At 61.8% G+C, this 109,978-nt stretch overlaps 6 protein-coding genes and 1 long non-coding RNA gene across 27 annotated transcripts in view; 3 read left to right on the forward strand and 4 right to left on the reverse strand.

Moving 5' to 3' along the window:
- Positions 1–5,878: 5,878 nt before the first annotated feature.
- On the reverse strand, positions 5,879–8,935 carry DHRS13 (dehydrogenase/reductase 13). The gene is made up of 5 exons (XM_068909420.1): positions 8,784–8,935; positions 8,579–8,697; positions 7,252–7,375; positions 6,833–7,144; positions 5,879–6,285 (listed from the first exon to the last, which is right to left on the reverse strand). The coding sequence occupies exons 1-5, from the start codon at positions 8,911–8,913 to the stop codon at positions 5,990–5,992; spliced, it is 981 nt and encodes a 326-aa protein (XP_068765521.1). The 5' UTR covers positions 8,914–8,935; the 3' UTR covers positions 5,879–5,989.
- Positions 8,936–8,943: 8 nt separating this feature from the next.
- Positions 8,944–18,090, forward strand: LOC138061147 (uncharacterized). The gene is made up of 2 exons (XR_011134782.1): positions 8,944–9,169; positions 14,152–18,090. It is a non-coding gene; the product is annotated as an uncharacterized lncRNA (long non-coding RNA).
- PHF12 (PHD finger protein 12) lies at positions 9,500–43,039 on the reverse strand. 3 transcript variants are annotated; one of them, XM_068909415.1, is made up of 15 exons: positions 42,856–43,038; positions 42,294–42,475; positions 27,350–27,422; positions 25,502–25,889; positions 24,791–24,911; positions 23,487–23,619; positions 22,626–22,790; positions 21,780–21,941; positions 19,742–20,558; positions 17,554–17,676; positions 16,050–16,193; positions 13,848–13,946; positions 13,163–13,245; positions 11,358–11,496; positions 9,500–10,671 (listed from the first exon to the last, which is right to left on the reverse strand). In XM_068909415.1, exons 1-15 carry the CDS (start codon positions 42,919–42,921, stop codon positions 10,337–10,339), a joined length of 3,030 nt encoding a protein of 1,009 aa, XP_068765516.1. In that variant the 5' UTR covers positions 42,922–43,038; the 3' UTR covers positions 9,500–10,336. The 3 variants fall into 3 exon arrangements, with proteins under 3 accessions (XP_068765516.1, XP_068765519.1, XP_068765520.1); XM_068909418.1 differs by lacking the exon at positions 17,554–17,676 and having other exon boundaries at positions 42,856–43,039; XM_068909419.1 differs by lacking the exons at positions 16,050–16,193; positions 17,554–17,676 and having other exon boundaries at positions 42,856–43,039.
- A 1,482-nt stretch (positions 43,040–44,521) lies between these two features.
- SEZ6 (seizure related 6 homolog) lies at positions 44,522–60,073 on the reverse strand. Of its 2 annotated transcripts, none has more exons than XM_068909539.1 (16): positions 59,989–60,073; positions 50,721–51,322; positions 49,811–50,003; positions 49,274–49,459; positions 49,006–49,174; positions 48,345–48,511; positions 48,072–48,266; positions 47,848–47,986; positions 47,574–47,770; positions 47,309–47,503; positions 47,005–47,196; positions 46,730–46,927; positions 46,604–46,642; positions 45,516–45,636; positions 45,326–45,428; positions 44,522–45,177 (listed from the first exon to the last, which is right to left on the reverse strand). In XM_068909539.1, exons 1-16 carry the CDS (start codon positions 60,056–60,058, stop codon positions 45,148–45,150), a joined length of 2,796 nt encoding a protein of 931 aa, XP_068765640.1. In that variant the 5' UTR covers positions 60,059–60,073; the 3' UTR covers positions 44,522–45,147. The 2 variants fall into 2 exon arrangements, with proteins under 2 accessions (XP_068765640.1, XP_068765639.1); XM_068909538.1 differs by having other exon boundaries at positions 44,522–45,193.
- A 5,044-nt stretch (positions 60,074–65,117) lies between these two features.
- PIPOX (pipecolic acid and sarcosine oxidase) lies at positions 65,118–67,941 on the forward strand. The gene is made up of 8 exons (XM_068909540.1): positions 65,118–65,296; positions 65,388–65,536; positions 65,845–66,076; positions 66,162–66,344; positions 66,423–66,575; positions 66,655–66,813; positions 67,148–67,223; positions 67,322–67,941. Exons 1-8 carry the CDS (start codon positions 65,168–65,170, stop codon positions 67,450–67,452), a joined length of 1,212 nt encoding a protein of 403 aa, XP_068765641.1. The 5' UTR covers positions 65,118–65,167; the 3' UTR covers positions 67,453–67,941.
- MYO18A (myosin XVIIIA) lies at positions 67,896–101,942 on the reverse strand. 17 transcript variants are annotated; one of them, XM_068909528.1, is made up of 49 exons: positions 98,345–98,621; positions 97,731–97,808; positions 96,704–96,759; positions 95,557–96,183; positions 95,267–95,335; positions 95,068–95,145; positions 94,554–94,583; positions 93,774–93,830; positions 93,255–93,342; positions 93,027–93,136; positions 92,781–92,957; positions 92,320–92,530; positions 91,821–91,963; positions 91,032–91,132; positions 90,816–90,879; positions 90,340–90,484; positions 88,822–88,833; positions 88,040–88,213; positions 87,751–87,841; positions 87,463–87,655; positions 86,808–86,894; positions 85,702–85,843; positions 85,430–85,589; positions 85,159–85,345; positions 84,696–84,933; positions 83,776–83,885; positions 83,615–83,680; positions 82,923–83,051; positions 82,195–82,338; positions 81,277–81,366; positions 81,072–81,191; positions 80,884–80,995; positions 80,654–80,781; positions 80,387–80,541; positions 79,022–79,145; positions 78,740–78,940; positions 78,288–78,398; positions 77,858–77,962; positions 77,568–77,714; positions 77,207–77,320; positions 76,855–76,971; positions 76,653–76,736; positions 76,160–76,297; positions 75,086–75,271; positions 74,803–74,942; positions 74,363–74,407; positions 72,616–72,738; positions 70,620–71,801; positions 69,142–69,279 (listed from the first exon to the last, which is right to left on the reverse strand). In XM_068909528.1, the coding sequence occupies exons 2-48, from the start codon at positions 97,768–97,770 to the stop codon at positions 70,628–70,630; spliced, it is 7,143 nt and encodes a 2,380-aa protein (XP_068765629.1). In that variant the 5' UTR covers positions 97,771–97,808; positions 98,345–98,621; the 3' UTR covers positions 69,142–69,279; positions 70,620–70,627. The 17 variants fall into 17 exon arrangements, with proteins under 17 accessions (XP_068765634.1, XP_068765635.1, XP_068765636.1 ...); XM_068909529.1 differs by lacking the exon at positions 93,774–93,830 and having other exon boundaries at positions 98,345–98,620; XM_068909531.1 differs by lacking the exon at positions 95,557–96,183 and having other exon boundaries at positions 94,452–94,583; positions 98,345–98,619.
- A 7,365-nt stretch (positions 101,943–109,307) lies between these two features.
- CRYBA1 (crystallin beta A1) overlaps positions 109,308–109,978 on the forward strand; it is a 5,394-nt gene continuing 4,723 nt past the window's right edge. Inside the window, exon 1 of one of the 2 annotated variants that reach the window (XM_068909553.1) lies at positions 109,308–109,859. In XM_068909553.1, the coding sequence (XP_068765654.1) occupies positions 109,829–109,859 (31 nt within the window). In that variant the 5' untranslated portion in view covers positions 109,308–109,828. The remainder of the gene's footprint in view (positions 109,860–109,978) is intronic. The other variant, XM_068909554.1, reaches the window with a different exon arrangement.

Raw genomic sequence — 109,978 nt, forward strand, 5'->3', positions numbered from 1 at the left:
CTACGGACTTGAGACAAGTTGTGATGTTGCACCCCGGACAGCAACCACTAAGCAACACAGCTATAAGCAGTATAACATCAATCACAGTTAAAGATTTTTGGCTAGCCACAAGTAAAGAACCTTACTCTCCCAGAGCATTCGGATAAACCTGGCAACCTGGCAGACAGCGATCAATCGCTGCCATCCCAAGTCTTCTGACTGGTTTGCCCCATGCAAGGGGTGCAATACCTCAGGCTCAGTCCTGGAGACTAGTACTGAATTCTATCTCCAAAGGCACAAATGCAGACAAGGACGAAGCCTCACACGAAACCCAAATGAAGCTGCCAGCTCCCCCTTCCCACAAACTCCTATTGCTTACAAAGCCGAAGAACTGGATTGCAACTAGTCAGTGCTGCACAAACTTGCAGCTGGAAGTGAACTGCTGAACTAGATGAGCCTGATGCCATCAGCCTTCCACCACGGTCTCAAGTGTTAGGTCTCTGATGACTCTTGCTGCTCAGTGGGCTCTCCTCAGGGGGCCAGAGCGCTACGGAAGGCCTTAGCCCAGCTTTGCAGAGCACAAACTCAACTCATCACATTCCTGTGAGCGCGCCTCAGCTTGATGCGTGCTGTTACCATAACGGCATGCCATTGCTAACTCTAGGTCAGTGCGTCAGCTGCTACCCAACCCCCTTTCTGCAGGATACAGCTCAGACCATCTCCTCTCATTCTGGTTTCATGCAATTGGTTGTTCTTCCCTAAGCGCAGTTCTTTGTGCCTCTCCTTATTGAACTGTGTTTTATTTTTTGCAAATCATTTGGTCAATTTTTCACGTTCATTTTGATCCTAATTCTGCTCTTCAAAGCTCTCAAATCCATTCCTAGCTCAGTATCATCTGCAAATGTAATAAGCACATTCTTGCTTCCAGTATCCAAGCCAAAACAAAGAACTTACTTGATAAATCCTTTCAGTTGAACAGTGAACCATTGTTAAGACCCCTGGCAATGGTTTTCCAGTCAGTTTCTCACCCGTTTTACGGTGTATGAGAAACCAGGTCCTCCTCACCCTGTGGACTGTCGGCCCCCTGGGCAACTAAAAGGGTTAGCAGAGCTTCAAGAAGCTTTTATGTCAGGTTTTCTAAACTTGTAAGAAAACAATACCATAAAATAAAACAAAGTCATGCTCGGGCTCAAAGTCATGATCTGGTCCTCTTGCAGGAGTAAGAGATAGATGCAGTAAAAGGATGAGAGTGCTTACAGTAGCTCTGGAAGGGCTATCTACCTTTAACTGTTGGGGCACAGCAAGAAGTGTTTACGCAAAAAACTAGGAGTTACTACTAGCTCTTAGTTCTTTTTTCCCCTTTCATATCATGAACTGATCTCCAAATGTTTCAGTCCTCAGTTCTGAACCACCTCAAGGCTCATCTGGCAGCTGGGTTTTTGCTGTGTAGTGCCCCCCCACAGCCCTCGTCAGCAAGTCTCCTAACTACGGGAGGGTCAGGCAACGCTATTTATGAGAACTACAAGATGGAAATGGCCATTACAAATTAGATCTCTCTGTTATTAGACTATGTGGAAATATTACAGCATTGCATTTCAAAACCGGCAGGTTGACCCTGAGCCGTGGAAGCTGCACTCAACCAGAGCGTAACCCGATATCAGCATCACGCACCTGCCCAGCTTCTGCATACACACAAGTTCCCAAGGCGCAAGCCAACTGCTCCTCGAGTACTAGAGGAACTAAAATGTCTCACAAGAAAATGAAAAGAAAGAACACCATTCTTCAGAGGAAACCACATGCCAAGGGAGATACATGACTAAACTTCCTTCAATAGGCAAAGGCTATATTTTTAATAAAGAAAACTTTCCATGATTTGGAGGTGCCTTCCTGCAAAGTGAAGTCTTTCAAATAACAATTGTATGACACTTTAACATGGTAGTCAAAAGCGTGCTTTTAATATTATATGGTGTTGGTTTATTCTCCTCTCCCACCTTCCCCCAACGCACACACGATTGACTGAATACCGTGCACATAAATGCTGGACCACAAGATCTTCTCTGCTTTCCCCTGACTGCTCCAGCTCCTACAACTACAAATGCTTGGGGTTACACTCGTCTTACTAATGCCCTGGCATTCTCTCAGCATGTGAACACTGAGGGTGTTGGAGGGCAGCAGAGCTCCCAGGACCTCTCTAGCTGCCCCTGAAGCTCAGAGCCGGCGCTCTCAGCAAGCGTTTGCAGGCCAAGCTGGCGGCAGCAAGTGGAAGGCCATGCCTGGTGGCAGCACCGAACACAACTCTGACTCGCAGAGCCTGGCGCAATTCGCGCTCCCTTCCCAGAACCCAGCTGTACGTCAGGGAGCGTCCCAGGCTCGCTGCTTCCCAGTTGCGGCAAAACGTAATGTTGGAACTACAAACAGACACCACTAATTCCTCTTGGCTCATCCTGCAAGCTGTGTTTTATAAACTTCAAAACTGAACAGAGGTTAAATCAAACTTTTAAAAATTAATGGCCACCCTGGGTCAGCTGGAGCCAGGCTTCTCAACTCCTCCTGCTGTACGTGGCATTTTTAGGAAGCTTCACTGATTATGAAAGGGGTCTTCTCATACAGAAGCATAGTACCAGCCCTAGATCTGCTGGCTAGCCAGGCTGCACACGCTGCCTTCCCAGCTGGGAACTAGTGACGCGCAACAGCTGCTTGGAGAAGACCAGAAAAGCTGCAAGAAATATGGCTGCTCCAGACAGCTGATGCGTGCAGTTTGTAACTCCTCAGAAGCAGCCACCACAACAGGCATATCTGTTTCCAAAACCGCAGCCTGCTTCTGACATCTCCTCAGTAATTCCCATAACAGGTCTGTCATCCAAGAAAGACAAACCAATAAAAGACCAGCTAAAAGCAAGCACCCCCGTCTGCTGGAGATCTGAAGCCCAGGGCAGTCTAACTGCTTCCAAAATAGGACAACACAGTTCCATGTGCACAGCAGAGCTGTAATTGTAACACATCCTCGACAGTCGCACACATTTTCTCCCAGGTAAGTTTAGGTTTGAGCATCACAGGCCCTGCCACAAAGCCAGCATTGACAGAAAGGGTGTAACATGATTGAGGGCGCACCGCACAGAAGGACAATCACCTGTAACCTAACCTGGTTATCATCTTGTACGCAGGCCCAGCCTGTCACATAGCAATGAAGAACGAGCCCTCACAGCAAGTAACGGCAATTAAGCCGAGTCTGTGTTCAGCCTGGTCTATCCTAAAGAAGAATCTGGAGCTTTGGCAGAATATTGGAGCAGCTACCGCTCGAACAAGGCACGGGGTTTCACTGCTGGGTTAGTTAACTCTAACCTAAGCAGCCAGCTGATCTGATAAAAACGCACTCATCTTGTGAGCGTTAACTGCTTCGAGTATCTGCACCACTGACAGATTAGGTGACATCCTAGTAAAGAAGTAACAGCAGAACATGAGGAGACCAGCAGTTGTGGCTGAGCAGGAACAACACCTGCATGTGAAAGTGCAAAGAGAGAGGGACTTCAAGGTACCGTGGGGGAAGACCAGGGCCCCGCTCTTCAGGCAACTAGTACGTTGCCTCCTCCATCGGCCTTGCTAGAGAGGACAAGGGTACCCCACACCCCAGCTACGGGCCTGCCGTGCCCTGCTCTCCGCTGCCCGAGCGGCACGCTCACACGGGGCTCCCCTTCGCCACGAGCTGCCAGGAAAGCCAACCCGTCCCCTAGGACCACCACAGGGGCTTGGCAATCCCGACTCGGCAGCAGCCCAGAGCCACCAGCCTCGCTGATGCTGTCAGCTAATATCCCCCGAAGATATTATCCACCGAGACCTGCCCGCCGCTCTCCTCTCCGGCCGGCGGGGACCCGTGCCAGTGCCCAGGGTCCACGCAGCAGGGAGCTCCCCGCTGCCACAGGGCCCCCCCATCCCTTGGCAAGGACACTCGCCAGCACCCCAGGCCCACTCATAGCTGCACCCCTCCTAAACAATGTCCCAAGGTCCCCCCATGACAGAGACCCCCCTCAACTCTGCCAGGCCCCCCCCCCTCGCAGGGATCCCCCCAGGCAGGACCTCCCCCCGCAGCATCCCAGTGCTCCTTCCTGGGACCCTCCACCTCCACAGGACGCCAGGGTCCTCTGGAGCTGAGCTCCCCCCCAGCACACACGCCAGCTCCCAGGGTCTCCTTATGGCAGGGACCCCTGAGTGCCCCGGGGACCCCCACTGCTGTGGCAGGCCCCCCCCCCCAAGACAGGAAACCCCCCCCACATCCCTCCAGGTAGGGTCCCCCCATGGGTGGTAGAGACCCCCCCACTCCCTCAGGACCCCCCAAGACAGGAAACCCCCCACACTCCTCCAGGTAGGGCCCCCCCATGGATGGTAGAGACCCCCCCACTCTCTCAGGACCCCCCAAGATAGGAATCCTCCCCACTCCCTCAGGGCCCCCCCTCGACAGGAACCCCCCCACTCCCCTCCAGGCAGAGCCCCCCCCATAGATGGCAGGCCCCCCACTCCCTCAGGACCCCCCCAGACAGGAAACCCCCCACTCCCCTCCAGGCAGGGCCCCCCCATAGATGGCAGGCCCCCCACTCCCTCAGGACCCCCCCAGACAGGAACCCCCCCACTCCCCTCCAGGCAGAGCCCCCCCCCATAGATGGCAGGCCCCCCACTCCCTCAGGGCCCCCCCAGACAGGAACCCCCCCACTCCCCTCCAGGCAGGGCCTCCCAACGGATGGCAGGGACCCCCCCCCTCCACTCCCTCAGGGCCCCTCCAGACAGGAACCCCCTCCCACTCCCCTCCAGACAGGTCTCCCCCCCATGGAAGGGCCCCCCCCAAGACAAGAACCCCCCACTCCCCTCCAGGCAGGACCCCCCCTCCCGACGGCCCCCCGGCCGTACCTGCCGCCATCAGCCCCTCGCCAGCCCCCACCGCCCACGGGGCCGCCACCGCCTCCCGCCCCGCCCACTCGCCAGCCGCTCCCACAACCCCCCGCGCCCCACCGCTATGCAGCAGCGCGCCGACGAGCGCGGCAGTCGAGCGCAGCCATGTTGGGGAGGTCAGGGCCGCGCCGCGCCACACCCCGCGGGCGGGAGCCTCCGGCACCGCCGCCATGTTGGGTGTCGCGTGCCTCCCAGCGCGCGTGCGCACGAGAACATGGTGCGGGCGCGTGCACGGCGCGGCCTGCTGCACTGCCCACGGGTGTGTGTGTGCACAACACAGGCTGCTGCACTGCCGTGCATGCATGCGTGTGCAAGGCTCAGCCTGCTGCACTGCCCACGGGTGTGTGTGTGCACAACACAGGCTGCTGCGCTGCCGTGCATGCATGCGTGTGCAAGGCTCAGCCTGCTGCACTGCCCACGGGTGTGTGTGTGTGTGCACAACACAGGCTGCTGCACTGCCGTGCATGCATGCGTGTGCATGGCACAGCCTGCTGCACTGCCCTGCGGACACGTGTGCAAGGCACAGCCTGCTGCACTGCCGTGCATGCATGCGCGTGCAAGGCTCAGCCTGCTGCACTGCCCACGGGCATGTGTGTGCACAACACAGGCTGCTGCACTGCCATGCATGCATGCGTGTGCATGGCACAGCCTGCTGCACTGCCCACGGGTGTGTGTGTGCACGGCACGGCCTGCTGCACTGCCATGCATGCACGCGCGTGCAAGGCTCAGCCTGCTGCACTGCCCACGGGTGTGTGTGTGCACGGCGCGGCCTGCTGCACTGCCGTGCATGCCTGCGTGTGCAAGGCTCAGCCTGCTGCACTGCCCACATGCACACGCATGCGCGGCTCAGCCTGCTGCACTGTAGTGCATGCATGTGCATGCAAGGCACAGCGTGCTCCCTCCCCCGTGTGTAGACGTGTGCACTGTGCAGCCTGCTGCATTACCGGCTCCGGGACATCAGGGACCTGGGTGCCCTCCCACCCCACCGAGGCTGCTGCAGCCACAAGCCCGGCCCATTCCTGCCCAGTTTCCCAGACGAGCCTCCCTGTGCTTTTCAGGCCAGTGGCGTTTATTGCCCGCGGGCGGCGGGAGCGGGCGGCAGGTGCGGGACCAGCCCCACCAGCCGCTCGCTGGCCTCCCAGAGCGCCCGCGCCAGGCCGTCGTCGCGGCCCGGCGGCCACGGCTCCTGCGGGCGGCAGTCGGCAAAGTAGCGCCCGCTGAAGCGCTCCAGGCCCTCCTGCGTGGCGCAGTGCAGCGGGGTCTCGGCGCCCTCGGCGGCGGTGCGGAAGAAGAGCCAGGCGAGCGGCACGAAGAGCGGCTTCAGCCAGCGCGGCAGGTGCCGGAAGAGCTCCGTGTTGACGAAGCCTGGGGCGGGCGCAGCGGCCGGTCGCAGCCCGCTCCCCACGGGGAAGGGCCCGCGCAGGAGCTGCTCGCTCGGCAAGGAAAGCCGCTTCCGCGGGGCGGCCGGAGGCAGGGGCGCAGCCGGGCCGGGCACCTCGACCCGGGGCTGCGGCATGGCAGGAGGGCGGCGCTGCGGGGGCACGGCGCGCACGCAGCCGCTGCGCGACCAGCTCGGCTGGTGCCTTCCCTCGTGAGCGCTGGGCGCTGGGCTGGCCTTGCAGCAGCGCTGGCACCACGCGGCTCTGCTGGCCGTGCTGCCCCATGCAAAGCGGTGCACCGTGCAAAGCGGCGCACCGTGCAAAGGGGTGCTCAGTGCAAAGAGAGGCACCGTGCAAAGGGATATGCTGTGCAAAGCGACACGCTGCGCAAAAGGATGCACTGTGCAAAAGTGCACCATCATGCAAATGGATGCACCTTGCAAAAGGATGCACCGTGCAAAGGATGCCCAGCCCGCCTGTCCCCTCCCGACGTGCCCAAATCTGGAGCCGGGAAGAGCAGCGTGGGGCCGTACCTGGGTGCACGGCGTAGCACGTGACATCGGTGCCCTGCAGGCGCGTGGCCAGCTCCCGGGCGTGCAGCACGTTGGCCAGCTTGCTGTCGCAATAAGCCTGGAAGGTCTGCAGCGCCCCGCGCACCGGCCTGCCCAGGGCGGCGGGGTCGAGGCGCCCCGAGCAGTGGGCGCGGGACGCCACGATGACCACGCGGCTGGGCGCGCTGCGCTGCAGCCGCTCCAGCAGCAGCTGCGTCAGCAGGAAGTGGCCCAGGTGGTTCACCTGGAAGGTCAGGCCGTAGCCGTCCTCCGTCCGGCCCCCGGCGCTCACCCCTGCGCGCACCACGCAGCGGCTCGCCCGGGGGGGCCAAGGCGGCTCCGCGCGGGGCCGGCACGGCCAGGCTGTCGCTGCCCGCAGCGCGCGCCCCCAGGGTGCTCACCCGCGTTGTTGATGAGCAGGTGGAGATGAGGCTCCTCACGCAGGAAGGCGCTGGCGAAGGCCCGCACCGAGCGCAGGCTGGCCAAGTCCAGGTGCATGAACCGCACCTCTGCATTCCCCGTCTCCTGCGGACACAGCGCAGGGCCTGGGGCAGGGCTGGGGGGGGGACGATCCAGCCCGGGGCGGGGGTGCACTGTGCTGGGAGTGTGTTGTGCTAGGGGTGCACCATGCTGGGGGTACAATGTGCTGGGGTGCGCTGTGCTAAGGGGTGCAGCGTGCTGGGGCTGCACCATGCTAAGGGCTGCACGGTGCTGGGGGGGGGCACTGTGCTGGGGCAGCACCATGCGGGGGGGGCAGCGTGCTGGGGGGGTGCAGCGTGCTAAGGGGTGCGCAGTGCTGGAGATGCACCATGCAGGGGGGCACCGTGCTGGGGCTGCACTGTGCTGGGGGGGCAGCGTGCAAAGGGGTGCACTGTGCTGGGGCAGCACCATGCGGGGGGGGGCCAAGCCGTGCTGGGGGGTGCACCATGCTGGGGGTGCACCATTCTGGGGCAGCACCATGCAGGGGGGCACCGTGCTGGGGGGGCAGCTTGCTGGGGGGCGCAGCGTGCTGGAGCTGCACCGTGCTGGGGCTGCACTGTGCTGGGGGGGGCAGGTTGCTGGGGGGTGCACCGTGCTGGGGCTGCACTGTGCTGGGGGGGGCAGGTTGCTGGGGGGTGCACCGTGCTGGGGCTGCACTGTGCTGGGGGGGGGCAGGTTGCTGGGGGGTGCACCGTGCTGGGGCTGCACTGTGCTGGGGGGGGGCAGGTTGCTGGGGGGTGCACCGTGCTGGGGCTGCACTGTGCTGGGGGGGGCAGGTTGCTGGGGGGTGCACCGTGCTGGGGCTGCACTGTGCTGGGGGGGGGCAGGTTGCTGGGGGGTGCACCGTGCTGGGGCTGCACTGTGCTGGGGGGGGGCAGGTTGCTGGGGGGTGCACCGTGCTGGGGCTGCACTGTGCTGGGGGGGGCAGGTTGCTGGGGGGTGCACCGTGCTGGGGCTGCACTGTGCTGGGGGGGGCAGGTTGCTGGGGGGTGCACCGTGCTGGGGCTGCACTGTGCTGGGGGGGGGCAGGTTGCTGGGGGGTGCACCGTGCTGGGGCTGCACTGTGCTGGGGGGGGCAGGTTGCTGGGGGGTGCACCGTGCTGGGGCTGCACTGTGCTGGGGGGGCAGCGTGCTAAAGGGTGCACTGTGCTGGCGGGGGGACGACAAACCGCGGTGCCCCTGCAGGGTTGCCGCCCCCCCCCCCCCAGGAAGCAGGGTGCCCGGGGGGGGGGGGCCAGCGGCGCTCACCGTGCGGATGCGGCGGGCGGCGGCCTCCCCCCGCGGGGCGCTGCGAGCCGCCAGGATGACGCGGGCGCCGCACCGGGCCAGCTCCAGCGCCGTGGCCGCGCCGATGCCGCCGCTTCCCCCTGCGGAGCGGAGCCGGGAGCGGGTGAGGCCGGGCCGAGCCGAGCCGGGCCGGGCCGGGCCGGGCCGGGCCGGGCCCCGCGCTCACCGGTGACGATGGCGGTGCGGCCGCGGAGCGGCGGGCGGGCGCGGGGCGGCGCGGGGCGGCGCAGCCCGCGGGACACCAGCGCGTAGAGCCCCAGCAGCAGCGCGGCGCCCAGCAGCAGCGCCGAGCACATCTCGCCGCCCGGCCCGGCCCGGCCCGGCCCGCTGCGGCCTCAGCGGCTCCCCCCCCCCGGCAGCGCCGCCCGCCCCGGTGCCGCCAAGGCAGAAGGGGGAGCGCCGAGGGCGCCAGGGGCCGGGCTGCTGCGTTTCGCAAGAGGAGCTGGCGAGTTTATTAAGGCAGACGTCATGCCGGGGGGAGAGCTCGCAAAGCCTTCCGCCTGCCTGCGAAAGGGGTTAGTGTTTCCAGGTCGGACCACAGCGCAGCAAACGGTAAATATGCGGCGGTGAGAGCCACGGGTCAAGGGGAGAGGTGCAGTCTCCTGCTAGCTAGGAGCCCTGAGCCATCCCCCCCCCCCAAAAAAAAACAACAGAGGGGGGCACCCCAAGGGGCGATGCCCTGCCCTCACCCCCTTGCACACCAGGAAGCTTCGTTCCCGCTCCCTCCCTGCAGCTCTAGCCCCCTGCCACATCCTCAGGCTGCCTCCAGGCACAGCCTGAGCCTAAAAGCCCCTTCCCACAGCTGCCGGGATCCTCCTTTGCGGTCAGATGCTCTCCAGCAGATCCGTGGTTGTGGTCACAGAGTTAAGACAGACAAGCAGAAAACAGAATGTGAAGTATTTTTTTTTCCTTTTTTTTATATACAGAATACAGGAAAGTTTCTGTAAAGTCTAAAACGTTACAATTACTATGTACAGTGGAACTAGCTGTTCTGCTGCGGGGAGGTGGCATATAAACAAAAGAGACAGACAGGTTACGACAAACGATCTGCTACAATAGACAATTTGAGGAACGTCATACCACATGTAGCACTGTACACAGCTTTAAAACATTGAAAATGCCATCACTGATGTATTTACACAGAATCCAACACTTTTCCTTATTTGAAATAAAAATAGGATGGACACCAGGAAAAGAACTCATTTCTCACTGCCCATAATACACAGTAGCTACTTGTAGTGCAACCATAGCAGGGAGGGATGGGAAAAAATAACTGTGGGAAGAAGAGCGTTTCTTTACATTAAATAAAACAATGATATTGTATAGATTTGCTGTATGAAAACTGTATTTCTCTTTTAATATAAAACTATTGTCACTGGCACAAAATAGAACAAGTTTCTGATTATTTTACAACTGCATGGGAACTATCTGTCAGAGAGAGTCCTCGAGTCAGACAGCGGTCACCCCTTGCTCTGACGCGTCCTGCTCTCACTGCAGTTTTCCTTTTAAAATGAAATGTATAGTACAAATATATGTGCAAATGCCCCTAAAACTTGAGCAAAAAAGAAAATTAAAAAAAGTTAAACGTTCTTCATTTCATGCAAACGGCGTGTGAACAGTCTCTGGGCCGACATAGAAAATCCCACCTTGGTTTGTACATTTTTGCATTGCAAGAGTCTGAGGGCGTTTCCTTACTCCAAAGCTCTCTTCCTAAAACTCCTAGGGAACAGAGTTGGACCGCAGCACGGGCACCTGGTGGGGTTTCAGAGAAAGCTTCTCCTCCAAGTCCATGTCTTGTACTAAGGCAGTGTCCCCCTTGGGCTGTTTGGTCGCAAATTCAGTAATGCTGAAAACAAACTGCAGGCAGCCCAATTTGATATAACTGCCATGGTGGAGCAGGGCTGTCCCCTCCCAGCCAGCCCCGCTGCCCCCTATTAAGCTAGAGCTGCTGGCTTTGCAGTTGCAGGGTTTCCGATGCTGCCCTTGTGCCTGGGAATTCATCACAGCTGCTTCTTCATGCGGCTCCTCTTCTTGTTTTCTGCTTCTGTGTCGTTCTGGAAAAGAAAAAACAAACACGTCAGATTCAGGCAGGCCAGAGTCAGACCAGAGGGTGGCAGCTTGTTTTAATCGACGGGCTACTGTTGAAGTGGCCCAAGAATAACATCCTCTAGCCACGAGGTATTTCAGTCATCTGCAGCTAGCAGCCGATACAAGAGAAAGAGGAGTCACCCCACAGCCGCAGAGAGGTAGAGAACAAATATTTACACACCTATTCTGGCAGCCAAAAAAGAGGAAGATGATCAGGTGGAGAACTAAAGTCATGTGGGTCATGGGATGCCCCGTAGCACAGCCCAGATCACTTACTCAGCATCTGGGAGGGCACGACATGTGCGCAAGCAAGCCACAGAAAACCCTTCAGTCCAATTCGAAAGCCTGCTGCCTGCCAGAGCTGATGTCAGGAAGGGACCTGGAACTTGGTTAACTTTAGCACCAGGGGCAGGAGCAGGGTTAACAGCTGAACGCTCTGCAGGCTGAGGCACTAGCCAGGCCAGCAGAGGAAGGTCTTGTGTAACCTGCGGTCTGGCTGAGGCCTGTGGAGAGACTCTCCCCCTTCTGCAAGAGGTACACAAACATTGCGAAACAAGCAGCACCGACTACGAGTTGATATATACCCACTCCTGTCCCCCTCTAAGAGCTTCCTATGTGTGCTACATGGGGCTGGCACCGTCTCACCACTCACTTATCACACTCTGCACTTTGGCAACAATACTGCTGGGAGGAGTAGGCGTCATCTTCTCGGAGAAGTCACACGAATACAGAACATTGTCCACAGTCGTCCCATGCTCACTGTAGTTCAACAGCTCATAATGCTTTGTATTCTGAAAAGGGGGAAGAGGAGAGAATCAAGACATCAAGACAGAAAGGCATCTGCCCATATTCCCCTTTGGAGCACTGAAACAAAGCCCCTCTCCCCCCTACCACCGCTGGTCACTTATTAAACACTCACGTTTAAATGAGAGCAGTTAAAATACACCTCCAGCTCCAGAGACCAGCAACCAAACTGCGTACATGGCTCACGCTCACAAAATGACTGGCTTTCCAGCAAGAGCTGCTCCCAGGCACAGAAGAAGGGCCAAAGTAGCTTTTAAGGGAAGTGGACTTTACCTACTGCGCTTGGATCAACAGATCTTTTGGAAATAGGGCTTCAAGTCGATTTTCACAAAGCAAGCACACCATTTTAACGGCCCAAACTAAATATACACTTAGTCTTAGAACTGTGCCTAAAAGGAAAGAGGTGTGCTTTGGAAAGCAGAAAAGATGGCAAAAAGGATGCCGATATACTGTAGCGACCACAGGAGACAGACAGTCTTGGATTTATGGGCCTTGTGCGGTCCCTGGAATGCCAGGAGACATTACCATGACATACAGCATTACATAAGCAGTGTAATGCTCAGCTGAGCTTTGCAGAGGATGTTGATTGAATGGAGGAGATTTCAGGCTAGCTCACAGGAACCATCTGAGGGCTGAAGAACTTGTCCTCAAGAGACTACGGAAGTTTAATCTAGTTACAGAAAGTAGCCATGCACAGGGGAGTACATTTTACTTAAGCAACCTACTAGATTGCAGAGAGCAAGGCCCCATAAGAGCCAACGGCCAAAAGCAGAGACCATGGAGTGAGCTACACAGGGGGAATTCTCCCTCTCTCGAGGGCGAGCACAGCCATAGGAAACTTTCCCGTGTATGGAAGAAGTTCAGTGTCTAGAGCCTACCTTACAATCAAACCAGTCTGAGGAGACGCTTGGTTCAGATGCGAGATCCGGATCCCATGTGAGCATTACTGAGTGCATAGCAGCAATGGCTAAAGCAGGAGGGTCCATGGGTTAATCTGGACCCTGCTCAGTAGCTAACTGACAAACGACGATACCAAAAACCGTATCTTGCTTTAAGACTGCTAAGAGACATCTCCAGGGGCACGTTTTTTGGTAGACCAGTCTGCCTGTTACTTCAAGAACAAACCTAACTGTGGACTGTAGTTAGGAGGCACCTGTAGGCCTCTGCCCATATGCCTAGAACCTAACAGATTTTTAGTTATATAATTTATACAGAGTATTGCAGATGGGCAGAAACAATTTGCACCACTATCACACCTGACAGCAAGAGACTTGGAGCAATTCCCCATTTTGTTCCAGCTGAGAGTCTGCATCGGCATGTAAAAGTTCACCTTCTGTTAACAACGCAGCTGGATCAAGAATATCAAACCATTTCTATGTCTTCTTCTTTCCCCAGATGCCAGCAGTGACAGCGCTTACTTGTGGTCAGCCTTTGTCCACAAGCAGTTAGCTCAGAGAAATCATGCTGGCAGAGCTCTGCGCTTCAGAAAAGGGTTTGACAGAAAATGCTGACACAGCCTTCATTTGAGTGAAGGCATTCACAATCCTGGCTCTTACTTTGTAGCCCACAAAGGAGCACCACACAAAGACAACCTGCTGCATGCATCTCTGGCTCCTACTGCCCTGCATGCCAAATAAAGACGCAGGCACTCACCTCATCATAAAATATGCAGGCATGTTTGCCGGACACATAGTTACAGTGACCATAGCTTGTAAGGCACACATCCATATCAGCTCCTGTCAGTGGAAAATACAAAACAGGCTCAGTTTGTTTCAAAAGAAAAATAAAAAAAAAGAAAAAGGATAAAAAGAACACAAAAAAAGAAACTGTCAGGCAGCAGAGAGCAAGAGACAGAATTAAACTTCAATTAGCAGAACAACAGGGGAGCAACTGCCTTTGTCCATGCTCCCAGGATTGCATGAATAATGCTGCGATAAGCCACTGAACAAAGTTTCAGTGGGGGAAGGGAAGGCTAGCTGCTACATGAAGCAGGAAGGCTGAAGAGTATTTCAGAATTACTGGGCCTTTCTAGAACGTTAGAGGAATTTGAGCAGAAAGAAATGAAAGCCGCAAGCAAACCTTAACTCTTCTCTCTGTCAGACACTAATCTCCAGGAAAGCTGTGTTACTAACTTTAATACCAACCAGGTTACAAAGGTGCAACCCTACATCAAAGGCTCGAGGAACAGGGAATTTCCACGTTTCTGGGTAGCGAAGAATCCCAGTACAAGCAGGCAGAATGGGTCTGTTTTCCTCAACACCCACTTGACAAATACATAGGGAGGGGCAGTGAGAACCACCCTGATCCTGAAAGATCAGGACTGGAAAAAGCTACTCACCTGTCCCAATGTAGAGGGTTCGATAGCACATATTAACTGCACCCCCCAAGCCCATCAGAGGATAGAACACCGCCCGGGCTTGCACTTCCTTCCTTTGCGCTGCAAGATAAAGAGAAAGCACTTGAACAATGTTATCAGCTACAAAGCTGCTTGACGCAAACCGTCCCCAGCGCTAGACTCTCCAGAAAGCACGGGTCCTAAGGAGGTCCTAATGCAGTCAGCTTTGGCCTTAACTCCAGTTCCCAGCCCTCTAGGAACGTTTGTGGATTATTCCTTTTTTTTTTTTTTTTTTTTTTTTTGCCAGGCATCAAGGGAAAGTGTTATTACCAGTAATCCACACAAGCCATACAACTGGGGGAACCTCAAAACTGAGTGTGAGCAACAACAGAGCCAAACTGAGGAGAACATAAGCTTCCTACTGCAAGCTGCTTTTTAATTTCTTCCACTATTGGGAAACAAAGAGTTGAATCTTGCTGTCAAAGTGCCACTTAAAAAAGTTTGGTGCTGGTCAATGTCGCCAACTTAACAGCTGTAATTTAACTTCTAGGTAACTGCAGGGAAAATGCACAGGTTGAACAGGCCTTTTGCAGGGATTAACCTAATTCCCAGGAGAGGATGATTTACTGAGCAGACTCCTTTTCTCTCAGGTTAGTCTTCACAGCACATTCAACAACGGCTTGTCCAGGACCGACTCTCTGAAGCAGCTCTCCGCCAGCTGCGTTCAAGTTGCACATGCTCACATGCCTGTGTTAACTGGGCAGAAAATCATCTTGCATGGAACAGATATCAAATTCTGGACCGTGTAGGCCTGGTCAGGATTTGAGCAGCTGTCTTTTGGAGATAAGTCCCTTTCATCCCCATAGTTCAGGCTTCTCCTGATGCCACATCTGCATGACAGCTTTATGCCAAGAGTGTGAAATCAAAGAACGGAACATGAGGATTAGGAGAGTTTGTTTGCAGAGTCACCGATGTCAAGAACATCGGCCAGATAAAGCAGCATTACTGGACATGCAGCACTCAATACAGCTGAAGAGTGCAGGTTCCCATTTCTACACAGCTGCCCTGCACAAATCCTTTCAGCTGTCTGGTTTTGATGACTCAGTGGGGCTCACTAGAAGTTTTAGATCTAGGATTTCGTCAGCAATGCTAAACAGTCAGCTGGATGCATCCATTCCCATCCAAATGGTGCAATGGGTTAAGACAGCATCAACCTGCCTTTTGGGAGGCAGACTGCTGAAGAATTTCCAGAAGTTGGCTGGCTTGGAGCAGCGCAGGAAAGCGGCTCATATCACAGCCTGGTGCTGTGACCTACAGCAGTGCTCAGCAGAAGATCAAAGTATTTAGGGAATGCTGCAATGCTACAGCAGCAAGCAAGCATGTGAACAGACAAGCATGGAGAGTTTCAGAAGAAGGTTACTGACACTAGCAGTACTGATTCTAAAGATCTTATCTTGGATATTTACCCCCACGCCTAGCAGACAGGGAGCAGACAACTGCTCCCACAAGGCGGCCATCCAGTTAGCACCTGAAAGCAGATTAAACTTACTGACGGTATTCAGAGGAACATGAAGCCACATTCCCAGTGCAGCTCTAGGTGTTAGCGATGCCTGTACCAGTGACCATAAACAAAACCCATGCTGAACTGAGGCCCCTGGAGAATTCACAACACAAGCGCAAGCTGTTTTCCATTATTTTAGCTGCATTTAGTGTTTCAGCTTCACAGTGACGTTATTCTGAGTGGGCAACGCCAACTTCACACTGAAGCATATATTCTGAGCCCCATTTCCTCCTGTTCATATTTGTCCCACAGGCAGCTTCTCCAGAAATAAAGCCGGATTCTACACGTTTCTGGCCCATCTAAAAGGGGGGCAAAAAGGGCAGCTGAGCCTTCCCCTTTCTTGCTAGTTCTAAGATGAATAATAAGCAACTTCACTAAAGATTTCCAGCAGAAAAATTAGGTGGTCCACTGACACTTTATTGAAGGTGTTTTCATTGCCATAGTTTGTACAAAATTAGGTAGAGGTACCTGAAGAAGTTTCAGGCCAATGGATATCCAGAAGGGAGGGATGAGAGGAAAGAAACGTGGAAGGTGGCATCTGCCAGATACCAAAAGAAGAGGGAAGACCTCCTTGAATGAAGAGCCAAGGTAGTGCCAAAAAGCTATGGCTCAACATAAATCAACTATTCTAGGGCTGCTCTTACCTTCAATGTGGTTTCCCATAGGAGACTGCTGATGGGAACTGACACTGCTCGCTATAGACTGAGCTTTGGAAGGAAAGAGCTGATGTATTCTCTGCAAGGCCAGAAACTTGATCAGCTGCTCATCCAGCATATTTATCTCAATCTCTGTTAATAAACAAAAAGCAATTAGTCAGTTATTCATGGAAAGGGTGCCATCTGAGCTGCAGTGGATTTAACTGTCCCACTTTCAAACTTGCCACTTGCTTCAACAGCACAGACTGACAAATTTTGCAATATCAAGAATTTTACACATAGGTGATCTATTACTTTATATAATTTAGTTTTAGCAGTGCGTGGGGAGAGCATGAGCTATGGCTGGAAACCTACAGTTCAGCCAGCAAGTGATGAAGGTCAGGGAACAGGGACTGGTAAGCTGAAAACCTGCTGTTACAGTTCAGAATCTACAGGTCTCTAGAGACAGACATTGCCCCTTTGGGCAGCAGGTTGGGTACTTCTTGTGAAGCTTCGTTATCTAGTCAAAAAGTCTAATTTTACATTAGAGGGGAAAGGAGTAACCACCTTTGGAGCAGCTCAGGCTCATTCTTGAGCCACGTGCTTTCATAGCAAGGTCAGTTAAACAAAACAGAGTAATTAAGACAAAAACATTAACAAGCTTTAAAGCAGATCGGTTGCCAATAGCTTAAGTATTTCTATTTGTAAAGCCCTTGGAGATCTGCTTTCTGGTAGCAAGCAGGTTGGCTAACCTCTTTTTCAAGAGCTGTCTCCACGTGAATGACAGTAAAAACAGCAAGCAGAGAAAGCAGAGATACAATGGCCCTTCCTGATAGCAGAGAAGTAGTCTGAGCTAAGCTGAGCAGTGGGGTTCACCCAAGAAAAGAGGGTCAAATTGGCAATGCGAGAAAGGCTGTTCTTCAGATGTAGAAGTAGTCACTGGCAACAGCCTCACTATGCTACTGATCGCTGTTTAGCAGGCTTCTCCTCCTGAAGTCAGTCCACTGAAATTTGGCATTTCTTGCCAAGCGCAACAAAAGGAAAATATAAATGTGCCAGTCTAGGAGAAGATCGACAGAAGCAGAATAATTCCAAAAATTAACTGACCCATTAAAGCGGCACCACTCAGGTGACTGCCTAACCACAAGATCTAGAATTGTTGGACTTTATACACATCAGGAACGCCTCTGGACTGCGGCTAGCACCATAACATGGGAGGGCTGCAGGTTTCTGCATGTGAATTCCACCTGGCAAGCAGCCCGTGCAATAAGGTTTTGATCATTCCCCAGAAAAGCTTCAGGCAGAAACACTTCATTGGCTTTGCTGCCTTGACAACACAAGTAGGGAAGCATGTGACATATTTAAGGTAATGTGTGCCCAGCCCCTCCCTCACCTGACTGCAACCTCTTTTTATCATCAGGACTTTTCCTTAAGCACAGACTGAATGCTCTAGGCGAGCAAACGCACAGAACACATAGGGCTAGCAGAGACCGATAAAGAACTAAATACTCACCGCCATCCAAAAATGCTTTCAGGGAATTGGTGAGGTCCAACATAGCTGCAGAATTTGAAGTGAGTGATGAGGGTAGAGTTAAAGCGCTTCCTATGGATAAGGTACTGGGACTGACCTTACCATCTACAGAGAAAGATGGTGCAGAGAAGACATGTCACTGTGACGTTCATGAGACATGCACCCAGCCCTCAGATTACACTTAGTTTACAAGCTGCTCAGAATGACTAAATTTGCTTGTAGCCATGTTTTGAAAAAGGCTCAAATTAGAGACCATTAGCTTTCTTCCCTTCACAGAAGGATGAGCCTGCCTCACACACTTTTCTCTCAACTTCGGTTGTCAGAGGAATTCTGGACCTATACGTTCAAGCTCCTGTTCCCTGTTTGAAGAAGCCATGAGAGACTGCAAGCAATGCCATACTGCAGAGATTGATGACATGAGCACTAAGTCCCCAGGAGCTTAAGAGCTTGCTAGACCTAGAGATGTTTTCTAAGTAGCCTGCCTAAGTCTGAACGTGTATAAAGAGTACATTCACTGTGTTTCGTTTTCTGTATAATTACCAAGACTTGGGTACACTTCACTGGCTGGTAAGACTGTGACAGTCATAGGCAGAGGTTAGAAAATAAGATCCTATTGCTTTGGCTGCGATTATACAGCTGAAAGAGAATGACAAACGGCAGGAAACAAAAATCCCTTTAATATGTATTAGATATACAGTTCTTATCTTGAGTTGATCTGCTTAGAACTACTGTAAGTCTGAAACTTATGGCAAATATGGTGGCAAATAATTCATTTTTGCATACCCAGGAGCAAAACGTTCACTCACTTCTCAGATCATTGTTTAAGATTTGCTATAAATACATATACGTACATACATACATACGCATCGTGTTAGATAAAATGTTTAGGCAGACTTTCTAAGTCTTTCACAAGAGTTGTAACTGCAGCACAATGTTTTAATATGCGTTGTGTAGAACTCAAGCTTTACACTTAAAGCAATGATTTAACATCTTAAGTAGTTGCAGAATTACATAGGGCTTGCAGGGCTCTTCAAATCACAAGCAAGAAGGTTTTTTTTGCAATATGGTCCCTTTTTCCTCTACCAGAAGTTCTCCCAGCCTCGTATTTCTAAGAAGGGCACAGTCAAGCTAGCAGCCTTACAGTAACTCAAGTTGGCTCAGCAACGAGCAAGGCACCCAGCTACCCCGCGAACAGATGTCAAACAAGAGGTAAAGCTCAGAAGTCACTCCAAAAAGGAATTTCTAGAAGAACAATATAAAGATGTTGCCTCTGTTGCTTGCAATCACCAGATCCAGACCGCTCCACACAAGCCTGACACTAAGCAATTAGGAACTGCAAGAGAAGTAACAGACAGCTCTGCTGCATGCTTTTCAGAGAACCTCCACAAAGGGTTTAATAGTAAGTTTTGAGCTGATCTGGAGGACGGGAGAAGGAAAATGCTTTAAGTGAAAGCGTATTCGAGCAAAATTTAAGAGTCGTGGGGAGTCACTCTCACGCTCATTTATCAAAATCTTTGACTCGATGCTTTTATATTGAAGAATGGGCATGTGCACTTTAACAGCAAGGTTTCTGGAGACAGCTCAAGATAGAAATGGTATATCCAGTCCATAACTACCCTATATTAACAGACTAGCAGATACTAAACAGGCTAAGGTTTTGGGAGAAATTGTTTCTCAGACGTCAAGGCTGTGCAGCTCAAGACTTAAATAATCTGCACAAGGGCACAGAACCATCACCAGGACAGTCACCTCATAAAGAGATCATGGGATCAGAGAGACAAGACAGCTGCTCTTGTGAAAAGGACTATCTTGCAACCAAGCTAATACTTTAAAACAAATCAGTAGTTTTAAGGCAGCACTGGAGTGGCCAGTTGTCAAAACAGCAGCCAATAGATTTAAAACTGCTCTTAATTTCCAGACTAAACTGATCTGTCTTGAGAAGCAGGATGGCAGATTTCCCCTGTCAGCTACATGAACTCGGCAAAATAAATCCCATGGTTCCCACGAAAGTGTCAAAGACAGAAGAGACTCGACAAACTTCTTGTTGCTCTCCACAGTAAGTTTAACTCCGCAGTTAAATCAGGGCAGAAAGCAAGAGTCTAGGGGTTCAGAAGTAACACTTAGCTTTCTCAGCCTGGGGGGGGGCCAAGACCAGCTGTTCAACACTTACCTGAAGGTGGTGCTGGTGAACAGAATCTGTTTGTGGATCCAACTGCAGAGATCCCATCTCCTGTAGCTTGTGGAGGGGTGAGAGCCCTAGTGGCAGTCAGAGGGGAGCCCATAGATCGCAGGTCTGCTGTCAGTGGCGGTCCTATCTGTGTCTGGACATTCTTTCTTTGCAAAGTGCTGGTGGTCTCCAGGCTGGCACAGGAGCTCGATATGGAAGTAGGCATACTCGCGACCGGCACAGAACCCCTTTGTGCACAAGAAACGGGTCCTGCTACGTTCTCCGTTTTGACAATGGTTCCAATCGTGTGATTCAGAAGTCCACAAGTTGCTGGGGGTGTGAGGGGCCTAGGCCACGTTTGCCGATGAGATAAAACGGGTATTGTATTACCAGATCCAATTAGCCTCTGGGAGTCAGTCAACTGTGCTGAAGGTTCGGAGGAAACGCCATAGAAATGAGGACCATTTACTTTAACGTCAGAGGCTGTCGGCCCATTAGAAGTCCCGCAAGAAGACACCTTCTTGGATTTATCTATACAAGAGCTGCAGTTGACATCTTCCTGTGACAAAGTCTGCTGGGATTGCGAGGAACTCAAGGAATTCTGGGTGGTAATCCCTGAGGTGCAGGATGACATGGAATAGAGGGAAGGTGTGGGTGCCTTGTCAGCTGCCTGGTAAGGGTTGGCGAGTGAGCCATCTGCCACAATAACAGGCTTAATATCAGCCTTCTCTGTTTGTTCAGAGTCCCAAAGCGAAGTCATCTGCTTAGCAGATAAATGTTTCAATATGCTGCACTGGAGCGCAACAACACTACAGAGCCACTGGGAGGAGGGAAAAAAGTGCATTGTTAGCTTCACAGGCAGACAGTACTCCAACCCTCAGAAGTTACTCCATCCTTCACCCAGTTCAAAGAAATTCAGCTGCCTTACTATGATGATCGTCACTCAGATACAGTGTGGTAGTACAGTATCTGTTCTGATGCTAATCTAGACTTGGGAGAAGACGTTGTCTGAATGTTGTAACACGAGCACAACCAAAATTAAGTACAGTTTATCTCTGTGCTGGGAACAGTACACAGGGGAGCTGAGATTACAAGCAGGAAAATGCAACAAATGCACTTCCTCACCCTCAAACTTTTCCCTCTCTTCCCACATTAAGTGTTGCAACTCTTCAGTCAGCCACATATACATCTTCCACTAACATGGGCTTCTCTCCAAACACAATCTACTAGCTTGCTCTGTAGCACGCTAGAGAAGAACTACCTCGTATTATAGGGAGACACCTGCCAAAGCAGGGGTGGAAAACACCTTTCTTCTACACAAAGTAGAAGACCACCAACGTATTTGTGTAAAGTTTTAAGCTCTGGGGTGCTTCTTGGGTAAATCCAAGCAGAGATGAATCATTCTATTTTCTACTTCCTGAAAGAGTTAGGTAACTCTCCACAGACGCACCAGGTTTTTGGTTCTTCCCAAGAAGCTTGCATACGTGGATGTGCACACACCACAGAGAAGAACCCTGTCTCAGCTAACAGAAGGACTCTCAGACTACACCACTGATTGCAAAGCAACACGACTTCGCACCGTGGAATCCAGCAGGAAATTTTGTATGAGATTTAAACACTTGTTTGACCTTCATTTAAAAGCCCGAGTGAACCAGCAATAAAAAGCAGCCCAGAAACGTGATGTTAGCATACAAATAAACATGTCAGAGAGCAGTCTCACATAATCCAAGTGGAAAGAACTTCCCCTTAGCCAGGGAATAAAAATGGCAACTAGACAGAAAGCCCTCAGCTCCACATTCAAAGCCTAAAGACTATTTCACCACTTTCCCAAAGTGTCAAATAAGGAGTTTTACATTTCACCTCGAAAGGCAAAATGAAGTTTTAATGGGCAAGGGCGTCAGAGACGAGACACGTTGTCACCTCCAGACATATGATTTTGAGATTGGTTTCCTAGACAACTGCTCTGGTCACGACTGGAACGGAAAAGGATCTTTGTACCAAAGCAACTATAGACAGAGTCCGAGCATTTGACTTCATTTACCTCCTGTTGTTCTGACTGGCTGGCTAAGTGCTCAGTGTTCAAAAGGTGCTTCTGCAAGGGTTCCTCAGGGATCCCGTTACAGATCAGCTCGCCATCTCTAATAGCTGCAGGCGCAAGTAACGGGGGTGGAAGCCGGTATTGGGATTTTATAGCATCAGGAACCTACATTGTAGAGAAAGAAGATCACACGTGAGAACAAGTACTCAAGAATGACTAGTTAACAAAGTGCCTTACCAGCACTACACTTTGGAGTCAGAAAGCAGCAAATCCTAAGAACCCAGCAGAAAATACATTAGACGTTTCAGGGACCAAATTCTTCAATTGATGCAACGGTGCTGAAATTAATAGGCTTCATTTGCTTAGGTCAGGCATGACTTCAGTACAGTGTGGCGACTATAGCACAAAAGAAGCCACGCAAAAAAGGCCAAATAAGAAGGGAAACACTTCAAAATACCTGTATGGTATTGTGCAGGCATTCTGGCTGAAAAATATTCTTCCAAGTTTAGCACAGTACATGCAGCAGCCCTGACTCTGACTCTAGAATCATCTTCAGGAAGCTCTGCATTGTACTTCCTATGCCTATGCTAGATTTAAAGGCTCACTTCTAATAGCCTTCTAATAGCTGAGCCTTATACTTGGCAGAGTAAAGAGTTTCTTAATTCCTACAGGCAGTGAAGAGTAACCGCTCTGGACTGCTGACTTTCAGAACTCTTGCCGATTCATTTGTTCGGACACCATCTTCTTCCTCCTGTCCCAAGAGCTATCCCTATGGGGCATGTTGGCTTCTCTTCCAAACTAAAATTCATGTATGGGTAATTTCACCAACATCTGCTTGTTTACACTCACCTTCAAACCTTTTCTCTTCACTGATTGAAGAACTCTGCGATTTGGAGGATGTTTCTTATGGATTCGGTTTAAGAAATCCACTTTGACAACATGCTGAGATATAGTATCCTGGAACCGGTCAAATACTCGGCACCGATTACTCAGGGTCAAGTTCTTCTGGTTCAGCTGGATGATCAGATAATGCCACAGTAGTTAGGGATCTGTAGGTCATCCTAATGCAGCCTATGACTTTCATAATGCCTCGTAGCACTGGCAGTGCAGCATCAACTCAGCTTTAGACTATTTGTTTCCTGCAGCACTAACCATTTCTGGTAAAAGGTATATTGCTGGAGGTGAATAAGAAAGTATTTAGAGGCCTACTAGGAGGCATCAGTGCTCTCAGAAGCAGTTTCTCTGGACACAAGCCCTTTGTTTCAGCCCCCTGTTTCCTGAGTATTTAGTTTTAAGGACACTTTTTCCACAAATGAAAACACCCTCTTGGAATGAAAGTTTTTTGGGGGTTAAGCATGCAAAGAATTATTCCCCTATGTGTAGCTCTGTGCTGCTTTGTGTTATAGTTCTGGAAGCTTATCTAGGTTTTAAGGAGTTCTGTCCGAAAACTAGACAAGCTGTCAGTGAGCCACAGTTTGAGCTGTTAGCTTCAGTTACAGGAAGGAGTTCCCTCATCTTTATATTTTATTGCAGATAGCAGCATGATATTCCTTTGGAGAGTGCGTTGCTTGCAGCAGGAGCTTTACAAGCGTTAAAGGAGCAATAAGAGCTCAGGAGCTGTTTTACGTTTGTTGTACTTTGTCCTTTAATGGACCTGACAGGTTCCAATCCAGCATCCAGTTACCATACTGCAATCACAGTCCTGCTTACCACCACATGTTCAATGTGATTTGGGCACATCCATCTACCCAGAGGCATGGCAGTAAGAGGTGGCTCCAGACAGTCCATGTGGAACAGGAGTGGGCAGTAATCGCACTGAATTAGAGGTGCCACTCTGCAACTCCTGAAAGAGATAGCCGTATCTTATTTCCCATACGCAATATTCAGTATGGAGAGAATTTACTGAACGTGCAGGCAAGCTTGGTTAACCACTTCAGCTTATTCTTCCCCATCAATTCCCCTGAACTATGTTACTTGCATCTAAAGTTAGGCTTCAGATTTGTAATTTGATCTATACTGGCCTTCTGCAAGGCCCACTTGAGGCAGAAGGACTTGCCCATGCACACGAGGGCTTTTCAGTCCAAAAGAGGTCCTCTGGCAGGAAGAGATCCCTTTGCTGAAAAGCTGCAAGCACCTGTCAGATTCACATAAGCAACTTTTCAAGTTGACCTTGTGCATTAGTTCTGAGTGACTTCATCCAGAGCAAAATTCAGAGATCAAAAGGAAATCTCAGATTTAGGTTATTGCAAATTTCCTCGGAAGCACCTTGTGTGAAGCCAGGAAGTTTACCTCAACAAGACTGAGATGCTCTCATAACAAGTCTTAAACTCCAAAAAAGCTACTATGCCCAATTCCGTAGGCTTTAGAAAAGTCCTCTTCTCTAACTGACAACTGATGACTAACAAAGCATCCCCACCATAAAGGCCCACTTGAATCTCCAGCCCACTTCCAGAAATTCACTCAGACTGACTGGGTTCCTGAAATAAAGTTTTTCATTTTCAGTGGAATTTTGGGTTGGGATTTATCTGTACATTTTTTCCCTGCAGTTACAACAACAACAACATTTTATACTGTTTTTGATCTACTAGTTCAGCACAAGACTTCTATTTGCTTGCCTCAGGCTTATATCTCTCTCAGTAGATTTGTTTCCTAAAGGTCACCTCCTTGCATTCTTCCTTTATGAACCATGAAGAAGCGTCTCCATTTTCTAAACCACCACCACTTTAGAATTTTTCTTACGAGACAAATACTGAAGACAAAATGGCTTAGTCTCTTCATGTTCCATTTTAAAACCTTTCGTAGCAGCACAGGACTGCAGAAGCCACACCTACGCTTACCATGGTCAAACATCTGTTATTTAGCAAAGATGATTATTCTCCCATTTGTTCAGAGGATTGTAAGCAAGTACTGAAGGGGAATGGGAAAGGAAACAGGTCATGTACTTTATTCAGTGAGAACTTTGTTCCTGTGAAGGGTGCAGCCACACCAAATAACTTCCCTGAAGAGTCAAGTACCTGTTGCATGTGAAGCAGACTTTCACCGGCAAGGGAACCAAACCATTGTGGTCTAATTCGTGTTGTGCTTTCTTGACATTCTTTCCTGTGGTTTCTTCCTTTCTCCTCCTCTTACTAGTACCTAAAAGTAAATTAAAAAGGGCCCTGGGTTACCCACATAGCACAGGCTTGCTTCCTGATAGATACACATAATCATCTGAGGCAGAGGCAAACAGAAGAGGCAAAAAGAGCTAGTTAGGGAACCCTTATCGACCACTAAATCTGGCCTTAAATGACAGGCTAATGGCTTTAAAGACAAGCATACTTTATACTTAATCATTCAAGTGACATCCTACATGTTAAGTCATTACTTGACTAGGTTATTGCACCCCAAGTCAAAAATCAGGTATTCGGACAATTGGAGGAATTTTCTTCAGATTGATGATCTAGGCTAAGCTGACAACAGAAAGCATGTGTGCTTGTCTGTTACAGGCCCTGACGGAGGTGGAGCCACTGGCAGTAGCAGAGCCCCCACAGCTCACAACCTGGGGGAAGTAAGAGGTTGCCTACTGTTGGACAGTTGGACAAAGACCAAGGGTACTCCTGCACCCTACGCTTTCACCAGTGTCACTGGAACCAGACCTACCAAGGAGCCAAGAGGGAAAAAAGCCAACATGGCAGCTGGATGCACCTGTGGAGACCTTTACCAAGACTAAGTAACCCTTCACTCACCTGGAAGTGCTGTGGTGCAGGTCAATTCATTCGGCAACTGGAACTGCGTTGGGTTCCTTTCCATGGCAGCAGCAATAAGAAGCTCAAAGGGTCGCTTCAGCTGGGGCTGCCCACAGTCCATTTCTGCAATGGCAGAGTCATCATCCACGTCAATTATGTCCTCATCGACATCATTCTGCTCTGAGTTGGGGGTCTCGGTGCTGGCATTGGATGTGGGAGTGCCAGGCCGGCTTGCTCTCCTTTCCAAGATCCTGGCATGCGCATTAGCCCTGATGCTGCTGCTAGACCTGTCCAACAGGTCTGCGTCACTGGTGGGGGAGGTGGTCCTTTTCCCAGATTTGTCCACCAATCCATTTACCTGCCCCAGCTCTTTCTTCTGTTCTCGCTTCTGCACGACATGAATAGGCAGGCTTATCACGGAGGCCACAAAAAAAGCACATCAACCTTGACAAATATGCAGTTGAAGACAAACAGCATCTGAAAAAGCTAGAGCCACTTACTACAACTTCCCTCATGAAGTCATTAAAGCTTTGACCTAGTAAAAACAAATTTGGTTGTAGCTAACATACATCTAGTCCTAAATACTTGGTAAATCAGACAACTCAGTTTACTCTGCTAACCAACACTGAGAAACTCCATGCTAGATCATTCCACGTCGATGTAGTCTATTAACCCTTGCAGTGCGTCCAAATCCATTATGAAACGAGAAGGTCAGCTTGAGCACATACAAGCACAATACACAAACAATGCTTGGCTATCTCTGATGACAGGACTCTCTCGAGCAAGGCAGGCAGGGGGAACTGCAACAAGAGAAAAACAATAGCCTGGCAATCACCGAGAGATCCATTTTGCAACAGGAGGGGACGCTGCATGGCCTAGTAAGAGCAACCGTGTACCGCTCTATTGCCTGACAGAGTTACCACTATGGATGAACCAAAATATTCCATCACTACGAAATGGTCTGTAAAGGAGGAAAGTGTTATCAGGCAGTTTTTCATACAGAGAAGTTGTTTTGTTTTGTTTTTAATTTGCGACCTTCGTTTTTGCTGTTGGCAGATGCCTGAACAGTACCCTGGAAACATAACAGGGCAGTAGGTTCAGCAACAAAAGGCTGAGTATTTCTTCCAATCTGTTTTGGTGTTACTTCAACTGAACAGTTGCTAGATAGTTTGGTGCAGCTTCTAAACCCTCTGCTACGCAGTCTTACATAGCCACAGCAATAAGATGTTTACGTTGTGCAAGACAGCTTCCTGGAGAAAGAGCATCAAGGAGAAAGAAAAAAAGAAAAAAGAGAGAGAGAGAGAGGCCACAAGCTTGCTCAATCACCTCCTCCCATCCTGTTCAACAGCCCAGGAAGTCATAACTCACTGTGATTTCACCCTCTGCTGAAGTGCAACTGCTGTGAAGTCACACTTCTAAAAAAGCGCACATTAACCAGAATCACAACCCTGATGCCAAAGCTGCATTACCAGGACTCCCATTTCACCTACAGACAGCTCACCTCCTTGAGCACAGGAGCCATGTCCTCTGTGCCTTAGCTTTCCCTCCTTTGCAGAAGGGGGGAAGAAAAACACAGTTTAAGAGGCACAGCTTGACACAAATGTATCAGGCGCTTCAGCATTATGGTTTCTAGTAGCAAGGTTAACACTACCAAAAGGGTTCCATCAAGAGACCTTAGTTTTCTTTAAGCCTGTTCCTAGCAAAGCCTTTATCAACTGTGAGCACAAGGAGCAGTCCTGGCGGTATACGTGCACACATGAAGAGGAGAGGAATTTATAAAATATAGGGTTCGCATTTTAGATGGACAGTCAGAAAGACAGAGAGCATGCTTACTACTAGAGGCTTTACCTTTCTGCGTACAGTGCAGCGGTGACACATCCACTCCCCTGGAGGCAGCATTTCCTCACTGAGCGGAGGGTTGCTACAAGAGAAAAACAAAATAATGCTTTACTCTTATTTCTGAAAAGCCTTTTCTCATTTACAAGTAGTCTAAGCCAGGTATCTTTGCAAGTTCCAATTTCAGGCACTTCCTCCTTTCCATACAGTGATACCGCCCACTTCTGCTCCCCTGTACTCCGCTTAGCAAGACACCTCCTGTCACCAGTGAAGTTATAGTCTTCCATGATACCCATCTCACCTCCACGATGCTCCCCGGTTTCAAAGTGAAAGATAATCTTAGAACTGAATAGCAAAAATAAATGTAAGATTCATTTGTGTGCTACACACATATCTCCTCCCAGTACCTACTCTTCCTTAAATAACTTGATTATTCAATGTAACACTATACAACCCTGAGCAGCAAGCACAGTCATATACCTCGGCATTTCTGTCACTAGAATTTGCAGTGTGAGTCCAACTGAATAAGCTGCCATGAAGTCTACTCACTGCTTCTAATTTACTCCATCCTTGAGCGCACTAACTTAATGGAGGAAACCACTTTCTATCTTAAGACAACCAAAATATTCCTAAAAATGCCTTCATATCTACAGCTTGTCTTGGCTATGAAACGCAAGATACATCCTACTCACATGGATCTACACTTACTGTAAGAGCTGTACCACATCGAAATGACATTCTCGTTTAGACGCTAGAAATAAACCAAAGCAAATTAGATGAAGGAGTAAGGAAGGCTATTCTGAGAAATGATATTCCTCGGTTAAAGACACAGCAGCATATGTTAGATGATATACTTTCCTTACAAATCCTACTAGCTTATGTACTTTTCAACACTCCTTTATCATTAAGATTTGTCATTTTAGTGAACTGCTAACTGTTGCAGGAAAAGCATACATGCTGTCAGATAAACAGCTAGTTTCCATATAGCAGTGTTAAGCAGAACTTTTTAAAGTATGCCTTACAGATGGTAGAGATACTTAGCAGAGTTTTTATGCTGCTAAGTCTTTTCTTTTATGCTGAAAACTCAACCGATGCGCTACCACAGGACCTGGAAATTCAGTTTTCTAGATCACCAGCCCTGCCTTGGCTATGGTGGAACTGACCAGGTTACAAGATGATCAAACGGTAGCATGGCCACACCAGCAAATAGCTTACTAAACCTGCTGAGAAGCCATCTGAGTGAAGGTTTGGGGGTGTGTGTCGGGGGGGGGGGGGGAAGAAGTACTACAAAATGTGAATAGCATTCATCTTTAAATGTCAGTATGTGCCCTACACATGAGATTGAAACAAGGCATTTAAAACTTCAGCAGCTAATTAAATTGTTCACTTCAGAGGTCTCTATACACTTTGTTGCATCTTCAGACCAGTATCAAACTAAATCCAGGTGAAGCTTTAAGAAGTCTCCAAAATTGTCAAACTAGAGATGCTAAGATGTGTATTTATTGGCCAGCAAGATCTGTGCTCTGCAGCAAGGGGAGAGGCTTTCTTCCTAGAGACTCCTACTCCTAGCACAGGGAAATTGCACAGGGTCCCAGCTTCCAAGCTTGAACTATAAAAACAAACACACTTCCTTTGTTTAAGCAAAGTCCCAGAGAGCCTTACCCTGCGCCTGCTAGCATTTGACAGAAACCTTCCACAGGTACTGCAGCTATTGAGGGTCATATTCAATCTTACAACACTTTGCCTGGAAGACTGAGGGAAGAACACAGCAAGAACCAAAATGGTAATAACCTCAGCATTACTGAATTCCCCAGAGTCTGACACCAGCAAAGCCAACACATCTGGCAGCCATTTTGAGAAGGAGTGCAGGATTTCAGAGGCCTCGGTCTTCCAGGCACTCAGAAACACAGCGCTCTGTCTATGCTCGAAAACATACCTGCACCTTATGTTTCTCATTTCCTGGAGGACTTGGATGAACAAGAGATCGGGCTCTAGATGACAGTACCAAAGCCTCAACTACTGACAGTTTACATGAAGTCTCAAATTTTTGGCTTAAGCAATAACTCCCTCCTAGGCCAATCTAATCTTTTGCCAATAGATTTGGGGGGTGAGGGGGAAGAGTAACAAATGATCCCAGAGTGCTTGCTGCACTATATATCCATTTTCAGTCCTAAGACAGATCCTGCGCTAGCTCAGGTTTTACCACTGCTAGAAATAAAATTCTTGGATCTGTCATTACGGTCAGTATGGATTCATCTGGCCCATTCCCCCCTCCCAACACCCCAAGGACAAGAAACCACAGACTTCGATTTGTTTGTAGTGGATTTTAGCCTTCTGAAGCTACTGACAGACGTGTCTGAACTCCTGGAAACACGTCTGCCCCATTCCACTGCATGCTCAGTGTGCCAGAGGTCCACGCACTGCCAGATGCCTGGGGTTATTTGTTTTAACTGTTACCTTAATGTTACATAATTTACAATGAAACAATTAATACCACAGTGAATCTTGAGAGATGGTTAGAAGAGTTAGAACGGGTTTCTTCTTAAATGCTTATATTGTTGTCACGTTTGATATGTTTGAACTATCTGCTAAACAACCACGGCATCCTACATATACAGTACTCTTAAATGACAAGTTACATAAATAGAGAAGCGTTTTAAGCAATGCTTAAAGTTATAGGAATGCAAAACACCAGTTTCAGACCAGCAGAGAAGCTTTTAACTCTCAGGCTGGCCTCCTGAGTTTTTTTGCCTGCTGTCAAGGCCTTACTGCTACAGCAAGAGCATTAAAAGAGTGATTCTGCTCCCCCTGGTTAATGAACTGTTCATCAAGGCAGCTCGCTGCACTAACAAAGACTGATGAATACGGTTTCTGCACTGCTGGCCTCTCTGCAAGGAAAGAGCATTTCCTGGGTCTTAACATAAAGCCAAGGAAGCGCTAACGAATGCCGTTTTAATTGACTAGTTATGGCCACATTCTTCAACCTTTTACTGTAAACATAAGATAAATTTTTAAATCTGAACAAGACACTTGATCTTCATAACCAAGTTAGGATTTAGCGTGTTGGCACGAACACCACGGCCACTTTCTCCCTATCTTTCATAGCTTCATTAGCATGCAGATCTCCAGTCCTTAGCATGTGCTGCCAATGAAGTTGCTGCCAATAGGACCTGCTACTCTTCAGCATCAGCTTTATCTTCAGTTACAACACACCTGCTTTGAGCTATGTAAGAATCAGTTATCCTATTCTGTAAAAATCTGTTGAACCTTCATTTCAAAAAGTTTCCATTTTATCACCACAGGCAAAAGTGGTCGCCTGGTGCTGATTTTACCTGGAGTGTTTGATGTGACCTGCACTCATCTGCTCAGCAGAGCAAACACATTTCTGAATTCAAGACAAAAACAACTCTGAAAAGCTGAGCCTGACTTTCAAAATTAGTACCTATGCAAACATCTGAAAGACCAATTCATACAAGGCCTCTGAAAATTAAAGGAGACGTTCACAGCTACGTATTCAAAAACCAATTCACTGACCCTAAGTTGCCTGCCAATGATATTAGTCCCATGGCTTTTTCCAAAAAATTAACTAGTGTCTCTTGAAATTTATACCAGATTTATGTTGTCAGGACTTGTAAACTTTTGGACTAGCTCTCATGGTCTGAACATTATGCAGAGTCTTATTTAAATAAAACTTAAATAGCTATGATGAAATAAAACATCTTCAAGAATTACCTGTATATAGGAGTTTTTAATCACGCAAACAATAGCATCAAGTCACTTAGTTCTTCAATTTCACACTCTTGAGCTCTCGTACATCAGATGCCTGTTGTTAGTCTAAATCCCATAATTATTCTTCACTTTGCTGACCTCAATAAATAAGTACACAGCGCTCACAGGAATGGCACCTTCTTCAGTATGAACCGGGCCACAGCTCTCAAGGAAACCAGTTATAAGCAAGCCTGACGTTATTTACACAGGGCATTCCTGGTGGCTATCTTGCATCAAAAGCACGTTGACATAGCTGAAAGCATGCTCTGGACCCACTGGCCTACAGACAACTATCAGGCTGGGATAATGGAGGCACGAAAACAAACCGGTGTCTGGCAGAGCTTTCTTGAACAACTTGTCTTTGATCTCAATTGTTTTCAAGAACGACACTTACATTTCCCCCCCCCCCAAAACAGCAGCAAACAGTAACCCCATGGGGGGGGAGGGGAAAAAAAATCTAGGCAAGAATATTTTTCCTCAGGCTTTCTCCTTCCCAGAGATCTAATTATCTTACCAAGATTTAATGACAGGCTTATAATTAAGGATGCTGGTTAAGTTTGCCAGCTAGATAAAGGAAAAAGTCTTTCAGCTCTTCTATAGGTCTCCTATTTATCCTAATGATGGATACAGCTACAGCTGTTCTACCAACTTCATAAAAAACAAGGCGCTCTGGCTTCCCACAGCAGGGCCTCAATGGCAGTCCTAACTAAAACAAACAAGGAAACCAACCACACTGTCAGTGCATTACAAGCGCCCCATTGAGAAACAGAGAAAGTTGCATCATTAACAAATTCAGTTCTTTGAAACAGTTTTACTGTGCCCAAGTTACCCACTTCTGTTCATAGCTGTTCCAAAACCCTGCAGAAGAAGGACACCTGGAACAGAGTGCTTGGAGCCTGTACATCATACACAAACTCCCCCCCCACAAAACCACAGCTGCCGCCTGTTTAAGCTCTTCCCTGTTGCAACTCTCCTGCCTTCCTATTGCAAGCCCTGGGCCAAAGAAGAATTTGCTATTTTCTGAGAAAACAGAAATAAGACTCCATTATTTTTAGATGATTATCAGGAATACTGTCAGCTCTCCCCTCTATTCCAGCAGTCAGGATGCAAAAACTATTCAGAGAAGTTCTGTAACAGTAGATAGTCAACTCTTCAAACTCCACCTGTTTGTTAAAGTCAGAACACTCAGGGGCGCAAGGAACAATCTTCCTGATTAATCCATAGATTCCTCAAGCACCAAAACAGACACCACCAAACTTCAGATAAGGAGGCACAGCATCTGTTCCTCACAGACCTCTAAGCACAATCTGATCACATTAAAGGCAACAGAGTTTCAAGAACTTTTTGGTCTTGATTAGGCTCACATATTTTCTAAGTTACACTTGCTTAAAGCTAGTAGTACAATTCACATCAGCTACGGAGTATCAGCCACTGTACTTTCATCTTTGGTACAACTCCCTCCCCTGAGGGAACTAGGGAAAAAAAGCTTGATAGCAGCCAGCGTAAGATTATTTACATTGGAATTAAAGTCTTGGACATGTATATTAAAAGTATTAAATGTTAACATCCAGAAAGGAGAGCTGGACCTCACTGGATAGCTCAGTACACAATCATTTTGACTGCCACTATGAAAGGAAGGGAACATAAAAGACCAAATATCATACCGTTTCATAGGTCACCGATTATCCTATCATCTGGAAAACTGCATCTGCTTAGCACGCATCTTTCAAACAGCATGGCCAGAGTTAGAAATAAGGGTTCAATAACAGACAGAAAACAGAGGTGGAATTAAAACACCATTATATGACCAGATAGCGTGAAAAAGAGAGGCCTACAAGGAAAGATAAAAGCAAACTAGCACAATCTATCCACATGCCAGTACAGAAGCAAAGGACTCAAACTAAGAGTTTAAGAAGTAGCGTTGTCAGGTGCGTTATTTCCCAACATCTCATTCGCTGTGTGGTTCCTTCTATCTTCCAAAACAGCCGGTGTTCAACACTGTCAGAGGAAAATATCACGCTGACCAGTGGTTCAAGTCTCTGACAGCAGTACTACACTCATAAGAACTAGGTATTACTTCATAAGGCAAGGCCCTGGCATACAGTGAACTGGAGCATTTTGTACATTGTGAAACCAATAAAGTTACTTTTTTGCATCCTTACTTAATCCATTCCTGCCATTCGAGTTCTGGGAAGAGAAATCTACGTACATCCTCATGGAAGCATGCGTTAGCTATCTCACGTCACTCCCCTTCCTGTTTCTCACCAGCAGCTGTGACTTCCAGCCTCTTCCCTGTGTGCTTGTGCACAGGCAATCCTTAGACTCCCAAGGAATCAGAGACGTTCTCACCAATGCGAAGCAGAACTTTGTCCAAGACTTGACAAGCAGGAGCATTCAATAAACTGGATAAGCTGTATGTAAACATGCGATGACCTGATATAATTAGTCACTTCTATTTATAGAAAGAACCCGGCCTACAGAGACCATTCCCTAGACAACCCATTAGGTATTACCCTCGTTAACAGCTGACAAAAAATTAAAGTGTTCTCTAGGATATTAGATTTCCATTAAAAAAAGATACACACACACATACACAAATATTTTTCTCATATACATATATATACATACATAGACACACGCTTTGTATTTATAAGCGGAAATCAAAGTCAATATGAAGAATTGTTGACTTTGGAGAATTTGGGCCAGGCCCTGAAATTCAGATCTGACTAAGTGTACCTGGACATTTTGCACATCCTGACTCCATCACTTCTTTACTATGCAGATGATAGTAACAATATTCTGAATTCAGTGTCCAGATTCATTACTAAGTATTCAGATCTTCATAGTACCATCTTCTTAACAGATTATAAGTCATCTTCTCAAGGCAGGATGACATGTAGAGTGGCAAAAGGGGAAGAAAAGAGGCCTGAGGACCAACACAGCTCTAGTGAGAGTCAGAGTTCATCCAATCTTGACTCTAAAGAACAGCACAAAAAAGACTGGTGTAAACAAAACAAAAACCCCCACCCACAGGGAGGACAACTTTGAGAGGCTTCTGAAAGATGAACATTCAGCCCTAGCCATACTGAATGTGTTCAAAAGAAAAAGAGCTGAAAGGACAGAAGCAATAAGGTGGCAGGAAGAGACCAAAAAAAAAAAAAGATAGTAGCACATAAGAGGAGGCTGAAACAGACCCAGAAAGAAAAATTACGAACTCGACTTCACATGGACACAAGTGAAGTATAATACTGACATTCACACGTGGACTAGGCTTTCCCAAGAACGTTGGGGAGAAGAGGGAAAGAGCAGTAACAAAAATATCCACAGAAAAACCTTAAAGCAGGATATAAATTCTTTTCTGCTTTTTCCATATCACCTTCATATCCTGCTCCTGTTGCTATTCTAGACTAAGATCATTGGAAAGTTCACATGATGTCTTGCCCAAAGTTGAGACTGTACAGGCAGGTGTTTCACACCAATCACTATTGCTTGCCAGAAATTCAGCATGGGGTTTTCAGCCTGCTAAATTGCATCCTCAGGCCACTGCTTTCTGCAAGGTTCAAAGTCAGTAATCTCCAGCTCCATCTAGTTTATTTCAAGTGTCTCGTGCAGAGCAGACATCAGCAGAAATAGGTTACAGTCAGGTTCAGGCGCTAGATTTCCCCCAGCTGGCTGAGACGCTCTTTGCCTTTTGTGCTCAAGATCAGATAGACCAACTGGAAGAATGATTTATAGAATTTTCTTCTTCATTTCTGGCTATAGGAAGCATTTACTCAACACCCTAAAAGGGTATGTAATTACATTACTAGTGATACCTGTTAACTCCCGTATTAAAAAGGAGGTACAACACTATTTTTATTCAGCTTAGAGAGTTCCTGCGTACTGTGGCATTCTTGAGAGGAAGCTGGGCAGACATTTAGTGAGCTGTTGAGTTGGAGGCAGTGTAGCTCTGCTACTATAAGAAGAAAAAGCCGCCTCTGACAATCCGACTGTGTCACAAAGTCACAAGTTTAGCCAGTAACTTGACGTGGCAAGATACTTTTGCTTACACTCGCTTCTTTTGAATCCAGTATTGCCTATCCCTAGAACAAAGCCATATTATATTCTGAGATATATTAGCATTTTCACAAGTCCAAGCTCACTTCCTGACTGGTTGGGGGGCGGGGGGGAAGAGTACATCATTCTCACATGCAATTTCTATTGCAAAAGGCAGCGTTGCCTACATAGTCACACTTTGTAACACTTGTTTTCAGGATGATGCACCTTTTTCCTACTCTGGAAGTTACTGCTTGCTTTCTTCACAGCAGAATCCTCCTACTTGTTACTGACTTTAGGATTAATAAGAGAGATTCCAGGAACACAGGGAAAACTCAAGAACCTGACACATACCAGTGAGTCAGTCTAGAAATAGAAACAGTTTAACATCCACTTGTGTGGACCAACAGAAGACTGAATACTAGTGCCATCACTGTGTAGAACTACTGTTTCAATCTGTGCTACAACTGAATGCCTGAATTGATGAAGCTCTTCCTACACGTGGAGGCATGCTATACAGGTGTTCTTTACATTGTTGCAGCAACACGCACAAAGCAAAAGTGGTAAAGGACAGTTTCATGGGGCGAAACGCTGATTAGGTCCTGATTGCTACTGGAAAGATACAATTCTGCACTCAACGATCTGAAGAGTAGGACACCACAGGGGCACTCCCTATCCAAGAAGTCCTTCCTATCAGCCAAAAGTAGAAGCACAGCACTATTTTAGACATGCTTGTAATTCTAGCTTTCCGTTTATTATCCCCACCTGAAGAAGCAACTTTGCGAAACAGAGAGCGCATTACACCTTTACTGTATACCAAATTCAGCTGCCCTTCTCCCTCTCCCAGCTGTAAGATCTGCAGGCAGCTGTATAATCTTAACTGCATTGAGCTTGTACGTGATAAAAAGACACAAGGCAAGCTGAATTAAGGTGAATATATTTACAATATAGGGCTAAGATCTCCATAGCAAACCATCATTAGCAGATTAGCATTATGAATCTAATCCAATTAAGAATTTCCTTTGAAAATGCCTAGAGGAGCTAGAAATCCTTCGGGAAGACCTTTCCACATTTTGAAATGCTCCCGTGAGTCATGCCTGCAGCTCTAACATATCAGGAAAGACCAGCTCCGGAGTAGCTAACATGCACTAACGCAGTCATGACTTCTACCTTGAAGCAAGTTGCTGCATCCTGCTGAAATTCTTTAGGAGATAGCTCGAAAACTGACTCCACGGCCGCACAGAAAAGACCCTTCAGCCCAGGTAACAAAAATCATCGCTTTCCCCAGGAAAAGGGACAAAACAGCTGAGAGCTTTCATTAGAAACAGTCTCGTACTTTGCGATTTTTCATCAGCTTCATATCATCACGGATGTTTGACATGTTAGTCTATCTAACAGTGACCAGCGAAGACGACCAAGCGTAACTTAACTAGTTACACAGCCCCCTTGTTGTTTTTGACAGAATCCTAATGGCTTCCAAGCCTCATCGCTTTATGCTGATTTTGAGAACAGCCGCAATCTATGACTTGATCTGAATGCCCAGCTCAGACATACTCTTGCCTATACTGCAAAATCTATCCACGCTCAATTTAACATGAGCGCGTGCACACACACAGGTGAGAATCGTAATCCGCAAGTCTCAAAATGAGATTAGTTTGTGAAGTTTTTATTGTCCATAGAGTTTTCCGGTGCCCTTAGTTTAAGTTCAGGGATTTAGGCTGACCTTATCTGGTTTTGCATTGAGATTTAGGGCAAAATAGGGAGAGCAAAAGATTTCATTGGTACAACTTTGCTTAACAGAACTGCCAAGACTGATCATGTTACCACATCTGCAGGCACATGCGCAGTGGCCCTCTGCACTAAGAAACCAGGCCAAAGCAATTGCTTCTTTCGTGTTTAGTACGTAGCCCACACTGGCCTCAACATTACCTCAGTAACAGAAGCAAACATGCACAGAAATAAATGCTCAGTTGTTTGCCTGCTCTATAGTTTGTTAAAACAGTACAAATTAACAATTTACAAATTAAGATAAATGCATTTAAATTAATGCTTAGAATAAAACAAGCTTACTCTCTGAACTTCAAAATGCACTTAAACAGGTGTTAGAGCAGGTTTTTGCCAGCATTTTAATGTAAAAAAAAAAAAAACAACCCAAAAACAAAACCAAAACCCCTTAAAATAAAAGTCTTTGCAAAGCATAACTGCAAGCCTTTCTCAGAAGTGCCAGCGTATGAGTCACACAAACATATGTAAGTCAGCGTATTAAAACTCGACTCCTCTTTAGTTCACTTTTAGGCCTGAAGTTAGCCTCTCACACAGTTTTCTGGGCATCCTGCTACTCCTTGTCATGCAGTTTTCTGGGCATCCCGCTACTCCTTGAAGTGGCAAATACTTCAGTCCATTCAAAGTTTCATCTGAAAGCCTGAGGCAGCCAAAGATGCCCATTAAGGAAGTGATTAGCTAAGACAATAGATGGCTAACCTTTCCCTCCCTTCACGCCCTCACACAGAATGGACGCTTACAAAATTTAAGCTAGAGCAAACGTCAAGATGAGGCAGGGCAAGATAATTTTAGACATGAATAAGGTAGGGAAAGAGTTATTGATGTCCTACCAGTTAAACACAACTTTTTTCCATTCTGCGTGTGAAGCATTTAACTGATGCGACTCAGAAAATACGCAGAACTCCAGCTAGTTGAGCTTCATCTACTCCTCTTTGCAGCTCTGTTACGCCAGTTCTTCGACAACAGTACTTCAGAGAAGACTGCCAAATCAGAGAGGAAAGAGAGCCAAATGCTCCAAATATAAACACGAAGAGGCAAGCGTTGCAAAAAGTTTGATGAAACTAGCAGACCCCAGTAAGGATGCAATGGATTTATCCCAAGACAGCCACAGGATGATCCAACAGTGAAGGGAAATCTTTTTGCTGGGCAGTGTCACAACATTGTCTGTTTACCGTAACAGGCAGCTGATTAGTTTTAGACAACTCTGTCACTTTGCAAGGCTAGCAGTGCTTCAAAGCCAGCAGCATGCAATTTATAACAGGGACTTGAACAGCAGCATTCAGTGAGGTTAGGGATTTTGAAGAGGGCTCCTCCAACCAGAAACTCAGGCAGGGGGACTTCAAAACAAAACAAAACTGTTCTACATTAGTTCTCCCTCCTGTTGTTGCTCCCCTCCTCCACCTTGTTAACTAAACTTTTCCTCTCACAGGGATCTTTCTAATCCTTCCGTGAAGCTGTAACGCATTTGCAACAGCAGTCACTTTGCAAGCTGACTTCTACATGAATCAAGTTTACCACATGGGGAAATCTAATAGTCACATATCTAGAAGGAGGATATAAATGGGGAAGAATATCAGGAGTGCCAGATAAGAAATTTTTTTTTCCAGTCATGTAAAGAAGTGTAGTCCATTCTGGGGGGGGGGGGGGGGGGGGAAGGGAGGGGCAGTTAAGACAGAATAATAGAATGAAAATGTTCACTGTACCATTTCCCAAGCAGCAGGTTATAGGCAGACAGCACAACCAAAACCAGACTTAAGAACTAAAAATGGTAAGTTCTGTTTTCAAAGAAATAATAAAGGGAGAAAAAAAGCTCTCTGGAAATTCAAACCTGAAGACAGTCACCTGACTGTGATATTAACGCAAGTATGGTGAAACTAAATATCTGGAGGGGGATTTACATTTTCCTATATCCCTCCCACCAAGCCAGTTTATCTGGAACCAGGCTGATAATCCTAACAGTACCTGTACTCTTTCCAATGCCAGTAGGAGTTTTACATTGAACTAGTGATTCTGAAACGGTGTTCTGAAAAGAGCTGAAACCACAACAGATGAATTGGGAGCTCACTTCTAACTATATTAATTCAGGGGAGCAGTCACTCCCACAGTATATCAACAAAACTTGTTATTTGCCATCAGAGAAGTATAACACTATCAGACCTGGACAACTTTGGTGGCTGGGCACGTACTATTTTCTGCAGAAGCCTATAGGTTTAGGTGCTAAAGCCTTTACTCTAATCTCTTGTGAACGTGCAGCCACTGCTAACTAGAACAACAATTGCAAAGTAGGCCTGGATCACATCTAATGACTTGCTTACCGGAACAGGCTGTACAGGCACAGACAATAGTCTCTAAACTGCCCATCAAAGCTCAGAAAGTGCTCTCCCATCCCCAAACAGAAGGAATATGGAAACAGATGACCCACACTACTCCTTGCCCACCAAATTCTTTTTGAAGTTAAGGCAGAGACAACTGAAATTTGGCATCCACATACTCATCTAATGAAGCTAACTTGCTCTCTGCACGTTTATACAACCTGAGGGAGAAGAGGCTTCCCTACACAGGAAGGGACATAACTAGTTTATGGGCCACTGATTGGCTTAATTCCTAGTTTTGTCTTCAGCCTACTATATGGCTTGGGTTGGTCACGCTCCTTGTCATTCATTTTCTTTTATAATATGACCTCTCCTATACAGCTCTGATCTACTGTTTACGTATACCGATGTATATGTAAACCAATTAGAGCTGCGTAGGCTAATTTAGAGCTCTTCTAATAAATGCAAGCCAGTACTAAAACTTACAACAAGTATCTAAAGAACAGTATAGCTGTTAACAATCCAGCTGGTAAGGCCAGAGCAATATATTGAAGCTTACTTACAACAAACATTGTGTTTCAGTTGCTGTTCTTCAAATGAAAAAGGCAGAAAGGAGATTGTAAGTGCTGCCTTTATGCCTAACTTTACATCCAGAATGGAAGTTTACTTTAAGCAAGATGTAGGAGGTGAAAGGAAGAAAACACGAAAACAAAACCCAAGCATCATCCGTTTGAAACAACCTGGTTCATCTGAAGGCCTTGGCTGAGTGGCAGACAGAGGTCCTCGAGCAAGAAAGCAGAATATGGGCCAAGCTTGAGGTCTTCTGGAGAAGCAGCCTATCCAACAGCATGCAGCAAGCTTGCTGCGCATTCCAGGCTATGCTGCTTCACACACTGGAGCTTGGGTTACTGCTGACCATCCAAATGCTCATCCAAGAGATATTCCAAGAAAGGTAACAAAGTGAGAAAGAATAAGCAGAACTGTGCCCCCTCTTCCTATTCTGAAAGGTGACTAATTAGCCAAAGATATATACATATATTTTAATACAACTGACTCGACCAGAGCATAGCCAAAGCTTTACAAACGTCTGATTTTCACGACCATTTCCTACTTACTAACACAAGAAACTTGTCAAATTAAGTCATGAAATTTAGCCAGATTTAAGCACGCGCAAAGTGGACTCATTTGCAGCTAGGATTAACGAGGATACAGAGTCAACTAGCAAACGCTATACCATTAGTCACAGCGCTTCCATCTCAAAATCTAAACATGAAGTTTTAGCAATCACTCTAGCCTCAATTAGAGAAGGCTCAGAATGTGTTTCCATTTGACTTTGACAGCATCTGAAAGCAAACACCAAGTTTTAAGCAACTATGTCCTGTACAAGAACAAAACCTTAATTAAGGCCTATCGAAAAAGTCAGACAAAAAATATTAGTGATCTTTCAGCAAACGTTAGAGAACATATACTACCACCAGTAGCACTTCCTCAGGGTAAGAGGGATGATGTCATGGCTGCACAGTAGAGCACTGTTGGGTAAGTCTAGCTATACACTGCTAACGGGACACTCCCTGCAGAACTGTGACTGCACATTCAGTTTTCCTGGTATCAGTAATCAGTTTAATAAGTGTTCAGAGACCTGCAATTAGCATATAAGCAGAGTATAAACACCAAGCAAAAGAAAATAAAAAAAATAAAGAGAGGAGACAGCTGTAACAGGGTAGCAAACAAAGCTCCAAAGCATGGAAGAGAGAGAGGAATGCGGTTAAAAAATCTCCCCTAAGGAAGAATACTCTGCACTCCCGAGCTCCAGCTGTTTGACTTGCCCCACTCCCTCCTCCACTCCATTATCCGCTCTGGCTGTGCTAATTTAACACAAACCGCCAGCCTGTGTCAACTGTTGAACAAGAGATACGGGTAAGGCGGCCTTTGATGCATCTGGGCTCCCGATGCAGAAAAGAGAAAACTTCAGGGTGGAAAGTTCAGGTGCTTTTGCCAGGTTGCTTTGTGCTATTAGCTTGAGAAGCTCGGAGGCAAGGCACCGAGAGTCCTCCCCGCTGCAGCCTCTACCATCCTCCCCACTGCAGCCTCTACCGACTGCTTTGCAACCGCCTCTACTGGCACCTCCAACACAGCCCCGAGATTTGCATGCAAAAAGATCTGCCTTTATCAACAAAGCCACACAGCTCCAAGCAAGAAGACCCAACTACTCTGAATTCACAGGAGTCACTCCCGTGGATGAGACAAGCAGGTCTGAAGCGTCAGGAGGAAGGAAAAAAGGAGGGAAAGGAATAAACCAGGCCGATTCTAAAGTCTGGAGCCCTGGATTTACACAGGGAAGGTATTTTCACATTTCAGATCCTCTGGGAGCACTGCGAGGGTTTGGAAGTCGTATTTGCAGCCAAAATGGCGCTGAGAATAAAAATATAATTTAAAGGAAGGTCGCCATATTGTAAACAGTGAGGCAGGGAGACACAGAGACAAGCAACCTCCATTATTCCCAGCAGCTGCAGCAGCACGGAAGTGCTGGGAACGTCAGGCCTGGCGCAGAGACGCGACCGCAGCTTCCCCCTAGCCGCGACCCTCCAGAGGCCCCCCAAGCAATGCACCCTTTGAGAGGGGTGAGGAGGGGAAGTTAACTGCTTGCGGGGTGGAAGGCCTGGTGCGGGCAGTATCAAAGCAGCCAGGCCGCGCAGCTAGCAGCCTCACTTCTCCTCTAGGCCTCTCAGCCACTGCTCAGCACAAAAAGAAAGGAGGATCACAGCCCCCAGCAATGCCTGGGGTCGCAGTCCCCAGCCCCTAGAGAAGGCAGCGCAGTGACTTTTCACCTCAGCTGTTCCAGATTAATCACTTCTCACGGGGACTGAGCCGATTGGGGTTTGCACCTCCTTTTTGTTCCTGCCTGGTGCGCCGGGCCCCGTTTTCCCCCTCCCCGTGCAAGGCATGGATCTAACGGGAAGCAGGAGCTGCCGGCGGTGGTGGTGCAGCCCTGGCTAGAGGGAACGCGCTGCCTGGGCTGGGACACCCAGATCCGGAGGGAGATAAGTGCCGAGCCTTACCAGCACTGGAGGTGGAAAGCAGCGGGGCAGTGATCGCAGCACAGCAGATCCCCTCCTTCCTTGCAGCTATCGCAGCTATCATGGTTAGTGGCCCTGCCACTTCGCCTGGGCTCCTTCTCGGGCCTCCTGCTCTTCTTTTCCCCATCTTCGCTCTTGGGGGGAGCCAGGAGGGCTTGGATTTGCTGCACATGCACACACACAGAGACAGAGAGGGCTCTGAGGGGCTGGGCCGGACCCTGACCCCGGGTGCCCTTCTCCGAGCCGGCCGCCGGGACGAGAGGGCCTTGGGCCCGCCGGGGAAGGTGCGTGTGGCGGTGGGGGACAAGGCCCCGGCCGGGCCCGCCCGCCGCCGGCCCCGCGTCCAGCAAGGCCTCTGCCGGCGATTGGGCGAGCCGCCTCCTTCCCTCCGCGCTTCCTTGTATGGCCACGGGGCTCCGGGCCCCTCTGGGGGGACGGCAGGGGGTTGGGGGGGGGGGTCCCTCGCCATTTTGCAACCCCACGTCGTCCCTAGCCGGGCCTGCCCGCCCCCCTCCCGCCCGCCGGCCCCGCGGCCGGGCCTCACCTCCATGAGCCCCCCGGAGGTGTCCAGGTCGTAGACGATCGTCTTGGTCTCCATCTTCTCCCACATTCATCCAGCCCGGGAGCGGCCCCGAGAGCCCCCCCACCCCGCCCCGCACCGGGCAGAGGGGAGCGAGACGGGGGCGGGCGGCCCCTCAGCGGCGGCGGCGGCTCCCCGGGGTGGGGGGGGCGGCGCGGGCGCGGCGGCGGCGCGGGGCCTAGCCCACGGGCCGCTGCGGCTTGCCCGTCCTCCTCCTCCTGCCGGGCCCGGGGGCGGCTGCGGGGGGCCCCGCGCCCGCTGCCATGCCGCGCAAGGCCGGGGGAGAAGGAGGGGGAAGGGGTGGGGGGGGGGGAGGACGGCCCGGCGCGGCCCCGCTCCCGCCGCCGCCTCGCGCACACGCCACACACGCACGCACACACTCGCGCGCGCGCGCACACGCACCGCACACACACACACACACGCACACACACAGAGGCGGCGCCGCCGCCGACGCTCAGGGCCGCGCACTCCGCGCAGGCGCACGCCGCGCCGCGCCCCGCCGCTCTCCTCCTCCTCCTCCTCCCCCCTCCCCGCGCCCGCCCGCCTCGCGCAGGCGCGGCCCGCGCCCCGCTGCCGCCGCCGCCGCCTCCCGCTCTCGGCCTGGCGCGGCGGGGGAGGGGGAGGAGGAGGAGGAAGAGGAGGAGGAGGAGGAGGACGACGACGACGACGACGACGCAGGCGCCGCCACTGCGCAGGCGCGGGGGGGCCGCGCCTCCTCCCGTGCCCTTCCTTTCCCCGCCCCTCCTCCTTTCGCGCCCCGCGTCCCTCCTGCGCAGGCGCGCGGGGCGCCGGCGCGGCGCAGGCGCGCGGGAGGGGGCGCAGGCGCGCGGCGGAGGCGGGGCGGGGCGGCGCGGCCGTGAGGAGGGAGGGTGGTGCGCGCAGGCGCGTGGCTGTCGTCACGTTCCGGGCGCGGCGGCGGCGGCGGCGGCGGCGGCGGTGGGGGGCAGCGAGGCCGTGGGGGGGAGCGAGGCCATGGGTGACGTAACGGGGCGGGGTCCGCAGCGGGCCGGCAGGGGGCGCGCGGCGCGCGGCGTGCCGGCGGGAGGGGCGGGGCCCTGCCCGTGACGTCATTTCCGCGGAAGCCCCGCCTCTTAAAGCTGTCACGCACCGAGCTAGGGCGGGGGAAGGGGGTAGAGTGGAGGGTGCGGGGTTTAGGGTGGGGTGGGGTCGGTGTAGGGGACAGGGAGCCGGGTTTGGGGGTGCAGCGGGGCAAGGGGGAGGGAGTAAGGTGAGGGTCAGGTGCAGGGTAGGGGTGCAGGGTCGGGGTCAGCATGGGGTTAGTGGGGTGCAGGATCGGGGTCAAGGAGGGGTGCAGGGTGGGGGTCAGCATGGGGTGCAGGGGGTTAGTGGGCTGCAGGGTGGGGGTCAAGGAGGGGTGCAGGGTGGGGGTCAGCATGGGGTGCAGGGGGTTAGTGGGCTGCAGGGTGGGGGTCAAGGAGGGGTGCAGGGTGGGGGGAGTCTGGGGATGCTGGCTGAGGGGGTACTTGGGGGCACGGGTGTGGGGGGGGGGTCGGCGCGAGGTGCACGGCTGAGCCTGGGTGCTGGCGGGGTGGGGGGAGCGCTCCGGCCAGCCCTCGGCCCCAGGGAAACACGCTACTGCCACGTTTTCTTCTAAAACACCATTTTTTATTAATGAAACGACCAAAAGATGGGGGGGGGGAGGAGGGGACCGGGGGGGGGTGGAATTGCTCTCCAAAAGGGGATGCACAGCTGAGGATGGGACCCTGTCGTACACCGGCCCTGTCCAAAGCCTCAGCCGCGACGTGGCGGCGGGGGGCAGAGGGGGGTGCAGAGGTGGCCGTGCCCGGCTCCCCCTGCCCACCCCTCGCCCGGCGCCGGGGCCCGAGTGCTGCGTCGGGGGGCACGGGGGGTGGGGGGCACCCCGCCACGCCGCGGCGAGGAGCCCCCGGCCCCGGGCAGCCGTGTCCTTACCTCCGGGCTCCTGGCGGCTGCGCTGCCCCCGGCCGGCCCGGTGCACCCAGGGGTCCCGTCCGCGCCCCCCCCACCCCGGCTCCTCCGCTGCGGCATGTTATTCCCATGCGGGTGCTGAGGGGCAGGATGGGACCCGCCGGCCCGGAGCGATGCAGGGCCCCGATCCGGTGGTGAACGAGGTGTCACCCCGGAGGGCAGCGGCCGTGCCGGGGGTGACAGCGGGGTCCCCCGGCGGGCTCCGGCCGGTCCCTTGGCGCGGGGGTCTCCGCGGGCGCAGCGGGGGCCGAGGAGGGCCGGCAGCGGCCGTGCCCGGCTCTCCTCCGCCTAGATGGACACCTCATATTCTCTCGTCTCCTGCAAAGAAAGCAGACTGCAAGGGGTTGGACACGGGCCAGCGCTGGGGGGGGCCGGGCAGGGGGCACCCCCGCTGCCCGAGCCCCCCCGGGCACGCGCGGCCGGGCCCCCGCTGCCGCTGCGCGGGGCGCTGGGGGCAGGGGCTTACTCCCGTCTCGTAGGTGGGGTTGTCAAACGCCGCCTCCACCGTGATGTGGTCGTAGGGGTGCGAGGCGGCGAGGGGCCGCTGCAGCGCCCGCTTGCCCCGGAGCCTGCGGCGACAGAGGTGGCTGGGGCGGCCGGCGGGCGCGGGGTCCCTGGCGCGTCCCCCCCGCCCCCAGTGCCGCCCCGGCGCTCACTTGGAGAAGTAGAGGTAAACGCCTCCGCCGAGCAGGGCCACCACCAGCACGGGCAGGAAGACGGCGACGGCGATGTTGGTGCCTTCCAGCGGCTTCCCCGCCGGCATGGCCTTGGCCACGGCTGGCCGCGAGAGAGGGGGCTCAGCGGGGCCGGCTGCACCCCTGCGGGGCCGGCTGCACCCTGGCAGGTCCTGCTGCACCCCAGCAGGGCCCACTGCACCCCTGCAGGTCCTGCTGCACCCCAGCTGGGCCGGCTGCACCCCAGCGGGGCCCGCTGCACCCCAGCGGGGCTGGCTGCACCGTTGTGGGTCCTACTGCACCCCAGTGGGGCCCGCTGCACCGTTGCGGGTCCTGCTGCACCCCAGCGGGGCCCACTGCACCCTGGCAGGTCCTGCTGCACCCCAGCTGGGCTGGCTGCACCCCTGCAGGTCCTGCTGCACCCCAGCGGGGCCCGCTGCACCCTGGCAGGTCCTGCTGCACCCCAGCGGGGCCCGCTGCACCCCAGCAAGTCCTGCTGCACCCCAGTGGGGCTGGCTGCACCCCGGCAGGTCCTGCTGCACCCCAGCGGGGCCCACTGCACCCTGGCAGGTCCTGCTGCACCCCAGCGGGGCCTGCTGCACCCTGGCAGGTCCTGCTGCACCCCAGCGGGGCCCGCTGCACCCCAGCTGGGCTGGCTGCACCCCAGCGGGGCCCGCTGCACCCCAGCGGGGCTGGCTGCACCATTGTGGGTCCTACTGCACCCCAGTGGGGCCCGCTGCACCGTTGCGGGGCCGGCTGCACCCCTGCAGGTCCTGCTGCACCCTGGTGGGGCTGGCTGCACCCCAATAGGTCCAGCTGCACCCTGGCAGGGTCCCCTGCACCCCAGTGGGTCCCATTGCACCCCAGCAGGGCCAGCTGCACCCCAGTGGGGCCTGCTGCACCCTGGCAGGTCCTGCTGCACCCCAATAGGTCCAGCTGCACTCTGGTGGGGTCCTCTGCACCTCAGTGGGTCCCATTGCACCCCAGCAGGGCCTGCTGCACCCCGGCGGGTCCCGCTGCACCCCGGCGGGTCCCGCGCCCTCCACCACCCGCCGCTGCGGCCGCCTTACCGTCCAGGTTGCGATTGCTGTAGAACTCATCGTAGGAGGCTGGGGGAGAGAGAGGGGCGGGTGAGAGGAGCGGGGCGGCGGGGGGCCGGCGGGGCGGCGCGGGCCGGCGGGGTAGGGACCGCTCACCCGCTTTGCAGATGGGGGGCGAGCCGCTCCAGCGCGACGGGTGCCCGGGCAGGCAGCGCAGGCTGCCCTCGCCCAGCAGCACGTGGCCGGCGGCGCAGGAGAAGCGCAGGGCGGCCCCCGCCGGGTACAGCCGCCTCTCGGGGCTCTGCCGGCCGTGGGCGGGCGCCCCGGGGTTGTGGCAGGGCTCGTAGGCCTCCGCTGCGGGCAGGAAGGAGAGGCGGCCTCAGGGCGCGCTGCCGGCCGCCCTGCCTGGCCCAAGGGGCGAGCACACTCACGGATGCACTTGGGCAGGCGGTCGCTCCACTTGGGGCCCCCGGCGGCGCGGTCGTGGCAGGTGAGGAGCCCGGCGCCCGTCAGCACGTAGCCCTTGTCGCAGACGAACTGCAGCGTGGCCCCCACCGAGAACTTGGGGCTGGAGACCACCCTGCGGCTGTGCTCCACGTCGCCGGGGTCCCGGCAGGACGTCACTGCGGGCGGGAGGTGCAGCCGGTGACGCCGGACCCCCGCCCCCCGGCTGGGGACACCCGCCGCGCGGCGCAGCGACGACGCCGGGGCACCCCGGGGTGGGGGGCCGCTCACCGCGCTCGCACGCCGGCAGGTCGCCGCTCCACGTCAGGTCCCAGTGGCACATGAGGACGTCGGTGCCGGCCAGCTCGAAGCCCGGGTAGCAATGGTAGGTCACCACGGTGCCGTGGATGAGCTCCGGGTGCGAGGTCGTCTTCCAGCCGTTGGGGATCTCGGGCAGCTCGGGGCACGTGTCGTTGCGGGGCACCTCTGCGGGCAGAGCGGGGTGAGCCGGGCGCCGGGCGGGCGAGGGGCGCCGTGCACCCGCCGCCGGCCTCACCGTAGAAGTGGATGACGAAGCCCTGCTGGTAGCCGAAGACGCCGGTGCCGGGGTCGGACTGGAACTGGATGGTGACGTCGGCCGTGGAGGCGTAGAGCTTGAAGCGGCCGCGGGCGCCCGTGTACTGGCCCAGGATGCGCGCCGTCAGGTCGTCCCCGTCGTAGAAGGTGAGCACGTCCCCCTTGCCCATGCGCAGCCTGCGGCAGAGCCGGCCGTGAGGCCGGGAGCCCAGCGGCGCCCCCGGCCCGCCGCGTCCCCTCCCCGGCACACTCACACCCGCACGTCCAGCATGACGCGCTTGTCCTCCTCCACGTGCAGCCCCCAGATGCAGTCCTGGCCCTTGCCGTACGCCTCCGGCCAGTTGGGCGACAGCACCACGCCGGCCGCGTCCGTCAGCTCCCCGCTGCACACCGCTGCCGGGCGCACAGCGGGCTCGGCACGGCCCCGGGGCGGCGCGCCCGGCCCGCCGCCCGGCCCGCCGCCCGCCCCGGCACCCACCGCGGCACGCCGGCTCCGTCTCGTTCCACTGCGGGTCGCCGGGATCGACGCACTCGATGATGGTGGAGCCCTGCTCCAGCGTGTAGCCGGGGTCGCAGCTGAACTCCACCGTGGTGCCCACGGGGTAGCGGGCGTCGCTGGCCGTGAAGTTGCCGTACTTGACGAAGGGCTCGTAGCAGTGGCCGCGCTCGAAGGCTGCGGGCGGAGGGGCGGAGGTCCGCGGGGGCTCTGGGACGCCCCGGGCTCCCCCGTCCCCCGTGCCCAGCCCCCTACCCTCGTAGCGCAGCGCCATGCCCGTGGAGGCCCCGCTGCTGTCGGTGGTGAGCTCCACGAAGAAGTGGCGCGCGGTGCTGAGCAGCCCCTCGATGGGCAGGTACTCCACCTCGTAGGAGTCGTACACTGGCGGCGCCTCCACGTTGTTCCCGTTGCGGATGATGAGCCTGCCGAGGAGCGGCAGGGTCAGGGTGCCGGCTGCGGCTGATGGCACCCGTCCCCGGGGATGACCAACAGTGCCCACCCCTGGGCATGGATGATGGCACCCATCCTCAGACAGAGCTAAAGGCATCCATCCTTGGACGTGGCCAGCAGCACTGTCTCTGACCGCGGCTGATGGCACCCATCCCTGGAGATGGCCAGTGGTGCCCACCCCTGGGCATGGATGATGGCACTCATCCTTCGACACGTTCAGTGGCACTGTCCCCAGGAATGGGTCATGGCACCAATCCTTGGACATGGCCAACAGCACCACTCCCTGAGCATGGATGATGGTACCCATCCTTGGATACAGTAAAGGGCACCCATCCCTGGCCATGCATGATGGCGCCCAGCCTTGGGCAAGGCCAATGGCGCCCATCCCTGGCCACGGGACAGGGCTGTGCCAAGGTGTCCCCGCATCCTCCACCCCTGCCCCGCCTGGTGCCACCCAGCCCCAGACCTGTCGTCATCCTCGGCCAGCGAGACCTTCTCGAAGTGGAGGTGCAGGCGGTGCCCGGCGGGCGCCTCCAGCAGCCAGTGGCACGTCAGGTTGTTGCTGTAGTTGCCGGGGAAGCCGGGGGAGACGATGCGGCCCACCGTGGCGTTGCGGATCGCCCCTCCGCAGGCCGCTGCGGGAGAGGGGCCGTGAGCGGGCGACGAGCCGTGCCCCAAGGCTGCCGGCCCCGGGGGAAGGTCCCCGTCCGCCTCCCGCCGTCCCCGGGGCTCACCCACGCAGAGGGGCTCGCGGGCGCTCCAGAAGGGCCGGGTGGCGTTGCGGCAGGCGAGGACGCGGGCGCCCTGCAGCTGGTAGCCGGCGGCGCAGCGGAAGCGGGCGTCCCCGCCGGGGTGCAGGCTGGTGACGGAGACGTCGCCGTAGGCGGGCCGCGCGGGGAAGGGGCAGCTCAGCAGGTAGGCTGGAGGCACGGCGGCGGCGTCACGGCCAGCGCCATGCCCGGCTCCCGCGCCCGCCCGGGAGCCCGTGGGTGCTGCGTGGCCGCCAGCCCTCTCCCCAGTTTCTGTGACACGGTGCCTATCTTTGCCGGTAATTATGTTAAACGAGCCCGTAATTGCTCACGCCAATTATCTCTCCATTAGCGCTCCTCGCCGGATGGTGCCCGCTTAACCTGGCAACGGCGCAGATTAGCTCCAGCACACGTTGCCACGCTCCAAATTAGCTAATTGCTGCGCCGCGCAGCGCCGGCGGAGCGGACCGGGGGGCAGGCCGAGGGCGCCGCGCGGGAGGCCGCGCCGCCGCCGGCCCGTACCTTGGAAGTGGAAGCGGTAGGTGCCGGGGCGGGCGGGCTGGGGGCTCAGGAAGCGCAGGGTGACCAGGTTGGCGGGGCTGCGGATCACCTGGCCCCGCTGCAGGAAGGACTCGTTGGCCAGCACCGTGGGCTCCAGGCCCCCCGCGCTCTCCACCGTCAGCGTCTCCCCCTCCGCCAGGCTGATGTTCAGCACCTACGCGGGACGGCGAGGCGTCACGGCGGCGTGGGCACCGGCACCGCGCCGGCTCCCCGGAGCAGGGCTTTCTGCCGGGAGCAGGGTTTTCCCGCAGTCGATAACGCCGTGAAGCTCGTCCGCGTGGGGCAGCGGCTTTCAAACATGGTTAGCGTCACCATAAATCTCAGCGCAGCACTCGGGCGGCCGGGGCCGGCCGTGCCGGAGCACCGCGGCACACCTGGGCCCGCGCCGGCAGCCGCCTCCGCCAGCCGGGCGCGGGCAGCTGCCGCAGCTCGCTCCGGAGCGAGCTCCTATTAATGACGTTAATTAAGCCGCGCCGCGCGGTGATGAACGGCGGCACCGGCGAAGCGCTTCCTCCGCGAGCGCCGCTGATTACGGCGCGGGGCCCGGCCGGGCGAGCGGAGGCTCTCGGCGATGCCCGCTGGGCTCGGCGCCCATCCCGGCGGGAACGGCTCTGCTCCGGCTCGAGCTTGCGACCGGGGCGGCTGCCCCGCGGCTAAGCGGGCTGCGTGGAGCTCCGGGGCGCCGCGGGAGCCACCTCCGCCTGCCGCCCCGGCTCGGCAGGGGCGCCCGCACCAGCCCACCGCCCAAGGATGTTGGTGCTAATTACACCTCTCTCCGTTAGCACTTCCTTAATTAAATCCCCTATCGCTTTTTTTACGGTTGGCGCCGGCCGACTCCAGTACGCGGGGACGGCAGCACCCCGGGGCTCACCTTGAGCTCCACGCCGTAGCCGGGGTACACGGAGATGGTGTAGGTGCAGTCCAGGCTGCCGTCGTACGCGGGGCCGGCCGGCTCCGGGGAGGCCAGCGAGCCCTCGGGGCCCGCCAGGCTCCGGTTGCAGGCGGGGGGAGAGCTCGCCACGAGCCCGGCTGCGCCCCGGCCCTCGCCCGGCCCCTGCACGGTGGTGACGGTGGTGGTGGTGATGGTGGAGGTGGTGGTGACCTCCTCGTCGTCCCCGGAGGCGGACCCGGTGCGGGGTGCCCGGGACGGCGGGGTGGTGGGTGTCAGGCGGCCGGCGGCGCTGCCCGGCGCCGAGGGGTCGGCGGGGCGGGCAGGGGGCCGGGGGACCGGCGGGCTGGGGGCGAGCCGGGGGGCCCCGCCGGGCGGGAAGGGTGCCTGGGCCAGGTAGTCCTTCTTGAGGAAAGCCTCGTGCAGCAGGTCCTCCAGCAGCGGGTGGTGGTTGAGCAGCTTGAGGGTGGGCGCCGTGCTGACGAAGCGCGCCTCGGCCGCCGGCTCGGCCGCCGTGGGCAGCGCCGTGGGCTCGCCCTCGGCCTCGGCGCTCGCCCCCGCCTTCGCTTCCAGCCCGGCGAAGCCTGCCGAGGAGGGGACAGAGGCTGCCGTGGTGGCCCGGCGGCAAGCAACATCCCCCCCTGCCGTCACCTCCACCCGGGAAAGGGGCCTGGCTGGGAGCCACCCGTGCAACGAGTTGGCAAGAGCTCAGCCGGGCTCCGCTCCACCCAGCAACCCGTCAGCTCCTAAGCTCAGCAAACAACCCGTGGCGGAGCCATTTAAAGTCTTTAGGCTAAATGAGAAAAGGATTTCATCAGCCCTAATGAGCCACCGAGCGCGGCTCCCCGCGGCCCCATCTCGCCGGGGTGCGGGGGGTCCCGCTCCGGCCGTGCCACGGGGCCACGTCCCGCCACGCAGCGCGCTGTGCTGTGCGGTGCCGATGACACCGTGCTGCCAATTACCGGGTAATTACACGGAGCCGTACCCAGGGCAGGGCCCTTCAAAGATTAATTGCTCTGTGACGGCCACTTTTAAGGGTCTATTAAGAGACATTAGCTTCGGAGAGCGGCAGGGAGGGGGACGGCACCGTCCCTGCCAGCCGCCCCCCTGGCCCGCGGCTCAGCCCCATGTCCCCCCCCAGCACCAAACGGTTAACTCCCCCCCCCCCCCCGCTGCCGCCCTCCAGCCCGGCCAGAATTATTTTTTAATAGGATCCATTTATTAGCACATAAAAGTTAATGAGTTTATACTGAAGGGTGCCAACATCTCTTTGAGGCTCTGAGAGCAGAGGAGCGCTCCAGGCCCAGCCGGGCTCCGCTCATCCGCCGCCGCAGCAGCGGGCCCCCGCTGGGGCTGCCGGGACGAGGCCGGACCCCGGCCCAGGCCCCGGCGGTGTCCCCGGTCTCTGGCAGCCTGTGCCAGGCCGGCGGGTGCTCCGGGCGCCGGCAGCTGGCACCCAGATGTTGCCACATGTGCCCCCCCCCCAGGGCCGTAGGGATTAGCGCCTCCACCCCGGCACGTCCCTGCGCTGCCACTAAGCAGCTTATCTTCAGCCGCGGTGTCACATCCGTGGCCCGGCCGGGTGCCCAAGGTGACCCGGTGACGCCGGCACCGGGCAGCACGGTGCTCCCGCCGGCCCGGAGCTAATGCGCAGCCCCCCGCCGTGGGCTCGGGCACGGCACAGCCCTTTGCAAAGGAGCAGCTGGGTGCCTGCACCCCGGGGCGGCCCCTCGGCACGCGGGGCACGTGCCCGCCGCGGGCCTCGTCCGTCACACCAGCCTTCCCGCCCGGGAGTCTATTAATGGTGGCCGCCAGCCGGCGAGATGCTGGAGACTAATCCGTCTGCGCCGGGCGGCCGGGCCCCCCCGGCAGAAATCAATCGCGGCTGGTGTCGCAAATAAATAAATAAGCGCGCACGCAGCCGCCCGGGAAGCGCCCGGTCGATACGGCCCGCAAATAAAGCAATAACGCGGCACCCGGCAAAGCAGGCCGGACAGGGCTGGCTGCACGGCAGCCCCCGCTGCCCCGTCCCCGGGCGGTGGCGGCACCGCGTGCCTCGGTTTCCCCGGCCACAGTGCGAGCCCGGCCGGCGCTGGCAGCCGGCTCCCCCGGCCCGGTGCAGGGCGGAGGGCAGGGGCCACGGGCTCGGAGGAATCGAGGTTTATTTTCCAATTTCAAATGCAATCTGGCTTGGCCCCCGCCGGCCGGGGCTGGCAGCTGTGATGGATGAGCTGTCAGCCGGGCGGCACGGCGCGCGTCGCCCCCCGCCGCCGCGGGGACAGCCGCGGTGCAGGGCACGGCCAGGCGCCGGAGGGGCAATGCACCCGGCTGATGCCCCATCGCCTGCCCCGGTGGCCTGGAGCGCGGGTGCCCCACAGGGACCTGCTGGCACCCGGCACCCTCCTTCCTGGCCACCCGGCTGAGCCGGCGGGCAAGAAGGGGCAGGAGCCTGCCCAGCCCCCACGGGGGGGGACAGGAGCAGGGGGGGTGGGTGTAGCGGGAGCAGGCGGATGCAGACAGCGTCTGGATGCAGGCAGCGGGGGGGTGCATGGGTGCAAGTGGGGATGAATGGGTGCAGGCATGGGTGGGTGGGTGCAGGCAGGGGGTGTAAGGATGCAGATGGGGTAGGAGGACGGGTGCAGGCATGGGTGGGTGGATGCAGGCAGGGATGGGTGGGTGATTGGAGGCAGTGGGTGGGTGGGTGCAGGCAGGGGTGGGTGGATGGGTGCCGACCGCGCACCCCACGCGGCCGTGCTCCCCTCGCCTTTCAGCCAGCACCGCTGCCGAGCTGACAGCCCCTCGGCTGGCCGGCACCCAGCCCCTGTGCCGACGCCGGCAGCCCTTCGCGCAGCTCCGTGCCAGCACCCGGCAAGGCCGCGGCGAGCTGGGCACCCCATCGGTGCCAGCCCCCCCTGCCAGGGCAGGGGGGAGCCCCGCTAGCAGCAGCCCCGCAGCCAGGCCGTGCGGCGGCTCCCCGGCCAGCCCCGAGGCCCCGTCGGCCGCCGCGCCGCCCCTTCGCCATAGGGCGGGGGGCTGCCCGGGGAGCCCGCCGGCGGGCGAGCGCAGCCGGCGCCGGGAGCCCGCCGAGGAAGCCGGCTTTAATATTCATGGCGGCGCTCGCAGGGAAGCGTTTGACCTTGTATGTTTTGCGATTCTCCTTGAATTGAACAGTCATTTACCCACTGACACATGTCACATGTCGCCACAATAGGTTCCCCGGAGCATCGAGGAGGAGCGGGCGGCCGGCGAGCGACGGCCAACATCTCAAACGCGCCCGCGGGAAACGGCCACCGCAGGGCTGTAACAGAGCCCCCTGGCCCGGGGTGCCCCCCGCAATCGCTGCCTCGAGCCTCGCACGGCCTCGGCACGACGCCACCACGGCGCCCAGCCCTTCTCCCTTGGATCGGGGCCACCACGGTCCTCGGGGGACGCTGGCAGGCCAGGGCCACGGGAAAGCATTGTGCCTGCTGTCCCCGCCATCCCGGCCGCCCCCGTCGCCGGCCGCGGTCCCGACGCCTGCTGCCCGTGTAATCCCACTTCCCCAGCTCTCCCCGCGGAGCTAATGCATTTGTACAGCAATTTCCATGAGCAGTGGAGATGATAAATTGCATGTCTGCTGCTATTTCGGACCCGACAGCTATACCCCGTGCACCGACGGAGCCAGCCAGCCTTGCAGTGGCATTTCTCCTCCCGCGCCGACAGTGCTCGAAACAACCCGTCCCCCAGCCGGATGCCACGGAGAGGGGGCTCTGCGCTAGACCCCCCAGCACCGGGGCAGCACCCAGCCTCCCGCCACCCTGGGGCACCCGCAGTGCATAGGAGGGGTGCAGCCACCACAGCGGCAAGAAGCAGCCGTGCAGGGTCTGCACGGTGGGAGGGAGGGGGGGGAGATTTGCTTCCGCTGCCTGGCACACGCCCCCGTGGGAGCCCCAGGTCCCCATCGCCCCGGGCAGGCTGTGCCTGCGGCCAGGCTGTGCCAGGCTGGCTGCGGTGCCCCCAGCGAGCCCCAGCACCCCTCCTGGCAGCCCCCCACCAGCGCGGCACAGCCCGCGGTGCCCACAGGTTCGGGGCCGGCAGCCTCCCGCAGGGAGACCTGAGCAGGGCCACGGGCTCCCCGAAATGGGCTCACAGCCCCCTTTCACGCTCTGCTGCGAACAAAAGCCGACAGAGAAGAGGGGAGTGGGGCGGGTGCTGCAGGGTGGGTGCTGCACAGCCAGCTCCCCCACCGCCGTGCACCCGCGCTTCCCAGGGCTGCCCGCGCCCAGCTCAGCCCCACGGCTCGGCTCCCACCCAGCGGCAATGCCCCACACCACCCTGCCCCGCGGCTCAGCCCCCACCCCGCAGCCTTGCTCCACGCTGCCTTTGCTGGGTGAGCCCGTGTGCTGGCGGGGGGGTAAACCAGCTCTGGGCTCCCACCCAGCATCACTCACCCTCCCAGAGCCACGGAGCACCCAGCCCCACGGCAAATACCTCCTGGGCAGGGTGCCTGAGGGGCTGGGGCACCCCTGGGTGCTATGTGTGCACCGGGACCCGCTGCCCAGCTCTGTAGCCCGAGCCAGGCACAAGGGCAGCTCCCCCAGGTGGTCGTGCCCCCCAGGCCGGGCAGCACACGGCAGCTCGCAGGCAGCGGGAGCAGCGCTGCGCCTGCCCTCCCGGCTCCCCTCCTCCCGCTGGCGGCGACAATAATTGAAATCCGGTTGCATTAAGCATGCGAGACCTGCTTGTTCGGCTCCGTGTTCGGCTGCTCAGCCATGTCATCTTCCCTGCAGCCAAAATTCCCTGCCGGCGGCTAGCGTGGACGGAGCATCGCTGCCTGCTCACGCTGCAGCTGGCCTCCCGGCACCCACGGGCTGCCCCCGATGGCCTCCTCTGTCCCCGCAGGGCTGCCAGCCCCACGGCCACCGCGCTGGCCCCACGACAGCAGGGCTCAGTGCCAGCAGCAATTTCAGTGCCGCATCCTCCTTTGCTCCGGGCGAGGAGGAAGCGATCCCCATCCCGGCAGGCAGAGAGGTTTGCCAGGAGCCAGGGGTGTCCCCCAGCAAAGCTGCAGAGGCACTGGCCCAAATTCAGCACGAGCAGCCCCTCGGCAGCAATCCCCACACCCGGCCCCTGGCGGCAGGGCTGCACGCGGGTGCAGGGCCTGTGCTAACAGAGCAGCCGTTCGGGTCAGTCTGGAAGCCACCGAGGGTTGCTGCTGCAGCTGCATCTCCTCCTCTGCTCCCACCGCCGGAGGTGATCACGGCAGCCAGGGGCAGCCGGAGCCTCCCCCTGCCTGGGACTGCTCCGGAGGATCACCCAGCATCGGCTAATCTGGCATTTCACACACCTCTCTCCGTTTTCCCAGGGTCACAGCAGTGCTCTCGTGGCTGATTAATATTTGATCCCTTCAGCACAGCTCGTTACTGCATTTAAATTATATATATATTAACAGCCATTGGCATGGCGAGCATGCAAGCTGGCTCCCTACGCCTCTCCCGCAGGCTGGCAATTGAAAGCATCCCCTAATCCAGGCCAGCGGGGACCGCTGCCGCAGCCACAGCCACCCTGCCTGCCAGGCAGCGAGCGGGGCGAGTGGTGCCAGGACTCAGCCCGGGTGGGAGCCAAGCAGCTGGAGACGTCCCCAGGTGCCTCCGAAGGGCCCAAGGCTGCCCCTTCTCTGACCACAAGGATGATTTTGCAGGAGCAGTGCTGGTGCAGACTCAACAGCACCGCAGGCTGCCAGATCAGCGCTGCCGGGGCTGTGGGGGCGGCTGTGCCCGGCACAGAGGGGGCGAGCAATTCCCCTGCAGTGTCAGCCCCAGAAGCGCCGTAATGCCACGGTCCAGAGCCAGCTGCAGGTGTGCGGGGAAGGTGAGGAGCTGCCCTGTGCAGGGTGTGGGTGCCTCCTCCCCTGCCCCAGCACCCAGCCCCGTCTCGGCCTCGCAGGGGCTCACCCCCCCCGGCGCAGCCAAGGAGGGAGGCTGCCTGCGAGCTCCTGCGCTGGCTGCCTGGCACTGGAGAGAATCCATTACCTCCCTGGTTATAGGCAGCTTTCAAAGGCAATCTTTCAATTGTGTGCATTTAAAGAATTGATTGGAGGCTAAATTATCCTCTCCTGCCGGATCCACCAGAGACGCATCTTCATCCACCTCCTTGGGCACCCAGCTGTGCTCGCACAGCCCCAGTAAACACTGGCCCTGGCCCCCTGGACCACGCAGCGCTGCCAGGCTGGGGGAGACACAGGGTCCCCACAAGCCCCGTGCCAGCCAGGGGGGTCCCCAGTAGCACACTGGATCTGCCCGCCTCGGGGACCCCGTCGCTGCCCCGTGCCAGGCCACGGCACCAGCTGCCCTTGCTGTGCCCTTTGCAGCGCACACGCTGCCTCACTCCCTGCCATTGCTTTGCACCCTGGCGAGCGGTGCTGTGCCAGCCCCCACCACAGTCCCGCAGCTTCAGTTCTGCCTGGTGGCTGCGTGAAGCCCCAAGAGCCATCAGCCTGGCCCGGTGCAGCAGCGCCTGCCAAATCCTTTCTCTTCAGCACTAATCTGCAGCCCACAGGCCTGTCCTGTGGCAGAGAGTTTCCCAGGTGAACGCCGCACGGGCACAGCCACAGCTCACCCGGCCACGCTTTCCTTCCCCGCGAGGCATACCCTGGCCTCCCGCCTTCTAGCTTAAGAGCATTATCCAGATAATCCTGGCCTGGCAGCACGGCAGCGTCTCGGCGATGAACTCCTCCGAGGCACGCAGAGGACAAACACACACTCAGTTAATTACTGAAGCAGATGCTTGTTTCCTTCGCCAGCCCCTTCCCTGCATGCAGAGGCATGGCTGGCCCCATGCACGCCCCGGGATGGCACAGAGACTCTGTGCTCCTCAGAGGAGCCACAGCAGCACCTGCACCCTCAGAGGCACCGCATCCCCCAAACGCGTCATCCCACCAGGCACCGTGCGTCACGCTGACGGTGGATGGAGCAACGCAGCCTCGCACGGGCAGAGCTGGTGCGTCGCCCGTGCAAGCGTTCAGCCATCCCGGCCCTGTAGGGATCAACAGTGCTTCCCTTGTACCCGGGCTGCCAGTTGCTCCCAGGGCCCTCGAATTACAAGGAGATCCCTCCAGTACAGCAAAGATGCCTTGAACAGCCAGGCCTAACACGGCTTCAGAGAGGCAGGTGGAGGCAGTGCCGTGGGGCAGAGATGGATGGAGCCATGCTCTGGCACCGTGCCCCCTTGCTGCTCCAGCACTGTGGGGCTCAGGCCCTGCTTTCTACCCCAGCCCGGGAGAGCTCTTCCCAATAGCTTGCTAAATGGAAATGGTGTTTGGACCAGGCTTGGCTCTCTGCCAAGAGGCCCTGCAGATCTGGGGCATCAGTGCAGGAACTGCCCCTCCTGGAGGGAGCACTGCATCCCACCTGCCTAAGCTGCCGGGGCAGACCCCAGCAGCACCCAGTATGGTCCAGGCGGGGGGAAAGCAGCCAGAGCTGCCCCTGGGGCTGCAATGGGCCTGCTGGCCACTGCACAGGCAGGCCACCTAGAGAGGGGTGGCAGGACAGAGGAAGAATCAGGCCCTGCATTGAAGCTGCCCAGGCAGGGATCCTCCATCCCCCTGAGCTTGATGAGGGGTTGGAAACTCCCCCCATGTCACATCCCCACCATATGCCAGCCTAAGGGCAGCACGTGCCTGTCCCTGATGCCAAGTGGAAGAATGCACAACATCGAGCACCACAGCCCTGCATGGGAGTCACTGGCTGCTGGGGAGAATGGGATCATGTGTGCAGGCCCCAGGGGCAGCTCGGGGTCTGGCCCTGGCAGGGGCACAGAGCAGACAGCACCCCACAGCTCCCAGCCCTGGGAAGAGCTCAGCCCCTCCCAGGGCATCCCTACCTCTAATGCTCTGGGAAATACACATGCAGAGTTTAATTAACTTTATTGATATTCAGAAATTAGGAGACTGACTAGAGGTAATTGCTCATTAGAAATCATTATACTGACACAGCAAGCACCAACCTCCCTTCAGAGGAGCCTGCCCTGCTCAGGGCCCTGCTCCCAGGACACAGCAGAGCCAGGGACCAGGCGACACAGACTGTGCTCCAGCCCCACTGCCTCCCTACCCCCCACAGAGCAGGAGGTGGGGGTGCCCTGGCCTTGCCCCACTTTCTGCCCAGTGGAGGGTCCCCCACACATTCCCCCCCCCCAAGTAACAGGGCTCTGCCAGCAGCCTCCACCAGCAGAGAGACTGGAATAGCAGCGGGCACAGGGCCACCGCGTCCTTCCCCGCCTCAGCTCCGCGGCCAGATGGGGAGTTTATGTAACTCCCTGCACGGCTGCTCCCTGCAGCTCAGCTCTGAGCGGTGCAGACGGCCTGCTCCCCTGCCAGCCCCACTCCCCAACCAGCCCTGCTTCTCATCAGGGAGAGCAGGGCAGGACCCTCCGCCCACTTGCTGCCCCACACCAGCCCCGAGGGACCAGGACACTCAAACCCAGCCAGGTGCCCACCCCAGCTCCGAGGGGCAGCTGAGCCCTGAGGCTCCAGGGCCATCCCTCAGGGATGCCCAGGGGCAGGGACCTGACAGGGGCCACGCAGGCCCTACGGGCAGCAGGGCCAGCCAGCCAGAGGGAGGCAGGTAGTGGCTGCTCTCCTTGAGAGGAGCCAACACCCTCTGCTGCCTGTATCTCCCCTACACCCTCCCTGCAGTCAGAAGGGTCCCCCGGCACCCAGAGCCTCTGAGCCCCACAGAAGGCACCGGCACACAGGGACTCCTCACCCAGCCCACCGCCAGGGTGAGGGGCTTGACAGCCGTGGGAGCAGGTCCCTCCGGGCGGTGCCCAGCCTTGCTCGGGGCACGGCGCAGCCCGCAGCGGGGCTGAGCCTGCCCCAGCCCCAGCGCAGCGGTGCGTGGGCGGGTGCTCCCCCCCCCTCCCGCCCCGGTAATACCGGCAAAGGGGCTGTCGCCGGAGCCCGCCGGGGGCGGCGTTGCACCAGCCCGGCTGCGAGCTGCTCTGCGCGTCCCCGACGGCTCCGGGGGCGGCGGTGCAAGTGGTGGCGGAGCACGGCGGAGATCCGCGACCCCCGCTCCCCCCACCCCCCGCCACACCGGGGAGGGGCGGGGGGGGGGTCGGTGTGCACGGTGGGAGCGAGGGCAAGTTGGCAAAGTTTGGCAGCGGCAGCGCCGGAATCGGGGACACCCGGTACCGGGAAAGGTTGGGGGGGGGGAGCGGAGTGGGGGGGGTACCGGAGCGGGAGGGGGGTGGGGTACCGGTGCTCGGCCCTTACCGTGCGCCGGTGCGCGGAGCAGCGCGGCCAGCAGCGGGAGGAGCAGGAGGGCGGGCGGCGGCGAGCCCATGGCCGGCGGCGGCGGCGATCAGCACCACGGAGAGCTCCGCGGCTGCGGGCACGGCCGGCGCCGCCCGCCGTAACGCTCCGAGTGCGGCGCCCGCCAATCCTGCGGGCTTGGTTTGGTGTGTGTTGGGAGGGGGGAGCGCTCCTCCCTGCCTTCCCCCCACCTCCCTTCGCCGTAACGCTCCGAGTGCGGCGCCCGCCAATCCTGCGGGCTGGAGGGGGAGCTCCTCCCTGTCCCCCCCCCCCCCGCCACCACCGCAACGCTCCGAGCGCAGCACTCACCGACCCTGAAAGCCGTGTGCGTGCAGGGGACGTGGCTCTCCTTGACCTGCCACCCCCATAGCCGGGGAAGCAGTGGGGCAGAGCACACCAAGGGTGACAGGGCCGTGCTAGGGAAAGGCAAGGTTGCCCTGCCCCCCACCCCCCCCCCCTTGCCACCAGACCCTCCCCCTAACCCTATGCCACTTGTCACAGCTCTCCTACACCAGCCCATGCATTCCCAGGGCTGCACTTTCCAAGGTACTCACCTCAGCCAGGCCCTACACAGCCTTCCCAGCTCAGGGGGCCAAAGTCACCACCTGCTTTCCCCACCCCTAAATAGCCCCAGTTAGGGCTGGGCTCATCATCTCCCAACCAGGGAAACCTGGGTCCTGGGCAGCCCTTGCAACCGGGCACAGCATGGGAGGAAGAGGGAGGTTTATTGCACGCTGGCCAGGGCTCAAACCCGCTTCCCAGCCCCACGGCTTCGGCTCCTGCTTCTCTGCGCGCGTTGCCTGCTCCGGAGGCTCCCAGGAGGCTGGAGGCGCGGGGACGCATTCCTTGCAGCAGGCAGATGGCGTTGGCACCATTGCACAGCGGCTCCGCACTGATTGCTGGCCGGTTCTTGCATGCGTTAAAAATAAAACAAAAAACAGCCTCTTTGTTTAATAACCAACCCCCCCCAGCAATCTTCCCGAAAGCCCAGATGGCTTCGCCCTTTTGGGCTGACACCACGAGCGGCACAGATCCCACGCGGCCCCGCTCCCCGGCTGCGCAGCAGGGCTGGGCCCCCCCAGCACGCGCTGCCACCACCGGCTCCAGCCCTAGCCCTGCACAGGGGCCACCATTGAAATGCCACCTCCACGGTATTGCTTCTTTATTTCAGGCCTTGCCCTTGCGAATTTGCATCTCTTCAGGGCCAGAAACCACTCCAGCCACGGGCACAAGTCAGGCGCCCCACGTCACAGCCATCCCCACGGGCAGCCTCATGTGGGGCTGGAGCTGGGGCTGCGGCGGCGAGCTGCCGTGCAGCTGGGGAGCCCAGCATGCCTGCAAAGCACTTTCCATGCTAAACCCGAAACTTTGATCCGGCAGCAGCTCCATAAATGTTTAATGCAATAAAGCCCTGGTAGGGCTTGGAAGATGTGCATTTTGAAGCCGGATTGAACTTTCTAATATTATGATATTCAAATAATTTTAATCTGCTCGATGCTTCCCCAGGCATGTACCTGGACTGCTAATGAGGGGCTGCCTTAAACGACTGTTGATTTTAAAACAAAGCAAACAACCGATTTGTGGAGGGCTCCAAAGCGTTATGGAAGGCGAGGGCCGTGTCGTTTCTCCCTAATATGTTTTTAAGTGCCGATTTTGGCTTGACAACTGACAGTCTGCAGCTCTGCCGGGAGGGAGCTGGGTGCCCTGCGGCCTGGCCTCCATCTAATGGGCGGTGCAATGGGGCTGCTGGCTTGCAGCATCCCTGAGACCTCTCTGGGGCAGGACAGAGGAGGGGGGTGTAAATCCCAGCAGAGTTTTGCTTCACCCTGCTCTTCTGGTCCCCTTGCAAGCACTGCCAGCACTGGAGCCAGGGATCCCCCCCTTCAGCAGCGCAATGAGTTCCCCTCTGGTCTCAGCCTACTGCAGCGTCACTGCTGAGACCAACAGGACGCACCACGCTGGCTGCGTGCAGCTCCGAGCCCACATCACCCATCTGCACTGGAGAGGGGGCTCCCTTCCCCCTTACCAGGCACAAGTCCAGCTGGGGTGGCCGGTCCCCGGCTGGATGGAGGTGGAGGTGGCTCTTGCCTCCTTATTCAAGCTGTTAATTAAGTCGCTGTTGCAAAACCCTGGCGCTGCAGCAGGCCGAGCGGGGAGGCCGCTCTCCACGATCCTGCTCCGCGCCTTCCTCCAGGCTCTCCGGCCCATCGATCTGGCTGAGCCCGCGCAGGAAATATTTCATTTTTACCGTGCGGCTTGGCACCGCTCTGCTGACCCTTGCGAGCTCCTTTAGGAAACTGATTTCTTGCTGTCACAGAAATCACCTCTGGTTAATTTAAACCCAGGTCAAGAGGAACATGCCGGGGGTGAGAGAGGCCGGGAGCTCCCTCCTCTTCTCTCTTGCTCGCCCTCGGTGCTCTCCTGCCGCGGGTGGGAGCTGGGGGCTGCTGCGGGGCCGGGGCTGACGGCCCAGCCTTGGAGGTGCAGGGGTCCCCGAAATGCCCCCCTCACCCCAACGTGGCTGCTCAGGGGCAGGCGATGCCAGGGGCAGCAGGGAGCAGAGCTGCCCCGGCCGCCCCCCGCAAACCCGGCGATTAGGCCTCCGCAGGGTCATCCGTGCAATGAATGTGACGGCCTGAGGCTGCCACTGCCACAGAGCCGAGCAGCAGCGTCTGGGCCCGGGCTGCCGCAGGCGGCTCCGCACCCCACCGTTCGCCTCCCCTGCTCCACGGCAGCGCGCGCGGGGGCTTTTCCAGCGCGAGCTATTAATGTGCAGTTAGTGGGAGAGGAGTTCATTTTGCCATTTAACATTTCATGGATAATTAATTATTCTTCATGTTCCTGGTGAAAAGCAAAAGCAGGTACGGGCTGTTCAAAGGCTGCTCAAACCCTGGGAAATGGGTGAATTATTCACGGCATCAAAGGCAGGGGAAGAAAGGCTGCTGTAATGGAGCCCTGCGGGGCGCCCAGCCCAGGGGGAACCTGCGCAGTGGCAGCTTCGCCGCAGCACCGCCGCGCTCCTGGAGCCCCGGCCGGCAAACAATGGGCCCGTCCCCATGCTGAGGCCTGGTGCATTCGGTGCATTAGTGATTTTGGGTAGCACCAGGGAGGAGGGACCTACGGGGCCCCTGACCTTCACCTGTATGCGATGCTGAAACCAGGGTGCCCGCGATGCAAAGCTGAACCTTGATTTTGTGCAGGTGGTTGAAGCCTCCCGGGCACGCAGTGAGGTGCCGGCAGCGGCCGGCGGGGTGGGAGCTGGCTGTCAGAAAAGCAGGACGGCCAGGGCAAGAGAGGGAGCCGGTGGGGACCGCGGACGGGCAATAACCAATATTAGCAAAAGTGCCGAAGTTAGCAGAGCCGCCGCGCTGTCGAGCCCAGGGGGCTGGAGCAGCTCAGACGTGAGCGATCTGCGGCACGAGGCGTGCTGATAAAAGCGCGCGGCGGTGGTGTATGGCGGTGGGGTGGCAGTACAAAGCGGGTTTAAAAATGCATGCGGAGACAGCGGCTTCAACACTTCCCCGCACTGCTGTCTCTGTGCCGGGGAAGGGCCCCGCACGTGCACAGCCCGTGCATACACGAGACACCCTCAGTGCCCTGGGCACGCCAGCCTTACCGCCGCGGGGCTCCGTCGTCACCGTGTCCCCTCCCACCGTCCGCACAGCACGTCCCCCAGCCCCTGCCATTACGTCCTTGCGATTTGCAAGGTGGTGAAACCCTGCGACCCCACGCCTTGCCCTGGGGGGGCTCCTGGCCCTGCGCTGCCGGCATCCTGCATGGTGCAGCGCCGTGCAGCGCTGTGCACGCCTTTCACGAGGACACCTCACGGGCCTTGCGCGAGGGTGCCATGCACGCCCCGCAGGCCTTGTACACCTTGCACAAGGATGCCAACCACACCTTGCACGCTTTGCATGCCTTGCATGAGGATGCCATGCACACCTTGCAGGAGGAAGCTGCTGGGCTCAGCCCCGTCCCACCCCGGCTGCCTCCTCCTGCTGCCCCCGGCAGTTTTTGGGGTATGTTTGTGCAGAGCCCGTGGCATCCCTGCAGCCTGGCCGGGCAGCCCAGCCGGTGACTCCTTCCCGGGCCCCGGCACGGCGTGGGCCTTCCCTCGCTTATGGACCTGATGAAAGCACCCTGCCACCTAATAAATTACCAGAGATTATGAGGCAAGAAGGCAAAATAAATAACGATATTTAACATTTTGCAATAGCAACAATTAACCGGTAAATAATGTCTTTTACACCATGAAAGCCAGAGTAAATGAATTCCTCTAATTAGCTGTCAAGCGGTGATGGGGAGAGGCGAGGTGGTGGAGGTGCCGCGGCCGTGCCTCACCCCGCGGCATCGCCCCAGCGTGCCGGGGGGCAACGGCGGCCGGCAGCCCCTGCCCGCGCGTTATTCACCCCGCCGCCACCGTGCACCGCCTTGGTTTTCCCCGAATCGAGATGCAGAGTCCTGCTCCGGGCCCCTCGAATTTACACACTTGCCAAATTAACCACTCCTTAACCCGTGGCACGCGGCATGCAGGGAGGCGCACGGCGCGCCTGAGCACACCGGGCCCCTTGAAGCTCCAGAGGGCCCTAAATCACAGCTATCTCCCAGAAAAAAATGGCAACAAAATACTTTATGGATGTAATAAATTGCGACGGAGGGAAAAATGTTTCCCTTGAAACAAGCCGCACAGTTTCCAATCTGCACACAAATGGGCCTTCGCGGCACGCGGGAGTGTTACAAACAGCCCCTCGTCCTGCTGTAACAAGAACAGACAACAAAACAGTGAGGAGGGAAAGTGGAATTTATTGAAAACAATTTTCCATCACATTTATCCCGCCCACTCGCTCCGATCTCACCACGCTCCCTGCGCTGCCTCTCGGTGCCGCACCGGGGCTGAGCCCCACTGGCGAGGCTCGTGGCCGTTCGCGGCGCGCGGGGCGATTTGGGTGCGTGATGCCCGGCCCGCTCGAGACCAGGCTGGGGGGGATGCAGAAATAGGGCTGAGCCAAAAATCCCGCGTGGAGCCGGGTGCCGCAGGGTGGCGCGGAGCTGGAGGGCGGCCAAGGCCCGCGCGGCTCCCGGCAGCCCCGGCCGGACTCTGCTCCGTCCCTCCCCTCGGCCGGGTGCGAGCCAAGGACGAGCCATGGCGGCGGCGGGGGGCCAGCCCCAGGGGATCTGCTACGATGCCATCGTCATCGGCGCCGGCATCCAGGGCTCCTTTGCTGCCTACCACCTGGCCGAGCGGGGCAAGGACACCCTCCTGCTGGAGCAGGTACCCGGGACGCCTGGGCCCCCTCCGCCGTTTTGCCGAGTCAGCAGTTTGCGGGGCCGCCCCCGCCCACCGAGCCCCTCTCTCCCGGCAGTTCCTCCTGCCCCACTCGCGGGGCAGCTCGCACGGCCAGAGCCGCATCATCCGCAGCGCCTACTCGCAGGAGCACTACGCCCGCATGATGCCCGAGAGCTACCGCCTCTGGCAGCAGCTCGAGGCCCGCGCCGGCACCCGCCTCTACAGGTGACGGGGACCCCCGGGGCCGGGACCCCCACGCCGCGGGGTGCACAGCCGGGGCCAGCCAGCGGCTGCGGCTAATTTACGGCGCTCCGTAACAGAGGTGCCATTAAGAAAATCAGTCTGTAAATGATTCCCGACCAGCCGGGGTCAGGGCTAACGGCGCGATCGATCTTGGGGGGGGGGGGGAAGGGGCTGGCTGAGCATCCTGCCGCCGTGCCTCAGTTTCCCCTGGGGATGGAGCAAGGCGGGGGTCAGGCGATTGGGGGGGGGGGGAGGCGTGTGCAGCGGCGCTGACCCGGCTGGCGGCGCAGGCGGACGGGGCTGCTGGTGCTGGGGGCGGAGGGCGAGCCGCAGTTTGAGCGGTGGCGGTGCACGGCGGCTCGCTCCCCGCACCCGGACCGGGACCCGGATGCCGGCGAGACGCTGGACGCCGCGGCGCTGGCCCGGCGCTTCCCCGGCCTCCGGCCCCGCGGCGGCGAGGCGGCGCTGTGGGACGGCGCGGGCGGCGTGCTCCACGCGGACCGGGCGCTGCGGGCCGTGCAGGTGGGCAGCGCGGCCGGACCCCCCCCCTAGTGACCCCCCCCCCCCCCACGGGGCCCGCCCGCCGCCTCACCCCGCGCCGCCCCAGGACCTGTTCCGCCGGAGCGGCGGCGCCCTGCGCGACGGCGAGAAGGTGCTGGCCGTCGAGCCCGGCAGCCCGCTGGCCGTGAGCACCTCGGCCGGGCTGTACCGAGCCCGGCGGCTGGTGGTCGCCGCCGGCGCCTGGAGCAGCCAGCTGCTGGCACCGCTCGGCCTCCGGCTGCCACTGCAGGTACGGGCCGGGGGGGGGGGCGGGGGGCTGCGGCGCTGCCGGGTCACCGCCTGAGCCCCCCCCGCTCCGGGCCCGCAGCCCCTGCGCGTCCCCGTCTGCTACTGGAAGGAGAAAGTGCCCGGGAGCTACAGCCTCGAGCGGCCCTTCCCCTGCTTCATGGCCGTGGGGCTGCCCCAAGCCCCCCACGGCATCTACGGGCTGCCCGCCTGCGAGTACCCGGGGCTGGTCAAGGTGAGCGGGGACGGGGGGGGGGGTGCGGGGGGTCCGGCCCGCCGCCCTCACCCGTGTCCCCCCCCCCCCCCCCCCCAAGGTGTGCTACCACCACGGCAGCCCCGCCGACCCCGACCAGCGGGACCGCCCGGCCCCCGGCGCCTGCCGCTCCGACGTGGCCCTGCTGCGCCGCTTCGTCGGCTCCTACCTGCCGGGGCTGGAGCCCGAGCCGGCCCTGCTGGAGACCTGCCTCTACACGGTGAGGGGCAGGGCCCTCCCCCCTGGAGCTGGGAGAGGGCCCAGGCGTCCGGGCTCTCACCTCCTCCTCCCACCCCAAGGTGGACCTTGATATCCCTCTCCCCCTCCTTGGAGGTGCAAAGGACCCAGGCGTCCTGGCTCACAGCCCCTCCCCCTCCTGCTGGACCTTGTTACCCCCCCTTGGAGCTAGGAGGGAACCCAGGCATCCGTCCGGGGCTCCCGGCCTTCCCCCCTCCCCTTGGGGCTGGGAGAGGACCCAGGCGTCCTGGCGGGGTCTGCAGGGCGGCAGCACCCCTTGCCCGCCGCCCCAGGCCCTCACGCCGGGTCCCCTCCAGAATACCCCGGACGGAGACTTCATCCTGGACCGGCACCCCAAGCACAGCAACATCGTCATCGGGGCCGGCTTCTCGGGTAGGCGGGGGGCACCGGCCCCCCATGGCACCCCAGCCCCAGCCACGCGCCCCAGAGCCGGCTGAGCCCACTCACCCCCTGCCCTCTCCTCCTCGCAGGCCATGGGTTCAAGCTGGCGCCGGTGGTGGGGAAGCTGCTGTGCGAGCTCAGCCTGGGCGAGGAGCCGTCCTACAGCACGGCCCCCTTCAGCATCAGCCGCTTCCCTGGGGCGCTCCGGGCCGCGCTGTAGGTCCAGGGCCCCGGCCGTGCCTGGGTCGCACTGGGCTGGTGGCCACGTGCCCAGAGCGGGGCATCCCCGCATCCCGCATCCCCACCTCCCTGCATCCTCGCACCCCGCATTCCTGCACCCCACACCCCCACATCCCGGCATCCCCTCATCCTGCATCCTGGCATCTCAGCATCCCCACATCCTGGCGTCCCTACGTGCCAGGATCCCTGCACCCTGGCATCCCCGCAACCCCACACCTCAGCCTCCCGACATCCCCCCGTCCCGGCACCCTTGCATCCCTGCCTGCCTGCATCCCCGTATCACTGCATCCCGGCATCCCTTGTGCTGCGTGGTGCCAGGGCCGGCTCTGCCGCACATCCGCTCCCACGAAACGAATTAAGGAGCTTTGTCAGCCGCACGAAGATGGAGCTGGTACAGCACAGAGACACACACTCGCTTAGGAGTCAACTTAAATGTTTTAATGTTAAATGTGCCATTTTATTATCATTAGATCGCTCCCACTTAATGAAAGCGCATTAGCACAGCGCGGCTTTTTATGGCAGCGCGCGCCGGGCTTGGCCAATTTGTTTCAAAGAGGTGGTGGGGAAAGGGAGCAAAACGGCCTGGCCCCGTTTCCAGGGGTCCCCGGGGTGCGGGGGGGGGGCCCGGGGCTGCAGGCACGGATGTGGGGGCGCAGGGCACACCGAGCACCCCGGCGGCCCCGCGGGGCGCAGGGGTGGGGGCCGGTGGTGCGAATCCGCGGCTCTTCTGCGTTAGCATCGCTTTAAATAATTAACACTGGCAGCCGGAGGGCCCCCATTGCCCGCTACTAATCTGCATATTTATGAAGATTTATAAATGATTCAGTGCCCCTGCCCCGGCGCAGCCTGCTGCCAGCGCCGGGCGCCCGCGAGAAAGCCAGGGCTCGGCCCCGTCTCCCGGCCCCGGCGGGCGCCCGGGCAGCGGCGGAGCCCCCCGGGCACGCGGAGCAGGCACAGCCGGCCTCACCAGCCGTAAATGACATTTATTCTCATACTGAAAGTAAACGGACAGGGAAAGACGCACAGCTGAACTAGTGCAAAAACCAGAGTCGGAGGGGGCCGGGCAGCGTCCCCCGGCGCCGACCCGCTCCGTCGGGGCCGCGTGAGCCGGGACCGGGGCGCGCCGGACCCCGCGCCCACCCGCGCCCACCTCAGCGGCGTCTCCGCGCGTTTCCCCCCAAAACCGCCGTGCCGGGAGAGGAGCGGGCAGTGCGGGGGGCCCAGCCGGAGAGAGACGTCTTTGGCTCAACTAAAAGGTAACGGGAAATTAAGAGCACGGGGCGGCGGCGGGCCGGGAGCCCGGGGGGCTGCTGGGGAGGGGCTTTAAGTTATAAAATAAGGAGACAGCAGGCACTGAGGAATCAACCGAGGATGCAGCAGCCCGGCGGAGCAGAGGGGCTCCGTCCGCCGAGGCGCCGGGCTGGCGCGGGCAGGACGGGGTGCGCGGAGGAGCTGCTCTCCCGGCAGCGCCGACCGCACGGACGGGGGACGGGAGAGGGCTGGAGGCGAACGTTTTCCACCATGCAAAAGAAATACGGCCGGCGGCGGGGCGGTTTCGGGGCGCCGCGGGGCAATTCCCGCGCTGGCGGCGGCCCCGGGCGCCGGGGAGTATTTCTGGGGCGGTGGAAAACGGTGCTGGCGGCGGCCGGCTCGCCGGGGCTACGCTGAGGTCTCGGCGGCCCTGCCCTCGGCGTCGCTGTCGCTCTGGTAGCTCCGGGAGGAGTGTTTGGACCTGTGCGCGCTTTCCAAGGTGTCTTGCTCCTCGTCCGATCTGTCGTAGGCGAAGGCTTTCCGGGAGCCCGGCGGGCTGCGCGGGAGACACGGAGGGGTTAGCGAGCGGGACCCTGGCTCGCGCCCCCCCCGAGCCTGCGGGGAAGCCGGGGCCGCGCTGCAACGCCGCAGCGGAGCGGGGACAGCCCGGAGCAACGCGCCGGCGCCCCCGGACAGACCTCCATCCCGCCCCCGGCAAGCGCTCGCCTCCCCGCGGTGCCGCGGGAAACGGGACCCGCGTGAGCCGCAGCAGGTCGGCACGCTGGCGGCTGCCTTTACGAGGCCTCGTTAGCCTCTTTTATTATTGTCGGGATAGTTTTGGAAAGCTTTGGCGTGATTTAGTCCTCCGCGGGCTGAGCCGAGCCCGTCAGCTGCAAGGAGGCTGCTGCAAACCCGCGGCGCCCAGCGCTGCCCCGGCCCGGCAGCCAGCGCGCGAACCGGGCCAACGCTGCACTTCGGCTTGGGAACAGGCCCCGGGAAACGGGCCCAGGCATCGGCAGGCGACGCCGCGACGCCCGGAGACTGCAACGCGCCTCTCCGGCCAGCGAGCCCGGCAGGACCCCAGCCCGCTGCGGCGCGGGGCTTCGGGGCTCCCGGGGAGCAGGAGCACCCGGCCGGCGGCGGGTATTTCTCCTGCCCGAGCCCCCTCGCAGGCGGCCCGTGCCGGCGCGGCGGCGCGAGCCCTTCCCCCAGCGCCGGCGTCGCTGGGACTGCAATTCAACAGCTGAAAAGGCCTTTTTCCTCCTCCTCCTCCTGCAGCCCTTCTCCCGTTCAAGCTGTTGGAAACGGTTTCATACGCTACTACGTAGCTGCCAAGAAAGGCGGCGATGGCCGCGCGCGCCTCCGCCGTCTCCGGAGCATCCCAGCCCGGGCCGGCGGGCACCGCGGACACGGGCCACGTCCCACCGGGACGGCTGACCCCATACCCGGGAGCTCTCCTGCCGCGCCGTCCGCGCCAGGCGTCCGCTGGAGCAACGACCCCGGATACCCGCGCGGAGCATCGCGCCCCGGTTCTGCCCGGCCACTCACCCGTCGCCGCCGGGATGCGGCTCGGCCGGCCGCGGGCTGCCGCCCCCCCCGGTTACACACTGCAACGGGTGCGGGTTAGTACGCCGGACCCGCGCGCAGGGGCGCCCGGCCGCCCGGGATTAGCGCTTCTCCGTCTCCTCCGCTAATCCCCGAGGGGCAGGTGCCGGCGCCGAAGAAGCCGCCCGGGCGAGCCGGGGCCGGCGCCTGGTGCTGCCGGCGCGGGCGGCGTCGTGGCCGGAGCCCGCAGGAGGGCGGCCCGCCAGCCGGAGCGGCGGGGCCAGGCGAGGGTTAGGGTCGAGCGGTTAGTGGCACGCGGGGCTCATGCTGCACGGCACACACCGCTCCCACCTCCTGCCTCAGTCGCTCTCGGGCCGGTACAGGTACTTCATCATCAGGCTGTCGACTTGCTTCTTCCGCTTCTTCTCCTCCTTCTTCTCCTTGCCGGAGCGCCCGGCTCCCGCGCTCTCCGCGGCCGGGCCCGGCTTCCTGGGGCCCTTCTTGACGCTGGAGTTGCTCCGGTAGGAGACGGTGGAGCCGGAGGAGGAACTGGAGGAGGATTCGGAGGAGGACTCGGAGGAGGAGTCCGACTCCGACGACTTCTTCTTCTTCTTGGCTTTCTTCTTGGCCTTCTTGGCGCGCTTCTTGGAGCTCTTCTTCTTCCGCCCCTCTTCCTCGGAGGACTCCGCGGAGCTGCTCCCGCGCCGGCCCTTGCCGCGGGGCGGCCGGGAGAAGTCGAGGGCGGAGGCGGAGCGGCGGAGGCCGCCGGCGGGGCGGTCGGCGGTGCGCGGCAGGACGGCGCTGCGGGCGCTCCGCACGCTCCTGCCGTCTTCCTCCTCCTCCTCCTCCTCGGAGCCGGGGCTGGAGCGCGCCGCCCCGAAGGGCCGGTAGCTGAGCACCTCCTCGATGGCGGCCTCCAGGTCGGGGTCGAGGTAGGAGCGGGGCCCGGCGGGGCGGCCGCCGGCGCTGGAGGCGGCGCTGCGCGGCCGCGGCGGCACGGAGAAGCTGCGGCCCAGCGGCGGCGGGCTGCAGGGCGAGCGGGCGCCGCCGGCATCGTCCGCCTCGTCCAGGCGGCTGCGGGCCAGCGAGAGCCGGGAATCGGGACGCCGGCTCCGCAAACTCCCCGGGCTGGACAGGGCCAAGCTCAGCGCCGACCTGCCGTCGTCCCCTTCGTCCTCCGGGCCGCGCCACGAGGCCGAGGACGCCCGGCTCACCGGGGCGGACAAGGCGGAGGCTTTGCCCACGTCGGTGGCCGAGAGGGACCAGCGCTTCTCCAGCCCCTCGCGAGCCCGGCCGCTGGCCTCGGCGAAAGCCTGGGCGATGACGGACGCCCGGTCCCGGGGCTCGGCATCCCGCCGGGCTTTGCGGCACGGGCGCTCGGGCGACGCCGGCCGCTCGCCCAGGGCGGAGAAGAGGGTCCGCTCGTCCCCGCGGCCGCCGATGGAGTCCTTGAGGCCGGCGCGCTTGCGGTAGCTGAGGGAGCTCGCCGCCGACACCGGCCTCTCCTCGGCCTCGGCGCCCTCCTTGCCGTCCCTGCGGACGGCGGCGCGGCAGGCGCCCGCGCCGGGGGGAGACAAGAGAGACGGGAGATGAGCGGGAGCCGGCGCGCGCCGCGCCGCGCGGCACGGCAGGCTAAATAATTTGCGTCAGCGGAAAATAGCTTCATGGAAAATGTCATGCAAATTAGGGTATTGTTCTAGCCCGTCACTTTGATTCCCCTTTAAAGTGTTGCGTTCAATTTATTTCATTGTCAGCTACCTGGAGCCGCGGCGCTCGATTCCCGACTTCAGAAAAGGCGGCATTATCTCCAATAACAAAATGTTTTACATCTGCACCGCTGAATAAATTAAACCAATTAAGAAGCAGCGGCTCAGATCTTTCCCCCTGCTCGGCAGCGGAGGGGGAGCCCCTGGGGACTCCCGCAGCCCCGCCAGGAAGCTGCGTCCGGAGCAGAGCGATCGGCGCTCGTCCGGCGACGCCAAGAGGGGCCGGGCGAGCGGCCGAGCCCCCCGCCGCGGGGGCACCGTGCCCGCACGCGCGGCCAGCGCATCCGGGGCGGAAGGCGCGACGGGAGGGCGGCGGCGACTGAGGAGGGGGCCAGGAGCCCCCCCCCACCCCCCCAACGCAGAGGGAGCTGATTTGCACGGTTATAGCTCGCTTTGCATAATCAAATGCCAGGACCCGACGAGGGAGGACGAGGAGGGGCTGCGTCTTCCCCAGCGGGTCCGGTGCGGCGGGCCGCCGCGGCTCTGCCTCCGTCGCGGCGCATCCCCTGGCGCACCCCGCCGCGGCGCCCCGGCCCCCCCCGGCCCCGCTCCCCGCCGCTACCGCCCCAGCCCGCACCGACCTGCCGCCCTTCAGGCTGCCGTCGTCCGAGACCGCTTTGGAGGAGCCTTTGCTCTTGGAGAGCCACGACTTGACTCCGTCCACCCGGTCCTCCAGCTCCGAGTCCGCGTCCGAGTCGCCGTCGCTGCGAGAGGGGAGAGCCGGGGCGGGAGAAAACCAGAGATGAGCGCCGGGAGGGTTAAGGCACCCGCTCGGCACGCGGCCGGCGGGGGCGTGCGCGGGGCCGGCGGCTCGGGAGCTCCCGAGCCCTCCGCGGCAGAGCCCCGTCTGCCCAGGGCCACGCGCCTGCAGCTATCGCAGAGGGGCAACGGAGCGGGGGAGCGAGGGCAAAGGAGCAGAGCACCGCTCCGGAAACACGGGGGGTTTCGAGCTCGCCGAGGCCACGGGGCCGGGAAGGAAATAAGTGGGTTCGTTTTATAGGCCTCCGTCAAGTGCAAAATTACAGCGAGGAAGAGCTATGTTGATGTCGCCGGGTAAACAGGAGTTTAGCAAACGGCACAGAAATGACTCTGGCAAGGCGGGCGCACGAGCGCGGCAGGCAGATTTACGGCCCCGCCGTGACAGAGAGCCCCTGATTTACGTGCACACATAAAAAAAGCCCTATCTGGCTTAAAACATCTAATTTATAACGGCGGTTCGCAACCATATTGATTGCCTTTAGAAAGAAGGTGCTGTATGCATTGCAAAATCCATTTCTCCACGTTAAAAGCATCCCTCTATAAATCTCCACTAATACATAACTGCTTACTGCTTTCATTAGGGTTATCGCAATAACAGCTGTATCTATAAGGAAATCGAAGTGTTATTTTTCCCCTCCCTCCCTCCCGACTCGGCCTCGCTCCCCGTCGCCGGCTGCCGAGAGGGGAGAGGGCTCCCGCGGAGCCGAGGCAACGGCGCTGCCGCCACGGCTCGGCCTGGAAACGGATGTACAATATGATCTTAAACAGACGTTTTATCCGCCTGGCCTTGGGCTTATTCTCTGCCTGGGGAACACGGCAGCGAGCACAGGGGATGGGCTATTAGAGACCCTGCAAATGAATCCTCCTTGTTAAATTCAAAGCGACGAGCCGCACTTCATCACACCCATCTCCCTCCCCTGCAATATATCCAGGCAACACTTTGCTTTTTGCCCTTAAAAAAAAAAAAAAAAAAAAACCAATGAGCCCCATAAACAAACTCCGGGGGCAGTCGAGATTTTAAATCGTCGGAATTAAACTCCACGTCAAACGCAATTTATGTCCGGACGAGAGCGCCATTAGTTAACTGGGATCCGAATCGCAGGGGAGCAAACAACGCAGCCTCCGCGGCGGCGGATATTAATTGCGCGTGACAACAGGGCTCCAACGGCCCTCTATCACTGTTACACACGATTACATTTATCATTAACCGCTATAGAGCCTCTCGCATCCGGCGGCCCCTGCCCGGGGAAGGGATGTCGCTGCCAGAGCCCCTCCAACGGCTGGCGGGCAGCAGCCGGGCTGCGTGCAACGGGATGCGCTCGCGAGCCGGGGCGGCCGCGCCGCAGGGATGCAGTTAGGGCCGGCCGGGGCGGCCGTGCCGCGGGGATGCAGTTAGGGCCGGCCGGGCCGCGGGGATGCAGTTAGGGCCGGCCGAGCCGCGGGGATGCGGTTAGACCATGCGCAGGGAGGTGGGCGAGAGGCATGCAGAGCCCAGCCGGGCCCCGGGCCCGCGTGGGGTTAGGCGCGAGGGGTTAGCGGAGGGGACAGAAGGAAAGAGGAGATCCTCACAGTTTATTCTTTCTTTTCTGATATTTTGTCACCATGTCCTGCAAACTGGGAAGGGGAGAGGGGGGAGGGAGGGAGGGAGGGAGAAAACACAACAGAAAAGAAATCAAATGAACTCAAAAAGAAACCAAACGGAGGGGAAATGAAAGGGGAGCAAACCAAACGGGCGGCTGGGGAGGATGGGGAGGAAGGCTTTGCACCCTGGCGTCCCCGGCCTCCCACCGCCGTCCCCGCTCCCCTGGGTTCCCGGGCCGTTTCCGGCCGCCGGCACGGCCGCAACCGCTCAGCAGCACCCCGGCTGCCCGGGGCCCCGCGCGAGCGGGCAAAGCCGCGCGGGGGACAGATGGACGGATGGATGGCCAGCGCCCTGCAAGGGCCGGGCAGAGCCGCGGGGTGCCCGCAGCGTTTCGAAGCGGGGAGGAGCGGGGCCGCGGCGCGCTCACCTGTTGATGAGGTCTTCGTTGCTGTCGCTCTCCATCTCGTCCTCGATGGCAGCCTGCAGGTCCCCGATGCGCTTGAAGGCCAGCTTCAGGTCCGACTGCAGGCTCTGGTTGGCGGCTTCCAGGCTCTCCAGGTCCATCTCCTGCGGGGACACGGCGGGGTGAGCCCGGGGAAGGGGCGCGCGCCCCGCCAACCCCCCAGGTCTCCGCGCCCAGCTCGGCGCAGGACCCCACTGCCCACCGCGGACGCGGGAGCCGATGCCGCCCGGACGCCGGGGTCCCTCACCAGCTCGTGCTTCTTGCGGCTGGCCTCCGCCTCCTTCTTGGCCAGCTCGCCCATCTCCTCCTTGACGTCGCGGAGCTGCCGCTGCAGCCGCTTGTTCTGCTCCTTCTCGCGGCTCTCGGCGGCCGCCCGCTGGTCCCGCTCCTCCGTCAGCTTCTCCAGGTTCTCCTTGAGGCGCGTGGCCAGGCTCTGCGGAGCGCGGAGCTGTGGGGCCGGGGGCGCCGGCAGGACCCAGGCGTCCGGGTCCCCACCGCGGGCTGCCCCGCGTGCCCCCCGCCGAGCGCTGCGATTACGCCGGCTCGGCGCGGGCGCCGCGACACCCAGCCGAGGGCTAACGCCAGCACCATGCATTTACATGAGGGGCCGGCGAGAAGGAGGAGGAGGATGAGGAGGGGGAGAGACATGTCGCCAGGAGAAACCTCCCCCCCGGGCCAGGGAAGGGGCAGAACAATTGCCGGGGCTTTGGTGAATTGGAAAAATAGATTTAACTTTGTGTGAAGTAATTACAGCACGTAACGTAGGGAAAAAATAGCCTCCATTCTCCAGCAGCCGCTGAGCCAGCCACTGCATATTTATGGCCCCGGCAGAGAGAGAGAGAAGGGAAATAACAGCTAGGAAAATATTAAGAGGAGAGCTAAGCTGCTCAGCTCCCTCGGCAGAGAACTGCAAAGGCAGAATATAAAGCAGGCAGCGTTTAGCGGGGCCGGGAGAGTCTATAATTTCACTAAGTCAATGCAGGGAAATAGCAGCACTTTGCCAGGCTGGATGGTGGATTATTGTTATCAGCGCTCGCAGGGAGCGTTCCCTGGGAGGCCGGCGGGCAGCGGGGCTGGCGGCAGCGGGCAGAGCTGCGCCGCGGCCTCCCAGGGCAGCGCTGAGCACCGCCAAGGGCACGGACGGAGATGCCGGCATGGATGCAGAGGAGCCCCCGGGCCAGCGTCGGGTCCCACCGCCCTCCTGTGGCGCACGGCCCCTCCACGGGGACGGGGGACGCTGCTGTCCCAGCCTGCGCCCCTAAGGAGCCGAGGGCGACGGCGACGCAGAGCCCCGACCCGCCTGGTCCCGCGCGGCGCCCACCTCCAGCCGCTTGACTTGCGTCCGCTCGAACTCCAGCCTCGTCTCCAGCTCGCGGATCTTGGCCTCCTGCCGGCTCACCAGCGACTTGTCCACCATGGACTGCTCGAGGAACTCCAGCTGGCTCTGCAGCGCTTGCAGCTGGGGGTGAGGCAGCGTCAGCGCGGCGCGGGGCACCGCCGGGCCGGTGTCACCGCCGGAGCTGCGCGTGGCCGTGCCGTGGTCCCATTCCCCGCGATGCTCCTGCCCCGCGACGCTAGCTCGGAGCAGACCCCGCCGGCCACCCGGCTCTTGCCCGCGGTACGGACACCCCCCGGGAGAGTCCTGTTCTGCCCCGGCGCAGCCCTGGGAGCCGTCCCCATGGCACCCCGGCGCCATCCGCCCGCGGAGGCCAGGAAGCGGTGCCACGCCGGGTTTTGGGGCACTCGCCCCGCTCCGAGCTTTACTTGGGGTCCGAGCGCTTTGCAGGCTCGAGCCCAGCACCAGCGCTGCCCACCTTCTCCTGCAGCTCCTGCTTCTCTTTGCCGACGTCCTCCAGCTGCGCCTGGAGGTCGTTCATCTGTGCCAGGTCCCGGGAAGCCTGCCGGGCGAAGCCGGGGCCGTCAGCGGAGGCTGCGCGGGACGGGCCGCTCGCTCCCACGGCCCCGCACGCAGAGCCGGCTGGAGCCGAGCTCCGACGGGCCGCGACTCCCCCTCACCTGGGCCACGGCCGCCTTGTGCTTCTTCATCAGCTCGTTCATGTCCTCCTGGTCCTCCTCCAGGCGACTCTGCACCTCGTTCTTCTCCCGCTGCAGCCGGCTCAGCTGCTCTTCCAGCTGCGAGAGGGGAGCAGATTGCATCTCGCCGCAATGCCCCAGCGCTGCTTGGCCGAGCCCAGCGGGGCTCCCTGCTCCCGGGGCTCTGTGCTGTGCCACCCCCGTGGAGCCGGGGACCGCTGAGACGCCCAAGCGAGACCCCCAAAAGAGCCCCGAACGGCCTGGGCTCACCACGGCCGGCAGGCACCGCGCTGGCCAGGGGCGGGGGGCACGTGGCCGTCACAAACGCGCTTACCGCTGCCTTGGCCTTGGAGAGGTCGTCAATCTGCAAGTGGAGATCTTCGATTTCCACCTCCATGGACTTGCGGGCTTTGACGGCAGCTGCGCAGGTGAACTCCGACTCCTCGAGCTGCAGGGAGCAGAGTCAGTGCTCAGCTCTGCCCCCAGAGCGTGGCAGGGGGACAGGGCGCAGGGGACGTGCCCGGGACCTCTGAGGCCGCAGCAGCTCGGGCTGAGGCTCGGAGCTGGCTACAGCCCTCGTGGCAGTGCCCGATCCCAGCCCAGAGCAGCGGGAGGGCGATGGGATTTGCAGCGAGGGGCTGCGGCCACGGACACGGGCCTGCGCGTGGCCGAGGGCACCGGGGCTGGACACCCACCTGGTTCTTGAGCTGGGCGATCTCCCTCTTGCTGGGCGCGTTGTTCTTCAGGTGGTCGAGCATGATCTGAGCATCGGCCAGCAGCGCCTTGGTCCTCTTCAGGTCCCTGCGCAGGCGCTTCTCCGTCTCAAAGTCCCGCTGGTTGACCTGGGAGCGAGGGAGGCCGTGCCAGGCACCCCACGTGGTCCCACTCTTGCGGGGCACCCAGCCCACAGCCCTGTGGCCCCAGCATCCTCCAGCCCCCACGGAGCGAGGCGCTGGCAGCGGGGATGGAGGCATGCAGCCCCTACCTGCTCGCTGACAGCAGATAACTTGCTCTCCAGCTCCCGCTTCTCCCTCAGCACCTTCTGCTTGTCTTCATACTCCTCCTCCAGCTGCACCTCCATCTGCTTCAGCTGGAGGCAAACGTGGCGCGTCCCGGTGAGGGTCTAGCTCAAGCCGCAGCACCCAACGCCGGCACCGGGGCACCCCGTGGGGCACCACCAGCAGATCGGCGGACACCCTGGCTGCCCTGCATGCATCGCTCACCCGCAACCCAGCTTTGGGACGCTCAAGGAGCCCACCAGTTGGGTGCAAAAATGCCCAGTCGAGCAATCAAAACGTGCAAAGCCCAGCATGCTGCCAGCCCCAGCGGAAGAGGGACCGGTCAGACCTGCCCCGCCAGCCGGAGCCGGGCAGTGTCCGCGTGGGAAGCCAGGCTGGCGTGTGACCGAGCCCTACCTTCTTCTGGCACGACTGCCGTATCTCCTCCACCTCCTCGTCGCGGCTCTCCACCTCCTTGGCGTGGGTCTGCCGCAGCCGCTCCATCTCCATCTCCAGCCGCAGCTTGGCCTGCGAGGGGAGGCCGGTCACGGCGCCCCGGAGCCGGGGAGCCCGCGCGCCCCGCGTCGGCCGCCCCGGCCCCCCGCCAGCGCCTACTTACTCGCAAAGCCCCCCGCTCCGAGGCCAGCCGGGCCGCCTTCTCCGAGGCCACCTCCCGCGCCATGGCGGCACCGGCGCCGGCACGCAGGGGCCGCGCAGCCGGCAGAGGAGCCACGTCCGCGGTAGGGATGAGCCAAAAGCCGGGCTGGCAGCGACCGCCTCTGCTTCCCGGGCAAGCCCGGCCCAGGTAATAACAGCCCTGCACGAAACCACCCCACCCAGAAACCAGCACGCGCCCTCCCTGCCGGTACCTGCTCCAGCATCTGGATGGTGCCAGCCTGCTCATCCAGTTCCTCTTCCTGGTCCTTGACCTTGGCCTCCAGGTCCCGCAGCTGCTTCTTCACCTTGGCCAGGGAGGCCTCGTCCTTGGACTCCTGCGACGAGATGTCCTGCAGCTCGGCCTCCAGCGCCTCCACCTTCTGCGTCAGGCCGGCGATGTCCGAGTCCCTGTCCTGCGGGAGAGCGGGGCCGTGGCTGAGCCGGGGGGCTCCCGCCTGCCGGCCGCGCGCCGGGGCCGCGCCGGGGCCGCTCACCTCCAGCAGCTGCTTGAGGCCGAAGACCTCGGCCACCAGCACGTCCTTCTCCCGGCTCAGCTTCTCCCGCTGCAGCCTCTCCCGCTGCGCTTCCTCGTGGGCCTGCGAGAGCTCGCCGTCGAACCTGCGCGGGGAGAGCACGCCAGGCTGGCCCCGCGCCGCCCGGGGACGCGCCGACAAGCGTTCCCCCGCCGGCACCGCGGCCGCCCGGGGCTCCCGGCGCGGAGGGTGGCAGCGGCGGCGCCCGGCGTCTCCCGAGCCCGGCATCCGCCGAAGCCCCGTCGCGGCGCGTGCCGAGAGCCGGCTCGCAGCTGGGAGCCCGCTGCAAAACGCACTATTTACAAGCCTTTAATTTCCAGCACAACAACTCCGCGCGGGGAGCCACTCGGAGAAACTCCTCCCGACACCTTCGCTGAATAAGCTAATCGAGAGCGCGGCCCTCGCAGCGCGAACCCGAGGCGCCGCATCAGCCGCCCCGGGGCCGGCACGGAGGGACGGCCGCTAACGGCAGGGGCTTGGCTCAGAGCAGGCAGCCGGTGACGACGTGCCCTCGGCGCAGGGGGACGGGGACGCGCGGCGGGGGGCTGCCCGGCTCTGGCGGCGGCGCCGCTCGGCTGCCCCGGCCACGGCGAGCCGCCGCGGGATGCATGCACGGAGCGTCCCGCAGCCGGAGGGGGACGCGAGCCGCCGGGGTGGGAGTGCTCGGTGCATCCCCCGGAGCCGGGGAGCGGCTGGGACGGCCTCTCCCAGCGCCCCCAGCACAGGATCAGATGGGTTTGCTCTGAAAGCGTTGCCCTTGGGGCTCAGAAAATAACCCTGCGCTCGAGTTTGTGACCTGCGTTAAACACCCCGGCAGCTAATCCCCATTTCTCCGCGCGCTGGGTAATAAACAGCTGCATTAGCACAGACTCCAATCCACGGAAATTGAAATTAATTAGATTGGATTCTCTCGCTGTATTTGTGTGTGTGATCATTACCATAATGAGATGAAAGCGTCCCTGCTGCTTAATAACGTTAGCAAACTTTGGGGCTGGGAGAGGAGGTGGGAAGAGAGCGAGCGCCGAGCGGGGCCGGGCACCCTCCTCCCTTGCTCCTCGCCGCCGAGCCCCCGCGGAGGGTCCCTCCGCACGGGGAGAGGGTCCCCAGCCCTGAGGTCGCCCCACCACCGCCACCGAGCACGTCCGACCCGGGCAAGGGGAAGCCCGTCCTGCCGGAGACGCCCCCCTGCAAGCCCCCTCGGTGACGCGGGAGCCGCTCCGGTGCCCAAATCCCTGCTGAAACGGCAACGCTGGTTTCCAAGAGGCTCCCGGAGAGCTCCCCGCTGCGCACCGGGCAGCCCCCCGCCGCGTCCCCGCGCCCCCCCACCTCCGCTGCTTCTTCTCCAGGTCGTGGTTGCGTCCCTGCTGGCCCTCGAGGTGCAGCTTGGTGTCCTGCAGCTCCGACGCCAGGCGCTGGCACTTCTTCTTCAGCTGCTGCAGGGCCCGCTGGCTCTCCTCGCTGTCGGCCTGCAGGTCCGTCAGCTGCGGGCAGGCGCGGGGAAGGCGGTGAGGGCTCCGCGGGGCGCCGCGGCCCGCCGGCCGCCCCAGCGCAGCCCGCTCCCGGCGCGGGGTCTCGGGGCCGAGCCGCGCTCACCCTCCTCTCCAGCTGCCTCTTGCCCTGCTGCTCCAGCTCCAGCTTGTCCTCCAGCTCCTGCTGCAGCCGTTTCTTGGTGAAGTCGATCTCCCGCACCGCCCGCTCGTATTTCAGCCGCCACTCGCCGCCTGCGCCGGAGCAGCGGGGTCACCGCTCAGCGCGGCGCCGGGCCGAGCCGGGCGGCCGGGGGTGCGCTGCCGCCGCCGCGCAGGAGGCAGCGCGGTTGGTACCTGCGTCGTCGTCATCGAGCTCCCCGTTGAGCTCGGCCGCCCGGATGAGCCGGGCCTCCATCACCTCCATCTCCATGGACTCCATCTGCTTCTTCAGAGCGTCGTACTTGGCCTGCGAGGGGGACGGGGCCGCCGTGAGCCCCCCGCCGGCCGCCAGCGGGCGAGAGGCGCGGGCGGGAGGCGCTTACCTGCAGGTCCTTCATCTCCTTCTCGGCCCGGAGCCTCTCGGCCGTCTCGGCGTCCAGCAGCTGCGAGGCCGACTCGCCGGTGTTTCGCTCGTCCGTCAGCTCCGACGTCAGCTCGGTGATCTGGGCCGGGGGGAGCGGGGAAGGTGGGCCGGGGGCAGGGTCCCCGCGCCGGCGAGGGGGCCGGGGGGGCGCGGGCGGCACCTACCCTGCTCTCCAGGCGGTCGCTGAGCAGCCGGAGCTCGTTGCGCTCCTTCTCCACCTTCTCGAGCTTGCCCTTGAGCTGCTGGATCTCTTCCTGCAACAGAGCGCGCAGTCAGGGAGGGGGCAGGCCGGCAGCCGGGAAGCAGCGGGCAGGCACGAGTTTGGCAGCTCTCTGCACCCCCCCCAGCTCCCTCTCGGTGGGGGCTCCCCGGGGCCGGGAGGTGCTGGCGGCGCGCGCACGGACACAGCGGCTCCCCCCCCGCCGAGGGCTCAGCAGGGACTTTCCCCGGCCGGCTCGGCGCTCCGGCGTGCCGGCTCCAACCCCATAAATGGTGTCGAAACGCCAGGCAGCCCCGCAGCCCCCGGCGCGCCTCCCCGTCCTGCGGGGCCTCGGCCGGCGCAGGGGGGTCCCGGCTGGCGCCGGGAGAGGCAGCAGCAGCCAAAACGCCCACCCGCGGCTCTCCGCCCCCCCCCGGCCCGCGGGGGAGGCAGGCGGGGGCCCGCGGGGACACCCAGGCGGCACCAACCAGCACGGGGTCGGCGCGCCCGGCCGCCAGCTTCAAGCACATCTCTCCCGTGGCCGGGGCGGGGGCGAGGGGGGCTGGCACGGCGGCGGGCACCCCGCGCCTCCCGCTCCCGTCCGGGAGCCGGGCTGAAAGCTGAGCCCGGCTCGCCGCTCCGCGAGTGTCTGGTTGCCAGCGGGCCGCCGCGCCGCGCCGCCGCGTACGCCTTTCGGCGCACGGTTTCATTTCCATTCTCCACGCCTTGTAATTGGGCTCAGGCGAGAGCAGACTCCCGGGATGCTAATGACATGCTGATTCGCAAATTAGGGAGCAATTCGAGCCGTGCGCGGGCACCGCATCCCACCCCGCCACCGGCCCCGGCCGCCCCGCGCCCCCCGCTCCGCCGCGGAGATACCCACGTCCTTGCCGCGGATCTGGTCTTCGGTCAGCTGCACCTCGATGAGGGGCCGCACGGTGGTGAACAGCTTCCACCAGGGCCAGCCCTTCACCCCCTTGTTCTTCTTGATGTTCTTCTGCACGCACCGGATGGCCAAATCCTGGATCTGCGCAGGGCACGGCGGTCAGCACGGCCGCCCCGCGGGCAGGCCGCGGGCAGCGCCGGCCGGGCACCGCGCGGGCTGAGCAGAGCCCGGCGGTGCTCGGCCCCCCGGCACGCTCCCGTTCATTAGCGTTCCCAATAATTGCGCCTGGTTTATTTGCTGCTTGATTATCTCCTGCACCTCAGCCCCACGTAGCTATAAAAGCTAATCTTGCTGAAACACAAGGCGCCACGGAGATGTCTATTTTATGCGCTCTTTAATAATAAAAGTAGGAGCAGACACAGCTACTTAATCTTAATGCAACGCCGCAGGCCGGCACGGAGGTGCCCTGCGCCCTCCCCGCACGGTGCAGCCAGCGCCGCGAAGCCGGGCCGGCGGCTCCCCCCGGGCCCCCCGCGGCCAGGGCAGGACCCCACCTCGGCCCGAGCCGGGCCCGCGTCCCCCGAGGCCTGCCGGGCTGTCCCGGCGCGCGGCGCGGCGGGCGGGAGGGAGGGGGAGGCGCTGGCCCAGGCAGCAGCAGAAAGGCTGCGCTGCCCATTTTAGGCGAAATTGTGCAGCCGAGCGGGGAGGGGAGAAGCGCTACGAACCTTCCTCTTCTTGAAGAGCTGCCGTGCCAGGAAACCCCTGCACGCCGCCTGGAACAGCGTGATGTTCTTGCTCGTCTGCTCGTCCCGCTGCTCCTCCAACCTGGCCAGGCAGCCTGCCCGGAAAAACACCTGCGGGACGACAGCGGGGTGAGACGAAGGCAGCCCCGCGCTCATCCTCAGCGCCGCCGCCCGGCCCCGGGTGCCGCCGAGCCCCAGCGATGCCCGTGCGAGGGGCAGGACCGCGGATGCTCCGTGCGGAGCAGCGGCACGGCGGGAGCATCCCGCGGCCCCGAAACGGTTGCTCCCCGCTGCCCGAAAAGCCGGGCTGCAGGTGGCACCCGCGGCAGGGCCACGTTGCAAGGGCACGGCCACCCCGCTGCAGCATGGCCCCGGCCGGCAGGCACGAGCCTGGCAAAACAGGTCCCCGCGTCCCCTTCCAGCTATCGCGCCCCGGCGCGGCCCCGTCCTCACCCTTGCCCAGTCCTGACGGCGCCGGCCGGCTCCGGGGCGGCCTGGGGCAGGCGGTCCCCAGCTCCGAGCGGGGCCAAGCACCCGGCTTTTATTCCCCAGGCGGGAGGAATGCCGTAGGCGGCAGCCAACAGAGCTGCCCTTGTCCCGCGCGGCGGCCGGAGGCCGGCATGGGGCAGGGCACGTGGCCGGCGGGGCAGGCGCCCGCCGGGGCAGCTCCTTACCCGGCTCAAGCCCATGTGGTAGCTGCTCTTCTCCAAGTCCAGCGACTCCAGGAGCTCTTCCACGGCCTGCGGGGAAGGAGAGGGGTCAGCGAGCCGCGGCGGGGCCCCCTCCGAGCCTGCAGAGAGCATCCCCGGCGGCGCCGGGAGCCCTGCGCCCGTACCCGCTTCTCGTCCACCACGATGTAGTTGCGGCCGTGTTTCTTGGTCAGGTGAGGGGCCAGGACGTCGAAGCGCCGCCTGAACTCCGCAAAGACCATGTGGTCGGGGTAACCTGGGGGGGCAAGGGACAGGCGGGGTGCGGGGGCCGCCGGGAGGTTTCCCTGGGCCTCGATGCTCAGCAGCCTTGGCTGGACCTGGGGACCCAGGAACCAGCCAGGTTCCTGCCTCGGGGGAGCGCGGAGCCACCCGCGTCTCCGACAGATCCCGATCTGAACCGCAATTAAGTTTGGCGTTAGAGCAGTGGTGTCACTCCTCCGCATCTTAATTAACCATGGGGTATTGACGGGGATGCTGACCCCGCTGCAGCCGGGTGGCAGCGGTGATCGATCCGGGAGGTGCGCGCGCGGCATCGATTTCCGTTCGGAGCAGCATCGGCCCGGTTTCGAGGTGACAAACCTCGGCTCGGTGGCGAAACGCTCGTATCAATAACAATAAACGCTTTATTCGGCGCGACCCGGAGTCCCTCTGTCCCGCTGCGGGACAGGGGCCGGCTGCCAGCGGGGAGAGCTGCCAGGCGCAGGGTGGCACCAAGGCAGACACACAATTAAGGCCATGTCTGGCCCCCGCACGGAGGCCAGATAACAGCCCCGCGGCCGGCACGGGAAAGCAGGGGCAGCCCAGGCCGGCCGGCACAAACCCGGCCGGGTCAGTGCAGCAACGGGCTCCGAAGCGCTCCGGTTTTGGAGCAACGGGGCTCGCCGCAGCGGGACCCGCCTCCGCCATGCTGAAGGGGCTCCCTGCGGGCGCCGCCGTGCACCGCGCCGCTGCCAGGGCGCTCGCTCTCCCCCTTGGCACCCACGTCCTGGGGGATGAGGACAGGGGGAGAAACGCCGGGCGGCAAGGGCGCTCGGCCGGGGCTCACCTTGGCGGTACATGCGCAGGGCGTCGAGCAGGCGGGAGCCCCGGAGCTGGGCGCGCAGCAGCGGGACGTCGAGCTGCATGAGGCCGGCCTCGCAGTGCTCCGCCGGCAGGTCCAGCTCGCTGCCGCTGACCCGCCGCGACGGCAGGCCCCGGGGGTCCCCGCCGGCCCCCTCCGCCTTGGGCAGGAAGCAGTGCACGAAGTGCATCTTGGACTTCTTGATGCTGTCGATGAGGGCGTCCTACGGGGCCGGGAGAGAGGGTGCGGGGGGGCAGTGGTGACGCCGGCGCCGGGGCAGGACGCCCGCCGCACGCGCCGCTGTCCCCGCCAGACCCCTGGCCGCGTCCCCGCTCCCTTTTCAGAGCTCACGGAGTGACTGCGGCCTCAAAGCGAGCTGTGAAAGCCCCCGGGCCAGCGTCCAGCCGGCGGCCAAAGCGAGGGACCAGGGCACGGCGGCCCCACTCACCACTTGCAGCTTGACCTGGATGCACAGCGACTTCTTCTTCACGGCGGCCACGCCGGTGGTGAAGGTCTTGCGCATGCTGGTGGCCCTGCGCAGGGCCAGCTGGGAGCCCCCCTCCAGCCCCGCCACGGAGCCCGACAGCACCAGGGCCGAGCCGGCGCGGCCCGCAAACAAGTTGCTGATGATCTTCCTGCGGGAAACGGAGGGGACGTCACCCCCCAGCGCCCCGAAAAAGTCACACGGCCACCCTGCTCACCCCCGCCGCCCCGCTCACTTCTGCGACTCCTGCAGCAGGACGGAGGCGTTTTGGGAGGCCGGGTTGTGCTTGACGTGGTTGAGCCAGCCCGTGGCGTCGTACTCCACCCAGTTGGTCCCCGAGCTGTGGCCCAGGAAGAAGTGACGGGGCTTGTCGCTGGGGAGCAGCGGGTCGTGTCCTGCGGAGACACACGGCACCGCTGGGCACGGCCGTGCGGCCCCCGCCGGCCGGCGCTCCGCACGCGCCCGGGGGGGAAGCGGGCCGTCCCGCAGCGCCGGGACCCCCCTGACCTTTGTTGCTGCCCTCCTGGGGGCCGTAGTAGGAGAAGAGCCGCTCCAGCAAGGTGTCCTCGGTGCCGCCGGGCTGCAGCGCCTCCTCCTCCAGCAGCCACAGCAGCCCACGGGCCTCGTCCGTGCGGGCCAGCGACCGGACCTGCGGACGGACGACACCTCGCTCGCACCGGGCTGCCCCCGCCGGGTCCCCAGAGGTGGGGACGGGGGACCTGGGCCGCCCAGGGCACCCGCGCAGCATGCAAACCCGGCCGCCGGGAGCAGTGAGGCGAAGCGGCATCGTGCGAGCTGGTCCCTGCTTAATAGATACCTGGCAGGGAAAGAATCAAGACTCGAGGCAGCGAGACGCTTGCCGGCACGCCAAACGCTGCCTTCGGGCACTGACGGGCCGAAACCCACGGGGACGGTGTGCCCCGGGGATCGGGAGAGCCCGCGGGCGCCGTGCCGCGCCGCCCTGCCCGAGCGCGGCAGCTCCCGGGAGCCCCGGGGACACCCTGCACCCCGAGCCGGGGACGCGCCAGGGATGCCGCTGCACACGTGCTCGCCGCAGCGCTCCCCGCGCTTTGCCAGGCCTTTAGGAAAGCACCTTTCCTTCCCATAATTACTGCTAAAAGGACAGAAAAGAGGCCCAGACGATGCTACTGCGATGCCTAACGTTCAATAAACTGCTGTAATGGATCGCGGCGAGAGCCAAGCTCGGCAACAGGCTGCTCCATTACAATGATAAGTGGCAACAGCCACTTCCAGCCCTGCCGTTCCCTGTCCTTTATCACCTGGGAGCTAATGGGGGAGGTAATTACTGCTCCAGGAGCAGGTTTCAGCCCACGGGGATGCTGCCAGGAGGCTCTGGAGAGGTGGGTCGGGACGAAACCCCTTGTCAGGGCCTGGCCGCATCCTCCCCGGCGCAGAGCCGGAGGTCTCTCCTCGTTAGCACCAGCTAACGAGACAGAGCAACGTCGTGCAAGCATGCAAAGTGATGCAAAGCGGGGGCCTGCGTGCGTCGCCCGCTGTCGCCGAGGCCGGAGCGGCCACGCGGGGCCCGGCGCGCCGGGGCCGGCCGGCACCGGGGCCGCGGAGAAGGGCCGTTCGGACGGCCGTGTGCTTACCAGTGCCTGGTGTGAGGGCTGGTCTACAGTGGCTACAGAGCCCGGTGTACTGGGCTCTGTGTCAGCCAGTGCAAGCTCTATGTTTTCCTAGAGAGGACGGACAGAGGAGCGATTAGTGCCTGTGTGACTAGAGATTATCGTTAGGGACCCGAGCGGGCCGGTCAGTACATTAGTCTCAATTGGATCTAGGCAGTGCGGCGGCAGGGGTTTCCCAGCCAGGGCACGGGGCGTCCCGCCGCCCCGCCGTGCCCTGCTGCTCCGTGCCGCGTCCCGGGACCTGCGCAGGGCCGGCCCGCGGGAACACCGGTCCCTGAGCGCGGCGCTGGGAGCGGCGAGCGCCGGCGCAGCAGCAGCGCCCTCCCCGCCACCCGCCCCGCTCCCGCCGTCGGCGGCTCTCGCCCCGGCGCGTTTGCCGTCAGAGCCACCCCCAGGGCCGGCGCTGCGGGCAAAGGCATCGCCGGTGGTGGGAAACCCCGTGGAAACCCTGCTGCAAAGAGCTGATTAGGTTGGACCCGGTCCAGATGCGACCGCCGGTTTAGAAATCAGCGGGGTCTAGGGGAGGGGTGGTAGCGGAGAGGAAGGAAGGAAGGAGAGAAGGCAGGTCCCCGCCACGCCGCAGCCGCGCGGCCGGCCTCGCCGGGCCCCCCCCCGCTACCTCCTTGTAGCGCTCGAGCTCCTGGGCGAAGGTGCGCTGGTGGAAGAGCAGCTGCAGGCGCTCCTGGGCGTAGTTGTGGCACAGCTCCTCGAAGGTGGCCCCGCGGCTCTGCCCCGCCAGCGCCGGGTTCTGGGCGCCGGGGGTGTCCACCACCGTCACCGAGCACAGCGAGTGCTGGCTCGACTTGAGGGCCCTGCGCGGCACGAGGACGGAGCGGGGCTGGGCGGGCGCCGCGGGACCCCCGCCGGCCCCCCTCTCCCGGCCCCGCCGCCGCCCGCCGCGTCCTACCTGTTGAGCAGCGAGATGAGCAGGGTGAAGAGCTCCGAGTACAAGCCGGCGGCCATGCCCTCCAAGCACTCCAGCGCCGAAAGCTTGGGACCTGGGCGAGGGGACCTGGGTGAGCCCCCGCCCAGGAACGGGTCCCCCCTCGCCCCAAGCGCAGCGTTTCCCCCGGGGTAACGCGTCCCCCCGAGCGGCACGGGGGCCAGCGGTTGCCCACCGACCCCTCCGGCCGCCCGCTCCCAGCCCGGCGGCCCGTCTCCAGCGCCGGGCACTTGGCCACCCCGCCGTGCCGTACCCGTGCCGTCGCCCAGGCCCGTGTCCTCGGGGCCCTGGCGGAAGGAGGTGGATCTCTGCAGGCTTCCCTTGGGCTGGTGCTTGAAGATGGAGGAGGAGAGCTCCTCCAGGCTGCAGCCCAGCAGGTAGGCGGCTTTCTGAGCCCACTCGTGCCGCGCAAACTGCTTCCTCCCTGCTAAAGGGTGGAGAGAGAGAGAGAGAGACTCAGTGCTGGCCAGGGCGGCTTCTCCCATGGAGGGGACGGGGTCTCGCCTACCAGACCTGGGATGGTCCCAGGCCCCCCAGAGAAGGTTGGGGACGGGGGTGGCACGTTGAAGCCACCCCCGCGGCAGGGAGGCCGGGCACAGCTGGGGCAGCAGGAGCCCGGGGCTATGCACATGGCCAGCGCCGGAGAGCCAAGCGCTGGGGTGCAAGGAAGCATATTTCGGCGTTCGGGAGGCAGATGGCTTTGCGCTTCCGCAAGGCTAACAACAGACGTGCTGCGGGCGGGGGATAAGGGGTCACCTCTCCCCCGTCGCCCGCGGCCGGAGGGTACGAAAAGGGCCCAGATCGGGGCCAGGGAACATCCCTGTGCGACAGTGCCAGGCACAGAGACGCCCCGGCGCGGGGACCCCGAGCAGTGCTGCCCGCAGGACGGAGCACGGCGGCCAGGCACGGGCACCCGGGTGCTGGGGAGAGGGCAGGGGAGCCGGGAGCTGGTTAACGGGGACGCTCAGGGACACGGCAGCGGGGAGGCAGGCAGGAGGGGGAAGCCAGACACGCGCACGGAGAACGAGACTTTACCTTCGTCGGCGTCTGCATTGCAAAGGGGCAGCATGCACCATGCAAACAGAGACACGGGTTAGAAACAACGGCACATGACAGCGCAACACGCGGCACGGGGACGCCCTCCTGCCAGGACACGCGGCGCCCGGCCTCCTTTCCCCGGCACAGCCCGGAGCTGGGGGCATCGCCGCACCGAGACGCTGGTACCCAGCCCAGAGCCGGCGTGGGGTGCCAGCCCGGGATGCTTCCACCTACACACCCAGCCAGCACCCAGCTGCACCGTGGGTGCTGGCACGCCGGCGGGAGCCCTAGGGAGCCTGGCACAGGCAGCAAGCACCCAAGGAAAGAGCCTGGATGGCGGGGCTGACCCTGGGCATCCCCAGCTCCCACGGGAAGGCAGCAGGCACGAGGCAGAGCTGGGCCTGGGATGCTCCCCCCGGAGCAGGAGCCGGGATGCGTCGCGGCCGGCGCGTCCCCGCAGCGCTCGCTGCGGCAGGGCCCTGCTGCCCTCTAGCGCCGCGAAGCGCCCCGCGGGAGAGCGCTGCGCCCCCCAGCACGGCCGCCCCCTCCGAAACGCAGCACCACGAGGGTCTCCCCCCGCCCTGCCGCATCTCGCCCGCCAGGGCTGCAAAATCACAGGCCGCTCGGCGCAGCCAGGATGGCGAGGTGCCCGTTTCGGGCGCGCCATCTCCAGGCCCTCCCGCGCGCCCGGGCCGTGCAGCAAGCCAGGCTGCCCGCAACTCGGAGGAAGCACGAAATCCCCACGGGGAGAAGAGCGGTTGCAAAGGCCCCCTGAGCCCTGCAAAGCCGAGTCCGCCACCCCTTGCACTGCAGAGACGAGCCGGTGCCCGTGGGGGCAGGATGCAGCCCGCCTGGGGCTCCTTGGCTCCCCGTGCCCCCGGGGAGCCCCCGTCCCAGCCCTGCCCCACGCAGCTCGAGGGGCCGGCAGGACAGACGGCCCCGACAGACAGCAGGCAGCTCTGGGGCAGCCCCATGCGGGGGTTGGTCCCCGTGCACCGGGAGCAGCGTCCCGAGCCCCCGTGTCGGCCCCACCACCAGCAGCACCGAGCCCGGACCGGAGCCACGTGCACCCCGATTACCGGCTCCGACGGCCAGCGGCTCTGCACGGACACAACGGGAGGGGAGAGCTGTTACACCCCGAGACGAGGCCGCTTCACACACACACACACACCCGCCACGCTCCCACGGCCCCGGCAGGGCCCAGCGTCCCCCCGGGGTGGCCGGGGCTGGCCCGGGGTCCGGCCCCGGCGATGCACGGGGTCAAGGTGCTCTTTGATTCCTGCCGGCCGCCTGGGCCACCCCAACGGAGGGGGCAAAGCCAGGAGGCACAGAGCACGCAGAGGGCTGCTCCTCGGGTTAACGCCACCCCGCTACCCGCCGACGGGGTTGGGCCATCCCTGGGTGATGTCCACAGGGAAAGCGTCCCTGCAGGGTGCAGCGGTGTCGTCGGTCTCTCTGGGACCCTGACCCGAGCTTTGGCTTACTAACGCATCCCAGCTCTGAACGAGTCATTACCTTTGGTGGCTCCGGCAGCCCCGAGATGGTAAATAGCGCCCAGGACGAGCCAGAAGGCCTTCTGCTCGTCGCCGGAGATGCCCATCACCTTCATGGCGGCCTGGAGCTTGTTGAATTGCTGCGTCGCCTTCTGCTTTTCCTCCGGCTGCAGAGAGTGACAGGGCGCGATCGGCACGGAGGCCACGGCTCCCGGCGCCGCTCCGTCCTGAGCCTCCGCGCACCGCAGGGAAAGCACAGCCGAACGGGCTGGGGACAAGCCAGCGCCTCCGCAGAGGTCCCCTTGCCCGGGAGGACGGGGTGACCCCACTGCAAAGGGCCTTCCCAGCTCCCTTTCCCAGCCCGGCAGCAGCAGCCAGACCCAGGGCACGTCCCAAAGCCCCAGCCCCCCCACCACCACGATGCTCCCGCCACCCAGCCGGGGCGGCAGGACCCTCCGCTCGGCTCCCCAGCGGTCCCACAGGGCAGGACCAAGTGACCTTGGAAAGCGGCACGATGCCAAAGACATTGTTCTCGGCCAGGTGGTTGAAGTGAAGCTCAGTCCTGTAGGGAGAAAGGCCGAGATTTGCCCCCGCGGCATTAGCAGCCCCGCACGGCAGAGCTGCCCGCTGCCCGAGCGAGCCTTGCGGGGCGTTTGCAGACAGGAAACCCCAAAGACCCCCGGCCGGGGCTGCCCGAGCCATCGCCGCGCTCACCGCAGGGCGTTATCGGAGCAGGCCAGCAGGTAGTAGAAGACGTTGAAGGTGGCTTCATTGGCCGGGCGCCGGGCGACGCGGAGTTTCTCGAGCAGCAGCGTCTGGGAGAAGAAGGGGACGTTTGGGAGCCAGCCCCGGGCACCGGGCTCCCAGTGGGACCCCCCCCAGGACAGCCAGCGCTCGGCACCAGCGCCGGCCTCGTCTGTGCCGCCCGCCGCGAGCGACCGTGTCCCCGCAGCACCCACCCCGGTGCCACCCCAGCCTGCCGCCGGGAGCGGTGTTGATCCCAACGGCGCTCGCGCGAGCTGTGCGCACCCGAGCTCCCCGTGGCTGTTGGCACCGATTAGCAGGTGCCCGTTATCAGGGCAGCACAAAGCGGCTCTATTGAATTTTAAGGGCTCTATCGTTATCAGGCCGGGGTGGCGTTTGGGAGAAAACCACCTTGTTATCGGGGCTAATTCAGCAAGGGAAGGGAGCCGATCTAATCTGCGGCTCCGCTCTCCAACCGGCTGCGTGCTTGAAGATGCAAACAGAGGAGAGAGCAACAGCGTGTCTGCTGAGCGCCACAGACGCGGCCAGGCAGCCGGGGGGGATTTGCAGCCGAGCCCCTGCGAGCTCGTGGGTTAGCGCGCTGCCAGGCTGCCAGGAGGAAAAACCAGGGAGGGCAGCCCGGCTCCCGCGGCGTGCAGAGCCCTCTGCTCCTGCAGAGCCCTCCCGAGCGGTGCCCGGCGGGGCTGCGTCCCGCGCAGAGCCGGCCGGGAGCCTCCTGCCTGCCGCCCGGGCTCTCACCTGCACCGAGGCGGATGCCACCTGCCCAGCCTGGTCGAAGTCCAGGGAGATGATCTGGGAGAAGCGCGTGGCGTTGCCGTTCATGCTGGTGCTGCTATTGCCAAAAGCCTCCAGGATGGTGTAGAGAGCCTGCCACTTCTCCGCTGCGGGAAGACAAGCGGGGCGGTGGGGTGTGCGTGGCTGGCGGGGTGCAGGCGCTGTGCAAAGGGTGGCCGGGGCCGAGCAGGGGTAAACCCTGCCGCTGCGAGGCCTCAGCCTTCGCCGCCGCCCCGGGCAAGCTGTGTCTGAGCTGTGCTCTGCAGCTGGGGAGCAGCCGACGGTGCTGCAAAGAGGCCAGCAGCCAAGGAGGGGAGCAAGTGAAAAAGCATCTTGTGCCATGTGCATCCAGCTGGGAGGCGGCGGAGAGGCGCGACTGCAGAGCAAGGGGCGTGCAAGGGCGGCAGGGGACCCACCGGCAGCATCGGTGCTTCCTGCGCGGCCGGTGCCGCTGCAGACTCACCTGAGAAGACCTTGCCCGTGCTGCCGGCGATGGTGGCCAGGTACTGCACGAGGTGCTGGCAGTTGGTGGTCTTGCCGCTGCCGCTGCTCCCCAGCAGGACCACGGCTTGGTCCTGGCGGCTCATCAGCATGCTGCGGTAGGCAGCCTGCGCCACGGCGTAGATGTGCGGCGACATGTCCTCCCGGCGGCACCCTTTGAACATGTGCATGACCTGGAGGGAGCAACGGGCTGGGCCGTGAGCCGGCGCGGCTCCGGGCACGCTCGCCCGCTCCCCGTCCCCACCGCGGAGCCTGCTGCGGGCGCTGCAGCCGGACGCCTCCGGGCGGGAATCCCGCCGCGGCTGGGGCTCTCCGGCAGCCGGAGCAACGCGGCAGGCTCGCGACACCCCTCCGAGCGCTGCACCGCTCCGCGGGGCACCCTGCACCCCAGCAGCCCCGCTCAGCCCCCAGCGGCGGCATCACCTTCTCGGAGTACATGGACGGGGAGCTCAGCGGGTTGACGATGACCATGGTGGCCCCCGCGTAGGTGTGCACGAGGTTGCCGCCGTAGCGCTGCCGCAGCGTGTGCAGCACGCTGGACTCGTTGAGGTAGACGAGGCTGGCGAGGTCCTCGGCGCGGTCGCAGGACGGCGGGTTGGCCTGGCGGCGAGGCGCGGGGCGTCAGCCGGGGGACGCCGGCCCCGCGCCTCCCCCAGACCGCTGCCCTACCTTCTCCACGTCGTCCTCGTCCACCTCCAGGACGGCCCCGTCGTGGTCCAGCTTCACCTTCACCTTGCCCTCGGGCAGGAGGTTGGCCTCGTCCGTCCGGAGCTGGCTCGCTGCCGGGGCGGCACGGTGCTCGCCGGGGCCGTGCCGACAGCGCCGGCACAGCCCCAGCCCGGCGCTCGCGGCCTCCCCGTCGCTCCGGGGCCCCCACGGCCGCCCCCCGCAACTCACCCAAGGAGAAGCCATCCTTGTGCACCAGCCACACCTTGTCGGTCTCATACCAGGCCTCCTCGGCCGCGATCTGCTCCTCCGTCTTGGCCTGCGGGGAGAGGGGGACGCGGGCTGTTTGTGCGGCAGGTCCCGGTGAGCCCAGCCACCCCTGTCCCGTCCCGTCCCGCCGCAGCCCTGGGGCTGGAGGGAGGGCGCCCGGCCGGCCCCGCTGGGCAGAGCCTCCCCGCGTCCTGCGGCCACGGGCCGCCCTGTCTGCAAGCCCCGAGCCCTCCCGGCGCTGGAGCCACGGCTCGGTCCCTGCCGCGGCTCCGGGGAGCCACCAGGCCACGGCGATGCGGGAGCGCGTTCACCGCGGACACCGGCATCGGCGCCTCGGCCAAGCCAGCGAGCCCGCAAAGCGCGGCGCGGAGAGCAGGCGCCGGCCCCGCGCCAGCCAGCAGCGCGCGGGGACGCGGCACAGAGGAGGACGACGGCCGGGGGGACGGGCAGGGCTGGGGCGAGCCAGCGCCGAAGCCAAACCTGAGCTGCAGCAGGGATCGGGCCGAACGGGGCTGCCGGGGCATCGTCCGCCTGACCCTAGCGAGGCCGAGAGCGGGGAGGGAAGGCGACAAGCGTTATCTCCCCCCTGCGGAGAGCAAGCAAAGCGGCAGCGAGAAGCAGATGGAAGCCGGGGGCAAAAAGCAGCTGAGCGGGAACCTCCCAGCCCGCGTGGGCACGCTGCCGGCACGCAGCCGCGGCGAGCGGCCGCGTCCCCGGCACCCCCAGCCACCGCGGCTGCAGAGCTGCGCGGACCAACCCGCCCCGGGCCGGGGACCGGCCCTGCGGCAACGGAGCAGCGATGTCCGGCCCGGAGCTGGCGCCGGGGAGGCGCGGAGCAGGCAGGGACTCGCAGCCGGAGCACCCGCACGCGTCCTACGCCAGGACGCGCCAGGCACCGGAGCTTCCCCCGGGGCTGGGGTGAGACCCGGCGGCGCGGCCCCGACGCCGAGACCTGGGCTGCCGCGCAGCCCGAGCCGCTGAGCTCCCCCAACGGCTCGCTCCCCTGCCGTCCCCAGCGGCAGGCAGCCCAGCGCCCTCCTCCTGCCTCCGCGTGCCGCCCCGGGGCGCCCAGCTCCGCCGCTCCCCCCGCCTGGCTCCGGGGCGGCCAAGGAGCGCGGCGGCCACCCCCGCGGCAGCGGGGCGCCGGGAAAGCCTTACGCTCCAGCACGAGGCGCGGGCGCAGAGGCCGGCCCAGCGGCAGACAGCGGGCGGCGCGAGGTCGCCGGCGGCGGGGGGCTCCGGCCCGCGGGGGTACGGTACCTGGCCGGGAGCCGACGCCGCAGGGTCCAGCTGAGGGCGGCGAGGAGGAGAGAAAGGAGAAGAGAGGGGTGAGAGGCAGAGAGCAGCACCGCGGCCCAAACCCCCGCCGCACCCCACCGCGCGCCGCTCCGCCGACGGCCCGGCCGGCCGCGGCGGGGATGTGGCCGGGGGGAAGCCCCCTGCGCGGAGGGCGCGGGGCGAAGACCCTCGCCTGCCCCTCAAACCCTGGGCAGAGGCGGCCGGAGGGCGGCTCCGAGCCCCGTCTCTGGCCCGGCCGCCCGGAGCGCGCCGGGGACGTGCCCGTCCCCTCCGGCAGCGGGCCAGGCCGGTGCACCCCGGAGAGGGGGAGCAGGACCCCCCCACCCCCCCCACCCCGGGACCGCAGCGCCGTGGGCAGCCGAGGGGAGAGCGAGCGGCCCCCGCGGCAGCGCCGGCACGCCAGCGGTCCGGGGAAGGGCGCGCGGCGCCCGCCGGACGCCGAGCTGCACGCCAGCGCCAACGCCCCGGCATTTACGGAAGCCGCGAAGATCCTCTCCAGCCTGCGCTGCGCCTCCTCCGACGGGCTCAGCGGGCAGCCGGGGCCGGCTGCAGCCTGCGGGCAAAGCAGCGTCAGCGGCGGGCCGCGCCGGCTCCGGCGGCTCCGCAGCCCGCTCGGGCGCCGGCGCCAAGGGCTCGCGCGGACCGCGGCCCGGGGAGCTCCCTCTGCCACGCACCTGCTGGGGGGCTCCCGGCGCCGTTTTCGCGGCGGTCGGTCGCTTCTCGGCGGGCTGCTGCTGCTGCTTCTTCTCCGCGCGGGGTGGGGAGACAAGGGGCAGCGTGACGCGGCGGCCGCGGACCCTACCCACCGCCCGGGAGGAGGGACGTGCGTCCCCCCTCCCCGCCGCCGCCCCGCTCCGCCGGCACCGACACGCCGCACGTCCCCCCAAAACACTGCAAACCACGCCAGGCTGGGGACGTGCTCATGCCGCGCGCCGACCGGCGGGACGTGCACGCTCCGCGGTACCTTGTGCCGCTCCAGGGCGGTGGGTTTCGGAGCGGCCGGCTTTGCCGGCTCCGCTTTGCCGGCGGCAGGCTGCGCCGGGGGCTCCGGGGCCGCGGCCGGCGGCGAACCCGGCTTCTCGGCCCCCTTGCCCCCGGCCGGCTCGGGCGACTTCTCCTGCCTCCTGTCGCCCGGCCGGAGCCGCGGCCGGTGCTCTTTGGTTTTGCCCTTCGCCATGAGGGTTTTGAGCCCGGCCGAGATCTCGTCCTTGGGCTCCGGCTTGCCGGGGGCCGCGCCGCCGGCCGGGACCTTCTCCTCCTTTCTGGGGGGCGCCGCCGGCTCGGGAGACTTGGCGTCTCTCGCCGGCTCCTTGGCGCCGCCGGCGTCCTCCCCCGGCAGGACTTTGCGGACCACCCGGCGGACCACCCGGACCACCCGGCGGCGGGACAGGCCCTGGCCGTCGTCCGGCAGCGCCTCGGCGCCCGCCGCGGGGCTCTCCGGGCCGTTCGGGGCCCGGGCGCCCGCCGGGCTCTCCCCGTTCAGCACCGGCTCCGGGCTCTTCCCGCTGCCCGGGGGCGGCTCCGGGCTCTTCGGCGGCTCCGGATTTGGGGACGCTCGCGCCGCATCTTTCGCCGCGGTCGGACTCTCTAACTACAGCCACAAAGACAGCGGCGCGGTCAGGGGAGGGCGCGACGGCCCGGGGCAGCCCCGTCCCCCGCCGGCGCGCTCGCCCGCGGCACGACCAGACCCCGGATAACCTTTCGCCCGGCGGCGACACGGAGAGAGACCCCGGCGCCGCTTCGCCCCCGTCCCCGGGCCGGCCGCCGGGCCGCGAGGACGTTCCCGGAGGCGAGCGAAGGCGGCTGCCTGCCCTGCGAGGGGAGCGCGGCCCCGGGCCCCGACGGAGGCCGGGGGGCCCTGCCCGGGGCAGAGAGCGACGCCGATCTCTACCAAGAAGCCCGGCGAGCGCCGGGGAAGCGCGGCGCGGGGTGCTGGCAGCTTTTCTGCAAACCGCGCGGCGTTTCTGCACAACCCACGGCCCTCGGCAGAGCATCCGGCGCCGGGCACGCGCTGGCGCTAACCGCCGGCCCGTCTCCGCGGTCCGCAGCCCGGCTCCGGGGCTCAGCGCCGTGCCCGTCCCCGGCGCCCTCCCCGGCACAGCGACACTTACAGCCCCGTCCTCCTTCCCGGGTCTTTTCACGGCTAAGGATTTGTCCTCGTCCTTAACCTGAGGGGTCAGACAAGCGAGAGGGGCGTGTTTCAGCCTGCGCCGGGGGTCCCGGGCGAGCGCGCCGCAGCCCCGGGCGCTTCCAGGGCCGCGGCCGAGCCCGACGAGCAGCCGCTGCAGAATCGCCCCGGCCGGCGGCTCGCCCGACCCGCCGCTCCGGTAGGTTTCGCAGCCCACGAGCAGCCTTAGCGGGCAAAGCACCGCGGAAAAAGTCGCCGAGACCGCGGGTCTCCGCGTTTCGGGGGGCTCCCGGAGGGAAACCCGCCGCACGAAGCTTTTGCATGATGTTCGCAGCCCCAATTCGCAGCCCGATGCTGAGCGCCAGATCTCGGTCCGGCCCCGGGACGGGAACGCAGAGGTGCGCCCGGCGCGCAGCTACGTCCCCGCGACTCGCAGCCCGCGGAGCCGGCGCGGGAGCAGAGGGCTCGCGCCGCGCGCCCCGGCCGGCAGCGCGGCAGCGGGGGCTGCGGTGGCAGCTGCTGACGGAGCTGGTAAATAAAGCCTCTCCGCTCCTCCCCGGGAGCGTTTCTGGCTTCTCGCACGTTGCTCAAGTTAGCTCTGACAGCTGAGCTAAACCCAGCTAGGAGCAAAAGGCAAGGTGGGCAGATAGGGAAAGTGAGCTGGCCCGCAGCAAGCTGGCCCCGTCCCTCCCCCGGGGGCCCCCCGCTCGCGCTGGAAGCGTCACCGGCTAATCTCTGCAGCAGCCGGTCCCCTGCCAAGCCGGGGGACGGCGTCGAGCCACCCCGGGTCCCCGGGGCTCCCGGCCGAGCGCCTCCCGCTCGGGGGGCTCAGCCGCGCAAAAGCCACGGCGCCGGGGAGCCGTCGGTGCTGTGCCTCGCGCCCCCCGCTCGCGGCCGCGCCGGGGGCGGCTCCGGGACCCCCCGGCTCTGGCTGCAGCGCGTTTTGAGCGCCGCTGCGAGCTGCGGCCCGGGGCGGACGGGGGGCCGGGGGCGCGCGCGGCAGACACTTCCCTTCTGCTCCCAGAACGCGAAGCGCGACGAGAACGCCATGGCGCTGTCTCACGGAGCTGGAGCCGGGGCGGCCCTGGCTGGGGAGAAAGGCAGAGGTGAGCGGGGCGGCGCGGGGCCGGGGCCCGGCCGGAGCCGCAGCCCCCCCCCCCCCCCAGCTGCCCCCGTTCTGCGGCACCGCGGACCAGACGTGCCGGATACGCAGGACAGGAAAGGACAGACCCTTAGCCCAAACGCTAGGCTGAGACCGGACAAAACTCATTCCGCAAAGAGCCGCGAACGGCACAGAGCAGCGCCACGACCCCCCTTTCCCGGGCCAGCCCGCTGCCTGAAGGCCGTGCCGGGCTGAGGGCAGGGATATGATCCCCGCTGGGCCGTGCACCCGTCGCCCTCGGGGTTTATTCTGAGCGACTGACCGCGCCGGCGAGCCGCTGGGCTCCCGCCAACCCCGCGCCTACCTCCAGCGCCGCTCCGTCCTCGCGGCCGGGGCGCGCGGGCAGCGCCGAGCGCTTCCTTCCCGGCGCGCCGCTTCCTCCAAACGCCTTTGTTACCCGGGGCCTGAACCGCTATCCCGCTCGCCCGGCCTGCGTTTCGTTCGCCGCCGGTTATTACTCACCCGGTCCGAGCGGCCGCGCCGGTTGGGGGGGGAACCGCGCTCCCGCCGCTCTCGAGCCCCCCCGGCCCACCGCCCCTCTCCGAAACCGGGCCGGGCTCGTCGCCCCGCGGCGCCGACGCGCCCCGGGGAGCCGGTCCCGGGGCGATTCCCACCTTACGGCCGGCTCGGGGAGCGGGGGCCGCGCGCGCACCGAGCGCCGGAGCGTAATGCGATAGGCAAAGCCGGCGGCAGCTGGGCCGATAGGGCCACCCTAAAAATAGCGGAGGAATGCGAGCGCCCGGCCCCCCTCTCCCCCCGGCCCGGCTGGCCCGCGGCGGCCGGCGGAGGAAGTGATGTGGGGCCGCGGCGGAGGAAGAGCCCGGCCGCCCCCCCGGAGCGGCTCGGGCCGCGGGCGGGAGGAAGAGGAGCGGGGCCGCGGGGGATGCCGCCAGCCGGGGATGCACGGGGGGGGGGACGGCTCGGCACCTCCTTTCGGGGCTTGTTTTTTCCTCCTGGCGACGGCGCCCGAGACAAAAAGGTCGACGGTGGCGTCCGCTTGGGACGGTGGCGGGGTCCGTCCCCCCCCCGCCGTCCCAGAGGCGCCCGCCACCAGGCGCCACGTGCCCTGCGCACGGCCAAAACCCGCAAAGACCAACCGAAGCAGCTTTGCGCCCTCGCGCCGCGCAGCCCCGGGCTCGGCTGTCCCCTCGGGGACGGGGACACGGGCCGCCGAGCGGGAGCGGCACGGCCGCGCCGCGGGCACCGGGGAGCCGCAGCAGGTCCGGCCGGCACCCGCTTCCCGCGGCGCTTCTGCCCTGCCCGCCGATTCCTCTCGGAAGAGGCGCGGGGGGGCCCCGCTTGCCGGGGGTCCCGCGGCCCCCGGATGTCACCTCGCCCGGCCGGCAGCAGGGGTGCCCCGAGCCCCGGGCCCGACCGCAGGAACGGCGACGGCAAATAAATAAATACAAGGCTGGAGCGGGGCCGGGCGCGCGGCTCGGCCGCCCGGGGCGGGGGGCACCCCTTCCCGCCTGCCCTCGCCGCCTCCAGCGTCCCCGGAAAGCCCGGGGAAAGCCGCGGCGGCCCCGGCCCGTCGGCGCGTTGGGGGGGGGGGCTCGCGCCTCGCCGGCCTGCGCGCCCCGGCCCCGACCTACAGAGCTACAGCCCCAAAATATGTCTATAATTTCCTGTTTCAAAAAGGATCATTTTTATTTAAATTAGGACCAGAAACATTCCAGGGAGCTGAGCCGGGCCGGGGGGGGGGGGAGCGCTGCCTCCCTGCCCGCGCCGGCGCCTCGCCTCCAAAAAGCTGCCGGGATTGGAGCGGACGGACGGACGGACGGCGCCCCGCTCCGGGCAATGCCCCCGCGGCCAAGGCCTGGGAAAGCAGCCCGCTCCCAAGCGAGGAGGCCGGAGGCGGCGGGAACGGACGGCGCTCCCCCGGGCCGCAGATAACCCGGCGCGTCCCCTCCCGCGCGCTCCGCGGCGCCGGGCCCCACCGCCAGCGCTCACCCACCGCCTGCTTCCTCTAACGGCCCCAAACGGCCCTTTTGCCACCAAAAAAAAAAAAAAAAAAAAAGGAAAGGCGGCGGAGGGCCGGGCCGGGCTGCAAGACGGGCGGGCAGGCGGGGGGACGAGCCCGGCGCGGCCGGGAAGGGCTCCTGCAGCCCAGGGATCCCACGGGAAGGCCCAGGAGCCGCCTGGAAGCTTCTCCCCAGCTTCCTTCGGGTCCGGGGCAGGCAGAGGCGGGGGGACGCTGCCGGCAGAGCCGAAGCGGTCGGCGGTCGATCCCGCGGGAGCGGCTGCCGGAAAGCAAGCGCCGGACGGCTCCGGCACGCGCTCCGCCGCGGAGCCCCCCCACCGCCGCCTCGCTCCAGCCCCCCGGCCCGGGGCGCCTTACACCCCGCACGGGGATCTCTCCCAGCTCTTTGCGGTCCGGGCGCCTTCCGCAGGGAAACGGCGCTGCCGGAGGCAGGGAGCCGGGCGGCGGACGCGGGCCACCTCGCCCTCCCCTTCCTATTTACGCTCGACCAAGGGGGAGCGCAAACGCGGCGGCGCGCCGAGCGCTTGGCGGGGCCGGCGGCGGATCGCCCGCGCGCCCGGCGGGAGAGGCGGCGAGGACGGCAGGGCGGGCCGCGCGGCGGCGGCCGGCACCGACGCGCCCCGAGCCCGGCGCGGACGGGCATCCCGGTGCGGGCAGACCCAGGGCGCCCCGGCTCCCCGGGATGCTCTTTGCCGGGACAGGGCTCGGGAGCCGCTTGAAGGCGATCAGGAGAGGCGACGCGGGGCCCGGCCGCTGCCTGCGGCTCTTCCCCGGGCGTCGCTCCCAGCCGGGAGCGGCTGCAGCCAGCGCCGCTTGCCACGGACGGTGCCAACCCACACACCCGCCGCCGGGACGCTCGCAGCCGGCAGGAACCGCGCCGCGACGCCGTTACTCACATCCCAGGCGGCGCGGCGCGCGCCCTCGCCGCCCCGCAGCCAGCAGCGGCTCAGCTCGCTCAGCTCCAGGATGGGCTGCACCTTCAGCTGCACCGTCTCCCCCGACTGCCGGATCATCTCCACGATCTCGTCCCGCGACTTGCTCTCCACGTTACGCCCGTTGATCTCCACCAGCCGGTCGCCCGGCACCAGTCCCAGCGCCAGGTCTTTGGTGCCGGCGCCGGGCTCGGCGAAGTGCACCACGCGCCGGTACACCTGCCCGTCGGCGCCCCGGTCCAGCATGGTGGTGCGGCGCAGGGAGAAGCCGAAATCGCCGGTGTTGCGCCGCTGCAGCTCCAGCTGCCGGGGAACGGGGGGCTGCGGAGGCACCACGGCCGGCAGCCGCAGGTCCGCGGGGAACCGCTTGCCGACGAGCTCCGGCACCCGGGCTCGCAGCGAGGCCGCGGACGGGGTCCGGGGGGGGCCCAGGGAGGCCCCGTGCTTGGCGAGCTGCGTCTCCAGCGCGCGCGCCTCCACCTGCGGAGAGGGGGCTGCCGAGTGCTCGGAGGGCGTAGACGTCTCCGAGGCGCTCTCGTCCCGGCTCCTCTGCGAGAAGGAGAAGCGCTTGACGATCATCTGCGAGTTCTGCTTGGCCAGCGAGCCGAACTTGGCCGCCCGCTGCAGCACCGAGCCCTTGAAGTTGCCGTCGTCCGCCTTGAGGTCGTCGCTGGAGCTGGCCGTGCTCAGGTGCCCCGAGTCCAGGATGACGCTGCCCCGGTTGCTGTCGGAGTCGATGTCCGTGAGGTGCAGGTCGGAGCCGCTGGCCACCTTGATGGGGATGGGGTTGGAGATCTCCAGGCGGGTCTTGGACTCCCGCTTGGAGGCGCGGTTGAGGTTGAAGAAGCCCCGGCGCATGCTCATCTCCTCCAGGCTCTTGAGCTCAGCCGCCGACATCCGCTCCTTCTTCTCCTTCTTTTCCTTCTTCTCCTTCCTGGCCCCATCCTTCTCTTTGTCCTTCTTCATCAGGTTGAACATGGTGGAAGGGGGCTGGGAGAGCGCGGGCTCCCGCGGGCAGGGCGCTGGCTCGGGCGGCTCACGGCGCGGCCGCCTGCCTGCAGAAGGACACACGGGGAAGGGCGCGATCAGAGAGCGGGACGGGACGGCCAAACCCACCCCGCGGCCCCTCGCTCCACCCCACGGCCGCGCTCCCCAGCCCCGGGGGCGCCCGGCTCGGCCGGACGACAGACGGCACGGCGGAGGGTCGGCCGCCAGCCGGACGTCGCTCCCCTGCCCCGGCACGGCCCGAAGCGAGAGCAGCCGGCGCCGGGGCCGGTGCGGGGCGGGAGGAGACCTGGCCACCCCGCGGGCGATACCCCCCGAGCATCTCCCGCGGGGCGCCAGCGGCTCCGCGCGCGGCGGCCGGCGCCGAGGTTCCCGGGCTGACGCAGCCCGTCCTCGGCCGCCGGTTCGTAAACCTCCTTGGGGAAGAGGTGCCCCGGCCCTGCCACCGGCAGCCCGGCGGGGACGGGAGCGGCAGCGGGTGTCCCCGCCGGGGGACGCGGCCCGAACTGCAGCCTGTTACAATAAACAGGAACCTGCCGAAATCACGTCCCGCCGAAGCGCTGATAAGTGTCTAATTTTAGCCTCGGCCACGCAGACCGCGTGACGCTGCCGGTCACCTCCGGGAACAGTCGCTCTTTCATTCGGGCGTCCGCCGGCCCCGGAGGGGGGAAACCGGGTGCCCGAGGTGCATCCCACCCATCGCCCGCTTGCCCTTCCTATAAACAACCCCAAGGGGGAAAGGGGGAAACAACCCAAAAAAGCAAGCGGCTGGATGGAAAAGCAGCGAGGGACGGACCGACGGCGATATATAAAGGCGGCAGGAAGCCGCGCCGCTCGGGAACCGCACCTCGGCACAAAGGACGGCAGGAAAAACCCCCCGCGCCCGGAGCATCTGCTTTCAAGCTCTCGGCCGGCGGCTCGGGGTCGGCTCCTGCGCGGCGCCCGCGCAGGACGGCGGCTCCCCGGGCGCTGCCCCGCGGCCTCCCCCAGCTCCTTTCTTCTCTACCAAAGGATGGGGGACCGCCACAACGGCCCCCCGGGGCTCTGCGGGGCCGGCGCCGGGCTCGGAGCGAAGGGCACGGTGGTGCCCTGCCACCGGGGCCGCCTTTTTGGGGTGCTCCCCGCCGGGCGGGCGCCGCGGCCGCCCCGGCCTTTGTCTGCCCGCGGCCTCCTCTCCCCGCACCCATGCTCCGTCCCCGCCTTTGTGTCCGCAACAAAAAGGGCGAACGAGCGGCGCAATCTGCATCCCTAATCAGCCGGCGGCACCCGCTCGCAGCGCCCCGGCTGCCGTCTGCACGAGCCGGGGCGGCGTGCAAGGGGCCCGAGAGCGGCGGCGCGCCGCGGGGCGCAGCGCAGCAGCCCCCCCGCCGCCGGACCCCCCCCCCCCCTCCCCAAGGCTGACATGCGGCTCCCGAGCGTTTCCGGACTCGCGAAAGGCGTTTCCCGGCGCGCCGGTCTCGCGGAGCGCGTGGCCAACGCGGCGCCGGGAAGGGCGAGCGCGCCGCGTCCCGGCCCCTCGCGCCCCGGCGGAGGCGGATCAGCCCGGCGGGTGACCGCATTCGGAGCAGGCGGTTGGTTTCTCCACCTCTTTGCAGAAAGCAAGGGGGAAAAAAAAAAAAAAAAAGAGCATCCGGGCAGCAAGGAGATTTAGGGGCTTTCCGTGCGCCTCCACGAGCCGCGCGGCGCCCGCCTGACCTCACGCACGACGCCGGGAGGAAACCGATCCTTCTCTGCCCGCCTCTCAGCCGGGACGGGCTCTCTCCGAAGCGGGATTTCGGGTTATCCTCCTGCCCGGCCGGCCAACGCCGTCCCCTCCGCGCCGGGGACGCCCGCTGCGCCCGATCGCGGCCCCCCGCGCCACCTGCGCCCGCCGCGCCGCCAACCAGGGCGGTTTTGCAACGAGGAAGGTAATAAAACAATGGAGCGAAGAGAGGCTGTTACAAAACACACATTGCAGAGCGGCGATTCATTGCAGGGCTCGTCCTGGGTGGGAACAGAATTAACAGCAGCGATTTAGTCACCGTCCGGGGGGGGGGCGGAAATGCAGGTTAAAGGCTGCGAGGGAGTCCTGGGCTGCAAGGAGGTTGTAACGCTGCTCCCGGTGACAGGGGTCACAGATTAGGCCCCAGCGAGCATTTCTGACCCTAAATTTCCAGCGCGAGCCGGAGCACCGGCCCACGTCAGCGCGGCAAAGGGCAGAGCGGCGGCCAAAGTTCAGGGCGGCAGAGCCCGAGCCGGGTCCGCGGGAGGCTCCAGCCTCCTCCGGGCAGAGCGAGGGCCGGCCGCGGGAACGGCGGCGGCGGCGGCTCTCCCCCGGGCACCGGCCGCGCGCCCCCGCTTCGCCGTGGTCGGCCCCACTCGGGCTCGCGCGCTCCTCGACCAGGCGATCCGCATCGCCAGCGCCCCGCGTCCCCGAGGAGCCCCACGGCAGGTGCCGGGGCCTCCTGGGCTTCCTGCCGCGTGGGAAAGGCACCGAGCGCGCAGGGCGCCCTGCGGCCAGGCTGGCGAGGTGTGCCCAGCTGGGGCACAGCTCGCCCCCAGCACGGGGGGCTTGCACAGACACACAGCGTGCAACGCAACGGGGGGTCTGCACAAACACACACACACAGTGCAATGCAACGGGGGGCTTGCACAAACACACACACACAGTGCAGCACAACGGGGGGCCTGCACAAACACACACACACAGTGCAATGCAACGGGGGGCTTGCACAAACACACACACACAGTGCAGCACAACGGGGGGCTTGCACAAACACACACACACAGTGCAATGCAACAGGGGGCTTGCACAAACACACACACAGAGTGCAGCACAACGGGGGGCCTGCACAAACACACACACACAGTGCAATGCAACGGGGGGCTTGCACAAACACACGCACAGTGCAGCACAACGGGGGGCTTGCACAAACACACACACACAGTGCAGCACAACGGGGGGCCTGCACAAACACACGCACAGTGCAGCACAACGGGGGGCTTGCACAAACACACGCACACAGTGCAAGGCAACGGGGGGGGGCCTGCACAAACACATGCACAGTGTAACGCAATGGGGGGCTTGCACAACCACACACATGGTGCAATGCAACGGGGGAAGGGGGCCTGCACAAACACACGCACAGTGCAGCACAACGGGAGGCCTGGACAAACACACACACACAGTGCAACGAAATGGGGGGCACGCACAGACACAATGCAACGCAGCAGGAGGCTTGCACAAACACAGTGCAACGCAGCGGAGGAGGGGGGGGGACACGACATAAACAAACACACCCCGTGCAAGGCAGCGGCGGGGCGTGCACACGCACTGCAACGCGACCCAGGGGGACGCACACGCACTGCAAGACAACAGCGGGCCATGCGCACACACACACGCACTGCAACGCGACCGGCGGCCGGGGGGGGGGGGGGTGCAGGCGCGCACACACACACACATCACAACCGGGGGGGGGCACGCACACACATTGCAATACAACCCGGGGGGGGGGGGCGCACACAAACACACACAGGCTGCGGCGCGGCCCGGCCCGGGGGGCGATGCACACGGGCCCGGTGCCGGTGGCGTTGCAGCGCGGCGCACTCACCCGGCAGCGGCGGCGGCGGCGGCGGCGCGGGCCCGGGGCTGGGGCTGGCGGCGGCGGCGGTGCCGGGCCGCAGCGGCGGCGGCGGCGGCGGCGGCGGCGGCGCGGGGCGGGGCGGAGCGGGGCGGGCGGCGGCTCCGCACCGGGGCGGGCACTGCCGGCTCTGCGCGCGCCGCCCTCCGCCCGGCCCGGCGCGCCCTGCAACGGCCGGGCTGCAGCGGGCCCGCTGGAGCAGGCAGCCAGGGTGCACGCTGCAGCAAGGCACGCTCGGCACCGGGCTCCCCGCAGCGCACGACGCTGCACTGCAATCACCCGGCCGGGGCTCCCCGCAGCGCACGACGCTGCACTGCAATCACCCGGCCGGGGCACCCTGCAGCGCACGACGCTGCACTGCAATCACCCGGCCGGGGCTCCCCGCAGCGCTCCACGCTGCACTGCAATCACCCGGCCGGGGCTCCCCGCAGCGCACGACGCTGCACTGCAATCACCCGGCCGGGGCACCCCGCAGCGCACGACGCTGCACTGCAATCACCCGGCCGGGGCACCCCGCAGCGCACGACGCTGCACTGCAATCACCCGGCCGGGGCTCCCCGCAGCGCTCCACGCTGCACTGCAATCACCCGGCCGGGGCACCCTGCAGCGCACGACGCTGCACTGCAATCACCCGGCCGGGGCACCCTGCAGCGCACGACGCTGCACTGCAATCACCCGGCCGGGGCACCCTGCAGCGCACGACGCTGCACTGCAATCACCCGGCCGGGGCACCCTGCAGCGCACGACGCTGTAATGCAGTCAGGCAGCTGGGGCTCCCCGCAGCGCACGACGCTGCACTGCAATCACCCGGCCGGGGCACCCTGCAGCGCACGACGCTGTAATGCAGTCAGGCAGCTGGGGCACCCTGCAGCACACAACACTGCAGTGCAGTCACGCAGCTGGCACCGTGCAACAGACACCACAATGCAAGCATGCAGCTAGCACTTTGCAACGCACACTGCGACACGCACATGCAGCTGGGGCACCCCACAACATGCACGCTGCAGTGCAATCACACAGCTGGGCTCCCCGCAACACACATGCTGCAATGCAAGCATGCAGCTGGGCACCCTGCAACGCACACTGTGACATTTACACACAGTGGGGACACCCCACAACATGCATGCTGCAGTGCAATCACACAGCTGGGGCACCCCGCAACACACACGCTGCAATGCAATCACACAGCCGGCACCATGCAATACACAGCGCAATGCAAAGCATGCAGCTAGCACTCTGCAACGCACACTGCGACATGCACGCACAGCTGGGGCACCCCGCAACACACACACCGCTGTGCTCTCGCACAGCTGGGGGTGCCGTGTGACACACGTTGTAACACAAACATGAACACACAACACAACACATGCACACTGCAACACGCCCCCAGTGCACACACTGCCACGGAAACACAGCCGTGGTGCATCCTGCAACACGCTCCCAGTGTGCTCAGTGCCACAAGACACACAGCTGGGGTGCACCCTGCAGCACACACACACCAATAAGCACACTGCAACACACCCTAAAACACATGCACGCGCACTTTTGCACACCCTCGTGCACACAGTGGTGCGCGCACACACATATGCACACTGCAACACGCGCCCCCAGGCCTCACCCTGCGACATGACGCACCCTGCTACGTACGTTCGTTCCTGCGCTCACATGGTGCGCACACACCCCTGTGCATCACACCTGTGCGCACGCACGCTATCACGCGCACCAGTGTCACACCAGCACTGTAGCGCAGCCCCTGGTATGCGCACACGCTGCACACGCAACACCCACGTCCATGCTCAGCTGAATGCACGCACGTTGCTGTGAAAATAGGGCAGGCGGGAGTGCCACGGAGAGAGGCGAGCTCCGGGACAGACGGACGCGTTTGCTGCCGAAAGCCTTTAATCTCGGGCTCTGCAGGAACAGCTCGGAGAGATGCTATTTTGGTTCAAAGGCCTCTTGTATCAGCGCACGCAGCAGATCAAAGTCCCGGGGAGGGGGCGCGCGGCGGGATGGAGCGGGAGCCAGCCGAGCTCGGCCCCCCGCGCCGCTCCCTAGAGCGCCGAACCTGCCCAAGGAGGGCGGAAAGGGCGCAGAGACCCCGCGTTCCCCCCCCGGGCCTGGGCGGCCGTGTCCGCGCCTCGCCATGCAGCGCGGCGCCCGGCTGCCCCGGCTCGGAGACGGGCTGGCAGCGACGCCGGGCCGGAGCCGCCGGGCAGGGACCGGCGCTAGACGTTGCCGTGCTCGTCGGGCAGCAGGGCGACGCAGCGGGCGGGATGCCGCGGGGTCCCGAGCGGCTCCCCGCCGCCCGCCCGAAAAGCGGCAGCGGTTCCCACGCCCGCCCGCTTCGCGCAGAGCTTTCCGGGAGCGGCGGAGCGCCCGGTGCAGCGCCCCCTCCCCGCCGGGGCGGCCGAGGCCTGCAGGCGAGCCGGGCGAGGCAGCACCTACTCGGCCGCGGGGGTCACCGCTTCTTTTTCTTTTGTTTTTTTTTTTGGGGGGGGGGGGGAGGTGGTAGGCTCTGGGATCTGGAAAACCCAGTCCCGTCCCCCCCCCCCGCAGCGGGGGTGCCGGCAGCGCCTCGGCCGCATCCGCAGCGGGGTGTCCCCGGGCCCCCAGGAGCGGCGTCTCCCGCTGCCGAGGGCCACAGGGGGCCGGTGGTGGGGGGGGGGGGGCGCGGGGCGCCCCAGCTGCAGCGCGACCCGCTCGGGATTAGCTCTCCCTCTAGTGGCACCGGGCTCCCCGGCGGAGCCTGGACCCCTCGCTCGGAGAGGCCCGGGACGGGCCCCGAGCCCGGAGGCAGCGGAGGGGGGACGTGCTGCAGCCGAGCAGGCTCCCGACGGCACCTGCCGGCGCGAGGAGCGGCCGCCCGGGGCGCTTCCCGCCGCTACCGAGGGCACCGAGGAGCGGCCCGGCTCGGGGAGCGCCTGCGCGGCTCCCCCCGTGCGCAGCGGGCCCCGGGGAACCGGGGCGGCCTTCCCAGGCGGGAAACACCCCGCCGCCCCTGCCGCCGCCGCGGGGAAGGAGCGCTGCCCTGCCCAGGCGCGGGCGGCTGCGGGGAGACCCGGGCGCCCGCGGCGGGTCCGTGTCAGGACAAGCGCCGGGCCCGAGGCGAGGCGGCCGGCGCTGACGGGGCTCTTTGTTTTGTGCCGGGGCGCTCGGCAGGGAGGAACAAAAGGGGCAGTCAGACGCCGGGCGGCCGCTTTGTGCGCCGGGCAGCGAAGCGCTGAGGCAGCAGCCCGCCCCGCCGCCGCTCGCCTCGTGACCCCCCCCCCACCACTGCCCGCTCCCGCCCGCCCCCGCGCGCCCGCTGTGGCGCTGGCCTGCACCACCACCCGCCCCGGGACCCCCCCGCCGGCGCTGGGGCCTAGTGCAAGGCCTAGCCTGGGGGTGGTGGGGGGGAAAGCACCTGGTTGCCATGGTAACCATGCAGCAGGCCAGGGAGGGGCTGGTCGCCATGGTTACCATGCGGCCTAATGCGGCCTAAGGCCTAGGGGCACCTGGTTGCCATGGTTACCATGCGGCCTAATGTGGCCAAAGGCCTAGGGGCACCTGGTTGCCGTGGTTACCATGCGGCCTAATGCGGCCTAAGGCCTAGGGGCACCTGGTTGCCGTGGTTACCATGCGGCCTAATGCGGCCTAAGGCCTAGGGGCACCTGGTTGCCAAGGTTACCATGCGGCCTAATGTGGCCAAAGGCCTAGGGGCACCTGGTTGCCGTGGTTACCATGCGGCCTAATGCGGCCTAAGGCCTAGGGGCACCTGGTTGCCGTGGTTACCATGCGGCCTAATGCGGCCTAAGGCCTAGGGGCACCTGGTTGCCAAGGTTACCATGCGGCCTAATGTGGCCAAAGGCCTATGGGCACCTGGTTGCCGTGGTTACCATGCAGCTCAAGGCCTCCGGGGCCTGTGGCCCTGTCAGGGCGGTGGTGCTGTGGGGGCCGGGGCTGCGGGCGCCATGCCAAGCACAGGCCCGGGGCAGCGCGAGGCGCGGAGGACCCAGCCGCAGCGACCCATGGGGGAGCGAGGTGGCAGCAGCAGCAGTGGCTGCGGCAGCCCACGGGCGAGGAGGGTGCTGCGCCCGCCGCGCCAGCCCCCCGCGCGCCTCCCATGACAGCGTGGCGCCACCACCCTGGAAAGTGCCAGAGCAGTGAAACCGTTGAGTCATTTGCGCCCAAGATTATCTGTGCAAACAGCCGCACCGATATTTTGTTTTTATTATCAATTTTTTTTTTTTGCCCCCCCCCCCCCCCCAAGAATGCGGCTCGGACCGTGGGGCTGCGCGGCTGAAATCTCTGGGGATCAGGGGAACAATGCGAGCGAAAGCATTGTGCTGACCGCTCCGCAAAAGCCGGCGCGGGGGCCCGGCCGGCGCCGCGCTATAAAAGCAGAGCCGCTGAAGTAGGCAAACATTACATGGACGAAGCAGCAGTACAGCCTGAGCTAGGTGAGTCCTGGCGGCGAGCTCTCGCTTCTCCCTTCCCTCTCCTTCGGCTGCCAGGCGGGCAAAAAAACACCAGCCGGGCCGACCCCCGCGGCGGCACCTCCGAGGGCGGCCGGGCCGGT

This window comes from Struthio camelus, chromosome 16 (assembly GCF_040807025.1).
Source record: "Struthio camelus isolate bStrCam1 chromosome 16, bStrCam1.hap1, whole genome shotgun sequence".
Classification (NCBI taxonomy): Eukaryota; Metazoa; Chordata; class Aves; order Struthioniformes; family Struthionidae; genus Struthio; species Struthio camelus.

Bases quoted from the DNA above. Each gene is read 5' to 3' on its own strand.
- PHF12 (XM_068909415.1), bottom strand. From the start codon at position 42,921: ATGTGGGAGAAGATGGAGACCAAGACGATCGTCTACGACCTGGACACC. The intron at 23,620-24,790 runs GTACTTGACTCT...TATCTCTTTCAG, and splicing joins GTCTGCTTCACATGCAACAG to GAGTTGCAGAGTGGCACCTC. The intron at 11,497-13,162 runs GTGAGTGCCTGC...CCCCCTTTTCAG, and splicing joins CCTGCATATTTTATGATGAG to AATACAAAGCATTATGAGCT.
- MYO18A (XM_068909521.1), bottom strand. From the start codon at position 101,773: ATGTTCAACCTGATGAAGAAGGACAAAGAGAAGGATGGGGCCAGGAAG. The intron at 87,842-88,039 runs GTACGGCACGGC...CCCCTCGCCCAG, and splicing joins GGGCCTGGGCGACGGCACGG to GTCCCAAGCTTTCGGCGCTG. The intron at 74,408-74,802 runs GTGAGCGCGCCG...TCCCCTTCCCAG, and splicing joins AACGAAGACCTCATCAACAG to TTTGCAGGACATGGTGACAA.
- PIPOX (XM_068909540.1), top strand. From the start codon at position 65,168: ATGGCGGCGGCGGGGGGCCAGCCCCAGGGGATCTGCTACGATGCCATC. The intron at 66,077-66,161 runs GTGGGCAGCGCG...GCGCCGCCCCAG, and splicing joins GGGCGCTGCGGGCCGTGCAG to GACCTGTTCCGCCGGAGCGG. The intron at 67,224-67,321 runs GTAGGCGGGGGG...TCCTCCTCGCAG, and splicing joins CATCGGGGCCGGCTTCTCGG to GCCATGGGTTCAAGCTGGCG.
- SEZ6 (XM_068909538.1), bottom strand. From the start codon at position 60,058: ATGGGCTCGCCGCCGCCCGCCCTCCTGCTCCTCCCGCTGCTGGCCGCG. The intron at 47,771-47,847 runs GTGAGTGTGCCG...GCTCTGCCGCAG, and splicing joins GTCATGCTGGACGTGCGGGT to GCTGCGCATGGGCAAGGGGG. The intron at 46,643-46,729 runs GTGAGCGGTCCC...TCTCTCCCCCAG, and splicing joins GCCCCCCATCTGCAAAGCGG to CCTCCTACGATGAGTTCTAC.
- DHRS13 (XM_068909420.1), bottom strand. From the start codon at position 8,913: ATGTGCTCGGCGCTGCTGCTGGGCGCCGCGCTGCTGCTGGGGCTCTAC. The intron at 8,698-8,783 runs GTGAGCGCGGGG...TCCGCTCCGCAG, and splicing joins CCGCACCGCCATCGTCACCG to GGGGAAGCGGCGGCATCGGC. The intron at 6,286-6,832 runs GTACGGCCCCAC...CGCCCGCCCCAG, and splicing joins GTGCTACGCCGTGCACCCAG to GCTTCGTCAACACGGAGCTC.